This window comes from Callithrix jacchus, chromosome 6 (assembly GCF_049354715.1).
Source record: "Callithrix jacchus isolate 240 chromosome 6, calJac240_pri, whole genome shotgun sequence".
NCBI classification, from domain to species: Eukaryota; Metazoa; Chordata; class Mammalia; order Primates; family Cebidae; genus Callithrix; species Callithrix jacchus.
In genome coordinates this window covers 54,264,149-54,408,327 of record NC_133507.1, presented here as the reverse complement: position 1 = coordinate 54,408,327, position 144,179 = coordinate 54,264,149, and the positions used below count along the sequence as shown (strand labels likewise).

The 144,179-nt window shown below is 36.8% G+C and overlaps 2 protein-coding genes and 1 pseudogene across 25 annotated transcripts; 1 reads left to right on the top strand and 2 right to left on the bottom strand.

The window, feature by feature from the left end:
- Positions 1–35,249: 35,249 nt before the first annotated feature.
- ATF2 (activating transcription factor 2) lies at positions 35,250–125,111 on the bottom strand. 24 transcript variants are annotated; one of them, XR_013518864.1, is made up of 17 exons: positions 124,813–124,966; positions 110,761–110,869; positions 109,781–109,880; positions 94,619–94,693; positions 88,932–89,001; positions 86,230–86,304; positions 80,246–80,342; positions 76,815–76,933; positions 76,554–76,682; positions 73,322–73,500; positions 72,617–72,731; positions 70,190–70,276; positions 57,873–58,022; positions 53,387–53,593; positions 52,881–52,954; positions 42,805–42,910; positions 35,250–37,806 (listed from the first exon to the last, which is right to left on the bottom strand). XR_013518864.1 is itself a non-coding variant. In XM_035304486.3 (16 exons), the coding sequence occupies exons 5-16, from the start codon at positions 94,648–94,650 to the stop codon at positions 37,580–37,582; spliced, it is 1,518 nt and encodes a 505-aa protein (XP_035160377.1). In that variant the 5' UTR covers positions 94,651–94,693; positions 109,781–109,880; positions 110,761–110,869; positions 112,856–113,022; positions 124,813–124,966; the 3' UTR covers positions 35,250–37,579. The 24 variants fall into 24 exon arrangements, 17 of the variants coding, with proteins under 17 accessions (XP_035160377.1, XP_078183472.1, XP_035160379.1 ...); XR_013518869.1 differs by lacking the exon at positions 86,230–86,304; XR_013518865.1 differs by lacking the exon at positions 110,761–110,869.
- On the top strand, positions 108,790–109,290 carry LOC100387841 (small ribosomal subunit protein eS24 pseudogene; annotated as a pseudogene).
- An 8,741-nt stretch (positions 125,112–133,852) lies between the features above and the next one.
- Positions 133,853–139,033, bottom strand: ATP5MC3 (ATP synthase membrane subunit c locus 3). The gene is made up of 5 exons (XM_002749311.6): positions 138,978–139,033; positions 138,678–138,789; positions 137,423–137,500; positions 136,727–136,920; positions 133,853–136,102 (listed from the first exon to the last, which is right to left on the bottom strand). The coding sequence occupies exons 2-5, from the start codon at positions 138,714–138,716 to the stop codon at positions 135,988–135,990; spliced, it is 426 nt and encodes a 141-aa protein (XP_002749357.1). The 5' UTR covers positions 138,717–138,789; positions 138,978–139,033; the 3' UTR covers positions 133,853–135,987.
- Between the last annotated feature and the right edge of the window lie 5,146 nt (positions 139,034–144,179).

The window sequence follows — 144,179 nt, the reverse complement described above, 5'->3', positions numbered from 1 at the left end:
TGCAATTTCTCTTCTCAGTGGTTCATGGTAACACTCTGTGATTAATTTTCCAAGCGTATGTCTTAAGTGTTTGAAAGTATGGTAAAACCTCTTATCACATTCAAGGGCTTAGTTCTTGCAGCAGAAAGTGGGCTTCCTTGATACGGTTTTTCCTACCATGGGCTTTAAAATGCCTGTTTTAAAAGTCAAAATTGAGCAATAGCTTCTTTGTTCTAGACTGTTTCCAGAGTTCCTCTGTCGGTCATGCCTCTAGAACTGCTTGATGGTTGGTGTGGGAGGCTAGAGTAAAGGACTATATACTGTACAACTTAATTTAAGACATTAACCATTACAGAATTCTAGTGCTGTGTGACCTTCAGAAAATTATTTGCCCAGTTCTTCAGTGTCATCATTTACAAAATAGAAGAAATAAATAGAACCTGCTTCGTGAGTGTGCTTTGAGGATTAAGTGAGATAATTAACGTAAAGTTTTCAGCACCATATGTACCACATGGTTCTTGTTTTTGAAGGCACACTGTTACACCCCAATTCCATCTTGCAACAGGGTGGAGTATAAATGAACACTCAAAAGAATGTACTAAACATTTTGAACAATATTGAGGTGGTTGTCACGTGGTACGCACTAACAGTTTGTAGATTCCTCTAGGAAATCAAGCCACAAGAGTGGATTAAATATCCAGGGAGAATGTAGGAGAGCCGAAGCCATCTCCAACACACACCAACATTTAAAGGACAGGTGGAAGAGGAAACTTTAAAGGAGGCGAAGGTGGTGGGGGAAACCAGGAGCATGTGATGTCATAAAAGTCAAGGGACAAAATCACTTCAGTAAGGAATACAAGACCACTCGAAGCAAATGCTCCAGAGATGCTTTAAGAGTCCAGATTCCATTTGGTTAAGGCATGATAACAGATAAAGAATTGGGAATGGCAAGTGTAGACAGCCTTTTTAAAGAACCTGGCTGTAAAGGACGGTAGAGCTAAAGCTAGAGAGTCACTGAATAAATTTGAGGTTAGTCTGATTTTAGAGCGGAAACTGTCTCCCATTTTAACAAACCTGGGAACAAGTCAGTGGGGAGAAAAGAAGGAAGGTATGGGACGGTAGAGATGGGTAGATGGCCAAAGATGATCACGGGACTGAGGAATGATACCCAGGTCCTGGTGGAAGCATTAGGCTTGAGCTCAGAGAGGAAGAGGACAACTCTTCCCTCCTAAGAGGAGATTCTCCTTTCTCTGTGAAGCGAAAGTAAAGCCATCTCTTTCAGAGAGGCAGGAACATGGATAAAGGCTAGAGAAGAGTGGAGGTGACTACCAGAGATTTGCAGAGAAGAGAACATGGTAGGACTCATTGATAAGCCTAATAAAGCAAATTGTCATCATATTCTGGTTCTGAAAACAAAAATCTGAAATTTGGGAAAGATATTTTTCTGACCTTCAAAGTACAGACTCTATCCCCTTGGCAATCTACACTGTATTGGAACACATGCATAAAGAAGATTATTCAATGATATTTTGTGCGACAGGGTCTTACCTGCCTATTTAGTTAGAGCCCCAAACCCCACGTTTCTATAAAAAATGAATGTTCTCTTTACTTCCGAAGTATCTACTTTCCACTACCACTAGATGGTGCTTCGTTCAATTAATTCAAGAGAAACTTTCTTTTGCCTCCTGTTTCAAAAGAACACACACTGAAAAGCAGTCACGCTATCTGCTGCATTTTGGGTTTAATTTTTACTTTCTGACTAATTCTAATTTTCTAGACCAGCTATGGTATCAATGAAAACTTTGCTTTTCTCAAGTATTACACCCTGTTTTATCTGTCTTTAAGTACAATGGAAATAAGAATGTGCGTTTTTACTTCCCTTTAAAAAGACCAGGGAAATGATGCAGAAAGCAGGTCTTCTATAAGAAGTATGAATCTATTCTGGCCCGAGAAATCACTGTGTATTTATAATTCTTGTACTCTTCTTTTCAACAAACATTTCATGTTTTTTAAAAATCAACTTTTTTTACACTAAAGATACATACCACCTTTAGTATGGACATACCTTTTAGTCTTCTTAATTAATCGTTTCTGCCACTCCACTAAATCTTCTGTAAGTTTATTACTAAAAACTCTGCTAAAAACCAAAGTTACCTAATTATGGATCACATAAAAAAGCATTCTCAGTTAATACAACAACTATTTAAATCAAATAAATACATTTTCTCTCACACAGATGCAAAATAGGCTTTTATGAATTAACTCAAAGCCTTCCTTTTCCTCTGTGTTGAATGGAGGTTTGCATCCTAACTCAGCTGCCCACCTGCTCTGTGGCCTTGGGCAAGTCTCTACCTCTCTGAACCTTGGCTTTCCCATCTGTAAATGAGCATACTAATATCCACCTCCCAGGGTTGTTATGGTGAACAGACTTTTAAAAATGTTTCAAAGTGTTACTATGGGGCCAGGCACAGTGGCTCACGCCTATAATCCCTGCATTTTGGGAGGCTGAGGCAGGTGGATCACTTGAGGTCAGGAGCTTGAGACCAGCCTGACCAACATGGGGAAACCCCATGTCTACTAAAACTACACAGATTAGCTGGGCGTGGTGATGGGCACCTGTAGTCCTAGCTACTCAGGAGACTGAGGCAGGAGAATCACTTGAACCCAGGAGGAGGAGGTTGCTGTGACCCGAGATCATGCCACTGCATTCCAGCCTGAGAGACAGAGCAAGACTCTGTCTCAAAAAAATAAAAAATAAAAAAATAAAGTGTTGATATGAGACACTTGATAGATAGTAGGTATTAAGTACAAGGACATCTTAGATTCACTGATATTTCTGCTTTAAAAAGTGAGAAAATGTATGGGAGTTGTGCAGCTTGTCTTCTCTTAGCTCTCCCTCCTCCACCCCGGGTCCAGAGTCACCTGTTTCTATCTTGTTTTGTGCTCTGAGGGGTTGACTTGTATACAGTGCACAAACAGGTTTTTGGTCCTCTGGCTTTTGGCTGAGTTTGGCCAGGGGACAGGGGATGGGAGGAGAAAAGAAGAAAGAGTTTGGGATATTGGTTTGTCCAGCTCCCTTCCTGGTGGGTTATTGTAGGCTGGTTGGAGCTATCATCAGAGCTTCCCTGGATCTGCCGTGCAGCTCTCCCCACACAGTTCTCTCTCTTCCTCTGAGTTTCAGTAACTGCTCACTTCCTTTTCCCTCACCATCCCTGGCTGCAACACTAAACTCCTAGAATCCTATGCCCTGCCCACCCCTCTGTGTATAGTTCCTTTATTAAACTCCTGTCACATTACCTAACTTAAGTGTGACATCTTTTTCCTGCTGGTTCCAGTATTTAAGCAGTAAGCTAATTTGAGGGCCACCACTAGAAATATCCTTAAGGCAAATTCATTGCTTGGGGCCTCTGTGCTCCTCTAGAAATCTTGGTGAAACCTGGCCTGAACATCAATTCCAGGGTCTAGATGAGTTCAGAAGCTTCCCCTACTACTTCCACTGCTGCATTCTCCCTCTTTCTTCTGCTTCTGAGCTCCTCACCCTAGATCTTCTTTTTTTTTTCCTTTTTTTGAGATGGGGTCTCACTCTGTTGCCCAGACTGGAGTGCAGTGGTGTGATTTTGGCTCACTGCAACCTCTGCCTTCTGGGTTCAAGCAATTCTCCTGCCTCAGCCTCACGGGTAAGTGAGACTACAAGGGCATGCCACCAGATCCAGCTAATTTTTGTATTTTTAGTAAAGATGGGGTTTTCCCATGTTGGCCACGCTGGTCTCAAGTGCCTGACCTCAAATGATCCACCTGCCTTGGCCGCCCAAAGTGCTGGAATTACAGGCATGAGCTGCTGCGCCCAGCCCCTGAGCCTAGATCTTCTTGATTCAGTTGTGGATCAGACCCAGAAGCGAAATTCCAACCCTTCTCCTTTGCCCCAAGAATTCCAAACATGTTTCATACCTTGTGACCCTGTGACTTTGCTGAAGAGTTAGGGTGACACAGGGCATAGACCCCATAGCATCCCATCCAGCTACAGCCATCTTCACTGTTCCCAAAAGCCTGTTCTCCTTCCAAATGAGACGCCATTATCTGTCATCTCATGTCATCCAGCTCCCCAGCTCCTATTGTTTCTCTGATTGGAACAACCAGGACAGCTAAGTCTACTTTTACCAGGCCCTTCTTCTGGAGTTCCGTGAAACAAAACCATCTTATCCTGTGACCTTTGGGGAAAACAAACAGGCTCTGCAGTCATAAAGTTACATAAGGCACTCTACATTCATGCTTATTCCTCAGCTAATTCTGTTGATAATTATGCCCCTAAGATCCCACCAGCAGAATCTGGAGGAGTGGACCATTGGGAGCAGTTGGCAAGAAACATTCCAAAGGACTTTGAGCACCGTTTACCCCCAGGGCTTTCTTGATGAGACTGCAAGTATAGTGGACTTGGAGCTTTTCCTTCTGTGACCTCACTGCCACTTAGCACAGTTTCAAGAGCTCTTCTCAATCAATGATTAAAAACCAACATCAACAGCATCCCTAGAAAAATGAGTAAAGAATAGAATCTGCCTATGAAAGGAGACTCAGCCCAGAGGCTGTGGACACTTTGCCTTGGGCCTCTTCCTCTTGGAGCAGAAGGAGTACAGGTGGCAAGGTCTGGACCCGGAGCCTCTTTGACCAGGGTGACCATAGGTGACTGCAGCCCCAGAGCACAAGGCGTCACCAACTCTCAATGACATCACATCTAGTTACTGAGTCTGAACAGTGCCTGAGGAGGTGTGGGAGCTAAGAAGCCACAAAGACTCTGCTTGACACGGTCACCTTAGCCTGCTGAGGCCAGACTGTTCACTGGCTGCAGCTGTTCTCCCCACACCAACTTTGCCTCAGTTATCCATAGCAGCAATAGCTAAGACCAGATGGGCACATTTTAAAAATACTTAATGAAACACTCCTCAAAGTCCTGCAATGATGGGGGAAGTACCTTACAGGAAAAAAAAAAAAGCAAAAAACAGAAACAGCAGACACCTGTTACTTCTACACCAGCTCAGACCTTCCCAGGGCACCTAACCTGGTGGTCCCTTCCTCACTCTCAGCCCACCTGAGTTAGGAGTAGCTTGCCCTCAGCTGTCCATATGCCTTAAATCCCAGCCAACCAGTGTTGTGGGACACTTGTCACTCACTCCAGTTTAAAGCTTTCATGTGCCCTGAACTGTTGCCAGGATGACTGGGAGTGGGAATATTCATCACTTTCAAGAAAAAAAATCCATTCTCCTCAAAAAGGCTCAATAGACACAAATGGACGATCACTGATAGGATTTGGCTCTGTGTCCCCACCCAAATCTCAGGTTGAATTGTAATTCCCAGTACTCAGGGAGGGACCTGGTGGGAGGTGATTGGATCATGGAGGTGGATTTCTGCCTTGTTGTTCTCATGATAGTGAGTGAGTTCTCACATGATCTGATGATTTAAAAGTATGTGGCACTTCCTTCTTCACGCTCTCTCTTTCTCCTGCTCTAGCGTGATAAGACGTGCTTGATTCTCCTTCACCTTTCACCATGATTTTAAGTTTCCTGAGGCATCCTAGCCAGCCTTCCTATACAGCCGTGGAACTGTAACTCAATGAAACCTTTTTTCTTCATAAATTATCCAGTCTTGGGTAGTTCTTTATAGCACTGTGAAAACGGACAAATATACTCACCTAATAATTGTTTTTTCTTTTAGTGTTTTTAGATCCCAAATGTGTTACCATCTCCCAGTTACTATTAATACATTTCTCAAAATCTAGGTTCTTCTGTCTAATATAGAGTATGTTTGAAAGGCTGGGTACAGTGGCTCACACCTGTAATCCCAGCACTTTGGGAGGCTGAAGCGGGTGGATCACTTGAGGTCAGGACCAGCCTGGCCAACATGGAGAAATCCCATCTCTACTAAAAATACAAAAATTAGCCAGGCATGGTGGCATGCCTGTAATCCCAGCTACTCAGGAAGCTGAGGCAGGCGAATAGCTTGAACCTGGGAGGCAGAGGTTGCAGTAGGCCGGGTGTGGTGGCTCACTCCTGTAATCCCAGCACTTTGGAAGGCCAAGGAGGGCGGATCATGAGGTCAGGAGTTCGAGACTAGCCTGAACAACATGGTGAAACCCCATCTCTACTAAAATACAAAAAAATTAGCCAGGCATGGTGGTGCATGCCTGCAATCCCAGCCACTCAGGAGGCTGAGGCAGGGGATAACTTAAACCTGGGAGGTGGAGGTTGCGGTGAGCTGAGATGGCGCCATTGCACTCCAGCCTGGGTAACAAGAGCAAAACTCTGTTTCAAAAAAAAAAAAATACTGCAAGTTTTTTCCTTTCTCCAAAAATTTATATATTTGCTCTCTTTATTTACTTCTCTATCTATTATGTGTTCCTTAGCCACTAATTGCAGCTGTTGTTGGTTTTGATCATTTTGACTTTAAATTTTCATATGAAAGGATTGAGAGATTTACTTAGCACCATTATGTCACTGGTGTATTCTGAGTTTGATTTATGAATTTACTTCTATTGGTGAGTTTTATACTTTCATGTGCTTTTATGATAGTAATTATCATCCTTTCATTTCCAGTTATAACTCTCCCTTAAGCATTTCTTGTAAGGCCAGTCTAGTGGTGATAAGTTCCCTCAGCTTTTGTTTATCTGAGAAGGGCTTAGTTTGTCCTTCTTAAGAATAGCTTTGCTAGATATAATATTCTTGGGTGACAGTATTTTTTTTTCAGCACTTTAAATATATCATTTTATTCTCTCTTGCCTGCAACATTTCTGCTGAGAAATCTGCTGATGGTCTAGTGAGGATTCCCTAATATGTAACTTAACACTTTTTTCCTACAGCTTTTAGTATTCTCTCCTTGTCTTTGACTTTTGACAGTTTGATTACAATGTGGTTTGGAAAGGATCATTTGGGTTCACCTGATTGGGGCTCTTTGCACTTCCTGAATCTGGATGTCCATATGTCTCCCAATACTTGAGAAATTTTCTGCTATTATTTTGTTAAGTAGGTTTTCTGTGCCTTTATTTTTTCTCCCTCTGGAACTTCTTTAATGCAAAAAAAAAACAAAAACAAGAAACAAAAAAAGTGTGTTCACTTAATGGTATCTCATAAGTCCCATAGAATTTCTTTATTCTTTAATTTGATACTTCTATTTTTTTCTTCTGACTGGGTTATTTCAAAAGACCTGTCTCTGAGTTCAGAAATTTTTTTCTTCTGCCCAATCTAGTCTGTTGAAGTTCCCATCTGTATTCTTTATTTAATTTATTAAATTATTCAGCTCCAAGATTTGTTTGGTTCCTTTTAATAATATCTATTGGTTGAATTTATCATTCAGATCACGATTTTTTTTTCCTGATCCTACTGCATTGTTTGTATTCTCTTGTATCTTGCTGAGTGTTCTTAAAATCACTATTTAGAATTCTTTTTGGCATTTCGTAAATGTTCTTTCCTTTGAAGTCTGTTACTGGAGATTGATTGTGTTCCTTTCAGAGCGTCATGTTTCCTTGCTTTTTTATATTTCTTGTGTTTCTAGGTTGATATTTGTTCATCTAGTGAAATAATCACTTTTTCCAATTTTATGGAGTAGCTTTTGTGGGGAGATTTTTTTTCTATAGATAGGTCCTCGGGTATAATTTAGATATGATACATTGGCTTTGGTTCTGGAATAACTCAGTAGTATGGTCTCTACTAAGTTTTTTTAGTTGTAATCTTCATCAAGAATGTCTGTGATTGCTTCATTGGTCTAGGCTATGGAAGTTTGTGATGACTGTGGTGTAATTTTGCTGCGAGCAAAAGTATTGGGCTCATTGTTCCTGGTCAAGTGAGGATGCAGTGGGATGACAGTCTGTCTGGTGGGCTCTCTGGGGAGGCTGTGGTCACCACCAACCTGGCTGTCTGACTGGATTCAGGCCTGCATAGATGCAGACAAGTAGGTGGTGTGTAGCTGGCTGACTGATGAGGTAAGGCCTCTGCTAGACTGGCTGTTGGGCTAGGTGCAAGTGCACACAAGTGTGACAAGGCTGGGCAGCTTTGCAGTGGTCTGTCCAGAGGTGCAGGTCTGCTGCAGGATTGGCTGTTGGTCAGGGCACAGGTACAACAGGGCCAGGGATCTCTTCAATGGTTTGTTCAGGGGAGTGGGGCTGCCACAGGACCAGCTGTCTGACCAGGTGTGAATGCACACAAACTTGGCAGGCTGGCTGGCTGTGTGGTACAGGTGCACATGGGCAAGGCACCTGGCAGGTGGTTCAGCAGCTACCCCACTGTGCAGGTCTGCGTGTCCCCTTGGGCTGTTGGGAGTGCTACACAAGTTTGGATGTTTGGGTCTTGGTCATCTTGTCTGGCCTAGGCTCCAAGAAGCTGGAGTTATGGCACTGCATGCACCTATGTGAATGTGGTGTAATGAAGGCAGGGCTACAGGGATGGAGTAAGTCAGTGGCTACTGATCCCCAGGTCAGGATGCATTCTAGTAGTGGATCTTGTTTCAAGATGGTGTTGGCTGGGCACAGTGGCTCATGCCTGTAATCCCAGCAGTTAGGGAGGCCGAGGTGGTCAGATCACCTGAGGCCAGGAGTTTGAGACCAGCTTGGTCAACGTGGCGAAACCCCATCTCTACTAAAAATACAAAAATTAGCCAGGCATGGTGGTGGGTGCCTGTAATCCCAGATACTCAGGAGGCTGAGGCAGAAGAATCAGTTGAACCTGGGAGGCAGAGTTTGCAGTGAGCTGAGATTTCACCATTGTGTTCCAGCCTGGGTGACAAAGCAAGACTTTGTTTCAAAACAAAAACAAACAAAAAAACCAGATGGTGCTGAGGTGTAGCAGCTTAAGTCATGGGGTTGGGGGATGCTTAAGATGAGCTTCTACTCTGAAGCATTCCAGCTGATTGAACTCTCAGCTACTGTTGGATTCAGAACGTGTGAAGACTTACAGACTCTCCTGTAGCAAGGATTGCTGGAGGTCTCCAGCTTACCTTTTCCCCATAAGAAGAAATCCTCCTGATTCTGAGCTGATCTTGGCAAGGCAGAGGCAGAATGTCTCACTCCCTTTTCTATAGGGCTGTATTGAGATTCCATGCTCCACAGGGATTTTGCTGCTCCTCTGATGCTCTCCAGGGTACTTCCTCAGTTACTCTAGTCAAAATATAGTTGTTTATTCATTGTTTAGGTCCCTTTTTGAGAAGAGGATAAGTGCCAGATAACTCTAGTCAGCCTTCTGGCTGATGTCACTCCCAATAAGCCTATTTAAATCTAAGTTTCTTCATATATCTAATGTATGATGGCTTTGTGGTTTCAGAGACCCAGGCTACTTTAATCTTTTATCCCACCACCCATATGGTGTTAACCTCATTGGTGTGATCACCATGGCTCACCACCACATTAACATTCCAGCAAGATGAAAGGGAGAAGGGATGGGAGAGGGAACACTCTCTCATTAAGAGCATGACTTAAGAATTTCACATGTGGTTTTTACACATTCAGCGAGCCAGAGTTTAGTCCTCTGCTTGTATCAGTGATGGGGATGCTCGGAAGTGCTAGGAAATGTAGTTGTGCCAGTTATTAAGCTATAGTCTTCCAGATCCATTTCCACCTTTCTACACTCTGGTTTTTGATGCTGAGATTGGGGCTCTGAGAACTACAGTTGACCCTTGAACAATGCAGGCCTTAGGAGTGTCTCAGTAAAAAAATCTCAGTATAACTTTTAACTCCACCAAAACCTTACTAATAGCCTCCTGTTGATGAGAGGACTTATTGATAACACAAACAGTTGATTATTCCATATTTTTAATGTCCTATATATTATGTACTATATTCTTATAATAAAGTAAGCTAGAGAAAAGAAAATGTTATTAAGTAAATCATAAGGAAGAGAATATATTTGCCTTCATAAGTGGAAGTGGATCATAATAAAGTTCTTTATCTTCATTGTCTTCATATTGAGTAGGCTGAGGAAGAGGAAGAGGAGGGTGGGTCTTGCTGTGTCAGGGGTAGCAGAGGCAGAAGAAAGTCTACATATAAATGGACTTGTGCAGTTCAAACTCATGTTGTTCATGAGTTTCTCTTCAGCTGACTTCATGGTAAGTTCCACCAACAGAAAGTGTAAGAGGGAAATTGGAAGGTAAGAGAAACGGAGAAGGGAATTGCTTCTTCCATATTTGCTGCCTATACATTTCATGTTGCCCAACAATGGTTCTGCACCCCAGTAGTATCAGTTGGTTTGCTTCCAGTCTCCGACTTTTTTTTTTGAGACAGGGTCTGACTTTGTCACCCAAGCTGTAATGCAGTGGCACAGTCATGGCTCACTGCAGTCTTGGCATCCTGGGCTCAAGTGATCCTTGCACTTCTGCTTCCCAAGTAGCTGGGACCACAATGCCTAGCTAATTTTATGTGTTTTTGTTGCCCAGGCTGGTTTCAAACTCCTAGACTCAAGAAATCCACCCACCTTGGCCTCTCAAGTGCTAGGATTATAAACATGAGCCACCTTGCCCAGCCCTCCAACTTCTTTTGGCAGTCCCAGGACCAGCCTCATTGTCCTCTCCTCAGAGGTCTGAGTCCCTGCTCTGCAGGACCCTTCTTCTCAGCTTGAGTTCCGTAACTTCCATCTTTTCTCTTTGACCCCCAGCCGTGGAGTTGTAGTTGCTTCCTGCAGTTATTACTTGTATTTTTCTTCAGTGTTCTCTTATTTTTGAGTCTGCAGCATGTTTGTTTTCTTGTATTGACACTACCTGAATGTCACATTAGTCTATGGCTGGGTAATTAGAGATCACTAAAAATTCTATTGCTAGTTAGAAAGAGAATGGATATGGGAGAAAAACACCAGTCTTTAGAACAGAATAAGAATTTTAGTACAATTTCATCTTCCTCCTATACCCACCACAATTTTCAGGGTTTGTTGAAACCATATTGAGCTTTTCTTCCAGATTATTAATTTTTATACTTCATGCCTGTCACATTTCAAGACCTTTTAAAATTATAGCTCCACTTAAATTCACAAATATGAATAAGAAGCAGGAGTTGCAATTTTCACATTTGACAGAATAGATTTCAAAGCTACAAGGATACAAGGGTAAAAGGATTAATGCAATAATAAGAGATCTTAACACCCAGATACATAAGACCCATAATGAGATTTAGATTCAACAAGACAAAAAATTGATAACGATACCCGGGACTGGAACTAAGATCCAGAACAAATAAACTCAATAGAGCTCTCCATGTTAAACACACAAAATATATATTATCCACAAAATCTAACGATATATCTGAAGATATACAAAGACTCAAAACAAGGGGATGGAAAAAAACTCACCAACCAAATGGAGAGCAAAAATAAATAAGTAAAAAGCAGCAGTTGCAATTCTCACACTTAATAAAATAGATTTCAAAGCTACAAGGATGCAAGGGTAAAAGGATTAATGTAACAATAAGAGATCTTAACACCCAGATACATAAGACACATAATGAGATTTAGATTCAACGAGACAACAAATTGATAACGATATCCAGGACTTGAACTCAGAGCCAGAACAAATAAACACAATAGAGGTCCCCATTTTAAACACATAAAATATGCATTAACCACTTTAAACACTTAAAATATTGATCTGCCATTATTGAAACCCATTTTAGGAATGAAGTAATATTCCTTTTTCCCTCTTTTTCTTTTTTTCCCCTTCTTTTTCTCTGTTTCCCTAAAAAAAAAAAAAAAAAAAAAAAAAATTCACAAATATGTTATCAATAATTATTGAAACTTAACTATATCTTTACTGGCTTTATTTTTCATACCTCTTCCTGGTATAGCAGATCTTCCTGTTTCATGAGTTATTAATTCTGATTTTGTTTCCCTCCCTAATAATTATTTTTTAGAACAGATGTGTATGTGGCACTCATTATTGGTTTCTGGATGTTCAAAATGTGTCTTGTAGTGAATGGGCAATTGGGTCACTGGTGCTATACAATATAGAAATACAATTATTTTATTGAGAAAAACCTATAAACAGAGAAATAGCACAGGACACCAGTGCCGTGAGCTCTCATTATTCCGCAAAGGGTTGATCTTGGGGTGGCATAGCTGGACTCCGTGCACACAGACTGATTCCAGGAGGAGAGGCCCCAAATTGCTTTACATATTTATAGGGAAGATGGAAAGGAGTAGGGAACAATTAGTGGATATAATAGTGGACTTACTGGTTGAGGAAGCTGATGAGATAGGAGCCTCCAGAGCTCAGCACCCAATGTCAATTTGTTTCTCTACTCAGGTAACTTAGACTTGCTGAATGGGTTTCTTGCTAAGAGGTGAGGAAAATAGATCCCCAGAGCCACTGGATTTTTATCTCCTCAGTAACATTTGTACTAACATACAAAAGATAATTTGGCTGCATATGAGATTCTAGAGTTGTAACACTGTAAACATTATTACTCTTAGTTGTTAGCTGGAGTATCTCGTATCCTCGAGGACTATGTAAGATCAACTGGAACCCCAGGTTCACATCTTGCACATGTTCTGAGCACATCCCAAGATTTCTTCATAGTCTTACAGGATCTGTGTAATGTAGTGGGTAAGAGTGCAGACTCTGTGCCCAAACTACCTGTGCTCAGATTCTGACTCTGTTACTTGTATAACCATGTGATCTTGGTTATTTGCTTCTTCTGTAAAATAAAAAAGGAATACACTGCTATGATTTGCATACAGTTTTTCCCCACCAAAACTCATGTTGAGGCTTGGTGCCCAGTGTGGCAATGTTGGAAAGTGGTATTTTCAAGAGGCATTTGGGTCACTCAAGATCTGCTCTCATGAAAGGAGTAATGCAGTCCTGAGAAGTAAGTTCTTACTCATTTTTTTTTTTTTGCGATGGAATTTCTCTCGTTACCCAGGCTGGAGTGCAATGGCGTGATCTTGGCTCACTGCAACCTCCACCTTCTGGGTTCAAGCAATTCTCCTGCCCCAGCCTCCTGAGTAGCTGGGATTACAGGCATGCACCACCATGCTCGGCTAATTTTGTATTTTTAGTAGAGATGGGGTTTCTCCATGTTAGTCAGGCTGATCTCGAACTTCCAACCTGCCTCAGCCTCCCAAAGTGCTGGGATTACAGGGATGAGCCACCACGCCCGGCAGTTCTCACTCTTGAGGAACTGGATTAATCACCATGAGACTGGATAATTATGAAGCAAGATTACCCCTTGCATTTTCCTTTTTGCATGTGCCCTATTTCCTTTCCATTTCTCCACTATGTTTTGATGCAGTGGAAGGCCCTCTCCAGAAGCCACCAGATGTGGCCACCCAGTCTTGAACATCTCAGCCTCCAGAACCATAAGCTAAACAAACTTCCCTACTTTGTATGATAAATTATTCAGGTTTAGGTATTCTGCTTTAGTAACAGAAAATGGACTAAGACCAATGGTGCTGGCCAATCCTTCCAGCTCTCTCCTTGGTCCCTCGTGGCTGGGTCAAGCTATGTGTCTAACTTAGTTGTGCATAGCAATAACAGTTGTGGTCTGGGTGCTAGAGCACTGAATGGCTGATTTGAGACTCTCAAGAGTTCACTCTCTTTCTCTTTCTCTCTCTCTGTCTCTCTCTCACACACACACACACAAAAATAAACACACACACACATACAAATAAACACACACACACATACAAATACACACACACTCACATTTGTGAGGTCTGGGGCCAGAGTACAAAAGGTGGTTTATATACCAGTTATCTAAATATTGATGAGTTCTAAACCAAGCTAACAAACTATTAAATAAAGTGTGTTCCATTCTTCTACTTTGACAAATATATTCCATATTGACAAAATAAAAAAATCACATGAAATGATTTTTATGATTGAGAATCAGCAAAATGTCAAAGATGACTATATTTAATAATTATTACATATATTTTGGACAATTTTCTTACAAGAGAAATTTATTGATATTTGATATATTTATTCTTGCCTTTATTCAATAAAATTACTGTTATAATAAGAGTTTCACATAATTTCTGTTCTCTTGACAGTAATGATATAAAGAGTTTAAAAAGTAGGTTGGGTGCAGTGGCTCACGTCTGTAATCCCAGCACTCTGGGAGGCTGAGGTGGACAGATCACCTGAGGTCAGGAGTTTAAGACCAGCCTGGTCAACATGCTGAAACCTCTGTCTTTACTAAAAATACAAAAACAAGCCGGGTGTGGTGGCATGCACCTGTAATCCCAGCCACTTGGGAGGCTGAGGCAGTAGAATTGCTTGAACCTGGGTGGTGGGGGTTGCAGTGAGCTGAGATTGTGCCACTGCACTCCAACCCAGGAGACAGAGCAAGACTCTGTCTCAAAAAAAAAGTTAATTACTCAGAATATATAAAATTCAAATACATTTTCATCAAAATGTAAATTTAAGTAAATGAAAAAGTCAAAAAATTAAAATTATTTTTGAAAAACATGATTTTCTTCCTACTAGTAAAATTATCTGGGTAAAAGTAAAATGAAATACTTTTATGTAAAGTAAAATTATACTTAATGAATATCAAACATAAATAAAAATTATTTAAGGAAACAAATCATTTTAATGTATTAAATTTTTAATAAATCTTATTATCATTTTATAATTCTTATTGCAATTCTAGTGTTTAATGTCCATCTAGTTGCCAATATAAAAGGAATTGGTCACTTCACACATGCCTTTAGAGCAGATAAATTACAAATTCAAGAGTAATGAATTGTTAGTATTGCAAAATGTTTCTCAGGCAGCGTGTGCATCTTTTGACAATATTCAAACTGGAACAGGAAAAGAAGAAAATAAGCATTTGAGGTAACTGGGAAACGAAACTTTGTTGTGCAGGAATTCATTGCATTCACACTGAGAGAAAATATTTGACAAGTTAATTTTTCTTTTTTCTTACCTAAGTACTTCAACCACTCAGATCTTCCCTGAACTATAAACTAGTTTTTATCACTGACATTGGCAATGGCACAGCCCACAAACCTTCACAGCTCTTTGCTGCAGTCACTTTTTGTTTTGATGGCCTATGAAAAAGATGTAGAGCAGTGTTTCTGAGGTCTGAACGGTGTGAGTTATGAGAGCAGGTGTTTGGGGTTATGGGTTGTGCTGTGCCAGTGCTGAGTACCAGATCTTGAGTGACAGAAGGACCCTCTAAGTGTGGGGTTCAGGGAGCTACCCCTCTTGTCTCTGTCTAAGAGAACTAGCATGGCAGGGTTGAAGAAGCCACCTGCTCCTAAATTCTAAAGAATAAGAGACATCAAGAAAAAATCTGAATGCCAAAGGCACATCAAGACTGAGCCCTGCAGCAAAGAACTGACTCTAATCACTTAATTTTAAAGCATCAGATGAAGTGAGAAGAGTCAGTTCTTTGCTGCAGGGCTCAGCCTTGATTGGAGAAAGAGAAAGAGAAAGAGGCCTGGGAGTGGGAAAGAGGCTAATGAAGTGAACCTTACTTGATGTGTTTGGAAATATGTATCTAGGAACAAATTGTGGCTGTGTCTACTGGCTCATGAAACTGACCTGAAGCAAATAAATTATAAGCCAATTGAGCTTTTCAGAAAGTTATATTACAGAAGAAACCATGAGCCTGTGCAAAAGAAAAAAAACCTTTAACAGATTGAAACAATCCCTGCCTCCCAAATTTGCAAAGGCAGGAAGTAGGCTGTGAAATCTTGAGGCTCCCAAGGAGGGCATAATCTTCAATGCCAAGGAGGATAATGAACATGAAAGAACCACCAGGAAGGTGATCCAGGGGCCACAAAGGAAAAGGAATTCCAGTAACGAGTGAAATCAGGTCTAATCAAGGAAGTTCTCCAACTGTCTCACAATGCCTGTCCTATCAGATTTCATAACGCTACTGACCAATGGCTGCTGTGTGTCCTTTTTCTGAAGGAAAGTTTCTGTTGTAGTTATCTTGACCTTGGTATGCAGTGATATAGTGGGGAACCCTGAGGGATCCCAGGGAACACATGCATTCAAGACTGCTCTCCCTCCACAGTGTGGAGATAACTGCTGGGGAGCCATGCAGTTCCCATGCCAGTGAGTGGAGTCTCACTGGGGTCATTCTTTCCTGGCTCTGGCTTTATGATGGAAGCCCAGTATCAGCCTCTCACTTGCAACCTTGACTCCGCTCCTCACCTGACTGTAAGGTGTATTAAAATTCTGGTATATAAGGTCAAATGAGCTCCAGAAGACATCTAACTGCAAATCCAACATTCTGCTGTGGCTTACTCTTTATTTATAATACCCTTCTTGGAACTCAGCTGTGTATGAAAATATTTTAAATATTCCATATATCATATTCACATTTTAGAGGAGGTAAGAGTTATATTCCACATTTGCTCTATCTGCCATCCTGAAGTTTTAAACAATAATAAACTAGCAAAAAAAGAATTCTAAAATTCCCCCAAATAAATGTTGAATTAAATCATTGGGAAAGCAGAGATTTTAGTTTTATTTATTTTTCTTTTAAATTATATTTATTTCATCTTATCCTATGTACCTTTTGCCATAGTTGTAATTGCAACATAAATCATTCTTTTAATGCTTGCATAACATTCATTGAGTTCTCATGTAATATTTTGGTAATGAATTTCTTAGTGGCTAGGATAATGTACTGCTTGCTATCCATCAAGTTGAACATAAATATAATCTACTAATTTACCATCATATAGGTCTGACCTTAAGTTCTTTAAAAATGTTTTAAATTTTCTTTCCTTCTAAATATAATTTCTCTAATAGGTTTTCCATTTAGAAGATATAGTATTTATTCTTCCCATTTTAGAAAGAAGTTCTGCTATATTTTGAAGATGAGATGCTTCAAATTGGCCCATTTTGGTTATTTTGGTTTGATCTACAGGAGTATGATGTGGTACCAGATTGATATCTTTTCTGTGTTCAAAGGAGTGTTTCTGTTCCATGCAAATGGAGAACACAGAATCTCAGAAGCTTATGGAGTATGAGAAAAACTCCTTAGCAATAGCATTTTAGGATACAAAAGCACTGGCCATTTGTTTCAAACATTAGTCAATGGAATCTGCTCTTGAATAAAGATTTGCTAACTTAAAATTATGCATAGCCTCAGGAGAAGTAACAGAAATTTGGTCATGGTGTATTTTTAAAGCAGGCTGCTATGAGAAAAACCAGCAATGAGCTACATTCAGTGTAGTTTTAGTAAAAACTATTTGTTTTTTAAATCTATCATTGCTGAATATTTTCTTTTTAAAACTTTATATTAAACTATGAAACACATATAGAGAAAATTAGGTGAATGTAAGTGCTGAGTGGGACGTGCATGTCTTCAGCTTTATAAGATGCTGCAGAGTCACTCTTCAAAGTGGCTGCACCAGCTTACGCTGCCCCCAGCAATGCATGGGAGTTCCAGTTTTCTTACATCCTCCTCACATCCTACTTGACCACGTCTGATTTATTTAGTTTTCCATTTCAGTGAGTCATTTTTATCTCATTTTGCTTTAACGAACACTTCTCCGGTTATTAGTGAGGTTGAACATTTGAAAACATACTGTGTTTATCAGCTGTTTGGGTTTCCTTTTCCATTTGTCTTTTTGGTCCTTTGTCTATTTTGTTTTTATTGGAGTATTTGCCATTTCATATTAATTTATAGGAGCTCTTTAAAGAGGATATTGTTTATATCTCTTTAAATTTTTAAAATGTCTTTTATATCGATCTTCATTTTAACCATTTCTGGAAATTTTTATTTCTTTTTGTCAATCTAAGTTCATTTCTGTTACGTATTTCTTCTTCCTGAAGAACATCCTTGACATTCTTGTAGTGCAGCTCTGCTGGTAAAAAACCCCTTTAGTATTTCCTTGTCTAACAGAGTATTTATTTTCCTTTTATTTGGAAAGATTTTTGTTTGTTTTAGGTATAAAAATCTGGGTTGATCATTTCCCTGCAATACTTTAAGTAAGTCACTCCATTGTCTTCTTCTTCTTCTTTTTTTCTTTTTTTAGACACAGGGTCTTACTCTGTCACCCAGGCAGGAGTGCAGTACCATGATCTTGGCTCACTGCAACCTCTACCTCCCAGGTTCAAGTGATTCTTGTGCCTCAGCCTCTTGAGTAACCGGAGACTGGTCTCGAACTCCTGACCTTAAGTGATCCACCCACCTTAGCCTTCCACAGCGCTAGAATTACAGGTGTGAGCCTCCATTGTCTTCCTGCTTGTTTAATTTTGGACAAGAAGCCTGCTGCAATTCTCATCATTTTCCTCTGTAATTTTTTCCTGGTTGTTTTCAAGATTTGTGTTTAATTTTCAATAGTTACATATGATGTGTCTAGGTGTGACTTTTTAATACTTATGTTCTTGGATTTCCCTAAGCTTCTTAGATTTGTTGTTCGATGTTGTTTATATTTTTGAAAAATTCTTAGCCATTATCTCTTTAAATAATACTTTTGTCAAGTCTTAATTTAACATTGTTCTATAGCTCTTGGATGCTCTGTTCCATTTTTTTTTTTTTTATCATTCTTTTTTCACTTTGCGTTTTAGTTTGGGTAATTTCCATGTACTTATTATCTTCAAGTTCATTGATTCTTTACTTGGCTGTATTGAGTCTACTGATAAGCATGCTGAAGGCATTCTTGACTTACGTTATTGTGTTAGTTCTAGCATTTCCCATGGACTTGTTCTTATCCTTTCACTTTTCTACTAAAATTCACCCACGAGTTCCTATGATGCCCAGTTTTTCCACCAGAGCCTTTCACATGTTACTTGTAGTTATTTTAAATTCTCTGTCTGATAGTTTTGATGTTTGGGTCATCTTTGAGTCTGATTGTTGTTAGCTTTGTATTTTGATGGTGGATTTTTGGGGGTACATATCTCATGCTTTTTATTGAAATTATGAGCCCATAAGCAGATAACCCAGCTATGCCAGACATGTATAGGACAACAGTATTGTGAATACTTTTTTATTATTTATATTTTTTGAGATAGGATCTCAGTCTGTTGCCCAGGATGGAGTGCAATGGCGTGATCTTGGCTCCCTGCAACCTCTACCTCCTGGGCTCAAAAATCCTCCCACCTCAACCTTCCAAGTAGCTGGGACTATAGGCACACACCACTGTGCCTGGCTAATTTTTGCATTTTTTTTTTGTAGAGACTGAGTTGAATTTCTGGGCTCAAGGGATCAGCCTGCCTTGGCTTCCCAAAGTGCTGGAGTTATAGGTGGGAGCCACCCAACTGTGAATTCACCCAGCTGTGAATTCTTTTTAATGTTCTGTGTATTATGAAGTTTTAATGTCTTAAAAACAAAACTAAATGAAGAAGAGTCTTTCTAGCTGGGGAATGACTGCCCCTCCTGGGGTTAGCCAAGTCTTAAGCATGACTGCCCCTCCTGGGGTTAGGCAAGTCTTAAGCATAGTAAAGGCTCAGCCAAAAGCATGACTTTGATCTGTAAACTAACCAATCCAGAGACTCCATGCTGCCTCTAGCAGGTCTGTACACCACAGTAGACAATATTCCTCTGCCTTAGCCATCCCAGGGCCAGGTACCAGGCAACTAGGGGTAGCTCCTATAGTTTAAATCTCTCTGAAATTATTCAAACGAGCCAGTCCTAAGCTGTTCACCCTGCCCTGCCTTGTCTTTCCCATGAAAACCCCAGTAAAGCCTCTGGCCTAGTGTGTTCCTTTTGCTGTCTTTTGCTTCCTGACCACCTGGTGTCTTTACCCTGATCCTCCATGGAATGCTGTGCCTCCTGTCTCTAGGACCTGTGAATATAATTCACTTTGGTTTTGTCCCCCACCCCCACCCTTATCCTCTCTGTGTATCTCTTCTTGTGGCTAAACTTGACTGGCCATGTTATAAAAGAATACAAAACAACAGTACAGACATAAATGTTTATGCCTAGAAATGGGCATACCTCTTATTCTGCTAGACCATCAGTGTGGGGGTTTGAGTTAATCCAGCCAGGAGTTGAGTTGGTTTTGCTGTTGCTGTGGTTACCTTCAGTGTACTACCAGGTTCAAATTCCCCTGGCATAATCTGCTGTGGGCTAGGTGGCCAGGGGTTGTCCTCAATGTTCCTAATCTACCTTCAACTTCAAGCTGCTGTGCTTTCGTGTCTCTGAAAGGGTCTCTTTCCAGGCTCATGCCTTCACCCACCCGTAGACCAGTTTTTGTTACTGGGTGATTGCTAGCCTGGCAGTGGAGGTTGGATGGGTTTGATTTTTGTCCTCAGTCTTGGGCAGGCACTGCATGGAGGTGGGGCTTTCTTAAATATCCTACCCTTTCCCCAGTAGCAGGAAAGCTTGGATGATCTGGACTAATGGTCATTTCTTGTTACTCTTGTAGGCATAGAGGGTTTTTCCTGCTTTCTTTCCCTTCCCCTGTGCCCTGGTACAACAAGGCTTGCTGCCCTTTTCCAGAGAAACTTAAGATTTTTTTTGTTTTTTTTTTTCCTGTAAGGGAGAAAGTCTGGGTGGAGCTTTGAGTTGTCCCTACAGTTTTCCCTCGGGGCCTGCACCACTGACAGTGGTTTCCTCAAGTCTCCCACCTGCCCCCAGTCTTCCTTGTGAGAGGCTGATGGAGGCCTGTGGAAACAGTCTGCAAGTGGGTACACATCTCTTTATGTCAGTGGCTGCCAGGGGTTGCAGAATCCCATCTTTGGCCTTAGCAATTTGATTAAAATGTTAGTTGAGCTCTTTCTACCCATTTGTGTGGATACTCCATCTCCCTCGACACATATCCTCCTCTCAGTCGGCCAGTGCTGCTGGCTTACCCATCTTCCTGAGATTTCATGCTACTTATTTGCTTTGCAGTTGCAGCTGTCTGATGGTTCAGGGAGATTTTTGACTTTGTAGATTATCTGGGATTTTCTTCTTAGAGGGAAGGCAACACGTTTTCTAGCTTTTGCCACCCTAGCTGAAGGCCCTGTATTCTGGATACTGGTGCACTTTTAGTTATATGGGTTGAAAGTGTCTCTTAGTCTGTGATTTTCCCTTTTTCTCTTTGTTCATTTTTAATTGATCAGTTTAAATTTTTAATACAGTAAAGTAATAAAATTTTTCCTTTACTGTTTTTACCTTTTGCATCTTATTTTTAAAAATAGATTCCTATCTAACTTACAGAGTTATTTTCTCTTAAACATTATTCTAAAAGAATTAATTTTTGTGATTGATGCAAAGATGGGAGTTAATTTTACCTTTTTCAATATAGCTAGACAATCAGTTCTGTGGTGAACAAAATTCTAAGATAGTTCTCAAAAGTTCTGTCCCCTGCTGTACAGTTGCGGGATAATCTCCTCTTCCTGAGTGTGACACCCGAGAATATGATGGGATATTACTTTGTGATTATGTTACCTAATTGGCAGAGAGGATTTTTGCATACATAATTATGATTCCTAATTAGTTCACCTGTAGTTTCACAAAATTAACATTAACCTGGTTAAGCTTGACCTAATCAGATGATCCCTTAAATGATGTTAGATTCAAAGTCAATGACATTCTCTTACTGGCTTTGTGGGAGCAAACTGCCATGTTGTGAAGAGAACCATGTGATGGATACTGATGGATGGCCTCTAGGAGCTGAAAACAATCTCCAGGTGACAGCCAGCAAGAAAATAGTGATCTTTGTTCTACAACTGTAAGGAACGGAATCCTGCCTAACACCCAGTGAACTTGGAAGAGAGCTGGGCCTGAAGTGAGATTGCAGGCCCAGCCAACATCTTGATTTTGGACTTGTGAGACTCTGAACAGAGAAGCCAGCTACGCCCTGCCCAGCCTTCTGACCTAAAGAAAGTGTGACATAATGAATGGGTGTCGTTTTAAGCTAATAGGTTTGTGGTGACTTGCTAAACAAATAGAAAACTAACACATACGTATAGATAACTGATAAACACAGATAGAACACTAATATGTCTTTTCCCCAGTGATTTTTAATGCCACTCTTCTCTTACATCCAGCATCCAGTTTTCGTGTGTGTGTGGGGGGGTGTGTGTGTGGGTGTGTATCTATTTCTGGGCTCTCTAGTCTCTGCTTTGTTTGCCTTTCCAATGCTCTAACTTTAACTGTCTGAATATATGGTAGGGTAAGTTGCTTTGACCTTGCTGTTCTTCAAAATTGTCTTGGACATTTTTCATAATTTTTTTTTGAGAGAGAGTCTCACTCTGTAGCCCACACTGGAGTGCAGTGGCACAATCTTGGCTTACTGCAACCTCTGCCTCCTGGGTTCAAGTGATTTTCCTTCCTCAGCCTCCCAAGATGCTGGGACTACAGGTGCACACCACCACCCCTGGCTAATCCCCCAGGATTATAAGAGAAGCTGGGACTACAGGTGCACACCACCACACCTGGCTAATTTTTGTATTTTTTAGTCGAGATGGGGTTTTGCCATGTTGTCCAGGCTGGTCTCAAACTCCTGATCCCATATGATCCACCTGCCTCGGCTTCCCAAAGTGCTGGGATTATAGGTGTGAGTCACTGTACCTGGCCAATTTTAGTCATTTCTTTTCCATGTCAATTTTAGAACGAGTATGTGAAGCTCCCCATAAAATTATATTAATATTTTGTAGAAATTATTAATATAAATAATTTATAGATTAATTTGGGAAAAACTGGTATCTGCACAATGCTTAACTCTTCTAATCCATAGACATATTATATCTCTTTATTTTAAGGTATTTTAGAATTTTCTCATACACTGTTAATTTTATTTTTATATACCTTATAGTTTTAGATTCTATTATAAATAATATATTTTAAATTAGAATTCATTTTTAGAAATTAAAACAAAAAAACAAGTAAATTATATGCTCATAATTCAACTCTCCATGCTTAGCTGTAACATTTTATTTATTCCTAGTCTATTTTTTAACATTTTTATCTTGAAAAATTTCAAACATACAGAAAATCTGAAAAAATAGCACCATGGACATACATACATTCCTACAAAATTCAATAATTATTAATATTTTCTAATATTAACTCTTTCTTCTGAAATATTTGCAAGTAATTTAGAGATATAATAATGCTTTAACCCGAACACTTTAGCATGAATATTCTAAGAATAAGGAGATTCTCTTATACATGGTATGTGGAAAAATATAAAATACATGGTATGTGGGAAAATATAAAATAACAGGAACATGATTGACACTCCCACCTTAAACAATTAGCCAATTGGAGAAAAGATATGAAATAATGCCTTTTAGATACTGGACAACAGTCTATGCTGGGCTGTGGTTCCTGACAGAAGAGAAACACATAAAAAGTGAGCCTAAAGCTCAGTGTTTCTGGGCTGTAGCAAAAGGGTCGGGAAACAGAGAGCCACGTTTCCTGAGCTAGGGAAACACTGCAGAGCTTTGGGAAGAAAAGTAGATAGAATAATGGCCCCTCAAAGATTTTCATATGCAAATCCCCCAAATCTATAAATATGCCATCACCTGGCAATGTAAAAAATAAGGTTGAAAATAGAATGAAGTCTGCTAATCAGCTGTCCTAAATTTGCTACTTGACAGGGGAGAGTATCCTGGATTATCCAGGTGGGTCCATTGTAGCCACCACAATCTTTATACAAGAGAGAGCAAAGGTGCAGAGATTTAAAGATGCTACTACACTGCTGGCTTTGAAGCAGGAGAAATTGGGCCATGAGCAAAGGAAGTGGGCAGCCTCTAGAAGCTGGAGAAGCCAAGGAAATGGATTTTTCCCCAGAGCCTCCAGAAGGACCACAGACTTGCTGCCACCTTGATTTTAGTCTAGTAAGGCCCATTTTTGATCTGACTCCCGGGATTGTAAGAAAATAAATTTGTGTTGTTTTAATACACTAAACCGTGGTGATTTGTTACAGCAGAAATAGAAAACTAAAACAGAAAGTGATGCACCTAGACCTAGAGATGAGGGATCTCCAGAGATCTGCAGGAGAGACTCCTTGACTCTTTGACTAAGTACTGATTTGTGCATGTAAGTCAATCAGAAAGTAAATTAGAGGCACTTATAGCACTCTACCCAAGGCTGGAGAAAGAAGTAGACAGAACAATTTTCCAAGATCTCATTTAAGGAAGAAATACTTCCTGAATCTCATTTAAGGAAGAAATAATGCAAAATCTTCACACTTTCTCAAAAAACTGAAGAGGAGGAAACACTCTTCCTGACTGATTTTATGAAGCCAGCATTACCCTGATACCCAAACCTTATAAGAAAACTACAAAGCAATAACCCTCATGAGCTCATGCATGCAAAAATCCTTAATCAAATTTTAACAACTAGAATTTTCATACACTGCTGGTGGGCATACAAAATGGTATACACACTTTGGAAAACAGTTTGGCAGTTTCTTATGAATATACACTTGCCATAGGATCTAAGATTCCCAATCCTAGGTATTTATCCAGAAAATAGCAAAATATATGGTCATGTAATAACTTTTACTCAAATGTTCACATCAGGTTTATTCATAACCATCAAAAACCTAGTTACCATCTAAATACCCATCAAGAGTGAATGGACATACACATTGTGATATAACCACACAGTGGAATACCACTGAGCATTAAAAAGAAGCAAACTGTCATAGTCTGATTTGGGTGTTAATGTTTTAGTCTGATTTAGGTGTTAAGTTCATAAAATGATTGGTGAGATTTTTTTCTGTCCTCTGTAAAGTTAAATATTATTTTTAAGTGATTTTGTAATAAGTTTTCTATAAAGCCTCTGGAAGTAGATTCTTCTTTCTCTCTCTCTCATTTTGTTTTTTGATATTTAACCACCAATTACATTTCTTGATTGTTTACAGATCTATTTGGTTTTCTAACTTTTACAAAGTCATCTTGGATAAATTACATTTTCTGAGAAACTATCTCTTTTTTTTTGGGGGGGGGAGGAAGGCAGGAAGGAAGGGAATAAGGACGGTAGGGAGGAAGGAAGGGATGAAGGAAGGAAGGAAGGGAGGAAGCGGGGAGGGAGGGAGGGCGTGAGGGAGGGAGAAAAGGGAAGAAAGGAAATCAAGCAATGAAAGAGACATTGCCGACCTGGATCTAGAGGTTTACAAGTTGATTTCTTTTTTTTTGAGAGAAGGAAAGAAAAAAAACAAAAACTAAGTAAAGGAGAGGAAGAAAGAGGAAGAGAAAGAGGGAGAGTAAATGGAAATATTGCTTTATTTTGAAAAAAATTGGGTATTAATAATGGCCAATCAATGTTTCATTTAAACTTATGGGTAGGTGTGATGTGGTATTGACAAGAATGTATATTTTGTGTATTTGAAGTGGAGAGCTCTATAAATATTTATTAAGTTTACTTGTTCTGGATCTGAGTTCGAGTCCTTGATATCCTTATTAATTTTCTGTCTCATTGAATCTAAGTCTCGTATATGGATGTTAGGATCGTTAGCTCTTGTTGTTGCATTGATCCTTTTACCACTATATCTTTGTTGCTTTAAAATCTATTTTATCCGATACGAGAATTGCAACTCCTGCTTTTTATTTATTTATTATTTATTTTTGCTCTCCATTTGGTTGGTAAATCTTTCTCCATCCCTTTGTTTTGAGTCTTTGTGTATCCTTGCATGTGAAACAGGTCTGGATGTAACATGCCGGTGGGTTTTGGCTGTGTCTTTTGATTGGAAATTTAGTCAATTTAAATTTAGGGTTACTGCCATTTGATGTTGACTGGCTGTTTTATCCATTTGTTGATGTAAATTCTTCTTTATGTTGGTGCTCTTTACTTTTTGGTGTATTTTTAGAAAGGCTAATACTGGTTGTTTCTTTCTGTGTGTAATGCTTCTTTCAGAAGCTCTTGTAAAGCAGGCCTGGTGGTAATAAAATCTCTGAGTTCTTGCTTGTTCATAAAAGATTTTATTATTCCTTCAGTTGTGAAGCTTAGTTTGGCTGGATATGAAATTCTGGGCTGAAGGTTCTGTTCTTTGAGGATGTTGAATATTGGCCCCCACTCTCTTCTGGCCTGTAGAGTTTCTGCCGAGAGATCTGCTGTAAGTCTGATAGGCTTGCCTTTGTGGGTAATCTGACCTTTCTCTCTGGCTGCCCTTAGTATCTTCTCCTTCGTTTCAACCCTGGTGAATCTAACGATTATGTGCCTTGGGGTTGCTCTTCTTGAGGAATATCTTTGTGGTGTTTCTCTGTATTACCTGGGGTTGAATGTTGACCTGCTTTGCTAGTTCAGGAAAATTTTCCTGAATAATATCCTGAAGGGTATTTTCCAGCTTGGATTCATTCTCTCCGTCGTCGCATTCAGGTACACCTATCAAACGTAAATTTGGTCTTTTCACATAGTCCCACATTTCTTGGAGACTTTGCTCATTCCTTTTTATCCTTTTTTCTCTAATCTTTTCTTCACGTTTTATTTCATTAAGTTGGACTTTGACCTCTGATATCCCTTCTTCTGCTTGAACAATTCGAGTGTTTAAACCTGTGCATACTTCTCGGAGTTCCTGTATTGTATTCTTCAGTTCCATTAATTCACTCATACTCCTCTCTAAGTTGTCTATTCTCAATAGGATTTCATCAAACCTTTTTTCAAAGTTCCTAGTTTCTTTACGTTGGGCTACAACATGTTTTTTTAACTCACCGAAGTTTGTTATTATCCATTCCTTGAAGAGTGATTCTGTCATCAGGAGGCACTCGTTCTCCATCAAGCCTTGTTCCATTGTTGATGTGGAACTGTGATCATCTTTAGAGGGAGAGGCATTCTGACTTTGAGTATTCTCAGCTTTTTTACGCTGGTTTCTTCCCGTCATTGTAAATTTATCCTCCTGTCGTCTTTGAAATTACCAACTTTCAGATTAGGTCTCTTGAGTGGACGTCCAGGTTGTTAGTTCCCAGGGCCAGAGCAGCGGCGTTAAAACTGATGGTGCTTTTCTGCCCAGGATTCTCCTGTCTGGCTTCCTTCTTGTTTCTGTAGTAGGCGACTCTGCCTTCCCGGGGCTCCAAACCTCGGTCAGAAGGGGAACCGGTCCGCGTCGAGGTGCCGGCGCTGGCGACTCGTGTGTTTCCACCACTGGGGGATCTTCTGCTTCGTGAGCGACCAGACTTTGTCTGAAAGTGTGGCGTCCTCTAGTTCTCCGCGCCTTCCCTGAGAGCTGCAATCCCGGGATGTTAGCGATCGGCCTTCTTGGATCGTTCTCCGAAACTATCTTTTTTATCAAATATTATATTATTGCTATAGAGTTGTTATTCTATAGCAACTCTATATAACTATATACACATAGTTATGTCTTTTAAGTCTGTGCCTAATTAATCCCCTTTTTATGCCTTTTTTATTTTACCTGTTTTGCTTTTAATTTTATATTTTAATTTTTTTTAGAGAAAGGGTGTTAGGTTCTAGTCGAGGTTCCAGCCCATGCTGAAGTCCAAAGGGAGTGGGTGGATGAATGGGAGATAGCTGAAAGAACACTCAGGGCGGGCGTCTGTAGGTAGGTGAAATACTGCTTTATTCAGCAGCTCTCTTACACTGTCTTTGTCTCAGTTGCTTGCTCTAACTCTGCAGCTCCTGCTGCTCCCACACACAGCTGCACTCTCTCACTCACTCTGCCTTCAGGGTTAGCAGCTTAACTATCCTTCTGGGTGTAAGCAAGCCTGGCTGTGTCCTGGCCACCCCTTGCCCATCTGCAAGATGGACATCTCTGGCTTTCTTTCTCTGGGCACAAGCATGAGCACCTGAACAGTGTCAGCAGGGCAATTATACCTTTTACAAACAAGACTGGTGTAGAGCCAAGTGATGGCCTTCCCATGTTATGTACATAGCTGTGTTTACATTATACACAGAACTGTGTGCCTGCGTTCCAATCCCGCTAAGTTACCTTGGCCTATCCTTGACCAAAGCATATCCATTACCTTACACAGGTTCTCACTCTGTTACCCAGACTGGAGTGTAGTGGCTCAATCATAGCTTACGGCAGCCTTGGACTCCCAGGGTCAAGCAATCCTCCTGCCTCAACCTCTTGAGTTGCTGGGACTATAAGCATGTGCCACTATGCCCAGTTAATTTTTTTTTAAGTTTTTTTTTTTTATAGAGAGAGGGTCTCTCTATGTTGCCCAGGCTGGTCTCAAACTCCAATCCTCAAGTCATCCTCCCACCTTAGCCTACAATAGTGCTGGAATTACATATGTGAGTCACCACATCTGGCAAGAGAAAAATCTTAAGACTTTAAAACTTTTAAATTATAAGTGATTTAAATTATACCTGCCTATGCACTTGTTGATATGATAGGCATACCAATATATTTTATGCAAGTGTTTAAATTATTGATCAATCTCATTTTCAAAAATAGCTCACTACTTTTGGGGCACTTATAAAGCTTCTACAGATAGTAATAAAATGACAATGGGAGCATACCTTCTTTTAAAAATGTTATCTAATGTTTCCTTGTCACAGATATACTCTAGTCCCTAAAGAATTGAAGTTTTATTTGAATTGGACTTCAATGCCACGAAAAAGATCTGAAGGGTTCTGTTTGTAGTACGCTAATGTAGGTGGCTGACATGCTTGTTTATGATTCAGCATATTGCCTCATGGTGTTGGAAGTGTTCTCAGAAACCACCACCTGAGCTGAATAAGATGTGGTAGAAGAATTTTCTAATAATTTAGCCATTGGAGGAAGTCAGTGTTTATCTATTGAACTATTTTTAAAAGTCCAAATGAATTACATTACCATAGTTATATCTAAATCACTTTATTTAAATTGATGTTATTTAATTAGACCCTATGGAAATGAATTTTAGTAATGGACTGAGGAAATAGCCACATATTTAAATTACATAGAGATAAAAAAACGAATAGAAAAAAATAATTCAATGAAATAGATAATACAGTATTAATGATAATGCAAAGTTGGTTTAAGATAATGGCATTGCTGGGCATGGTGGCTCAAGCCTATAATCCCAGCACTTTATCACTTGAGGTCAGGAGTTCGAGACCAGCCTGGGCAACATAGTAAAACCCTGTCTCTACTAAAAAGACAAAAATTAGCTGGGCGTGGTGGTGCATGCCTATAATCCCAGCTACTCAGGAGGCTGAGGCAAGAGAATCTCTTGAACTCAGGAGGTGAAGGTTGCAGTGAGCTGAGATCATTCCACTGTACTCAGCCTGGGTAAAGGAGTGAGATTGTCTCAAAAGAAAAAAAGATAATGGCATTGACAAATTTTCTCATTTCCTCATAAACATTACATATTTGCTTTATGTAGAAATACATATTTATTTAGCAGAATTTAAGATGGTAGCATTAAAGTAGAAAATGCTACCATCTTAAATTCTGCTAAATAAATAAAATTAAAAATTTTGGGATTAGGGGCGGGGCAAGACGGCAGACTAGAAATTTCTACCTATTATCCCTATAGCAAAGGCACCAATTTAACATCTACACACACACACACACACACACACACACACAACCTTATGATGGTATGTACCTTCATACCTTCATAAAAAACAAAAATTAGAAAACAAAACTGGACCAAACTCAGCTGACGCCCGCCCATGAAGGGAGCATTTAAACTAGCCCTAGCCAGAGGGGAATTGCCAATCCCAGTGGTCAGAACTTAGGTTCCTACAAGCCTCACCACTGCACGCTAAAGTGGTCTTGGGCTCCAAATACACGTGAAAGGCAGTCCAGGCCACAAGGAATGTGACTCCTAGGTGAATCTTAGTGCTGAACTGGGGCCAGAGACAATGAATAGCAGGGCATACAACCTACTGAGACACAGCCAGGGTGGCTATGTGAGTGCTGGCATAATCCCTCCCCTAACCCCAGGTTGCACAGCTCAAAGTTCCAAAATAGACCCCTTTCCTCCACTTGAGGAGAAGGAAGAATGGGGAAGACTTTGTCTTTCATCTTGGTTACCAGCTCAGCCACAGCTGGATAGGGCATTGATCAGAATCATGAGCCCCTTTTCTGGGCCCTAGCCCCCGTCAACATTTCTAGACATATTCTGGGCCAGTAGGGAACTTGCCTCCAGGAAAGGAAGGACCCAGTCCTGGCAGGGATTCATCACCTACTAACTGAAAAGCCTTTGGGCCCTGAATAACCAGTAGTGATACTCGGGTACTATGTTGAGGGTCTTAGGTGAGACTATTGAAACTTGCCGGCTTCAGGCCGGCATTCTCAGCTGTGGTGGTGGCCATAGAGTGAGATTCCTTCCACTTGAGAAAGTGGATGGAAAAGCAAAGGGAGCTTTGTCTTCCACCTTAGGTACCAGCTCAGTCATAGCGGGGTAAAGCACCAAGTATGGTCTTGGGGTCCCCAATTCCAGAACTTGGCTCTTAGATAACATTTCTGGACATGCCTTGGCCAGAAGGGAGCCCAGTCCTGAAGGGTGAGTCCCAGGGCAGGCAGCATTAATCATAAGCTCACGTAAGAGCCCTTGGTCCTTAAGGGAACATTGGTAGTAATCTGGTGGTACTCCTCATGGGCCTGTGGTGGCAATGGCCACTTTGTGAGGCTCCTCTACCTTTGCAAAGGGTAGGGAAGAGTGGGAAGGATTGTGTCTTGTGGTTTGAGTGCCAGCTGAGCCACAGTACAATATAACACCAGTCCTGGCAGGTAGGCTTCTAACAGTTTTGACTTCAGTCTCTGGCTCCTGGATGGCACCTCTGGACAAGACCAGAGCCTGGGGGGAACTAAATTGCTACCCTGAAGAGAAGGACAGAGGCCTGAATAGCTTTGCCACCTGCTGATTTTAGAGCTCCAGGGCCTTGAGTGAACCTAAGCCATAACCAATAAGAGGTTATAGCAAGCTCGGGTGAAACCTGGTGTTGTGCTGGATTCAGATCTGACCCAGGGCAGTACTAGTGGTGGCAGCCACAGGAATGCTTGTGTCACACCACCCCCAGTTCCAGATGGTTGAGAACAGAGAGAAAGACTTCATTCACTTAGGAAAAATTAAGAGAAGAAAACAATCGCTGCCTGGTAATCCAGAGAATTCTTCTGGATCTCATCCAACAGCATTAAGGCAGTACCTCTATAAGTCTGCAAGAACCATAGCATTACTGGGCTTGGGATGCCCCTAAAACAGGTACAGCTTAGATTACAACACTCAAGTCCTTTCACATATCTTGAAGGTGTTCCCAAAAAGGACAGACAAGCCCAGACTGAGACAACTACAATAAATACCTAACTCTAAAATGCTCAGACACTGAAGAACAACTACAAGCATCAGCACCATCTGGGAAAACATGACTTCACCAAATGAACTAAAAAAGGCACCAGGGACCAATCTCAGAGAAACAAAGATATTCTCTGACCTTTCAGAGAATTCAAAACAGCCATGCTTGAGGAAATGCAAAGAAATTCAAGGTATCACATTGACTTAAAAAGCTTGCACAGCAAAAACCAACCAACCAACCAACCAACCAACCAACCAAACAAAAAACAATCAACGAATTGAAGAGATAACCCACAGAATGGGAGAAAATATTTGCAAACTACTCGTCTGAAAGGGATTAACAACTAGAATATAATAAAAGCTCAAAAAGATCTAATAATCTGATTTTAAAATGGGCCAAAGATTGAATAGACATTTCTCAAAAGAAGACATACAAATGGCAAACAGGCATATATGAAAAGGTGCTCAACATCACTGATCGACAGAGAAATGCAAATCAAAACAATCTTTTGGATAAAAATGGCTTTTATCCAAAAGACTGCAGTCATAAATGTTGGCAAAAACATAGAGAAAAGGGACTCCTCAAACTACGTTGGTGGGAATGTAGAAGTACAACCACTATGGAGAACAGTTTGGAGGTTCCTCAAAAACCTAAAAATAAAGCTACCATATGATCCAGCAATCTCAATGCTAGGTATATACATAAAAGAAAGGAAGTCAGTATATTGAAGAGCTATCTGCATCCCCATGTTTGTTGCAGGCCTGTTCACAACAGCCAACATTTAGAAGCAACCAATGTGTCCATCAGATCAATGAAAAAAGAAAATGTGGTACTTACACATAATGGAGTATTATTCAGTGATACAAAAGAATGAGATCTTGTTATTTCCAACAACATGGAACTGGAGGTCATTGCGATAAATAAGCCAGGCACAGAAAGATAAATATCACATCCCCTCACTTACTTGTGGGTTCTAAAAATCAAAACAATTTAACTCATGGGGCAGAGAACAGAAAGATGGTTACCAGAGGCTGGGAAGGGCAGTGGGAGGGTAAGCAGGAGGTGGGGATGGTTAATAGGTACCAAAACATCTAAAGAATGAAGACCCAGTATTTGATAATACAGGGCGACTATAGTCAACAATAATTTAATTGTGCATTTAAAAATAACTAAGATAATTGTTTTAACACACAACAAATACTTAAGGGGATGTACATCCCATTTTACGTGAGGTGATTATATATTGCATCCCTGTGTTAAAACATCTCATGTTCCCCATAAATGTCTACTATAAATGCACAAAAAATAAATAAAATTATAAAAATTTGCCTAATTTTTGGGTCAGGCTACGAAAAACAGCATCTCTTCTTAATTTACATGCTTTTAAAAATTATTAAGCAAAGATAACTTTAAAAGGAGCTGTTTTGGGGGGAATATTCTCCTGTTTTTTCTGTTAATGCTTTCCTAGAAAGCAAAATTTACTGCAAAATGATTAAAGTAAGCTAATTTTTACTTGATGTAACTGCCAGTTAAAATGAGATTCAGAATAAGAAATACTTTCCCAAATAACTGAGATAAAGCATCATAAAACCAATACAACTGTTTTGTTCAAAAAATTATGTCTCAAGAACTGATGTCTCACATTTAAAATCTAATGCAACATAGAGACAAGGGAAGGTACCGTGACCGTGACAAGGACGTACCAGCAACACTAATGAAAATGAAGTATCTTTTCTTGGAAGACCACTGGAAGAATTACATGTATATTTGAAGAAAAAATGATGCAAGCCACTTGCCCCTTATTAACAGAGCCCTTCTGGTTTGATTGCTGGGATATATTTGATATTCTATAATTAACCTTTGATTTGATGCTTTGGATTACAATAAAAAACTATGCCTGCTTTTTTTTCCATTGCAGGTTCCAATGCCATATGGCCTTTGCTATTTCAGATTAAGTCTTTAAATTCTGGAAACATTTCACTGATGGTACTTTTTCTATGGCAATGTATGTAACTTGCAACTCATCATTTAAATGGTAGAACCATTTATTTCTTCAGAAAGAACTTTAGAAATATTCTAAACTTTGAGAGTTTTTTCCCCATACAGAAGGATGCTGGCTTAGAGAGCTTAATAAGTATTAACTCTGTGAACACTCACATTTCGATAGATACTTACTGATAATCTGGAAAGACCTGTACTTTTGTTTTAACCCATGTGAGAGAATTACGGGATAAGTTCATTTGTATTAAGTCTCAAGAAATGATTTGTCATATCTACACTGGATAGAAACAGCATAACTTTACTTCAAAATTAACTATTCTATGGCCAAGATAATCTAGAAATGTCGCACTTAAAAATTAGTTCTTCTAAATGTCTATTTAGAACTAATTGCTGGCTGGGTGAGGTGGCTCAAGCCTGTAATCCCAGCACTTTGGGAGGCTGAGGTGGGTGGATCACAAGGTCAAGATATCAAGACCATCCTGGTCAACAAGGTGAAACCCCATCTCTACTAAAAATACAAAAATTAGCTGGGGCATGCATGGGCATGGTGATGCGCGCCTGTAGTCCCAGCTACTCGGGAGGCTGAGGCAGGAGAATTGCTTGAACCCAGGAGGCAGAGGTTGTGGTGAGCAGGGATCGTGCCGTTGTACTCCAGCCTGGGTAACAAGAGCGAAACTCCGTCTAAAAAGAAAAAGAACTAATTGCTTTGACAACTGTGTTCTCTAGGTATTTTTGGTGTGTTTGTGCATATCTATCTAAGATGAGGGCCATGGAGTAAATGTGATTCTCTCGACTATACTCTCAAATATAGTCATGCATCAAATCCTATAGTCTTGTAGATGTAGAATTAGCAAAACTACATTTAATAGTAAACACACACCATAGACAAGATTATCTTTCCTGTCCTCTGAAAAGTCAAGACCAATGAGTTTGACCTTTTAAAACACCACTCATTTGTTGACCTGTTATAGAAATACATCAGCTTGTCTTCATTAAACTTTTTATCTTCTATCACATAATCTACCTTAAGCAGATTATTCTATCACATAATCTACCTTAAACATTGGTAGAATGTTTGTTAAAAAATAGCCATGTGTAATACAATAATCAGAAGTATAAAAGAAAAAAATAGCCATGTGTCTCCTCAGATTGGTCAAATCTGACGGATATGACTAAAACAGTCACTCCATTGCTCTTCAGCAAAACTGGTAAAAGTCTGCTTCTTCACTTAGTGTGTACCACCTCTAAAATAACACATAATTGTCTTATTTGTTGATTGTATTTCCCAACATCCTCCCACCTTCTTTAGAATGTAGCCTCCACAAGGCAAAGATTTTTTTTTTTTGGCCATTGTGTTACTTCAAGTGCCTAGAGCAACCTCTGGCACCTAGTAGCACTCAAACATTCACTGACAAAACAATATGGCAGATGAAGTCAGAGACCCAATGGGATGGGATGGGGAACAGATCATTTTTGGGCTTTGTGGGCCATCTTCAAGCTCTGAGTGAAACAGGTGAGCCACTCCAGGATTGCAGGCAGAGCAGTGTTGTACCTGAAAAAGGCTTTAAAAGCCCCACTCTGGCTGCTGTATTGAGGTTGGGTTGTGGTGGGCAGGGGTGAAAGTGAAAAGACATTTATGAAGCAAGTACAGTAACTGGATGAGGAATCATAAAGGCACAGATCAGGATGAAAGCCGTATAAATGGTGAGGATGTGGTTGAATTCTGGATTGAGGGTAAAGGAAATAGTATTTCCTGATGGGTTGAATGTAGGCTAAGAAAAAGAAAAGGGTGACAACTAGGTTGTTCTAGCTTAAGCAACTGGAAGAATTGTGTTGTCATCAATTGACTCATGAAAGTTTGTATGAGGAATATGTTTGAGGGTAGGGTGAGCTGTTTAGCCGTTCAGTGTTGGACCTGTTTTGTTTTAGATGTTTTGTCAGGCCATCACCAAGGGATACCAAAGGCAGGTGGATCTGCGGCTAAAGTTCAGGGGTGTGGGGAATTACATATGAATTATATAATTCATTATATATGAATGGGATGCAAAGTGAGTGCAAATAGGAACAAGGCCTGAGTACCCTGCAGTAAAAAGGAATGAATGAATTTGATCACAAAACTAGAAAGAATTCAGGTTCTTTTCAGGTAATAAATGTCCTGAAAGAAAAAAAAAATCATTATCAGGTGATGTTACTTCATGAAGGAAAGGTAAGAACAAGCAAATTATGAACATAATTTAAAGATAGAATTTATTCTCTGATGGTTTACTCATGCAAACTGCACATAAAAGAAAATAGTACAGTTTGTGTAACATTGCAAATATAAGGACTGAAAATGCTAGGTACAGAAGTAGTATGACATCCTGAAAGTCAAAATGGAATTTGTGTTTATACAACTAAGAATGATTTTTTATTTGCTCAGTACAGATTGGTTTACAATGAAAGTTTTGCTAACCTTGGTAAGCTTGTTAACCGTTTACATGACTTCTTACATCTATGTAGTTTTATTTTACAGTTGCAAGAATTCTGTTACCAAAGAATTTAACTTGCATAAGTAATAAGATGAAAGAAAAATGCACGAAAGGACTTAAGAGTGAAAAATTGAGGCTTTTCCTAACCCATTCAAACTGCAATAAAAAATAGCCTTCTTGCAGAATTCATATTTTGTGCCTTTGAGATAACTCCTTAATGATTTGAAATTACTTTAAAATAATGAAATTAGTTAAAAATTAAAAATTTTAGAAGAATTGTCAAATAAAAATGCTCTCATTTTAATAAGCTAAACAATAAAATTCCCATTATCTTCATACTTAAAGTCCTGAACTGTCATTTATATAATTTGAATGTTTCCCAGTTTGGAACTTAGGCAGGTGAGATATTTTCCTTGAATTATCAAGGATATTCCATATAGACTTTTAAAATGTCAGTCTCATTAGGAGATGGCACTGAGACTTTAGCAAATAGTGTAGTATGGATGCAGGACAAACTACACAACTTATTATAAATGCATTACAGATATTTACATAATGGAATCCTGCTTGAATGCCAGAAGTTGCTACTGGGTAGGACTCATACTATTTTACAAAGTTTTCTTACGCACATCTACTACTTTAAAAATTTTATGTTTAACAATTTATTCTATTTTAAAATATGTACTGTATTTTGAACATAATTGCAGAATAAAAATAGATAATGGCACATTAGAAAACTAAGTATCCCACAGATGACTGGATAATGAGAAAAGTGTACCTACAATCATCTCATCAGAAACAAGCTACATCATGGAATGTTAGTTATCCAAGCCTGCACAATAATGACATTTTAAACTGCAATCATCTATTGGCCAGCATCACACTGAAGGCATCGTTAAACATTCAAGCAAAGATTGCTGGCATAAACTATTGAAAGACACACATACACACCCACACACAGACACACACACACACTCTCTCTCTCCCTCATGCACACTTCCCACATTATAATTACATTGTTCTAAAGATAGATACTGATTTTTTTCCACGAGAAACATTATCAAAATTTGCTACTAAAAGATGACAGTGCTTTCACAAGAATTAAGTACAAGTTAGCTCGCAAGTACAAGACAATGGGGGTAAACAGTCTTAAATTTTCTAAGTTGTAATTGTAGGCTTTTCTGGCAACCATACCATACTTAATTATGCATAAACTTTGCAGTTTGTAACCTGAAATCTGCAAAAACAACAACAACAAAAAAACAAAAACAAGAGCTAATTTAAAAAATTATTAGATATTTGATAACCCTGTATAATACATTATATAATTTCATATTTTTTAGCCTCAAAACATAAGTGTAAAATATCGAATTTAAGACTTGAAAAATAAAATCGTTTTGAAATGCTGAAAATTCTAAAATTTACTTAAAATCTTAAATAAAAGGAAAATGCATTATTATAAATGACCTTGATTTAGCTTAACAATGTGCATAAAAGCACTGTATGTCTTTACCATGTTTTCACTCACTTAAAAAAAAAGTGTTCTTTAATGTTTTTCCTTTTGCATAATGTGCAAAATAAAAGGCAAAAAGATTAAAAGCAAATTTCTTTCTCTTGCCTAGTGCTTTATGACTCCGTTAACATTACAAAGTCAACAGGGACTATGCAGAACTTTGGTATAAATGATAATACTACTACCATCACAGTTGAGGGTTAAGGGGTGGTCAAAAGAAATGGAAGTGGGAAGAAGGATTCAGTAACACCCCCATTTATTAAAACACCAGCAAATTAAAAGTGAAATAAACCACAATGAATTATAATACAATTTATACACTGAGCACAGAAAAATTAATAAATCTAACAATATTTATATTAAAAAAAAAGCAAAATCAGTCTTTCTCCAGAGACTAAAAGCTGTTTTTCAGTCTGATCAACTGCTGCTACACAAACTTTAGAGCCAAATTTAATTTCAAGTAAAAAAAAAATTTACAACCACAGATTTCGCATAAATGGAAACTGGTCTTTCCTTGATTTCCCTTTGAAGTCACTAATGAGTATCTAAAACTGTTGTACTGCAGGTTTTTAATCAACTTCCTGAGGGCTGTGACTGGGAGGAAGGAGCCATAACGATCTGTGAAAGAGCAGGCTCTGTACTCTGGTCCGCCATCTGGGTGAGGACTGAAGTGGCTACAGCTTCTGCCTTGGAGGTTGAACTGACTCCATTGGATGTGCTGACCGAACTATGTTGTATAGCTTCTGTATGTGGACTGCTCGGCACTGAAATGTCTTCTGAACTATCATCTTTATCAGCAGCTGAGTGGAAAAAAGAAAAATTATTCATTTTCTTAAAATCTGTAAGAATACACCATTATGCTGAGGCAATATACAGAGTAAAAAGTTAGAAGGTATCTATCTTACAAAACTGTTTAGACAAGTTGGTATTACAGGAATTGAGTATAGGTCATGAATTAGGTAATTTTACCTGCAACAGGTCAAAAGAAGGCACAACCATGAATATGAAAACATCTGGGTGCCCACTGCCTTATGAAATAGAGCTGAATAAATATTTGCTAAATAGTGTTAAAGAAAGAAAATGAGGTAGAGTTTGGAAGACAGGCTCTTATAGATACAATCAAACATTAAGCATCACATTTAACAAACAGTGTGGTTGGCCTACATGTCATTCTTATTAAAAGATAAAAATTTATAACCACATGCATAAACAAAATGAATTCTTGCATACAAATTATATCTTCAAATTATTCCCTCTGCATTCTCCAGAACTATATTTATTCTGGCTGATTTTCCATCTATTGCAGCCATGGATGATTATAACACCTGATTCTAATGATGCATACATATGAGAATAGGCAATATTTAGAATCTAAATGCCACCAGCTATTATAGTTGCATGAATAAATTGGGATTCAAGTAAAAATCCACAGAAAACTCTAAACACTGCAAATGAAAAGATATTCTGGAAAGGGCATTTTAAATATTTATGAAAATAAATCTGCAAAAGTTAGACCTGGACAAGTTTCTCACACCCTTATTTTAATAGAACAGAATCCAGTAATTTCATTTAGTGAAAATTTGACATAGATAACACATACAAGTATTTGTAGTATACGTAAGTTATGAGGAACAGTGGTAACATGAACAACTGTGAACCCAGCCCCCAAATTAAGAGAGAACACGTTGCCATTAACACTTCTGCTTCCTGGAGGTTCCTGTCCTTGCCAAAGGTAATCACCATTCTGACATTTCTTTAACCATTCTCTTTTTCTTTGTAGTTTTACCACAAAGGTATGTATCCCTAAGCAATAAACAAAGTTCAGCTTTGTTTATTTTTAAACATTTTAAAAACAGTCTCACTGGATGTATTCTTTTGTACCTTGCTTTTTTCACTGGGCAGGGAAACTTTTTTTATTCAGTGTTTAGAAGTGATAATAAGTAGGATTTAAAAATCAAATCTGAGAATGTATGTTGGCCTGTTTACTGATGGCCAGATGCCCATTCTGAAAGTCAATTAGTAAAAAATTGTGGACATCTTATGAAGTAGGACTCAGCCCATGATTTGCAATGTAGAAGATGGAGGGAGGATACCTGGTAGTGTCGACTTTAGATTAAAAAAAATACTAATTTTATGCATTGCCTAAAATATAGTTTTTATAGAATTTTGCAACATCTGCCTTCAAATCCATGCATTTCTGAAAAGTAGGTTTTAAAATACATTAATGAGGTGGAACCCTGTGTTCTCTATAACATGCTATCAATCAAAACCATACCCCTGGATACTTGACCTCAAGATACAATTAAAAAAAAAAAAAAAAACCAACCACCAGAAGTAGTAATTCTTTTAAAATTATATAAAACAGAATATTTTTTTTAAAAAATTATAGATTTTAGATGGTGCATATGCAAGTGTGTTACATGAGTATATTGTGGAATATTGGGGTTTGGGCTTCTATTGAACCTATCACCAAAACAATGAACATAGCACTCAATAGATAGTTTCTCAACTAGTGCCCCACTCCTTCTCTCCTACTTTTCTGATCAAGCAATAATGAATGTTATAAAATATTTATAATTCAGTTATTTAAATAGCCAATACAATCACCACATGTACGAAGAAAACAAAACACTGGCTATGACAGTTTAAGTGATGGAAATACTAAAAAGTTCTATTTGTTTATTTCATCACTATTCTTTAAAAGAACAGGCTGAGCTTTCCATGGATGTTGAATTGAAGGGATACACCAGCTTTTAAAAATAAAGAGGCTGATCTATGATGAGTGGTATAAGAAAATCTAAATACATACTGGAAGGCAATGATGCAAAATAAAACAGTAAATTATAAGGGATGAATTCTTACGGACTTTCAGAATTAGGTAAAGCAAATCTTTAGGCAGTACAAAGAATCAAGTACTCATACCTATGTAATTATAAATCTTACATACACATCAAATACCTTTACATTGTGATATATTGCACTTATGTCTAGTTCTAAGTGATGAGAGAAAATGACTGGTGGAATCACAAGCACTAGAAAAATATAGAAAACAATGCTGTACTCAGAGAGCCACTTACAGCTCTACCTAAGTTAAAAGAAACCAGCTGTTTGGCAATTCAGTTATCTTGAAAGTTCTCTACCTATGTCCGCAAATTTTTCTTTCTTGAGATAGGGTCTCCCAGGCTGGAGTACTATGGCATGATCATGGCTCACTGCAGCCTTGAACTCTTGGGCTTAAAGTCTTAGCCTTCCAAGTAGCTGGGACTATAGGTGTGTGCCAAAGTGCCTGGCTTTTTTAACCTTTATTTTTTACTTTATTTTAATTTTTTGTAGAGATAGGCCTCTCTATTTCACCCAGAGTGGTCTTGAACTCATGGGCTCAAACAATCTTTCCACCTTGGCCTCCTGAAGTGTTGGGATTACAATGCATAAGCCACTGTGCCTGGCCCATACATATTTTCAATGATGAAAATATTCATGGTTGATTAGGCCCCAAGAAGCTTTTCTTCCCATTTATAATTATAGAGACAATTATAATACAGCTTTATGTCCAGATCTAAAGAATATGAATTCATGGCAATAAGATCACTTTTGTTTTTTATTCTTCATGGAACCCAAATATTTAAAATGTACTCTTATTATTTTCATTCAGGTTTTATGTTACTTAATTGTTGGGGTGACTGTCAAGGTTTTCCCATGACTGAGGGGTCTTCCTAGAAAGTGGGACTTTCACTGCTAAAATTGGGTGGGACAGACCCCTATGGCTGTGACTTTGTACTTTCTGTTTTACTTACAAGATTTTGTAACGTTCCTTAATTTCTACTGTTAGTTTTGATTCACAAATGCTTTTAAAGATTTAGCTAGTATTGCAACTCACCACTGTTAGCAAGAGCTGTGTGGTACGACATAATGAAGAGTGTAAATTTGCAAATGTTTCAAAGGTATTCACTTAAGTCAATCTCTGTATGTTTTTACTATTATACAACAGAGAAGTCATACTTATTTCAAAGGTTTCAAATTTGAAAATATAAATTACTTAAAAAATTTCTATAAAATCCAATTATCTCCTAAGAGCTACCTAATTTTTTGGTAGAACTGTATTTCAGTTAATTTGATTATCTATATGACTAGATAGGCATAAAGATAGGAGTATTTCCAAACAACAAAAATATCCTATTCATTTCGTATATTCTCCTTAGTACTATATTATTTACTAAAAATGTATTAATCTAGATTTTTGTTTTATTTAAATATATAATATATAAACCCACACATCTATACACTTAAAATATCTTTGTAAATTGATTGTCAAAATGAATAACTGGTTTGCATCTGCTGAGCATACAGTGCCTGGATTATAGAGTTAAAACTGCTGGGGTTATCTAATAAATTATCAAAGGTTTAAAAATTACAGGTAATTTTGAACTGGATACAATTTAAAAGGCCAGTTAATTTCCTTCTAAGCTATCAAAATTCAAGAGAAATTTCTTGTTAAGAAAATCAAATATGCATAAATGCTGAACTCAGTAGCTTCTATAGGAAATTATGTTGTTAAGTCAGATGGGAACCATAATGGCCTCATCCCTGAAGCAATCATTGTTAATATAAATCCCAAACATATTTCTATATGGTTCCAATTTACTCCACAATGTGTTTCACCATCCTATCAAAATTACTAGATATCAAATAACCAAGATTTATATGCTCAAAACTGACAAAAATCAGCATTCTAAATATATATGGCAATTGGGAGTTGCTAAATCTACGGAATCTTTTAAATTAAAAAATATTGCCCATTCTGATGAAACTGCTTACAATAACTACAAGTAAAGATGGTGGCCATTAAGTTTTATCGTGAGCACCTGAGGAACTGTTTGCATCCAATACAAAATGTTTCTTTCTTTTGAATTACTGACACTGGCAAATTAAAATGAAGTGGATACATATGGTTGAAACAATCTTCACATTTACAAATATCCTGAAATATCACTAAATCATAAAGACAAAAGCTGTGGGTTATAAATTATAAATGTTGCCTAATACATTCCCAACTCTATTATTTGTTACAAATTCGTATACTATGGACAAAATTGGCTATTTATTCAAGAGTAACAGCTGGTTCCAACACTGTGTATCTTATCAAAAAAGGACATTACAAAAAAGAAAAGGCACAACTAACCTCTAAAATTCTGAAAACAAAAGAATCTTATTCTTTGGGAAAACATTTAGGAGGAAACTTATAAGCAGGTAATTTAAGTACTGTTCCCATTTTAGCATGTTTATAACTACCTAGATGTCTCAATATAAAGGTTTACAACAATGAAAACATTACAGGATGCTGACATTATCTAAGAAAAAAACAATAGGGTCTGATACCGTAAAAAGATATTATGTATTGTTAAGTGCAGTCATCTCATTTTAAAAAGAAAAATCTCATCATTACTGAATGAAGGCTGGGGAAAAAGTAGTGTTTCACCCTGCCAATCTAAGATAAAGTGTTACCCTGAGATGAACAAAATACCATCAGTACTTACAGTGTATTTTAAATTATTAGCTAATGCGTTTTGTTGATCTATAGTAATGACTAGGGAAAAAAGCTAGAAACAAGAAAACTCAAACACTCTAGATTCTAAAAAAGTACACCTCTCTACTGTATTCTATAATAACCTTATAGAAATTCTGATATTTAATCTTTAATATTAGAACTATGGTCTCCATTTTTAAAGCAGTAGCTCAGTTTACTCTGACAGTATTTCACTGATGTAGCCTAAGGCTATAGGTAATGGAACATTACTCACTATGATAGCCAGATTTCTTCTGCATGGCAGTTACAGGGCAATCTTTATGAGCCAGAAGAAGCTGTTTCAGCTGTGCCACTTCATTTCTCAGCAGGGTGACTTCACTCTGGAGAAGAAACAACTTATGTACCTTACCAGTTTCAGACTACACATATTTTTAACTGTTTAAAACAAGCGAGGATTAAAGTATGAAAATTGGACATCACTGGCAGAACACTAAAAAACAAAGGAAATAAGCTGATTAAATATGTCTAATCGGTATATGGCAGCTTTTATATTTTAGCATTTATTAAAAAGCTGTAAATTGAATAAAAATTTAAATAATGCCACAACTGGATAGCATATTTTGAAATTGTTTCCATTTGCCTTGGGACTTCTTATATATTACAGGTAACCTGTTGAAGGTATTTTCATTTTATATATATTACATGCTTTTTGATTATTTAAAAACATCAAGGGAGTCAGGGTGAATTTTCACTGATTCCATTCACTTAAAAATGAAAAATTCATCCAAGAAATTCAATTAAGCAAGTTTCTAGTTTCCTAGAAACCAAGAAAAGCTCCACAGGGAAAACCAAAATAACCAAAGAACCATGGATACCTAAAATTCACTGCAAGGCACTCTTTGGACACTGAAACCAATGAAACTAGATATAATATTTAAATGGCTTAGTTCCTTTGACACAGGCAATCTGTACACATCTAAATTTAAATCTGATAAGTCAATGGAGATTTGTCCTACTCCTCAGAATGAGTACCTTCAGCCATTGTTTGGGATACCCTAATCTGGTAAAAAGTTCCAAATTGAGCAAGTCCGACTAATTCCTTTGAGTTAGCCCAAATATTAAAAACACATAAGTTAATGATCATTACCAATACTCAAGAGTTAGAAATAATATTAATTAAATAAACTGGTAACATAAAAAATTTTTAACTTACAAATATCTCTACCTACTTGGACTTACAATAACTGTAACCATTCAGATTTCATCCATGAACCAAAAAGTAAATTAGAAAATATAGTAAACAGGTGTACATAAAAGCTCAGGTACGACATTTTCTACCTTGTTTCTTAGCCAGAAAGCTGAATGTAAAATAATTTAGTAGGCTGGCACAATGGGTCATGCCTGTAATCCCAGCACTTTGGGAAGCCGAGGCAGGTGAATCATTTGAGGTCACGAGTTTGAGACCAACCTGACCAACATGGTGAAACCCTATCTCTATTAAAAATACAAAAATTAGCTGGGCAGGGTGACAGGTGTCTGTACTCTCAATTACTTGGGAGGCTGAGCCAGGAGAATCACTTGAACCGAGGAGGCAGAGGCTGCAATGAGGGGAGATCACTGTACTCCAGCCTTGGTGACGAGTGAGACTCTGTCTCAAAAAAATAAATAAAATAATTTTGCAGACTGAGGCCTCCTTAAGTGACAAATGACAGAAACATAAAAACCACAAGAATAAAAGTTAAGCAATCTAAAGCCAACTCTGTTGGGTCAAACAGTTCCTCACACCCCAATAACAATGAACTACATCACTGTACTTAAGTACAGAACAAAACTGATGCTCATAATTCTAAAACATTAATTAAAAGGTTAAATTATTTAGAATACTATATTTGAGGCAAGAATGGGCAGACAGTAATCAAAGCACAAAAGGTAAAATTTGGGGAGGGATAGCCTGGGGAGAAATGCCAAATGTGGGTGAAGGGGAGAAGAAAAGCAAAGCACACTGCCATGTGTGTACCTACGCAACTGACTTGCATGCTCTGCTCATGTACCCCAAAACCTATAATCCAATAAAAAAAAAAAAAAAAAAAAAAAGGTAAAATTTAAGATAGTTTTGCTTGAAAAGACAAGCTGTCATTTAGAAAACTCCTTCTGCAACTGGTGTCAATATTGCCAAATATAGCTCATTAATAACACTATTGATGAAACCATGTTATGAATAATCCAATGTATACTGTCCAATTTATATTACCCCATTCTGTCAGCTTCATTTTGAGACTGATGTCTATTAGTTTCTCTCATTAAATCCTGTAAAAGGAAATGGGCTGAATATTTACTCTTAGTCAAAAATATACCATCTTTAATAATACGGTAATGGTGACCAGAATGATTTTCAACTTTCACTGCTCTTCCAATATACTCTATCCTTTAATACCAAACACTACTAATGCTTCAAGCCTCTCATACTCTTGTTGCCTTCACATTAGTTTGAACCATATGAAATAACCAGTACTTGTCTTGACTTACAAAAATAACAATTTTAAATTGCTAGCTAAATACATACTGTTGTATTTATCCTCTCTTGTCTTACTAAATATTTTACTTATCTTTAAGCATCAACTCGGTTCAGTTTGGACTGCATAGGAAAATAAGTTAGGTGCCCACTTCTGTATTCCCACAGCCATATACTCTTGTGTGTATATACATAGGTACATACATACATACATACATCTCTTCCATAGTACTTATCACAATGGATTGTAACTTTTGGTGTACTTGTTTGCTACCCCTACCAGACTGGGAATTTCTTGAAGGCAGACATACTTTTTTCTTTGTATCCCCAGAGGATAGCACATTACCTGGTATGGACCCAGTAGACAGACATACTTTAGAGAGGACCATGTGATTCTATGTCTAGGAGGTAAAAAATATCAAAGAAGGTGAAATGAAAAAGCTTAAATAATATGAATCTGGTCAGAGGCCCGAATTTTATCCCTTATACCAATAATCTCACCGATACAGCTATACTGTTAATTTTCTCAGTTATGAAAACTGGCATATTATATAGTATCACCTCAATTACAGAACTCTAAAATTCACAAATGCCTTCTCTCTTAAAACTCTATACATTCATAATAAACCATGTTATGAAACAAAATGCTATACATAATAAAAGTACTGTAAGTGTTATGTGTTAGCTATCTAATTGATATAAAATAATTTATTTAAATATAGACCGGGCATGGTGGCTCATGCCTGTAATCCCAGCACTTTGGAAGGCTGAGGTGGGCAGATCACTTGAGGTTAGGAGTTTAAGACCAGCCTCACCAACATGGTGAAACCCTGTTTTTACTAAAAACACAAAAATTAGCTGGGTGTGGTGGCACGTGCCTGTATTCCAGTTACTTGGGAGGGAGAAGCAGGAGAACTGCTTGAACCTAAGAGGTAGAGGTTGCGCAGCTGCATTCCAGCCTGGGCTATAGAGTGAGATTCAGTCTAAATTAAAAAAAAAATAAATAAATTATATATATATATATATATATATATATATATATATATATATATACACACACACACACACACATACAAATTATCTCTTTAAATAGGCAGGTCTGAAACTGATAAATGGGACATCAATTTCTGTATTTCAAACATAGCTGTTGGTGGTATTCTGGATGTTGATCTAATTAGACTACCTGGTCTATTAACATATCTATGTGAAGATGCCACTAGCTAGGAATGGTTAATGAACATTAACGGCTAAAGAGGTACAGCACTTCATCTTGTTACAACGTATATTTGTGCTAACTGAATTTTAATTGACATTAACTTGGTGGAAACAATGGAAAAGGCCAAGAAGAAGAAATTAAAATCTTTGCACATTCTTTTATGTAAATTTGCATGTATCTAAAAGGTATAATATACAAGCATGCTGTAAATTATATTTATCCAAAATTAAAATAGTCATTTTTTTCTGCTACATCTTTTAAATGGCAGAAATGGTAAGAAATAAACCAACAAATTCAAGGTCTGCACGACATATTTTCCTAATGATGATCCCAAAGCTCAAAAGTGACTTTTGGATGAGAGGTTACAAAGCAAATATAATTATTTAATTTTATTACTGTACTCTAGTAGTCGATTTCATTAAAAGATGGTATAACCACTAGACTAAAAGCAGCAAATGAGACACAATTACTGGCTAGGAATTGGGACTGAAAGAAATACTTCAAAGCAAACAGAGCTGGAGTGCAGATTAGGCAGGAGGGTGGGCCAAGCCTTGAAAAAATAGATTAGTTGAGCTGTATAGTCTAATAAGTATAAGCTTATGCTAGTGGTAAAGACCAGGTCAAGCAGGGGTTGGAAGTAGGATGCTCATGCAGGTACAGGTTTTATAACTGAATTAGTCAGAAGAGGTGAAAGCTGGGTGGCTTCTAAGTTATTAGTAAGATGAGGTTTCACCACATTGGCCAGGTTGGTCTTGAACTCCTGGCCTCAAGTGATCTACCTGCCGCGGGCTCCAAAGTATTGGAACTGCAGGCATAAACCACCGTTCCTGGCCTCATTTATGATATAGTAAATTCAACAAACTACTCCAAGCATTCAAGAATTTTAGTCTCATATACACATATACAAAGAAAATACTGTATTCTTAAAAATAAAGATAGGCATCATTCATTACTATTCAGATAAGATGGTTGCATAAATCATGATTTTAATTCTGAAATTTTTCTATGAAGAAAGATCAGAAGACAGGTAGAAAGAGAGAAGGGACTACTACATAAATATAATGTGAAGATTCCTAAAGTTTCTATACACAGAGACCTGAGAATGTAAAAAAAGAGAGATTATACACACACACAAAACCAGTTTGCTTAAGCCAAAGTAAATATCATGGGGATGCTCAGTTACAAAAAGACAATATTAAATGAAATAAAATTTACACCTCTACTATCTATTCTGTGGATTATTTTAGACTAGATCTTAATTGGATTCAACCTCCAAAGTCCTTCGGGCTGTAATATCTATTATTTGTGGGTTACTATACTTGTAGGATATGTTATTATCTTCCTTGGTCATTCTGAAGATGAATAAGGGATATAAAAAATGTAAAAGTGCCATTCAAATGTGAGAAATCATCACTTTGTCAAAGTAAAACATATTTGGGAAGATGGAACAGATGCTAAAAGAAATTATTATTCTGGTCTAAAATCTAATGTAAATTATTTTGTCATTATCTGTATCCCTGCTCTATCTACTCTAATAATGTGGCTATTCAAAAGTTAATTACATAGCAGCAAACGAATTTTTCTTACATTGTCTATGTAATATAAATCAGTCTGCTGAAACCATGACATGATAGCCAACTGATTAATCAATCAAAGCTTTTATTGATATTAGGCCATGAATATCAGGTATTCCATAAATTTATGATCTCTGACTTTCAACTTCAGCCATTACCCCCAAAATTAAGGAAACAGTATTGAATAGTTTATTTTGTGGAATTTCTCATTGCTATAAATTTTTAAAATGTTTAATCCTCACAAAAGACGGTAAGTATCAAGATTCCCTCCACAAAGTTCCAAGAGTTATCGTGGAATGTAAAACCTTACACATGAAAACAAACTAGTTTCTAAAACATTTATATTTTTAACAGAAAAAAATTCTCACTAGAGCTACAAAATATTTTGGAAACACTTTGCAAAATGAATGGGAATGACCCCTCTTCTATTCTCACACTTTAATTACTTGTTTCATGTCTGTCTCCTCTGCTAGACCACAAATTCTGTAAGTGCAAAGACAATGTCTTTTTCGCGGTTACCCATATCTAATAATATGCCTTGACCACAGTAGATGCATAACAACAGAATGAAAAATAACTAGCACTTGCACAGTATAGTTACAACGCTTTACCTTATTTCAGCTGCTTTTCATAATAGTACTTATTAGTTTGACAGAGAAGCTGTCAAAAGGCTCAGGAAGATTCTTAGTAAAGGCTTCAAAAATAAGTACTAGATCTCAATCTCAGAATAAAATACATGAGATGACGTCAGCTACCCTAATACCCCTTTCTTTCATCTAGAATATAATTAAAAACTCAGCAGAGAAAAGGGGAAGATAGTTAGATCACAGAATTCAGAAATTAAAACAAGCAGGTATTATAAAGTTTATTCCAATTATTGCTATTTTTTCCTATTTCAAGTGATAAATACCAAAATAAAATAACATCTGGTACCAGATATGAGAGATTTAATCTCATTTTCTATAAGTCAATGGACCAATAAACAAAATCTTTTCCACATCATTAACTGATGAGTAAGTAATTCCCACATATCTAGCTATAAGAGTGTGCTTCTATTAATTTATTGTGCTTCCATTCCACACACCTTTTGCAGTACCTAAGTTATTAGGTTGGCGCAAATGGAATCGCAGTTTTTGCCATTAAAAGTATGTGTTGCTGTTACTTTTAAGGCAAAAACTACGATTCCAAACCTAATATAAAAGCCAAATCCACAACAACAAAAAACTATCAAGTTTACCCACATAGTAAATGTTAAGCAGCTACTGTTAGTAAAGAAAAGGAATCTGCTTTTTTGTTTCCAAGGAAACAGGCTAAATTTATAAATTGAAAACTAACTCCCATAATAATGAGTATAATTAAAAGACAAAGCTATAAACAGGTAAAAATCATTTCAAGTAAAAGATAACAAAATTAACAAAACAGATATTACTTTTAAAATACAATATTGGCCAGGCATGGTGGCTCACACCTGTAATCCCAGCACTTTAGGAGGTGGGCAGGTCACCTGAGGTTGGGAGCTTGAGACCAGCCTGACCAACATGGAGAAACCCTGTCTCTACTAAAAATACAAAATTAGCCAGGTGTGGTGGTGCATGCTTGTAATCAGCTGCTTGGGAGAAGATAAGGAGAATTCTCCTGAGGCAGAATTGCTTGAACCTGGAAGGCCAGGTTGCAGTGAGCGGAGATCATGCCATTGCACTCCAGCCTGGGCAACAAGAGTGAAACTCTATGTCCAAAAAAAAAATCCCACAATAATTTATAACCAACAGTATTCAATTCTTGGTCTAGATTGCCATAAATGTCTCTAATATGGTTTGATGAAATTGCTCTTTTAGGAATGATTTGGGAAAACAATAACATGATTAAATTCAGTGAATGTGGCAATAAGGTTGAATAATATTTTCTTTAAAGCCTAGTATGCATTTGGTAAAAATATCGACAATCATACCTCAAAACCTGTTAAACCTTGTATTACATATAAAATATGTAAGTAAACTATGGATCATTATTGTCCATTACACAATCAGCTAAGCCCATATGTTACATGAAGGATCATCAAGGAAATGTAGAATCGATTACTGTTTTCATATAATTAGGGTTTAATTATTTTTTTGACATTCAGTTTTCTTTACAAGTCATTCTGTTCTTAACAGTTAACAGTTTTGCTGTTGGCAGACAAAAATTTTTTCTCTCTGAATCTATTAACAGCATGTTAACTCTTCATACTCTGAAAGCTAAAATCTGTCACTTTAAGAAAACTTTTAATTTTACTTCACAAATAAAGTAGAAAACAACAAAAAGTCAAAATAACATAATGACTTGAAACAATAACAGAAAGTCATCATTGAAGTACCCTTTCTTCCCAAACCATCCACGCTCTCAATTCCTTCCTCACCATTGTTTGTACCTTGGTACATGTCATTCCTAAAATGTTACCTATACTTAGGGAGTCATTTTTGTACCAGTTCTTATATCTATATATTTATCTGTCTAACTGTAAACCTTTTTGTTAATAACAAAGGATTATGCTATATCTTTTAGGCTGCAACTGACCTTTTTTTGTAATTTATTGAGGTAAAATTATATAACATAAAGGTAATCAGTTTAAACTGGCATTCAGTACATTCACAATGTTGTGGAACTACCACCCTCTGTCTAGTAACAAAACACTTCAAAGTAAAACCCCTCCCCCATGAGTATGCCTTCTCTCTCTATGAATTTATTTATTTTGGATGTTTCACATAAATGGAATCATACAATGTCTGATGTTTTGTTCTGTATTCTTTCACTTAGCGCTATGTTTTGAGGTTTGTCTACACTGTGTCATATACTTCATTCCTTTTTATGGTGGAATACTATTATATTCCATTGTACATATAAACCACAACTTGTTTATCTATTCATCTTGGATGAACATTTGGACTGTTTCCAACAACTTTCTTTTTGCCCATAGAAATATATATATATTATGGATATTTTCCCAGGTTAATTTAAGTAGGTGGATATAATGCTTTTTCTTTTTTGGAGAAGTAATTTAAATAAAAACCTTGATAATATATCATTTCATCTATTTTAAAATGCATTTCTAAAACTAAGATGCTGCCACCATGACTCAATTTTTAATTATTAAAAATACTGGTTTTACTTGTTCTGTACATAATTTGAGGTATTAACTAAACTCAAGTTCAAAAGTGGACCTTAATTTAGTGATTTCCTAAGTTTGTCTTCCATTTAATAGTCTCGTGCTTCAAAAAATGATGTTGGCAAACTTCTACCTAATGAGAAATCTTATCTTTATTTCTCCAATCAAAAACTTTTACCCAGATTAGGAAGTATAACAAAGCACTGCTACAATAATGACATGTTAATCATAGATTGTGTGGTAGAAAAAATATGAAATAAATGGAGTCAAGATTATATTTCTTTTGAATACTAGATTTTCCAGGGTTTTCTGAAATAATAAAGGGCTAGTACTAATAGTAGTAACCAGTGCTGAAGTATAACTAAGGAAATAGCAGTATCTCATTAAAAGCTGTTGATATTGCTCTAACATAGGTCAAAGTAGAAAACTTGACCAGCTTAAAATCCCTGTAAATAGTAACATGTATGTATGTACTACTTCATAGTTTTCAGATACTTTTACTTCTTAAATAAGGCACAATAAGCCATGTTACAAAGGAAAGTAATGGTAAATTTGTGTTACTAGTTAAAATATTCTGTATAACCCCTGAATTGACTGATTTATGTAACAACCCAGAGAAGACCATCACACATTACTGTATCTATTCTACAGGTAAGACAACTGAAGCTAACAGTGATTGTGTTTTGTCATACAACTATAAAATAGCAGGTCATTCAGATTTTGTTAGTTAAGAACAGAAAAGAAAAAAATACATATACCTAAATCATTTTGTTAATAACATTTGAAAATTTAAATAAAAAATATTCTAACAGACTTGATGTAAAATAGCCATTTTTGTAGTATATGTATAAATTGGTACCTACAGTCTATTTCATTTTATTATTCAGAAATGTTTTCTAAAAATTTGGGAAACTCGTTCTTGATTAAAAATTTATCAGAGGTGGGTCGGGCATGGTGGCTCATGACAGGGAGGTCAAGGCGGGTGGATCACCTGAGGTCAGGAGTTGGAGACCAGCCTGGCCAATGTGGTAAAACTCCATCTCTACTAAAAATACAAAAATTAGCCAGGCATAGTTGCGTGCACCTATAATCCCAGCTACTTGGGAGGCTGAGACAGGACAATCACTTGAACTTGGGAGGTGGAGGTTGCAGTGAGTCAAGAGCACACCACTGCACTCCAGCCTGGGTGATAACAGAGTGAGACTCTATCTAAAAAAAAAAAAAAAAAAATTTTTACATATATATCAGTTGACAAATGATAAAATATATTTCTTAACCCTAGAAGATAGGCACATATTTTAAGTCTATGTGATGTGGTAAGTTGTATTTAAATTTCTTCTAAATCATTAAAATAAAATCGTTAAAAATGTTTTGCAAGACAATCTATTCTATTATATCAATATGCAAAGCATAATAAAGACTTGAAAGATGTCTGCTTCAGATTTAAAATAATTTACATTATAAAATTTACATTTGGTTAAATGCTATGTCTGATGCTAAAAACTGTTTCCTAACCATTTAAACAGACAATTATATTGGTGACATCTTTATAGACGGCTTTAAGAAGACAGCAGGTTTCTTACTATCAATTATGATTATATGGAAAGATTCACTTTTAACTGGGTATGGATAATTCAGGAGATTGGGCTAGATTAATAACAACTGCAATTCATAACATAAATTTTCTAGTTGATACTCATCAATCAACTGGTAGTTTAAGATTATATGGGAGAATATTTACATTAAAAAACACAACAAAAACAAAAGGAAGGAAGAAAGACAAAACAAAAAACAGATTTGGTGCTGTCTTAAAACTTTATACTCCATGAGGTTTTAAAGAAATGTATCTGAGGCACATTGGCAGGGCAGTATGAAATGATCTGTATTGCCACTGGCCATATTGTACCTGGTCTGTGGATAATTAGAGTCCTTCAGTTTCCAAAGCTGTCAATCTGGCACATTTCACGAGCAATATATTCTCTTTAAATAAAACAAAACAGAACAAAATTTATAATTCAAAGAATGAAAGAATTTAAAAACTGCTACTGAAGCAACTTTAGTTGTGCTATAAACCAAAGATGAGTGAAATAACTGATATTTTAAAATTTTTAAATTATCTGCACTTAATATCACAACTTTATAAAGTTCAAACCAGATAAGTTTGGCTACTTTTATAAGCAGGTAAACATGTTTTAAATTTCCTCATTGTATCAGTGTTGAAAGTTTTATATTACTTCATCCCAGCATTCAAACAAACAGGCTTACAAAACTATGATTTTCTACAGTTCCATACACACCCAATATTATGTCCTAAAATGTTTGGAGGGCCAACTAGAATAAAAAGAAAATAGCTATATTCACAATTATTTAAAAAGAAATGAATAAAACAAAATTCACATATATGCACCATACCTGCAGTTGACCATTTAAAGAACTCAAGTCTTCTGCTTTCTTCTCTAAAGACTGAACCCAGACTTTCCTTTTTTGTCGGCATCTTGAAGCTGCTGCTCTATTTCGCTCTAAGAACTTTCTCCTTTTTTCATCAGGATCTTCATTAGCTGCTCTTCTCCGACGACCACTTGTACTTTGGGTCTGTGGAGTTGTGTGAGCTGGAGAAGCCTATTATAAACAGAGAGGAAAACTTGTTATATTTGTATTTAGTGAGTGAATTAACATAGACAATAAAGGGTGTCAAAGAGGGACAGCAACTGTATTTTCTAAGTCTGATTGAATACATAAGCATGTTGGCGCAATATGAAAATCACCCTGTGGCCGGGCACGGTGGCTCATGCCTGTAATCCCAGCACTCTGGGAAGCCGAGGTGGGCGATCACCTGAGGTCTAGAGTTTGAGACCAGCCTGGACAACATAGAGAAACTCCGTCTCTACTAAAAATACAAAATTAGCTGGGTGTGGTGACATGCACCTGTAATCCCAGGTACGTGGGAGGTTGAGGCAGGAGAATCCCTTGAACCCAGGAGGTAGAGGTTGCAGTGAGCTGAGATTGCACCATTGCACTCCAGCCTGAGTGACAAGAGTGAAATTCTGTCTTAAAAAAAAAAAAAAAAAAGATTAAAAAAAAAAAGAAAAAGAAAATCACCCTTAAGTGGTTTAACTTCTTTCTTAAATATACTTATGAGCTATGCTATATAATACAATTCTCACTAATGCAATGTAATAGCAAATGTATTCTTTAAAGTATGTATAGTTTCATTTATGTGCAAATATGAAAAAAATCAAAATACAATATAAATGATACATAGAAATATTTTTCCAAGTGTATTTTAACAGACTTTATTGTATTATTCAATCCCTGGAAAACTAGTGATTATAAATTTCTCAATTAAAACGTTTAATAGCTTCCTATTTAAATCCATGATAGTAAACCATAATTTCTATGCTATTTTTAAATTAAATATCTCATATTAAATGTCAATTTTCTTAAAGAAAACTGGCTTCTCTAAAGTTATGGAGTGAAAATATGTATATTCTTTGGTATATTCAGCTTTTCTTCAGTTTGTGAAATTTAAGGTCATAGTCTTTTTCTAAGGGTCAAGTTCTTGTATTTATTAAGGCTAATTTTTCTGGTAGGGAGAATCCCACAGGAACTTTAAAATTTTCATTTTATTTGCTCCCTTCTGCTCTCCAACAAATCAGCTTGGTTATCTCAGATTAGCCAGAGAAGGAAATCTTCAGTCACTAGTTATATTGTCTGGTGTCTAAGACTATTGAACTCAGTCACTAGTTACATTGTCTTGTGTCTCAGACTATTGAACAATAGGTACCTTCAAGCCTTTCTCAAGCCCCAAAATTGTACCACAGAACAAATGAATATGGACATTAGAAAATAAACTCTTGGCCAGGTGCAGTGGCTCATGCCTGTAATCCCAGCATTTGGGAGGCCGAGGCGGGCAGATCACTTGAGGTTGGAAGTTCGAGACCAGCCTGGCCAACATGGTAAAACCCCCATCTCTAATAAAAATATAGAAAAATTAGCCCGACATGGTGGCGCATTCCTGTAATCCCAGCTACTCCTGAGGCTGAGGCACGAGAATTGCCTGAAACTGGGAGGCAGAGGTTGCAGTGAGCTGAGACAATGCCAGGGCACTCCAGCCTGGACAACAGAGCAAGACTCAGTCTCAAAAAAAAGAAAGAAAAAAGATAATGAACTCTTGGAAATGGTGCAGAGAAAAGAAAACTTTGTGGCCATAGGCACGTGATCCAAAGGAGAAGCCTGAAAACAATCTTTTACCTATAATTTATTAAAAAATAATATGCACAAATAAAATTTGTTTTCTCCTAATCTATGTAATTAAAATCTTATATAGGGCTCAAGATAAATTCTTCATGTAAATTACCAAACTATTTTTCACTCTACAAATTCTAAAAAATACAGTTATTATTTCTTTGTCCTAATAACTGGCATTACAAAGAGAGTTATTTCATTTATAAAGTATTTTACACCTGGGGAACATAGCAAAACCTCATTTCTACAAATAATTTTAAAAATTAGCTAAGTGTGGGGGCATGTGCCTGTGGTCCTAGCTACTCAGGAGGCTGAGGTGGGAGGACTGCTTGACCCTGGGTGGCATGATTGTGCCACTGCATTCCAGCATGGACAAAAGAGGAAGATCCTGTCTCAAAAAAGAAGTATTTTAGTTGTAGTAAAGATAAGCATTTAAATTAAGTTGTTTCTTTTACCTACGTAATTGCAACTTAATATTTTAGAAAAATATTTCTATGGCTGGCTTCAAGATTTGCAATGTTGACATTTTTTTCTTCATCCTATTTTTCTTATTGAGAACAGCAGGTTTTTTTCTTTCATTCATCTGGCTGAATAAGAGAGAACAGTTTTTGATTTTTGTTTTTAATTGATTTAACTCCTTACAGCAAAGACTAATCATTAAGTACTAGCAGAACAGCAAAAACTTCATTTCTGCTATTGAGATTTACACTTGTATATTTTTACTCCTACCAAGGTTTGGAGACTTCTTAGAAGTGTATACTGCTCCTTCTCTCCCCAGGTCCATTGATTAATTCATTCCATTTCATTCAGAAAATACTTATAGGAACTATTCTAGAAACTAAATATAGCAGTGAACAAACAGATAAAGTCCTGCCCTCTGGGGCTTCCATCCAATACAATGACATGTAAAGATATAAATAAAAATTAGATCCAGGGAAACTATAATTAGTATAAGAAAATAAGGACAATAAAAATAAATTATATTCATTTTATAAAAAATAATCCTTTAAAAATGTAAAAAATCATACTTAGCTTGCAGACCACACAAAAACAGCCATGGGTTGCATACAGCTAGTGAATCATTGTTAACCCCTGAGGTATAACATTAATATACATACACAATTACTCAGCCACTTATTTTCCCTGGTCCCTAAGTAAAGTTGTTTAGTGGATGACAACCACAACTACATTCCATTATACCTTAAGTTTTTAAAGACAAGATACAGTTATGTAAATATCTATGCTTAGGTGGCAACCTAAAACTCGTTTATCTATGTTTCTTTGATTGAAAACGTTTGCTTTTTAATGCCAATGCTAACATTCTTCAAGTAAAGATAAAAGGTCAAAATAGAATTCTGAAACATTTAACAGGAGTACAATAATCCTTTACTAGAAAGAATTAGAAAGGCACTGCAGGTATATAACAATATCAGTCATCACATAGGCAGTCACAAACTAGGGATAAGTGAAAGGGGTCTCTAATATAAACAGCTGCCATAAAGCATATTTGCTCCATTAGTGATGTTCACAAGTTTTAATTCAGGAACCATTTGATTTATGTTAGTAATATAATACCTACATATGTATGTATGTATGTGTGTGAATATATATCTACATATTTCTCTAAAAGACTTCTAATTACCTGTAAGTGAGATAAGGTAACATATACAAATAAATAACAAGGAGTAATGTTTTACAATGAGTGAGCAAATCCTGAAAACAGAGACAGAATTACCTGTTCTGCTAGTAACTTAAACAGAAAAAAAATCTGCCTCTTTGGGACACACACACTTTAATGGTTGTAGATGGCAACGCAATACTAGACTATGATATGCACTGTACCCAAAACATACGGCACTTTAGGAAAAAGGAAAATCAATAATTTTTAAAGAAGAGATCTAAAAAGATTCTTTAGAAATTTTAGTTTTGCTACTTGAAAAAGTTAAGATTTATATACATTTCTGACCAACACATAATTGGTCAGAAGAAGAATACAGCGTTCTGAAGAATACAGCATCCCTTAACAATAGCAAATAAGTTGTTACTGTCTATAAAATTTACAGAACTTAACCTGCAAAATTTCCCTATAACCTTAATACCTTGGTTACATAGGAGGATAGTTCAAGTCAAACCTGTTTATGCCACAGCAAGAAAAACACCTAGTGTTAATAGTTATGGTTTATAAGTCAAATTTGTAGTTTTGGACAATAACTAAGAAAACAAGATACAATTTCATTCTTCTTACTATAAGGTTCTAATCTTATTTTTCTAGTTTTATGACTATTTTCCAAAAAGGAAAATCACAACTCTATAAAATTCCTCAATCAGGAAATAGTAAAGCAAATTTCTCAAAGCAATATTTAGTTTCACTGTAAAATCAACGGAAAAAAAAAGTTTTCTTTAAAAAGAATTGTGCCACATCAGACCAACATATATGGACACCCACAGATATATTTACAGGTGTCCTGAACAGTAATAACTACTCTATTATTTCTATTTTTGTTATCAATACTTGTATACTGAGTTACCTTTTCCTAAGGCTTTTGGGATAACAACATGACCAGAATAATATTTTTAAAATAAGTCATAAGTTACACTGTACTTGTCTGTTTAAAGATGACAGAGTACTAAATAATAAAAACAACATACATACCGGAGTTTCTGTAGTGGATGTGGCTGGCTGTTGTAATGACTGTGGTCGAGATTCCTCTGACTGAGTCCTAACCAATCCACTACCATGACCTTTGACAGTATCACCATTGGTAACTGGAGGATGTTGCTGGGTCAAAGCAGCTTTTAATCTCTGAAATACAAACACCATTAAAAACAAATTTGCTTTATACTCCAGTCCAACTCTCAGTATGCTCTTCAGTAAGCCAAAAGAAGTATTTGTTAAGAAACACACAAACGTTGGGTTTTAAAATTAGTTTTCATTTATTGTGTTTCATTGCATTCCTAAGATTATTATGAATATCAGTAAGAACAAATAAGATCTTAGGAAGCTCCCGAGTCTTTTTGTCTAGTACTACTAGAGGATTCTATACTTTGCTGTTCTAAAAACAGTTAACTGAAATTAACTAGCTTTGTTAACTAAAATAAGCAATACAAGTTAATTTTTATGTACACTTTCATCTATTCTCTTCTACGTCATTACTGTATCCCATATTCAAACAGAGATCAAATGGGCCCAAACTGAAAGCCTCCTCCTAGAACCTACAGCTGGGTTTGCCTCTCAGGTTTTCCCTGTCCCCAGTAAGCAGATCTAGTTCTCTTTTGCTGTTGTATTTGCCAGTTAATTGCACTGTATTGGACACACATTCAGAGCATGATAGATCTAGTGATGAAAGGAACTTCAGGGACCCAACAGACCTGAGACTATTATTGCTGATACAGAGGCTTTGTGGCTTAATGATTCAAAAGACAATCCTAAGGAGTGAGAATGCCAAATCTGTTACTGCAACTGCTAAGCCATGATTAGGCATGTTTTCTCCCTCTTTTCTGAGAGACTACTTCTTTATGAATTATAAAAAGTACCACATATGTAATGTCCTATTGCTTTCACTGATTAGAACATGTAATATACTATGAAGTGTTATACAGCTGAGAATATGCTTTTGGTTCAGAATCTAACTCTACCTTAAACTATCTGTGACTTTGAACAAATTGTTAATCTTTGAGTCTCAATTTATTTACCTATAAAACTGGGAATAATAACTTCCTTGCAGAGTTGAGCTAAAAAATAAATATAACATGCAAAACTATCTGACTCATAAAATAATTTTTCAGATATCAGTTTCCTTATTTCTTTAAGAATACTATTGAGGCCTCTATTTTCTTAGCATGAAGGTCCAATGAATAAAAAGAGTTCCTATGCTTTTGAATTTTCAAAATGTCCTTAAGGGTCATCTTAAGCATTGGTTTGATCCCAGACATATTTTATATGTGAGATACGCTCAAGACCATATCAAAAACTGAATCTTTCAGAATCCAGACAAGAGTTCTGGTTCCTTTTATAAACAATCAGAAACAACTATATTAGTAGCTAAAACATAGGAAATTTAGGATTCTAATAACTGACAGGATAATGTGGAAGTGGATGAATTAAAACTGAAATTAAATGAGGGACTAAAGAAGTAGCTGGCTAGAATCAGATGGAATATATAGGAAAATGATCAAGAAGTATTTAAGTGAAACCCCGTCTCTACTAAAAATACAAAAAATTAGCTGGGCATGGTGGCACGTGCCTGTAATCCCAGCTACTCAGGAGGCTGAGGCAGAAGAATTGCCTGAACCCAGGAGGCGGAGGTTGCGGTGAGCCGAGATCGCGCCATTGCACTCCAGCCTGGGTAACAAGAGTCAAACTCCATCTCAAAAACAAAAAAGGATTTTAAGTTGAAAGACCTAAGTTAGAAAGGGTGGGTCAGAACAAAGGGGTAGAGTCTTGGGTGGTGGCCAGTCTGCATATTTATATATTTTATAAATAGAATGTTAGGCATCAAAATACAATGACTAGTACCCAGTCTATAGTGCTAAATTGGGGATTTCATTTTCTAGATTTAAAATGTGCACAAATATAACTAGAGGTAGAAATGTGAGGCTTTGTAAATTATGTGTTGGTAAGACATTTTTAAGTCCTTAGGTAGAAAACATCATAGAATTGAAGAGCATTTAAAGTTTTACAGTGAAGAGCTTAACTCTCAGAATTAATGAAATACAGTAACTGCACATGGGGGAATCTGAAGTACATAAACATCACTCCCTTGAATAATCTTTAGTAGGGCAAGTTACTACCTTATAGAACACTTAAAAGCAGCATCAGTATTCATTCATTATCCTTCCTTGACTGCCCTAGGGTATACAATACTCATCCAGTGAGGAAGCTCTAATGTTTGCTCCATGCTGTTACACTGATTACAATGGGTCTGACTTGAAAAGTATGCCAGTGGGCATACAACAGAAGAAAAAGATTTTAAGGGTTAATTAACACTGTTCTAAACTGTCCATTAATTTTTCTTAAACTACAACAAAAATACACATATGCTAAAAAAAAAATGAGAATGAGGTCAAAAAAAGCAGCCACTAAATATCATTCATATAAATTTTATAATTAATATAAAGATATCTACAATTCAGCCATACATATTTGTTAGGAGCATTTAAAGAAGACCAAATACTTCGGTTTAAAGAAAATCAATGAAAACAAATATAATGAACATTTATTTTACAATAGAATTTCGTAGCTAGCAGAGATAATTGAAAGTCAATTAGTCCAATCACCACCTTAAGAGATATAGAAACTCCAGAAGACTGAAGTTACTTCTCATAATTATAGTTAGCAGAAAGAAAACCAGAAATTCTATTTGTTTACTCCCAGTTCACTGAACATATTTTAAACAAAAGCTTTACCAAATTGTACTTCTAATGTTAAATTTTCTAAATATATTAGTAATCAATTAAGCATCTGATATTGGTCAGTCCAATAAACAAATATACGTAAACAAGGATTGAGAACTCTGAGAAAGAAAGATTGAGCACTCATAAAAATTAAAGATTTAAGGTGGAGTGTGATGGAGGCCAAGGCAGGAAGACTGCTTGAGCCCAGGAGTTCCAGACCAGCCTGGGCAATACAATGAGACTCATCTCTACAAAAAACTTAAAAACCAGCCAGGTGTGGTGGTGCATGCCTTTAGTCCCAGTTCTGGAGGCTGGGGTACGAGGTGTGATTGAGCTCAAGAGTTTGAGGCTGCAGTGAGTTATGATGGAACCACTGCACTCTGGCCTGGGCAACAGAGCAAGACCCAGAGCAAGACTCAAAAAAAAAAAAAAAAAAAAGGATTTTACAAGGTCTATGTTATCTAATATGTACAAGAAAACTTAGACATAATTTTAAAGTAAAGGCAGACTTTGATGAACAAAAATGTCTTTGTTATTATCTTTCATTCTTTTTTTTTTTTTTTTTTTTTGAGACGGAGTTTCGCTCTTGTTACCCAGGCTGGAGTGCAATGGCGCGATCTCGGCTCACCACAACCTCCGCCTCCTGGGTTCAGGCAATTCTCCTGCCTCAGCCTCCTGAGTAGCTGGGATTACAGGCACGTGCACCGTGCCCAGCTAATTTTTTGTATTTTTAGTAGAGACGGGGTTTCACCATGTTGACCAGGATGGTCTTGATCTCTTGACCTCATGATCCACCTGCCTCGGTGGCCTCTCAAAGTGCTGGGATTATAGCTTGAGCCACCTTGCTGGCCTTGTTATTATCTTTCTAAGAAACAGATCAGTTTTTTAATGTTCAATTTTTAGTGATGTAAAGTTCAACTACTGTAGTATTGAAATTTTTTTTTCTTAGAGAGATATAGATTGTTTCAATTAATTAAAGAATGAATAGTTTGTTGTGCTGACCAATCTGACACATTCACTTTAAGAGGTGATCTGCTAGAAATAATCTGTCATTCAAGTTCTATGTTGCACCCTTGAAAATAAATTTTATCATACTGGTCAGAACTTGGTAAGAGCAACTACTCCATCATAGTTCAAAGAAAAAGATAATGTTCTCTAGAAACAATTTATGAAAAAGTCAGATCCATTATTTCATATGTGCCACAAAAGCTCATCAGAGTAATAACACTCCATCTCCTGGGTGTTATCCTACCATCTGCTGCTCTATTACTTATCTTTATTTTGCAACTAATTAACAGCATAATCTTCTAAATTCAGCAAGTTAATTATCATTATTGTGGTCTTTGCAGCATCATCAGTCCTCATGAAGTCTTGTCTCCCCACCCCCAGAGAACATATGAAAATCAAGTAGGTTGAGAGAGGGTCTGTTTCTTTGGAGTGGGCTCATTAGGTGTTTGCTGATTAGCTCGGCATGTAGAGAGGCAGGTCAGAAGAATTCTGCTGAACATGAGGTTCCATGCAGGGCCCAACCAAGTTAATGTAGGTTTCTGAACATTTGCCAAGATGCCCTCTGTCAGCTCTCAGTAGAAACCCCCTGCAGAAAACCTACTGGCTACCCACTGTGTGCAAAGATATTTCTCAGTTTGTCACACGTCTTTAAAAAAAAAAGATTCTGGAGGATACTATTTAAAAACTTGCCTAATCTTAAAATTCCCAGATGATTAACATTTTCTTATTCAGAATAGTTGCTTTTTGATTACAAATATTATAAAAGAAAATTTTTTTCTTATTAGGGTAGTATGATTTATGTGCTTAATGACAAACAAAACTCCTAAACCAATATTTGGTGACATCTAGTCCAATCCTGTAAAAATTTATATCCTGGGAATTTTTCTGTTATATTAAAAAGTACTGGAGAGTCTTGTATTTTTTGGTCCCTATCAACATTTCTTTACCACATTCTTACTTTTCCAAAGGTTTAAAGTTTTTAAAAATTAAAAAATACAAGCTTATTCTGAGGAATTTTTTTTTTTGCAGGAAAGAAAGATCTTATTTCAGTATTCACAGCAGACACAAACACAATGTATACTTAATATCTTCATGGAAAGGCAATGAACATCTGAAAATCAGGGAATTACGAAAGCATCCTTGGCTATGTTAAGAAACAAAGTAAATTTCTCTTTAGCTGTAGTATGCTAATCATTCTTCCAAGTTCCAATCCCATTTTCTCTTAAGTTATTTTCAACCACAGGTCATTTTTAGCAGAATCACTACTGCTACAATATATAGCATGTTATTAACAGATTGTGATCATAAAGGTCTAATAAATCCTTGAGAGACACACAGAACCCCAAAAGGATGATGTTTAAAATACTTTCAAAGACCTGAAAATAACAAAGTAAAATCCAACAAAAGCAGTAAAAGAAATTACAAGTTTTAAGGTGGTAGTGGGCAGGGGAAAGTAGTGGAGAGGGGAGGGTGTGAAGAGTCAGAAAATCATTTAATGTGTAACATGAATCCAGGGAATGCAAGCTGGGAACCACCCATTTGGAGAACGTGGACTTGGAATCGATTTTAAATACAGGAAATAATCAAGTTCTATAATAATTTATCTGGTCATTAAGAAAGCTCTGTGCACTGGGGTATAAACCCATCTTCAACATTCTTCAGCTGGGATGACAGAATTGTTTATTTGGTGATTCTTAAGCCCACTGAAGCTTAAAAAAGTAAACCAATTACCACTGAGATTTTAATTTCAAATAAACTATATCTATTTGGTATTTTATATCCTAAACGTGTCTAATCTAATTTGCCAAGCTGAATAATAGAGTTGGACTTTAATTGAAAATGTTTACTTAAGAGATTGACTTGGGCCTGTGATTTTAGTTGTAAGGCTGAGATAATCTTAAGTAAGCTTCTAAATAATAAATATTTAAGAAAACCATGTATTACTATAAGTTTACTTACATTTAAGAATTATTAAAGAACTTGAGAAATTCAGATAATTGAGAGAATTAATGAGTACACAGTTTAACATATATATATTTTAGTGTGGTTAAGATATTTTAAGCTCTTTAAAAGCAATCATTACATTACTGTATATGTAAATTGCCTTGAGAATTTAGGAAAGAACTAAGTCTTTAAACTTGTAATCTTAAATAAATCTTATGTTATTTTTTACAAAGTAGTCCCTGAAGCCAGGTGCGGTAGCTCACGCCTGTAATCCCAGTACTTTGGGAGGCTGAGGCGTGTGGATCACGAGGTAAAGGGTTTGAGACCAGCCTAACCAACATAGTGAAACCCTGTCTCTACTTAAAAATACAAAAATTAGCCGGGTGTGGTGGCACACATCAGTAATCCCAGCTACTTGGGAGGCTGAGGCATGAGAATTGCTTAAACCCAGGAGGTGGAGTTTCTGGTGAGCTGAGAGAGTGCCACTGCACTTCAGCCTGGTGACAGAGCGAGAGTGTCTCAAAAAAAAAAAAAAAGTAGTTCCTGAATAATCATTATGTGTACAAGTCACCATCAAGGGCATATTTTAATAAAAATCTCCCCCCAACACCAAAAATAAACATAAAAACAAAACCCAAAACAAAATATATCATTGATAAAATATAATCTTAATTGCTACACATGCTGGAAAAAAAATCAGTAATGGCCTTCTTAGGAGACCATTCTTTTTTGACTCTCCTGATAGTCACTGAACACATTTGTAAGAAAAATCTCAAAATTTAAGATCATGTCTACTGAATTTCTCTGAACCTAGGAAATGTTTGTCATGTAACAATTGACAGAAGTAGTTGTTAAATTATGTTAATAAAAAAGAATACTGAAGTGTGAAATAAATAATTTCTGCACAACAAAAAAACTCAAGTAATCAGAATTCCATTATCCAGTCCATTGACATCTTAAGTTACCAGTTCATGTTACCATACCAGCATAGCAATATCTACTGTTTCACAAATGAGCTGAAATAAATAGCTATGATCTATTAGAAAATGGAAATACAGGAAAACCAAACACACAAAAGAGAAGTTCCCAAACCACAATGTAATTAAAACATAAGTCAATATGAAAAAGATAAATAGAAAAGCCTTGAAATATTTGGAAATTATACAGTGTACTTCTAAATAACCCACAGGTCAAAGAAGAAATCACAGGAGAAATTAAAAAATTAATAATGAAAATATAGCATATCAAAATTTGTGCATAGAGGAAATTTTATAGCTTTAAATATCTATATTAGAAAAAAAAGATTTAAATTGGCAATCTTAAGCTTCTACTTTAAAAACTCCAAAAAGATAAGCAAATTAAGCTTAATTAAGTAGGAGAAAACAAATATTAAAGACAAAAGTAATTACTCAGTGGGAGTACAAACATACCATTAAGAAAAAGGCAAGCTACAGACTAACAGAAAATAGACAGTAGAAATATATGTGTCTCTCTAACAAAAACCTTATAACCAGTATATATAAAGAATTCTGGCTGGGTGCAGTGGCTCACACCTGTAATCCCAGCACTTTGGGAGGTTGAAGCGGGCAGATCATGAGGTTAGAAGTTTGAGACCACTCTGGCCAACATAGCGAAACCCCGTCCCTACTAAAAATACAAAAAATTAGCCGGTTGTGGTGGTGTGCACCTGTAATCCCAGTTACTCAGGAGTCTGAGGCAGGAGAATCGTGTAAACCCAGGAGGCGAGGCGGAGGTTGCAGTGGGCTGATATCGTGCCATTGCACTCCAGCCCGGGCAACAGTGTAAGACTTCATCTCAAGAAAAAAAAAAAAAAACATTCCAGGCTGGGATCAGTGGCTCACCCCTGTAATCCCAGCACTTTGGGAGGCTGAGGCGGGTAACTTAGGTTAGGTGTTCCAGACCAGCTTGGCCAACATGGTGGAACCCATCTCTACTAAAAATACAAAAGTTAGTCAGGCGTGGTGGTGTGTACCTGTAATCCCAGCTACTTGGAGGCTGAGGCAGGAGAATCCCTTGAACCTGGGAGGAGGACGTTGCAGTGAGCCAAGATTGCGTCACTGCACTCCAGCTTGGGTGACAGAGAGAAAGAAAAAAAGAAAAAAAAAAAAAAAGAAAAAAGAAATCCGGCCAGGTACAGTGGCTCACGCCTGTAATCCTAACACTTTGGGAGGCTGAGGCAGGCTGATCACTTAAGGTCAGGAGTTTGAGACCAGCCTGGCCAACATGGTGAAACCCTGTGGCAGGTGCCTATAATCCCAGCTACTTAGAGGGGTGAGGCAGGAGAATCACTTAAACTCTGGAGGCAGAGGCTGCAGTGAGCTGAGATTGTGCCACTGAACTCCAGTCTGGGCAACAGAACAAGACTCTGTCTCAAAAATTAAAAAAAAAAAAAGCAATTGGCTGAGGGCGGTAGCTCTCATGCCTGTTATCTCAGTACTTTGGGAGGCCGAGGAGGGAGGAGTGCCTGAGCTCAGGAGTTCAAGACCAGCCTGGGCAACATGGCAATCTTTACAAAAAAAATACAAAAATTAGCTGGGTATGGTGGCATGCTCCTGTATTCCCAGCTACTTGAGGCGTTAAAGCAGAAGGATCACTTAAGACTGGGAGATCGAGGCTACAATGAGCCAAGATCACACTACAACATGCCAGCCTGAGTAAAGAGCCAAACCTCGTCTCCATCAATCAGTCAATAAAAGAAAAGCAACACAATTTTTTAAATGGGCAAAAGACCTGATAACTAATGTCTGGTCAAAAAGGAAATGGAAATTAAAACTGTGAGACACTGCTAAACAGTTCTAGAATGTCTATGATTAAAAAGACAAAGAAAACCAAATGTTGGCATGAATGCAGGAACAACTGGAATTCCCATACACTGGTGGTAGGAATGTAAACCTCTGGGTAAAGGTTTAGCAACTTCTTATAAAGTTAAATGTATCCTCTGACTCAGCAATTCTACTCTTAGCTATTTAGTCAATAGAATGAAAATATATGGCCATGGAAAGAGTTATACAAGATTGTATATAGTAGCTTTATTCACAATAGCTAAACAGTAGAAACCATTGAAGTGCCCATCAGCAGGAAAATGAACAAATAAATTGTGGTATATTCACACAATGGAATACCACTTGGCAATAAAAAGAAGCAAACTATGATCACTCAACAACATGAATAAATCTGAGACGTGCTGAGCTGAATATAAGAGTATACAATGACTATCTACATGAAATTCTATAACTAATCTACAGTTATAAACATCAGAATAGATGGAGTGGACTGACTGGAAAGAGAGAAACTTTCTGGGTAGAGGTTAATATTCTACATCGTAATAGGGCTATGAGTTGTACAAATGCATTTACTTATTGAAACTATGGTTAAAAGTGGTTCATTTCAATATATGTAAATTTTACATTAAAGCAAGACCTGTTAAAAATAACTGAATGGAAGTAGAGAATGGACTGAGGTATAAACAAGAACTGTAGTATATTGCTAATAATTGAAGCTGGGTGATGAGAACATGGCGGTTCATTATACTATCCTCTTTACTTTGTATATGTCTAGAATTTTTCCATAAAGAAAAGCTAAAAAAAATTAAAGAAGTAGAATAATTTGTCTTGTTATTTAATCAAAATAGGACAATCTTATTATCCCAATTAAAATAGGCAATCACCTAGATATGGCTACTTTACATTAGCAAAATTCTAATAAAAAATTTAATTGGATTATTAAATTTAGGTGGGAAAATCTTTGACTCCTCATGCCATTTTTGGTTCTTTATGATTATTTTTCATATATAAATTTGTTAAAGTTATAGTTTTAGTGTTTTTTTTTTAATATATGAGCACATAAAATACTTTTATTCTTTTAAATTTAATTTTCTAATGACCTAAAAGAAAAAGTTATTCAGGTTAAGTGTTAAGTTTACCAGTTTCTTAAACTATGGCCTACACTTGTAGACAAAGGTATTTCTTTAAGTTGGATTTGTTCCTTTTGAATTAATTTATAGAAAAAAAGTCCAATGAATACGTAAAAATATTTTTAGATGCAGTACACAATAAGAGGATCTTCTTTTAACATCTGTATCTGCTCTACTCAGTTCCTACTGCATGGTAAATTGAATTGAATTTTTCATCAATACATTATGTTTAAATAGGAAGTGTAAAAAACGTCCCCGATGAAGCTCTTCTGCTACCAAGTTAAGAAGATTCATCTTAGTATTTCCAAAGCTCTGACCTGAACATATTATGATGTGAAAATTTTGCCCCTTAGGTTTTTAGGGTCTTCTCTCACAATCAATACCCACTTAATTTTTACACCGTTCAATCAACTGTTGTTCATTCAGATAATATGTTAAGTTTTATTGCTAAAACAGGCTGTCCTGTGCAAATTTCTGACTCATTATCTGCACTAATGGAGAATAGCAATAAAAACTTTTCAGGCCAGGCACAGTGGCTCATGCCTGTAATCCCAGCATTTTGGGAGGCTGGGGCATGTAGATCACGAGGTCAGGAGTTCAAGACCAGCCTGACCAACATGGAAAAACCCTGTCTCTACTAAAAATACAAAAATTAGCTGGGCGTGGTGGTGCGTGCCTGTAATCCCAGCTACTCAGGAGGCTGAGGCAGGAATATCACTTGACCTGGGAGGTGGAGGTTGCAGTAAGCGGAGATTGTGCCACTGCACTCTAGCCTGGGCAACAGAGCAAGATTTCATCTCAAAAAACAAAAACAAAACAAAACAAAACAAAAAAGACCTTGCCTGTGCCTGCCCAGAGCCAGCGGTTCTCCAAGCACCCAGCATCCAGTGAGAGGCGCCGCGCACCGATGGAGGGGACATGGGCAGAGCAATGGTGGCCAGGCTTAGGCTGGGGCTGCTGCTGCTGGCACTGCTCCTACCCAGGCAGATTTATTCCAATCAAACAGCTGTTTTAACAGTTTCAAGTAACTCCTCCCAGAGTATTTCGGCTGCCCCAAGTCCAGCTAATGCTACCACCAAGGCGGCAGGTGGCGCCCTGCAGTCAACAGCCAGTCTTTTCGGTCTCACTCTCTCTTCTAAATCTCTACTGTTAAGAGACTCAGGCCAAGAAACATCTTCTAAACCCAATCCAAATGGCGTCTGGAAGTCCAATGTGGCAAGGACTTCATCAAATCTACTAATTCCACACCTTTTATTGACACAGAAAATGTTGAGAATCCCAAATTTGATTGGTTTAAAGAACATGTAAGAGATTTGACTAGATGATGGATGCCAATATTAAATCTGCTGGAGTTTCATGTACAAGATGAAGGAGAGGAAACATCCAAAATAGTTAAGACATGATTTCCTTGAATGTGGCTTAAGAAATATGGACACTTCCTTGAAAATAAGAATAGAAATAAAGGATGTGATTGTGGAATGGAAAAAAAAAAAAATTCAGCTTTGCAGTATGTTTTGATATGTAAAAATTTACATTTAATATAGTGCCTAGCAAAGAACTGAAGCAAATACAAGGTGTCTAATAACTACTTATCTATTGATTTCCTATGGATACATTAATTAATTGCTCTTATTAGCCCTATTATATCGAACATTAACATCTACCCAATTAATTGATGTTATTAACTAACATTATTGTATTGTACTGTAGAAGAGAGAATTACACTAATTTTTATTTTATCATTTTATTTTATTTTTGAGATGGAGTTTTACTCTGTCACCCAGGCTGGAATGCAGTAGTGTGATCTTGGCTCACTGCAACCATGGCCTCCCAGGTTCAAGCAATTCTTGTATCTCAGCCAACCGATCAGCTGGGATTACAGGTGTGCACCACCACACTCAGCTAATTTTTGCATTTTTAGTAGAGACATGGTTTCACCATGTTGACCAGGCTGGTCTCAAACTCCTGACCTCAGGCGATCTGCCAGCCTCAGCTTCCCAAAGTGTCTGGGATTGCGGGGGTGAGCTACTATGCCCGGCTCTGATTTTAAAAAATAGAAGTGTCAAATCTTCTACTAAGAAAATTAGAAAGTTTATAGGATTTAGGGTTAAGAAGTACCCCAAAAACCAAAGCTTAATCCTTTTATTTTACAGATGAGAAAATGGAATCTCAGGAAAGTTAAAGTTGCTTACTTAAAGGTAGTGAATAGTGGAGTTAGGATTAAAATTAAAATACACATCTAAACCATTTAAAAGCATCTAAATAGCACAACAGTAAAAAATAGTTTTCTTTATATGTATCATGTTTGCTAACTTGTATACTATTTTGGAATTCTTTTTATAAAACCACTCATTGTTATCAGCAGCACTGCCTTCAGAAGATTACATGTAGCTTTAGATATAATACTACTATCTTCCACTAGGAGGAGAAAATGCCACAGGCAAAAGCCAGACAAAACTCAAGTGACAAGAAACAGAACTTCTAATTTACCTACTTAAAAAGTATCACTAACTACTCACTATGCTAAAGGAAGATTTCTTTTTACAAATTTTCTGGTTCATCTATAGAATAACACTGTCCATAACTTTATAAAAATGTGATCTAAATTGAACATTTGAAGCAGGCTTTAATGAAAACATTAATTCAAAACAGCCTCAAGCTATGTACAGAACAAGGAAAATCTTGCTTACCATTTTTGCTTCTGACTGTACTGGTTGGGGAGACGAAGGACCTGGGATTCCTGGAACACTAGGCACCATGGTGACTGGTCGAACGAGCTATGCATAAGATAAGGAAAAATAATTGCTAGAAAATATATTCAAAATGAGATTTGTACTTTACTGCTGTTATAATAATTTCAGACTTTAAGAATCAGAACATTGTAAATTTATCTCCAGCTGATTTCATCTCTATACTAAACACTTATTTGGTCTTATATCCTGATTTATCCTGATTGATCAAAAGGTATCAATTTCTGAGACATGTACTTTCCAGATCTTCAGTTTTCACAATTTCTTTGTTAATGGTCCCTTTTAGAAATTCATAGTATTCAAAGTGATTAATGTAACAATTCTTAAAGATCTGATATATTTCCATTTTGAATGTGAAAGTTAGTATGTCAAAATGTATGACAATTAGGCTTAAAAAATAATTTCAATAAGGAACTTTGCTTTTCTAAAAAAATATATAATGAATTTTGTTACAGATACCTCATTATAATAACAAATAACACACTAATTATTTATCAAATAATAATAATCTGAAACAGGTTTTTACCATTTTGTTTTTTTTCTTAAACCTAACACTGAGTGAATATAGTTATTATATAAATAAAATACATCTTTTTTTTCATTTCAAGTTGCTTTCATCACTAGGTACATGTAACGGGATAATTAGAATCTCAAATACAAGGCAAGAATATTTCCCTCCTCAAAAAAATATCCTCAGTAAAGAGGAAGCAGATACCTTGTATTTGAGTCCTTACAAAGTCTCTCAAATAATGCATTTTGAACAACAAAATTCTTTTAAAAGAAGGTACGTTATTGAAACTACCTCAATCAATTTTGGATAGGTTGAAAGATCACTTGGAAGAATTAGTTAATTAAGAAAATGCAAATAGCAAACATTGATTTTAGTAATATTCTTGGGGATAATCTTACCAAAAGTGTTGGAATGTTACTGTAAACAAGCTTTTAAAAATAAATTTTATTTTTATTATTTTTGAGACAGGGTCTCACTTTGTTGCCCAGCCTGGAGTGCAGTGGTATCATCTCGGCTAAATACAGTCTCACCTCCCGGCTCAAGTGATCCTCCCACCTCAGCCTTCTGAGTGCTGAGACTACAGGTGCTTCCAACACAACTGGCTGATTTGTGTTTATTTTTTGTAGAGATGGGGTTTTGCCATGTTGCCCAGCCTGGTCTTGAACTCCTGGACTTAAGCAAGCCACCCAACTTGATCTCCCAAAGTGGTGGGATTACAAGCGTGAGTCACCAAACCTGGCCTAAAAATAATTTTTGGCTACACAGTAAATGATTATATTGTAGTGATTGGTAATATGCATCTTAGAAGGCAAGGGAAAAAAAACCATCGTTTTATTACATAAATAAGTACCTAACTCTTGGTGTAAGATTTCAAGGAAGAGTATAATAGAGACATTCAAAAAGTGATAAATTATAAATGATTAAGATGAAAATAAAAATAATGTGTCCTAGAAACTATGCTAGATGTCTCAAAAAGTGGTTCTCAGGATGAAAACTTGAATGTCAGTCATATTTGAAGAGTTTGTTTGAATAAAAATGTTTTATAAAATATTAGTAAGAAAAAAGCAGTTTTCTAATACACATTATGCCAAACAACGTGTTTTTAATTGTTCATTAAACTATTACTTTTTTTTTTTTTTTTTGACTTAGGGTCTTGCCCTGTCATCCAGGCTGGATCCATAGCGGACTGCAGTTTCAAATTCCTGGGCTCAAGCAATCCTCCAACCTCAGCCGCCCAACATGCTAGGATTACAACAGGCATGAGTTGCCATGCCTGGCCAAACTAAGTAGATATTTAACTATTTTGTCTATGTCTTTCAAAATTTATTTATTTAGCAGGCCCCTCAAAAAACTTGTTTTGGGGGGTCTTTTCACAGAGAAAGTGGGAGATTATTTTTCCGCAACATTTAGATTTTAACATGCGTGGGCTATCAGATTCTGCAAACCCTACTTAACTACAAAAATTCAGAGTATGTTTTCATAAACAATTTCCATACTAATAGAAATGCCACAGCGTTACAGGACAAGCATTGTAGTATAAATACCTTTCTAAAATTTGAAATCTGTGTTAATATTTGAATTCTACAAGTCCAGTCAAATTGAAATGGGCTGAATAAGAAGTTGTCAGTATTAAAAAAAAAGAAAGAAAACAATTAAGATTTTGGGAAGAAAATATAGTTATACCTTGAATGTTTTTTTAAAATGCTATTACAATAATAACAAATGAATCCTATCCAGTGCTAATCAATATTATGTTAAATTCAATTTTGTAAGCCAGTCAAGCAGCCAACTTTATTTTCTGACTACAAAGATAAGTTTTGCGATAGAGATTTAAACAGTCTAATTTTCTAACTTACTGGGACTGCAGCTGGAACATGCACATTAGAACTTGTAATTGATGCAGGAATAGCAACAGGCATGGTTTGTCCATTAGGAAGATGTAACAGAAGAGGAAATGGGCCTGGTACAGGGCTAAGAAAAACAAAAGAAGAGAAATTTTAAAAAAGAGATTCATACCAACCGTCTCTTAAAAATACAATAATAGTTTTACTCCTATAATCATATCAGTTAAAAATAAATTTTCTAACCACAGCGTTGCAAACAGCAAAATTTAATTATTTTAATTGTATCTTAAATGTATAACCCATATAGCAGTATTAAAAAAAGAAGAGAAAAGTTATGGATTTACTTAGGACAATGTCCAATTTGTAAAATGAGACAAATTCTCATCAGAGAGATCTTGGGAGCTACCAGTAAGAACTGAAAGAAATGTCATCTGGTGACCGAGTAATTTTATATTTTGTGTGAAATAGCATGAAAATAAAACTATCTTAAATTCACATTCTCTATTTCAGTTGTATTTATCTTCCATTCTGTTAGTTAACATTTATACCAAAGAAGACTATACAAGTACTTTTTCCAAAAACTGATGCACACACACACACACATACACACACACAAAACTAAAATCTTAATTTGAATAATCAAATGTCCTAGGAAGAAATCATAACTAAACAAACTTAATTCATATATATGTTCAATGATTGGTCTGAATCACTTACACAATTGGCCTGTTAGAGGATGGTGCCTGGGTGATTACAGTACTTGAGGTTGGTGAAGGTACTGCCTGCTGAATAATGACACTTGAGTCAGAACTTGTTAGCAGCACATTGGGAACCTGTAATGATGCTGGACGAACAATAGCTGATGTGGGCTGTGCAGTTTGTGCCAATGGTACTTCCTATTTAACAATGAAATAAAGGGTGGCATTAAAAAATACAAATCAATTCATGTACCAAATCAAGTATGAACAGAATATAACATACTTCTAAAAGCATCTACAGAATAATAATTACTAAAAGCAAATATCTAAAATTAAAATTCAAAGAACATTGAAGAGCTGTAAAGATTCAAATGCAATGTTCAATTAACATTTTAATTTTAAAAGACTGTTTTGTTTGTTTTAGTACAACTTGTTTTCCTGTCAATCCAGAAATAAGTTAGATTGGGCAACTTGGCTATGAATCCATTAGAATTTTAATAAAAAATAAAAATATAATTTATTCTCAGAGAATCACAGAACTTAAAATCCAGAAGGGACTGTTTAGTCCTCCTCCCTCATTATACCGTATGAAGAGGAAATAGGTCCAATGGACTGTTACGGTTGATACAAATTAACAGTAATACTTAAGAATTTTTAGAGCAATACAAATATTTGTTAATTTCAGGTAGCTACCTCTTCTATATCAATAATTTCCCAATATCAAAAGGCCAGGTAATACTGATATCTTGAATGTAAAATAAATAATTACTAATCTCTTTCAAGTTAGGAAAACAGAATTTCTTAGTCAGCCAAGACCTTAAATATAGTATTTCCTCTAATTTTATAGATTAGAGAACAAAAAGATTAAAAAGATTTTACCCAGAATTCCTTAAATAGTCAATGTAAAAATTGGGTCTATTGTGTTCTTTGATTTGGCCTGTAGCTGCCACTTACCAAAATCTTATTAAGCTACATAGGAAGAAGGATAAACTAGTACTATTGTAACTTTATTTATTCAATACGTTGAAAACTTATGCTCTCAAGGACTAGTGAGAAGAGACAATAAACAAGTAAAATACACAAGAAAATTTCAGATTGCAATAAATGTTAAGTGTTACAGAATAATACATGCAATATAATAAAGAAAGATTAGCTTGGGGAGAGGAAGAGGCAGTTACTTCTTTGCAAAAACAGCATTTGAACTAATAAAGGATAAGGAAGAGAGCATTTCATTCTAGGGAGGAGGAAGCAATACCATATGTCATATCCTGAGGTGGGAAAAAGCTTAGAATATTTGTTGAACAAAACAGACAGGCATGAGGTGTGGATAGACGGGAAGACAGGCCCAGATAAAAGAGGGTTTATGCCAAGGAGCGTGAATTATCTTAAACACAATGGCAAACCATTCAAAGATTTTAAGCAGATGACATGTTTAATATATTAAAAGTAATCTTACAGAAAATGGACTGGATGTAGAACAGGAAGACCAGTTAGAGAGTAACTGTTAATAATCCAAACAAATGATGATGATTTGGGCTTAAGTGGTATCACTGAATACAGCCATAGAGGATGAGATTCAGGTCTGATAAAACATGCTGTTAGTTTCAGTGTAAAAGAAAAGAAGAAATTAAGAATGATCCCTAAATTCTTAGCTAGAACAACTAAAAGGATAGAGAAAATTTACTGAGATGGGGAAAACTGGGGAAAGAATCAAGGACTCTGATTCTGATCTATTAAGTTTAAGAGGTCTATTAGACATAGAAAAGATAACGTCAAAATGGAGTTGGATATAAATATGGCAATCTGGTAAGATACCTAAGTCCACAGAAATTTGGGAGTCATCAGTATGTAGATGTTTATTAAAATTATGGATCTGGATGAGATCACCTAGGAAGAAAATCAAAAAAGAAGAAGAGCCTCAGATTTTTTTTTTTTTTTTTAACAATTTCATATGGTATACCTTGCTCAAGGAGGGCCTAATGACTGGGGAATGCAGAAAGAAGGAATACTCCTAAAAGACGCTGAAGCAGCCATGAACAATGGAAAGCTCTTAAGTGTGAAAAGAACGAAATACTATCTAGGAGAAAAGATTTATATCAGAGATTTAAAAAGCATTTCTAATAACTGTGATAATGTGGAAACAATCTTTATGTCTAAAAAAACCAGGATAACGTAATACATATCATATAATGATAAAATAAAGTACAACCATTAAAAATTATGATTTGGGGAAATTTCTAAGGACATGGGAAAATAATCATTAATGCTGAGTGTCTAAAGCACAATATAAAATGAAGCTAGGACCTTTGTATCCATCCATCCTATTTAACTATTCACTTATATATTTGTAAGTATAAATGCATATATCTAGAAAAATGTTTCAAGACAGTAATTCTTATTCAATTGTGTGCTAATAAGTGATTTTTGTTTTCTTTTCATTTTTCTGTATTGTTAGAGAAGAATAATGAGAATGTACTTTTAAAATCAGAAAAAGAAAATGGAAAAAAACCCAGAAAACAAAGCATTTATTCTTAGGCAAAAAGATGTTTTTTCTGTATTTTCTTCTTTCTAGCTCCTCTGCCATAACAGAAGTCCATTAATAAGTTATGGTTTTAGAACAATAATCTAAAAAAGAATATTTCCACTGCCTCTTTACGTGGCCCACTGCTTCTTTGCTGTGTCCTGCATGGTACCCCCAAGTAAATATGTATTTATTCTATGTGCTTGTGAACAAAAAAGTGATCCAGAAGTTCCCATAATAACATTATTCAACACACAACTGGTCCAGATTATCTGGGTATTCAAGCTATTATCATCATCATCCCAATTGCTGTAGCAAAGGTCCATTGCTGAGAATGAGTAAGTAGCCCCTTAATTCTGTAAAAGTCTAAAAAAACCATTGTTCAACTGATTTTTTTAATAGATTCTTAATTAAGCTGTTACTGTATAAAAGTAGCTAAAGTAGCAAAACCCAGAAAAATCAAGTTAAATTTATAAATTTACATATCTTTTTAAAAAATAAGTTTTATCTAATATGACTAATATCCCTATAATTTTTCTGTGTACAATAAAACTGCAGTCTTCTTATCCCAAAATACCTGAGTATTGACAGGTTTTCACATATAAAACTATTGCAAGCTGACAATGAATGAAGTAAAATTTAATACATTAACATTTTATGAAGATTAAATAGTAAACTTTATTTGGGTACTGTTCTTCCCCCTTAGTTTGTATTTCCACAAATTTCTAACCTTCTCATCACTGGTAGTAGACTCTGGATGAGGTAAAGGACTATCCTGGTGAGTTGTTTCCACAACAGAAGGCTCCTCAATTTTGCTTCTTATGATAGGTGTTGCAAGAGGGGATAAATCTAGAGGCATCTAAAATTCAAACAATAAGTGAAAGGTTACAAGTTCAAATACAGTTAGTATGTCTAAAATTTAAAAGTAGGAAGTATATACTATGATTACTTTTCTGTCAGAAGTACAGAAAATTTCATGGTTATGACATACTTTTTTAATGTCATCTTCTGAAGCTTTCTTGAATTCATTCTCAAACGGACTTGCCAACTCATTAAACAAACCCACTTCTTCACAGTTTTTCAAGAATCTTGTTGGTGTTGGGGTCTGATCTGAAATAAATGTCAAGAAGTAATCACATATATTTAAATATGTTAAGACTCTAAAATATAGCTTCTAAGTTAACGAATTAGCAGGACTGGTTCAGTCAGTTGTTAATTCTCTCTTTGGAAAGACCTCTTCCTTTAAAGCAAACAAAATTTGGTTAAATTTTTGTTGTACTCTCTATTTCCTCCAACTTTATTAACTATGAAAGTAGGAAAGAAGTCCTTTTTGCTCCTTAATCCACTCCTTCTCTCTGAATAGAATGGCATAAACATCCTCTACTCAAAGGATAAACTATTGTTATCTAACACAGCATTAAGAATTTTTAAAAATTTACATTATTAAAAGCTACAATTATTTAAATGAATGAAATTTGGGGAAAACTAGGATAAGAGCATGTATATCTGCTTTAACTTGGCTCTTCCACTAGTTGTTCATACTCTATTATGAAAGTAAACTAAGATTAAACAGAATCTTCAGTAGGTAAATCAAAATACTATAAGGAAGAAAAAAAAAGTTAAAGCAAGAGTCCTGAAACAACAAACCCTCTTTTTACCACTATCTACTGAAACTAATTTTCTAATTGAATGCATTTTACAAGCTAGGTACAAGGGCTATGTGTGAGTCACATGCCTACAGAACGCTCCAGCTTAATTCCTGGGGAGTAGAGAGACAGTCTACTCTACTTTCTTACAACATGAAACATTTCAACTTTACTTGAATATGTACTCAATGTCCATGTAAAGGCTACAAAAAATGCCAGATAAGGTTTACACTGAATGAAAAGCAAGAAATTAATTTTGCCTATTTAGTGTCATTATTTTTCAAAGGTGTCTATTCATATTGATTTGAGTTGGTAGCACATTCATATTCTATTCACATTTAATATATTTTAGAGCACTAATTTCACAGGCTATAACAGGGATCTAGCCTAAGTGAAATAAAAGTACTCTATTAAGGAAGACTCTTGTTAGTTTAAGAGAAAATACTCATATTTCCTTTGGTAAAATTAAAATTTACATATTTGTTAACTATTATATCCTCGCAAAGGGCATTACTTACTATTTTATCTTTGCCCCCATATGTATACCCAGAGTACTAGTATTTTTACTATGTACAAATACGTTTAACACTAAAATAACCTTATTGTAATACATAACTAGACATAATACAGGCCTGTCTCAGGCAAGGTTAGTAATATCAATATTACTAGAAAGATTCTATTATACCATAATTTTACTAGTTTTTAGCCTACCCCTTAACCCCACCTCCCAAAAGATATCAAAAATTCACATAGTGAGGGACCGGTGTACTTGTATTAGCTTAAATCCATCATGACTGAATAAGTAAGTCAAATCTAATTTTGCCTCTTCTGTTCATACCCAAAGGGTTTCTCTATCTAATCTAAGCTCATTAGAAGGCTCTTAACTTATGTTAAAGAGAGGGAAAAATCTTAAAATAAAATACATAAGCAGAAGTCACTTTTATCAATGATTACTGGAACCATCAGTCTTGAGAAAAGTCAACATAGGCACAATCATTTAACATGCAGATTGCATATGGCTACTGATCACCAAAAATACACCACACACATCATGCATTTTATTTACATAGTAATGTTAACCTATTCACCTCAACATATGTTATTAGTTAAAAAAATGGTCAAGGACTGTGTTTGAAAGTGCTCTATTTTTCTAAGGCATTAAATGTGATCAGACAGGAAAGTAATTTCTAGAAACAAATTTCAAAACATATTTGAGTTGAAAAGTTACAAACAAAGAGAGATTGTGCTAAGGTAGAAAGTTTCAGAGAAATAAAGAGCTTCATGCCTAGGGGAGTGAACTTTCCAGGTTGGTTGCTGCTATTTTGCTTGTTTGGTTCATCTGGTTCTAGCTCTTAATATCTAATGTATAATACTCCAAAAAAAAGTGTATCTCATTCTTCTCTGCCTTTTTTTTTTTTTGAGACGGAGTTTCGCTCTCCTTACCCAGGCTGGAGTGCGATGGTGCAATATCAGCTCACCGCAACCTCCGCCTCCTGGGTTCAGGCAATTCTCCTGTCTCAGCCTCCTGAGTAGCTGGGATTACAGGCATGCGCCACCATGCCCAGCTAATTTTTTGTATTTTTCGTAGAGACGGGGTTTCGCCATGTTGACCAGGATGGTCTCGATCTCTTGACCTCGTGATCCACCCGCCTCAGCCTCCCAAAGTCTTCTCTGCTTTTTATTTATGGAACTGAAGATATGTTGGAAGTTCCCCTACATTTTTCCAACATGTATTGTTTTTGATAAATTAAGTTTCTGTTACCTTCAATTTCTTCATTACAAAAATTTTAACACTGAAAGCAGAGGAGAAACCACCGAATATTTGCTTTAGTATTTATCCAAAACATTGCACAGAACAATTTGTTCTCTATACTAATTAATAATTTACAAGTATTAACAGTATTCGGGTATAATTCCAGACTTACATGATATATAACAATCTTTATAAGAGAAAAGAAAAATCTAGAGTTAATTTGAATATTTATGATATGTAAATCTGTGATTATGACACAAAAGATCTGAAATTTATATACAATTTTGTTTTTTTATCAGAATACTTACTCATAAAATATACCAAAAAAGTAGAAAAATTATACATGGCATGTATGTACATATACATAGATGTGTGTGTGTATATATTTAAATATCAAAAAAGGGCAGCTAATATATCATGAAATGACAATCTACCAATGTATGAACTGGGTTTCTCTTTTCACATAGAGTGAAAAATAATCATCTGCTTAGGTGATACTGTATATTCATAGTGTCAACACAAAAACGGCATTGACTGAAATTAGAGCCTCTTTACTGAGAATATTTTACTAATATAGATGTTTAGTCTGAAAAGAAATATAAACGATTCTAATGAACAAGTCTGCTCATTGTTCTTTCTCCAACAGTAGCTTGATCATTTTCTATCTTCACACAGCCTTGTAAGTCACGTGTACAAGATAGCTAAAAGAAATGCTGACTAAATACCACATTAGTTCAATTAGTTAAAGGTAAACTTTGTAGATGGTATGAATGTTCCCAGAGTTCTAATGAAATTCCACAAAATCAACATTGGAATCTATATTTGAAAACCACACAAAGAAGTGAAATGAATGGTCAGAAGGAAACATGAAAATGTAATGGGTAAAATACATGTTGCCAACATTTACTATAAATGAAGTCATTGGAATATCACCAGACTATATTATTTACAGAGAATACACAAAAATTGTGCACATTCCAGGTGAAATATGTATATAAGCTATTAATAAAAGCATATACTAACCAGCCACAATGACACTGTCATTACGTGCTGGACCAAATTTCAGTGTCATCTCATGTTTATGTTTATGGACAGCCAAATGATCCTCGTTGGTAAAACGCTGTGGCAAAAAGTTTTAAAATATAGTTAAGATTTTCAATTTGATCAAATAAGTAAAATGATTAGGAAATTCATTTCCACAACATGTAAAACCACCATTAACAGTGAAAAAGCAGTTTTTAAACTATAAAAGAATCTGTTATTGTTAGTAGATAAGCATGCTAGATTTCAAACAATCACAGAGAAACCCATTACTCAAGAATAAGCACTACTGATATATTGCTAGGTCACATAAGCATTTAAAAATAAAATCTGAGGCAAAGAAACTTTATATAAATTTCATTTGGATACTAAAAATAGACCATCATTAACTTGTCCCATGATAGGAGAAACTATACTCCATGATACAATGACTTTTCAAGAAAGTACTATAGTATTAATATTTACCTAGAATTAAGGTTACTTACCACTTTTTAAAAGAGAATTTTCTTATAAAAGTATTACGCTTGGACAAAATTAAGAAATAAATCCGACTTTTATGTTACCACATAAAAAAAGAAGGCCTTTGTTTTAATCCAGCAAAGAAACAGCAACCAATACAATAATAAATCAGCGCATTTTAAAATAAAAAATTTCAAAGTAGCCAAAGTAATTTTTTTGTGTGAGAGTTCTTACATAAAAACGGAGCAAAATTATTTTTAAAATATTTTCTTTTTAAAGCTATCTATCCAGTATATTTTTTCTACCTTTAACTTGGATAAGTTTTGCATACCAAAGTAAAATTTATGATTACAACAAAATAAATGCATTGTTTATCTCCTATGTCTGAATATAAACCTTTTAGAAGATGCTCATTAAGTAACATTCATAACTGAAAACAGGGAATTTTTTTTTATTTCAGAGCAACAATTTAAAAATGTTAAATTGTCACACTTCAATTCATTCTTTATACAAGTGGGGATGTTAATAAATATATATACTTGAACTTGGTTTACCCAAACCATCAAAATGAATTCCATCTCTTGTGGTCTCCTTGCCCTACCCAATTTACTATATCCTTTCATGTGACTAATAATAGTAGCTTTAGGGTTACCTTAAAAACAATGTAAAGTAATAAAACATTTTTAACATTTTAACATCTTTGGCCCAGCCCACTATCCCTCTGCCTGTAGAGGTGAAAACCATGTCATGTGTGCCCCAGCATGTGTTACACAATGCCTTGGTTATAGTACCTATCACAATATTTTATTGATATTTTCGTATGTCTGTCCTTTTAAGTAGGCTGAGCTCCCTAAACTCAGCATATGGTAAGTACTCAAAAATTCTAATTGAGGGAATGAATTCATTACAATAAAATAGCTGAACCTTAACTATCAGTCTAAGGGGGGTAAACAAGACCCTAAACCACTGTTCCTTAAGGTGAATACAACTTCAATTTAATCTGGCTACATTTTATCACGTAGTCTTTGGATTACTTCACACACCAATAGAAAACTATTATTTTAGGACCCCTCTTCAGAACCTGCCTGTATTACCACTGAAAGGAGAGTGTTCAGATGCAACAACACATCCATGACTTTACTTACTCATTCACTCTTCAGACATTTACTGGGCACCAACTATAGGCATTGGGACTACAACCAAACTTTTCCCTACCCAGATACTATCTTCCTATTGCTTTTTCATTATAAGAATCTCTCCCAAATTTGGGGAAATAAGAAACAGTGGTACTTTGGACAGATTGCGGAATAACAAAGTTCTCAGAGAATGAACCTATCTATAGGGTGTACTGACATTATTAATATTTTATGTTTTTTCTTTGTATTGCTGTTTTAAATGTATATGTCTTATGTCCTACACTAAAAGCATCTGAAAGAAAGATTTATTTTATGTTCCAAAGACCCTCACAATGTGGCTTTTCCACTGAAGGCAATCATTAAACATTTGTGAATGAATGCATTTTGGTGCAGGTCCCAGATTTTAAAACTGCAAAGTCAACAAATTAATAGATAAGAAGTTGGAATTTTTTTATTCTCCCAATTTTCTTTGATTGGTTTAGTTTGACTGCAAATATTCAAATCAAAGAACAATTACAAATAGAATAAATAACACTGTGCTAATACAAAACATATGAAAGGGCATTAAGTTCAATACTAAGTGAAAAGAAGTGGCCAGGAGGAAAGTAACAAATATTTAGGATCATATGAGTATTAAAAGGGGAAATGCAAGGAATATGTATTTATCATGTAAGATCCACAGATCAAATTTGCCTAAATGCAATTTATAAAGAAATTACTGATGATATAACACTATTAATTATATATAGGAACAGCAACACTGCAAAGGACAAAATACACTCAAATTGGCATTGATACAGGTGAATTTGACCTTGGTTATCTGTGAAAACTTATTATTTTTAACAAGAAATTTAAGAAGACAGTGTGAAAAGATAATCTTGTCAAAAGGCAGTCACCAGAAGTTTTATATGAAAGAAATGCAGTCTTTATTCAACAAATATTTATAAAATAGCTACAAGCTAAGATAAAAAATTTTTATCTTATGAATTGCCTTCCCAGCCAAATTAAAGTTTATTCTAAAAACTAGTTTTCTAAAATATATGTAAGTAGCAATACCAATATACTGAATTCATAAATTGTATTCTTCCAGGCATTTCAAAGCACAACCCCAATGCAAAACGCTGTAGATATACACTAAAATGCAAGTATTTTGTTAAACAAGACTACAACCTTGAGTATATAGCTCAATAAACAATGGAAAAAGTGAAAAAATGTGTTTTGGGGGGGGCTAAGTACCCATCTCTCTTAAAAGGTTAAAAAGAAGCCGGACATAGTGGTTCATGCCTGTAATCCCAGCACTTTGGGAGGCTAGGGTAAATCACCTGAGGTCAGGAGTTTGAGACCAGCCTGACCAACACGAAGAAACCCTGTCTCTACTAAAAATACAAAATTAGCTGGGCCTGGTGGCATGCGCCTGTAATCCTAGCAACTCGCGAGGCTGAGGGAGGAGAATCACTTGAATCTGGGAGGCAGACATTGCAGTGAGTCGAGATTGCACCACTGCACTCCAGCCTGGCAACAAGAGTGAAACTCGATCTCAAAAAAAAAAAAAAAAAAGGTTAAAAAGAAAGAGTAACCTGTTAGATGGGAAGAAGGTAAATCAGTTGCTTCTATAATAATTTAAGTTCTGATATCTGGGAAATCTGTGTTACTAAGGCTTGACCACTCTCACCAGAATTAACTTCAAATCAGGCATTCTATAATTAATACAGACACTCATATCCATGATATATTATTGTTTCTTTTAAACATATAAGATAGACATAAATAAGTTTTCAAGCCACTGGGCCAATAGCTCATTTCACTACTTTTTTCACTAATTTAAGGACTACTGAACGACAACAGGATGTTTCACTGATATATTCTCTCTCTCACACACACTCTCACACATTTACCTCCATTGAGACTTTAGACGAAATATAAAATTAATCTTTAATTCCTTTATAAAACAGCTTATAATGTGTAAACATTCTACCAAAGAAACACTTTTCAATGGCAGAGACACCAAAAGAAAGATACTACCAATAATATGGAAGAGTAGCAATGATAAATGAATCTTTCACTAAATTATCTCACTGTCTTTTTTACTAAATTCAATGGAACATCACTTTTAAACAAGTGAAATTAACAGACATGTGGTATACCTAAGAGTAACTTAGGCATACAAGAAAAGATTTAATAGCAAGAGTCTACAGTTAAAACTTTGCAATCATTTCTATAGGTCTCTCTTTGAAGTCATATTATTACCAAAATAGGTTTTAAATTGTAAAAAACTACTTGAAAACTTAAATTTTTAACTAGGGCCACTGTGTTAAAGCTAAAGCTCAAATTCAGAATAATGTCACTGTTTACTAGTGACAAAAATAATATGAACTATCACCAGCAAAATGGTGCCTCTAAAACCAATTGTTATTACATAGTTCCTAGAAAATACTATTTCAATCTAAAGAGAGATTATACCATTTTTGTTCTCAGCAAGATTTTGAGAAATGGATGAGTAGCCAGGTTATATTTTGATCAGTAATACTTACAAAGAGATTATTTTAAGTATCTTAGGGAACAAATACAGGCCCCCCAAAACTCAGGATCAAAAGGTTAATGTTTAAAAGACTCACAATTAAGCATTCAATTATTAGTGAGAATAAAAAATTGATTTAGCTTTAAAAAACGATTTGGCAAAATATATGAAGAACCTTAAAAATGTGTATACATTTTAATCCTATAATTCTAGTTCCAAAAATGTATTTTAAGAAACTAATTAGGGACATATACAAAGGGTTATGTAGAAGGCTATTCATCACAATGTTGCTTATGATACCAAAATTAAAGATCATAATAGTGGAATTAGTAAATCATGGAGTAAATCATGCTCTGGCAATAGCAACTTAAAGCCATGTTTTCAATTAATACACAAAATGCTGATGATATTGTATTATCAGCATTGGGGTATATTATATTATATTATATTTATATATATATTACATATATAATTATAATTATATTAAATATATATTATATATATATTATATCAGATATTGGGATGCAGTATCATCCCAATTTTGTTTTAAAATAAACCTAGATCCCATCCTCTCCTAGCTGCTTAAGGACCCCACTCCTGCAATGGTCCCTTTTTCTACATTGCCAAATATGCTGTGATATTCCCACCTTAAAATGCAAAACACCTCCATCTTCAATCCTATACTGAAGCTATAGATCTCATTTTTCCCTTTAGCTACACTGTCAAGAAAGAGCTGCCCTATAATGTCTCTATTTCTGGTTCTTCCTTTTCTCTCTTCAAGCTACTCTAATTACACTGTTGTTACTGCCCCTTCATTGAAAGCTACTCTTATCGTAGTTTCTAAATCTAACAGTAAATACTGAATTCTCAACTTATCCTATCTAGGATATGACTATATTGTTTCTCTTACTTTGAAATATTTTTCTAGCGCTCAGGACTCAACTTTCCTCACCGGTTGCTGCTTCTTAACCTTCTGTGCTACATTCTCCTCCTCTTTCTGACTTTTAAACACTGGAGGTACCCTAAAGCTTAGCTCTCACCCTTCTATCTAGACTATCTTGATACAAAAGTAAGACTAAGCAAACATAGGAATTATGGATAAGACAAAATGTAAGTATTACAAACCTCGACAATGTAAAAAAATAACCGAATAATTATCAGACATCAGGAGATGGGAAAATGTGAGTATTAACTCCTTTAATAATAGGAAACCTAAAAAAACAATTTTCTAACTTCTTCAGGTTTTTCACATATAATGTTAGAGAGGTCTTTTAAGAAACAATTCCTCATGATATACATGCATACACAAATTCTAATGCTCAGCAATTGATTTTTCTTCTAAGTTAATTATAATGCTTTTATAAAAAATGGCATGGGTACTAGTAAGAAGTCAATCACAAAAACCATTCTAGATATTTTAAGCAGAAGACAATCAGGAAAGGCCTTGTTTGAGTCTCCAAAAATGATACCTAGAAAATGTCGAAACTAGTCTTTGTCCAAAGCCTCACCCTAGAAACATATTGCATTAGCTGTAATTCAGGGATTACAGAATCAAGTTGTCTGTTCCTTCCAAGCTAGCAAAATGGATGATTTGAGTAATACCACCTCTCTTTCCATTTAACTTGGTACCACATCCAAAAATTAAAGTGGCTCACGCCTATAAACCCAGAACTTTGGGAGGCCAAGGTGAGCAGATGGCTTGAGCCCAGGAGTTTGAAAACAGCCTGGGCAAGATTGGGAGACCCAAATTGCACCCCCCTCAAAAAACAAAGAAACAAACACAGCAAACAATTAGCCAGGTGTGGTGGGACCTGTGGTCCCAGCTACTCTAGAGGTTGAGGTGGGAGGATCACCTGAGCTCGGAAGGTCAAGGCTTCATGTGCCATGATCATGCTACTGCACTCCAGCCAAGGTGACAAAGTGAGACCCTGTCTCGAAGAAAAACAAAACAAAACAAAACAAAACAAAAAACAATGAAAAAAAAACCAATTAAAGTAAATCTGATTTAAGAGAAAGAGTAAATTTTGCTGGAATCTAAAATCATATGCAGAATACTAGTTGCAAAGAAAATTATATTGTAGTTTTTAGCTCTCTAAATTTTACAGAAAAAACATATATATATATATATATATATATATAAAATATATCTCCAAAATGTATGTAAAATTAGTCTATTTCTCTCTGTGTCCACTGTTACCACCTAATCCAAACCACCATCATCTCTCACCTGGACTGCTGAACTGTTGTCAGCCTCTTGTCTTCCTGTGACCACTATTACCTGAGCAGTGGCTTTTCACTGTTCAGTGAATAAAATCCAAACACCTTATCATAGGATATGTCTTTTATTCTATCTCCTCTGACTTCATTTGTTAACCTTCTCTTTGTTGATCATTATATGTTCCCACCACACCATACACATTCCCTCCCTAGGGCCTTTACCTTTGCTGCTCCTTTAGTCTAGAAACATGTAAGGTTTGCTCCTGCATTTTCTTTTTGTCTTTGTTCAAGTGTCACCTTAGCTCAGACACATTCCCTTGCTAACCTATCTAAAATAGCATTAACCCTGATAACTCCTATGTTTACCTTGCTCTATATCATTAAATATTACGTAAATCAAAATTACAATGAGATACCACTATACCTTCACCAGAATGACTAAAACTTAAGAGACTAACCAAAACAATCTTAAAAAAGGAGGACTAAATTGGAGAATTTACCCTAACTGACTGGAACACTAACTGTAAACCTACAGTCATCAAGATGGTGTGTACTGGCATAAAAGTTGACAGAATGATGCATGGAACAGAATATAAAGCCCCAAAACAGACCCATACTTACACAATCATTGGATTTTCATTAAAAGAGCCAAAGTAGGTTAATGAGGAAAGAAAAATCTTTTCAGAAAATTATGCTGGAATATCTAAATCCATAATTTTAAAAGTTAGCTTCAATCCCTATCACACTATACACAAAAATTAATTCAATATTAAAGAGAAATCTAAATGAAATAGCAAGCTTTAGAGGAAAACAAAGGAGAATACCTTTATAACCTAAAGGCAAGCAAAAATTTCTCAGATGAGTCACAGAAAGCAACAACCATAAGAAGAAAAAAAATTAATACATTAGGCTTCATTTAAATTAGAAACATCTGTTCATCAAAAGATATTATTATGAAATTTAAGATGCAAACCACGGAAAAAAAAAACCTCTGACAAAGCACTAGTATCCAGGATATATAAAGAACTCCTACAACTCAGTAATAAAAAGACAACCCAATTTTTTTAAATGGGCAAAAGATTTAAAAAAATACTTCACAAAAAGGGATACCAATGTCCAAGAAACACATGAAAAAAGGAGACTGGCAACTTCCTAAAAAGTCAAACATATACCTATCAGATAATCTCATCATTATACACCCATGAATTCCTCCAAGAGAAATGAAAGCATGTGTCCATACAAAGACTTGTACACAAGTATTCATATCAGCTTTATTTATAATAACTAAAAAATGGAAGTAAGCCAATATCCATCAGTAGATGAACAGATAAACATTGTGGGATAATGAAATATCTCAATGAAAAGCAATTAACTACTGATAACATGAAGAAATATTAAATTATGTGGAGTGAAAAAACGTACATACTATAAGATTCCATTTATATAAAATTCTGGAACATGCAAACAAATCTACAGTACAGTAATAGAAGGTAGACCAGTAACTGATAAAGGCAGGTAGGATAGAGGAATTATAAATAGGCATGAGGAAACTTTTGGGGTGACGTACATGTTCACCATCTTGATTACGCTGACGGTTTTATGAAAATGTATGTATTAAAACTTTTCAAAAGGTACATTTTAAGTATATACAGTTTATTGTAGATCAATTATATTTTAATTTAAAATATCACCTAAAGAAACTAAATGAAAAGGAATAATGCTTACTTACAATTTATGGTCTATATATTTAAGAACTTTGTAAGTTCACTACACATTACATTTATTCTTTACTTCTTCCTTACTAGTTATTTTAAGTATAATAGGAATAGATTAATAATTTAGTGGATTGTTAAAAAAACTACAATATTACTTTCTAAAACTGCTTCTACATGTCCCATATTTCAGATGTTAGACTTAACAGCATTAATACATTAGTGATACTCTAAGAGGTAAATATCAGTTAATTTCATAAAAGTTCAGTAAGTAAAATAATTCTCATATAAACTAATATAAATCTGATTTCCAAGTAGGCAGTTTATCAATGATTTTCAACCAATAATGGTCAAATTATACTTTTGAATCTTAGATTTTTGTGTAGGGTTTCCACCTTTCCATTACAAGATATAATGTTCCCCCATCTCCATATTAGACTATACTTTCTAAAACTCATATGCACTACTGAAGAAAAAGAATTTCTTGCAAAAAGTTTTCTGGTTTTTTTTCATCCTAACTCTAAAATTTTACAAAATACTGTAAGAAAATGCTTTTAATGATAACATTATTTCATCATTGTTTGAATAAATAAAAATACACGAAATAATTTAAATGTATATATTACCTGGCCACATCCAGGCGCAGTGCATAGAAAGGGTTTGTCATCACTCATATTCCACAGGTCCTTGTATTGCCTATAATCAAACAGGAAAAACTTTACAGTACATATTTTAAAATAAAGAATAATTTAAAATCTTAAGATTTTCAATAAGCTTATTAACTTTTCTATTGAAATGCAAAATGAAACACTTTCCTGACATTTTAACTCATCTTCCACTTTCTTATGAGAGTACACAAAATACATGTAACATGCAGATTTTGCACTATAGGAAAAAGGTTAGGAACACTGCATATAAAAGTACTTATGGTGAAATGAACAAATTTCATTTATTTAAGAAAACTGAATGAGCAAATACTATGCAGTCTTCCAAGGATCATACTGTACCGTTATGAAAATAAGGTGGCAAAATTTCTATCTCCAGTCTTAAATTCTAGCGGAATATTTTTATCTAATTGGCTAAGCATTTTACCTAAATATGCTAACAAAACATCAATATGCCTTTTCCTATATTGGAAGCACTATGGAAGATTCAGAGAAATTCAAAAATAAAAGAGAAATGGATCCCAGGTTCAGGGAATCTCTCCTCCCAGCAAAAAGATAAGGTAGTATTAATATAACAAAATCTCTATCTCTAACTCTGATCTCTTTCTAAATCCTAATTTCTAGCTCTTTGGTGGTGGTATACTGAGGATCATAACTTAATCTTCTAAGTCCAAGTTCAAAAGTCTTGTCAATATTTTATGCTATTTCCTTGGAATGTATCAAAAATTTTGTTAAAGATTTGATATATCTCATTTTTAGGAAACCCATGTTGGTTCACAATAGCCACTGCTTCAAATGTTTTAGGCATGTATGCAATGATCACTGAGAATACAAATGGTTCCCAGGAAGTCACTAATATTAATCTTATATACAAAATTAGTGAACTGCATGAACACAATTTTTATTGCTTTATCCAAAATGTTTACTGCTAAAATTGTCAAAAAGCCTATAGACAACTTGATATTGCATTGGTAGGTGCAAGGATGACGACACTTAGGGAAACACTGGTCTAGACTTCTGGTTTCTGGTCCAACACATAAAGATCTTGAAAGTCATCATTCCTATTCTCTTAATGAGAAACAAGCTAACCAAACGGAAAATTATCAACTCTTCTTACATCCATCAGAGAATTGAGGTCAAAGGGCAAACTGCTCCCTGAAAAGTTGAGATGGAGGCAGATACTGAGAATCACTGTTAATTCTTTTCTAATTCTTCTTTAATTGTTGGAAGAATTTACCAGTGAAGCTATCTGAGACTGAAGCTTTCTCTTCTGGGTGGTTTTAAATCATGACTTCAGTATTTTTAAATTTAAAAATTCAGTATCTTTAAATTATTGCATCAATTTTGTTCTTCAGGCAGGTGCAGGGCCTCATGCCTGTATTCCCAGCACTCTGGGAGGCTAAGGCAGGTAGATCACTTAAGGTCAGAAGTTTCAACCTGGTCAACATGGTGAAACCCTGTTTCTACTAAATATTCAAAAATTAGCTGGGCATGGTGGCACATGCCTGTAGCCCCAGCTACTTGGGGGAGGCTGAGGCATGAGAATCACCTGAACGTGAGGAGGTGGAAGAAGGCTGCAGTGAGCTGAGACTGCACCAGATCACTTCGTAACAGTGACTGCACCACTGCACTTCAGGGCAGTGAGACTCTGTTGCAAAAAGAAAAAAAAACCCCAGTGGCTTTTATGCATGTGTGGAAACTGATTCTAAAATTTGTAACAAAATGTAAAAGACAACAAATAAACAAGGGAATCCCGAAAAAGAGTAATTAACCTAGAGGACTTTTATATCAGACATCATGACCCATTATAAAATTATAATAATTAAGACAGTGTGGTATCAGTCCAATGATAAACACATAAAGAAATAGAAAAGAGCCCAGAAATGGAACCACATATAAGATTACCTGATTAGTACAAATGCTCAACTGCATTAAGTGAAAAAAGGATGGTCTTTTCCAATAATTGGTTCCAGAAATTTTATATAGCAAGAGTACTTGACTCAACTAATAATAATCATGTAATATTCCCTTGATGACACTAGCTTATCATAGTTTTAGATCAATGTTTCCCAAAGTGTGGTAGCTATTATAGAAAAAAAGGCTTAGCTAAATACATTTGGGAAATGTTCAGTGTTTAGGCTTCATTTTACAGGACTTTTCTGAGCCTTAATATTATGTCAATTAAGGAATCATAACTTTTAAAAATACTCGATGAATTCTATTTCACATTATACTAAAAATTAAGTCACAGCAGATCATAGACCTAAATGTGAAAGGCAAAGTGCAAATTTCTAGAAGAAATATAGGAAATAATCTTCATGATTTTGGAGGTGGTAAAGGTTTCTTAAACAGGAGATGAAAAGGTCCATAAAAGAAAAGACTGATAAAACAGATTTTACTCTATATAGTACATTTCTATTTAAATTATATCTCAATAAAAAGCAAAAAAGAAGCAAATAGTATATTTAACCTAATACTAGGAAAAAAGACAAAAATTATACAGGTGACTACATTCAGATACAGTGTGTTCCAGGAAACCTTAGAGAAGACTTGAGAAGGACACACATTATATAAAAATAATAAAAATAAAAAAGTATGTATAGTCAGCCCTCTGTATCCATGAGTTTTGCATCCATGGATTCAATCAATCTTGGATTGAAAACATGTGGCAAAAAAACTGCATCTGTACTAAACATGTACAGACTTTTTTCTTGTCATTATTACCTAAACAATACAGTATAACAACTATTCACATGGCATATGCGTTGTATTAGGTATAAGTAATCTAGAGATGATTTAAAGTATATGGGAGGATGTGCATAGGTGATACGTAAATACTACACCATTTTTATATAAGAAACTAGAGCATCCTCAGATTTTGGTATCTTCAGGAGGTCCTGGATCCAATCACTCACAGATATTGAGAAACAAGTGTATATCCAAAAAATGACTGATTTTCCCAGGAATCTAAGTAGAGGTGAAGTAAGAGATTGAAAGAAAGCCTGGCATACAGCAAACCAGTAATGGCTTGACAGACAAGTCATCCATCCCAACAACTAAGAAATTTCCCTCGTCTAAAAACTGGTAAACAAACAAAAAAGACCAGAATGTTTATTCTGCCTTTTGTGCATAAAATGTATTTCCACTAACCAAACAGTTGATGAAGGAAAAGTCCTTTACAGAATTTCAACAAATGCAAAAGAATAAAATAATCAGAATATTGCCACTTTAGCTAGGTGCAGTGGCTCAAGACTGTAATCCCAGCACTTTGTGAGGCTGAGGTGGGAGGATGGCCTGAGCCCAGGAGTTCAAGACCAGCCTGGGAAAGATGATGTGACTCCGTCTCTACAAAAAATTTACAACAGTCACTTGTGGCAGTATCATGGCGGTACATGCCTGTAGTTCCAGCTACCCTGGGAGGTTGAGGCAGGAAGATCCCTTGAGCCCAGGAGGTCCAGGCTGCAATAAGCTGTGATCGTTCCATTGCAGTCCAGCCTGGGTGACAGAATGAGACCTGTCTCTTAACAGAAAAAAAAAAAAAAAAGTGGAAATCTGAGACAGTCCCTGAGCTGGGGGCTGCCCTGGCAGCGGACACCAGAGGACCCACTCATTCTCTGCCCATTCGCAGCCCTGCTGAAGAGTGATTCCCCTATGTCCTCTCGTTGGGTCTATGCAGGAAAAGAAAAAATGTGAGATTCCAGGATACAGATCCTGGAGTCAGAGATCCCATCTGCCTACCAGCCCAAGGTGCAGAGAGCTGATGGCTCTCTGAGTCCCTCAAGACTGCCTCAGGAGTACTGAGGGGGAAACCAGATTGAAGACACCAGCAATGGGAAACAACTGGCCAGAGTTGTCTCAAGATGCTGCAATCAGTCAATGAAGTAAGAACAAAAGCACTGCTATTTGGTCAAAAAGACAGAGCTGGGAAGTTCTCATAACCAAATCTCCGTGACCCCCATATCTCAACAAAAAACTTTAAACAAAATAACAGGGCATGGGAACATGTTTCTGTGGTCCCAGCTACTGAGGAGGCTGAGGTAGGAGGATCCTTTGAACCCAAGAGGTTGGGATTACAGTAAGCAGTGATTGTGCTGTGCCACTGCACTCCAGCCTGGGCAAGAGTGATATCCTGTCTCCAAAAAAAAAAAAAAATGAAATAAAGAAGAAAGAATGAGGAGAGAGGAGAGAGGAAGAGAAGTAACAGGAAGAGGAGCATAGGAGGAAGGAGGGGAAAGAAGGAAGGAAGAGAGAACAAGGGAGAAAGAAGAGAGGAAGGAAGGAGAAGGGAGGGAAGAAGAGAAGGGAAGATAGAAGAAAGGGGGAGAGGAAGGAGAAGGGAGGAGACAAAGGAGGAGGAATAAGAAGAGGAAGAGGAAGAACACCCCCACTTTAATCCCTAGTAAAATAATGCATCTGGGCAACTATCATCAATGTCTGATTTTTAAAACCATTAGTAGAAAAGGTAACAGAAACTTTATAATGGCTGGACCAGGCTGATAGCATCTGAATTCATAGGTTAGTCTTAAATTAACACCAAAGGTTTGGGGGCAGGACACACCAAAAAAAAAAAAAAAAAAAAAAAAAAAAAAAAATCAAAAGTCAATCTAATCAAGCCTCCCTAACTCCAACTGCAAAGAAATTCAGGAGACAGAAAAACAAGTTAAACACCAACACCAGGAGGCAATCATCATCCAAATCCAATATAGATATTTTCAATTTACAGTGGGTTTACTGGGACATAACATCATCATGAATTGAGCAGTATATTGACTGTATTGCTTTCCCACCATCATAAAGTCAAAAAATCCTAAGATGAATCACTGTAAGTTAGAACAAATGACCTGGTCTCTTCAACAAGTAAATGTCATGGAGATTTTAAAAAAAGCAGAGGAATAGGGTTACTGTTTTACATTAGAAGAAATTTAATAAACATATAACCAAATTAAGGACCTTTTTGGATTCTGATTCAAACAAAATAACTGCAAAAAGACATCTCTGAGTCGGGATTACTTTCCTACTTTTAAATTTCAACCTAAACTTCTCAATTAATTATCCCTTCTATCAACTTGTTTTCTTTCTAGAAATTATATATAGCAAATATATTTGACTCAACTAATAATTCTGTAAAACTGTCTTTTTCAGATACAGCTTGTTAACCCTTCACAGCAATGTTCCCCAAAACATTTCAACAGGGATGTCAGTAGACACTACAGAAAAAAAGGTGCGGCCAAACAAATCTGAGAAATGCTGAAATATACTTTTCTTTTCCTTTTTTTTTTTTTTTGCAGGACTGTTCAGAGCCTTTAATATGCTAATGTAAAATGACTAGGGGAGCACTCAGAGTATGGCATTTTTGCCATCACTATTTGCTATTTGAACACTTTTTCACAGAACATCTCATGGGGCTAATAGAACTCATTTTAGAGGAAATCAAAACCGTAAAACATGTTTATATCTGTCATAGCTAAGCGTATTGTGATGCTTTTAATTTGATCACTTAAAAATACAACAGGAGTATCAGGATAAGTGACTTGTTATTTACGGAAAAAAAAAAACCCACAAATACTTACCTAATAGAAATAAGCTATAAAGATTTTTATAACCCAAAATGTAAAAAATGGCTAAAATTAACAATATTGCACACATACCTGGCAGAATTCACATGTAACTTGAATTTCATAAGTTGAATAACTTATCACATTCTTTTTCTTGTGGCAAGAATACTGAAAAACAAAGTGGTTTCACACTGTTAAAAATAGTTCTGAAACACTTCTTGAAACAGAGTAGAAAATAAAGTGCTCAAATTACTCTCTGTAACACTGTCACCCCAAAACTCGTCACTATTAAGAATTTTTATAATAGAGTACAGCTCTTGAAATATCAACACACCTACACAAATGTGCTAAACATAGGTATTAATATAATCCAACTCCACCAAAGGGATTAAAAGAGGAAGAAACATTTAATTCAGCCCTTATGGCTGTGATTGAAGGACAGCCATTAAAAGAGTAAAAGGTCCTTACTTTGAACACTGATGAGAATGATGAAACCTAGTAATTCCATATTTCTCTCTTCAAAAAGCTTTTAATTTTAAAAAACATACTTATTGGTGTTCAGCTTCTCAGTCTAATTCATCAAAATTTATTTGTCCCACAATTTAGCTCATCTATATAAATAGCTCCCATTTGTATCTTAAGGACAAGTAATGACTCATTTTTAAACTCCACCAATAGCTTCACCTTATGGTCATTGAAACCTCATCCAGTGGTAAATAAGAGTATGGTTATCCAAATAAGCACATGGTGCATAAAGGAAAATTGCATTTTTTATAATTTTGTTCATAAATGAAGTTTCAAGAATATCATGCTCAGAAAAATCTGAAAGAAACATTTAATTCGGCCCTTATGGCTATGGTTGAAGGGAGGTTTTGTTGAACTATAGATTGTTGGAGAAGACAATGACTGCACATAAAGAACTTTAATATATCACATTACTCTCTGGCAAGTATCTACAAACTATACTGGTAGGAAAGTCACTGCCATGCAAAACACCCAGGAGAGTTCTAAGCAAAATATTTTTAAGATTGATTTCTTTGATTTCTCTTAACTCAATATTTCTTTATCTTCCTTGCTCTTGAGTTTCCATTTTGTACTTGGCAGTACTATTTCTTGCTAGATGCTGGAGATGTACTGGCAAATCAAGATAGGTACCTGCCTTCATGAAGTTTCCAAGACAGTGATGGGGCTCACATTAACTAATCAAGCATCCAACTCAGAGCTCCTTTTCTACAACCTCAAATTAAGAATCAAAACTATCACTGAATGCCATAAATCCAAATCTGATTATCCACTTAGATCTAAATCCTTTAGACTCAACCTTTAAGGTATACTTTGAGAGATACAAATTTAGCTACCATTTGTATCTAATCTTACCTCCAAGTGCTACTTCCAAAACACTGTGGCCCATTTAACAGTATCAAACTGTCCGTCATTCTCTGAAAAATCACCCTCAGTTGCATATTATTTTAGCTCTCCCTAAAATATACCCTCCCAGATGAATGTTTGCCTTCTTTGATATTATATTGTCAAGGCCCAGTTCAAATAGCACTTTGTGATACCTTCCCCATAATCCAGATTGAAAATTGCTTCCATAAGCTGTGCTGTTTATGCTTGCTTACAGCATCCACATTATGTTGCTCTCTGATGTAATCTATTATATAATCTGTGTGCTTCTGCCACCCCATTCTACTGCCTACTACTTCTTGAAGAAACATAACATAGCCAAAGGAGTATAAGCTTTTGAGTCAGAATTGGCTCCAAAAACCTGGTTTTGCCACTCGTAAGTTATACAATATTGTGCAAGTTTCTAAACAACTTTGCATTTCAGTTTCCCCAACTATAATACAAAGGTAGTATCACCTACATCACAGTTGTTGTAAAGTGTTTTAAAATAGTGTATGTAAATTATATGACACAATGCTTGGCACATGAGGACTGGATAAAATAGCAGGTGTAGTTCTATTATTTCTACTATTAAAATTATAAGGGTGTTTCTATTCATCCTTATATTTGCACAGTAGCTTACTTGCTAAATTGTTAAAATAAATTATATTTATTTTAACAGAGTGATTGTTAAATTGTTAAAATAAATTATATCAGTTGGATACATTTTAAAAAATTAAAAAAGAAACTGTAATTTGTAAAATGTGTTAAGTCCACATTTACTTCACATGGAAGTAGTCACTCTGTATCTTGGAGAGGATCCCAACCTCTATGCTCCAAGGTTTTAAAGAAATAGATGGCCGGGCACGGTGGCTCACACCTGCAATCCCAAACATTTTGGGAGGCTGAGGCAGGCGAATCACCTGAGGTCAAGAGTTTGAGACCACTCTGACTAACATGGTGAAACCCCGTTTCTACTAAAAATACAAAAATTAGCCGGGTGTGGTGGCATGTGCTTGTCATCTCAGCTACTTGGGAGGCTGAAGCAGAAGAATTGCTTGAACCCAGGAGGCGGAGGTTGCGGTGAGCTGAGATCGTGCCACTGCAATCCAGCCTGGGTGACAGAGTGAGACTCCATCTCAAAACAAACAAACAAAACAAACAAACAAAGAAATAGATAATACTAAAAATCTCTACCTCTTTAATTGGGAAAGTATAAATAGGTGATTTTTATTAAAGAGACAGACCAGTAAATCTGGGTAGCCTAAAGTTCAAATATTATGAAGAATCTAAAACAAAACCTTCCCATATCTCGGCAAATTGTAAATACTTCCTTTGCAATTCTTCAATACTGGTGAAGATATCTTAAGCAAATTGCTGAAATATACTCACTCATGAACATAAAGTAAAATTAAAATTAAAGTAAAATGCCCAAAAGGTTAAGCTAAAATTAAAGGGCCACACCAATGTGTATAAAAAGCAAAATAATACAACCCCCCTCTTTGAGAAAAAATAACAAATGACATCAGAAAACCAGGAATAAACTTATTTAAGTAACAATCTTTAATTTCATGGGTAACTATGAAGCAGTCACTGCACAAATACACATAAGAAAAAATGTCTTCGTTCTGGAATCTTTAAAATGCCTTGTGGGTTTGAAAAAAAAAATAGTTAGACTAAAATGCCAAAGATTAAAAGTCCCAAATTAAAAGTCCATGCATCTTGGTTATGCTCTACTTTTACTAATAACTTGGTTCAAAGTGACAACAGCATTGTTAAGTGAATAAAGAGATTTTCTTGAAAACTACTAATACTAGAACAATGGATGAATCTTAATCATGCCAAGGGAAAGGAGACAGTCTAAGAAATCATATTGTATGATTCCATTTATACAAAATTCTAGAAAATGAAAACAATAGCAATAAAAAGTAGATCACTGGTTGACAAAGGAGAGGAGTAGAAGGAATAGGAGGTAAGAATTACAAAGGGGCATGAGAAAACTTTTGAGGGATCACAAATTTATCATCTTGATTGTGGTGATGGTTTATGGGTATACAGATATAGTCAAAACGTATTAAGTTGTATACTTTGAATATGTATAATTTATTATAGGTCAAGTATACCTCAAAAAGCTGTTTTAAAAAGGGTATCTTGAATTGTTTTAAAAATATATAAATCTTGGCCAAGGTGCAACGGCTCACACTTGTAATGATAGCACTTTGGGGTGCCAAGACTCAGAGGCTAAGAGTTTGAGACTACCCTGAACAACACAGTAAGGCTTTGTCTTTATTAAAACAAAACAAAACAACAACAACAACAACAAAAAACACTTAAAAATTAGCCAGGCATGGTGGTATGTGCCTCTAGTCCTAGTGACTCAGGAGGCTGAGGCAGGAGGATCCCTTGAGCCTAGGATTTTGAGACTGCAGTGACCTATGTTCTTGGCAGTACACTCCAGCCTGGGGGACAGAGCAAGACCCTATCTCAGAAACACACACACACACACACACACACACACACACACACACACACACACACACAAATATCCTTAAAATATGAACTTCAAGGTTTATGAAATAACCTTCCTGTCATAGCTGCATGAAGTCAAAGACCAGGACTAATGACCATTTAACCATTCATAAATTCATAAATGGTATCTACTAATTACTTGAGTCAGTGAAATTCACTACTTATTTTTCCCCTCCTCCAATCCCACCATGGGCTGGATTCTCCATTTCACGTCCTATACAAACTCAGCATAATTTCCAGGATTGAAATGGCAACTTTCTCTCTATCTCCTACTGTGCAGGGGCTTAATAAAGTGCCTCTGGCACTTAACTTATCCAGTTTTCTTTTTTGGGAAGGAGTTTCGCTGTTGTTGCTCAGACTGGAGTGCAATGGCACAATCTCGGCTCACCACAACCTCTGCCTCCTGGGTTCAAGCAATTCTTCTGCCTCAGCCTCCCGAGTAGCTGGGACTACAGGCGCGTACCACCATGCTCAGCTAATTTTTTGTATTTTTAGTAGAGATGGGGTTTCACCTTGTTGACCAGAATGGTCTCGATCTCTTGACCTCGTGATCCACCCGCCTCGGCCTCCCAAAGTGCTGGGATTATAGGCATGAGCCACCGCACCCAGCCCCTACTTATCCAATTTGATTATACACTTTAATTATCCAAATTAAATACAACATGAAGCTTTATTTTCAACATTTAAAAATTTCACCTTGGTATGTGGTTCTTGTAGAACCAATACAGAAGTATAAACATGTTTTTCAAACATGAATCTACAAATATCTTAATATGTATGCTATCTATATGTGTTACTTCAGAAAGAAAGAAATATTCTTCCATATGAACTATTTTCTCAAACTTCAAATGGAAAATATGACCAAAAACTGAAAACAGCTCTACGGTAAAGAGCACTAACAAATGCTCCCAAGATTAAAGAGATAGAACAGAAAAATAGGGAAGAGTAAATCCCCGAAAATTCTAAAAAAGAAAAAAAAATCTACAAAATATATTGAGGTCATAGGCAGTCATTTTAATATGGGCATAAAAGCATCCTATGAACTGAGGACACTTGCTTGATGTTCTGCTGCAGAACTTAGATCAGCACAAAAGTGAAGGCTTCCTCTTTCCAGTTTTTTTTCTATTCTCTTTTTCTTTTTGAGATGGTGTCTCACTCTTGTTGCCCAGGATAGAGTGCAACAACGTGATCTTGGCTCACTGCAATCTCTACCACCCAGGTTCAAGCAATTGTCTCACCTCATCTTTCTGAGTAGCTGGGATTATAAGTGTGTGCCACCACGCCCAGCTGATTTTTGTATTTTTTGTAGAGATGGGGTTTTACCACATTGGCCAGGCTGGTCTCGAACTCCTGAGTTCAGGTGATCTGCCCTCCTCAGCCTTGTAAAGTGCTGGAATTACAGGCGTAAGGTACTATGCCTGGCCCTCTTTCCAGTTTTCTAAGATAGTTTCACATAGAAACATGTATATGTTCCTCATATTTTCTCTATTTTATTGCTATAAAACATGTTATTTTAGAACATGTTTAAATTCTACTTTCAATTTTGTTACAACATAGAGCAATTTCTACTATTAGGCATTGTATATAAATAATGACCAATCTTACATAACTCTAAAAACCCTAAAGCTGCAGAGAAAGAGAGAGAAAGACAGAGTACACGTGTTTGTGTATTTTAAGAGACGGAATCTTGCTCTGACACACAGGATAGAGTGCAGTGGCATGATCATAACTTAGTGCAGCCTCGAAATCCTGGGCTCAAGCGATCTTCCTGCCTGAGTAGCTGGGATTACAGGCAGTTCTACCATGCCTGGCTAATTTTCATTGCCGTTCAGAAGGAGATCACTTGTTATATCCTGATAATATAAACTAAATGACACCTAATGAACTAGGGCATTGTAAGGAACTTTAAATCTCCTCCAAAATAATACAGAAGAGCAAAAAGAAGAAAATAAAAGTCACCTTGAATACCACTATTCAGAGGTAACTACTGTTAACATTCCAGAGTATATAGTCCAGTCTTGTCAATGTATTGTGATGCATAACTTGAAAAATACGACACTATGACAATGAAAAGAAGAGGAGAAATATATATAAACAGTATTACAGCTTCTTCTAAAATGCAATTACCTAAATTCTGGCACATAATTAAATAGAAATATCATTAATAGTAGATGTCATTTTTAATAGCTATATAGTACTCCATCATATATTAATGGGCTTTATCATCAATGAATATCTTTGGGACAAATCTTTGTGCAATATCCATAATAATTTCCACAGGATAAACTTCTGGAAGTGAAACTGCTATATCAAAGTAAAGGCATATTTTTAAGGCTTTTGATTTATATTGCTAAACTGACCTCCAAATATACAGTATTGATTTCTGCTTTACCAGTAGAGAAAGATCTCATTTCTTAATACCAACACCAACAGTGGATATTATTTTTTTAACATTTTTCTCATATTAATTAAAAAAACCTAATTTTAAAGTTGCATAGCTTGACACAGTAATGAGGTTGAACTTTTTCATATATATAATGGTCACTTGTAGTTCTATGTAAAATGCCTCCTCTGCCCAGTCTCCAATTTTTTTTTTTTTCAAGATGAAGTTTTGCTATGTAACTCAGGCTGGAGTACAGTAGCATGATCATGATTCACTACAGGCTCTACTTCTCAGACTCGAGCAATCCTCCCATCTCAGCTTCACCAGTAGCTGGAACCACAGGTGTACACCACCATCTCCAGCCAATTTTTATATTTTTTGTAGAGACAGGATCTCCCTATGTTAATCAGGCTGATCTCGAACTCCTGGGCTCAAGCCATTCTCCTGCCTCAGCCTCCCCAAGTGCTAGGATTATAGGCATGAGGCACTGCACCTGACTCTGCCTATTTTTAAAAACTAAAATGTCAGTTAAAATTCTCTCACTTGAATATAAAGTACAGGCCTTTTCTTATAACATGGATTTCTGATCAGGTACCTCGTTGTGTTCCTAATTTAGTCCTAAATATTCATTTTGCAAATGAGAAGACTGAGGTCTGAAAGGATAAATGACTTATCCAAGATCAAAAATGGCACAAAAATATTTCTCCTGCTATATTCTGCCTACCAGCTGTTATATCTTGCTATTTTACACCTAACAACTATATAGAAATTTTATGTAAACCACTTTCAATAATACAGAGAGGCTGTTAGAATTTCTAGAGTTATTAGACTCATTATCAAATGAAATCATGTATTATAAAATGCCAGTAAGAAAGAATAATAAAGAAAAACACTTGAAGAAAAAGATGAATAGAAGAAAATGGGAGAAATTAACTGGCAAAACATATCTTACAACTTAAAATTCACATAAAAGTTAAGCCACCAGAGAAAACAAACAGAGCTGCACAGGAGGTGGCTCAGTCACGCTACCGGAGGGCAGCCCACTGCAGAGTGTCTGAGTCTGAGCAGAGTGAAAAGATGTCCATTGGGAGATAGATGAGTTAAGGGTTGGGCTGGGAAGGAGGTGGTCAGCCCTGCTTTTAATGTTGGAGTCTCAGATGGGTAAGAAAAGGCCTCCATGTGGAGGGAAGGCAGCCTGATGTGAGTTGTCAATGCCCAAGTGGGCTAAGGAGGCATTCACATGAGGTAAATGATAGGAATGGCACTAGTCCAGCATAGGGTGTCAGGACCCAAACAGGAAGATATTTAGTTGATGGGGAGGAAAGGAGAGTGCCTGGTGGCACCAGGCAATTCATTATGTAAACACATGGATATTGATCAAATAAGTAAATATATCAAGGATGTGGTAGGTACAAGTGAATTCATATTACAGATGAAGGGAATTATAAATATAGAATGAATGTTGGTATTAGATGACATCTGGAGATACTGGTGGTAATTTATGGCTCTCAATATAAAGATACAGAAACATAGATGTTAATGTGTATATGTATGCATACATGTTCATGTATGTCCCTAGCTGTGTCCATTGAGAGAGCCTGGGAACACTGAAACCTCATTAGCAATAAGCACACTTAGCATCCAGACTTTGGTGTGTGATAGAGGTTGAATATATGTCCCTGCCAAATCTCACGTTGAGTTGTAATCTTCAATGTTGGCGGTAGGACCTGGTGGGAGGTGTTGAGGCAGATCCCTCATGGCTCAGTGCTGTCCTATCAATAGTAAATGAGTACTCAGGAGATCTGATTTTTTAAAAGTCTGTGCCCCCTGCAACTCTCTCTTGCTCTCGCTCTCATTACGTTATGTGCCTGCTCCTCTTTGCTTTTTGCCATGAGTAAAAGCGCCCTGAGGCTTTCCAGAAGCTGAGCAGATGCCAGTGCCATGCTTGTATAGCCTATGGAACCAGGAGCCATTTAAACTTCTTTATAAATTACCCAGTCTCAGGCATTTATTTATAGCAATGCAAGAATGGCCTAATACAGAGTGTAAATACCGTTCTCCACTAAAAGGGACCTGGGCTTCTTGAAGAACTGGCTGATTCCAATTCAGCAGTACAGGATGTATCTTATCTTGTAATGGAAATAAAGAAGTAAGTCCTTCCTTATTTTCTGGCACAAGATATTTAAGACCCATCCTGTATTGCTACCAGATTTGGCCAGATAGTAAGGAAGGACTTAAATCTGGGATAATTTGATGATCAAAATAAATAATGATAGTAATGGATTACATCATGAATAAACAGGGTTCTATGAACCCATACTGATAAAAAGAAACTGAATGTTTGATAAGAAACAGGATATTTATATCATCTCGAAGTATTATATCTCCCTATAATACTTAAGTATTAAGGGCAAAAGTAATTTACAACACAAAAGCCTGGAAAACATCACATTAATCAAGTGATGTGACTTAACCCCACTAGAAATAAGGGAAATAAAATCATGTACCACTGATAGAATGTCGTAAGACAGAGCATCAGCTGGGTGTGGTGGCTCACACCTGTAATCCCAGCACTTTGGGAGGCTGAGGCAGGTGGATCATAAGGTCAGGAGTTTGAGACCAGCCTGACAAATATGGTGAAACCTCGTCTCTATTAAAAATGCAACATTAGCCATGCATGGTGCTGCATGCCTATAATCCCAGCTACTCCAGAGGCTGAAGCAGGATAATCACTTGAACCCAGGAGGCGGAGGTTGCAGTGAGCCAAGAGCACATCACTGCACTCAGGCCTGAGTGACACAGTGAGACTTTGTCTCAAAAAGAAAAAAAAGAAAAAGACACAGCATCACTTCTGTAATAGTCATGTCGAAGATACAAAACCTGTATCTAATAATGAAGAAGTATTATATAACACCAAATTGAGGTAAACTCTACAAATTAACTGGCATAACAATCTTCAAAAGTGCTGAAGTCATTATAGTCAAGGAATCATTAAGGAACTGTTTCCAATGTGAAAAGACCAAATCGACATAACAAAGAACTGCAACGTGATCTTCTAGGCTGAATCCTTTTCCTATAAAGTACATTATCAGAACTACTGGAGAACCTTAAATGTGACCTGCAGATTAGATAGTAGCAATATATCAATGTTAACTTCCTAACTTCCATGGACATGTTGTGATTTTGTAAGAGAATGTCTTGTTGTAGAACGCTTAAAGAGTTTTACTGTAAAAAAATAAAAAAAGGAAAAAACTTATAGAATGAGTTTAAGTTGTATGTAAATAATATGCACTATAATTATTCATTATACAGCTTATCTGCAGCTTCACTTTCCACGGTTTCAGTTACCCACAGTCAACAGTCCAAAAATATTAAATGGAAAATTCCAGAAATAAACAATTCATAGGTTTTAAACTGTGTGCTGTTTTAAATAGAGTGATGAAATCTTGCCATCTTCTTGCTCCATCCCACCCGAGATGTGAATCATCGGTTTGTCCAGCACATCCAGGCTATATATGCTACCTGCTCATTACTATATAGGAAAAAATATAGCATGTATAGGGCTCAGTACTATCTGCAGTCTCAGGCATCCACTGGGGCTCTTGGAATTTATTCTCCACAGGTAAGGGGGGTGTACTGTATAACCATTGTATAATTAGCATCACGTAGCAGTGGTCATGAAAAAAAACACTACGAGATATATTTATTCTCTAATAATTCTCTGCTTGTTTTTTGTTTATAATTTTCATGCTATGAGGTATAGCAAAGAATAGAAAAACTACATTCTGTATTGCAAGGTTAAGAGCAAATAAAATCATACTACAGTAGAATAATTTAGAAGTCCGAAGACTCAAGGGATGATCATTGGTTCTATTAGCTCCTTGTTCTCTTTTTAGAATATGACATGTAGGTTAAGTCTGTTTTGCTTTAGGCTGCAGTATCAATATTTCCATGCCATTTTTAATTCTATCATTCAAATGATTCACATGATAAAATACTGTTTTATTTTATTTTTTATTATCTTTTATTTTCCTACATCGCTATCAAAAACAAATGAGGAGAGCAATTCACTTTATAGTAAATAGTGCTGGTAAATCAATCTACAAAAATGGGAGGGAGCAAACACATTTCTGGTGACTAACTATAGAAATACCCGGATTCTGGCCAGGCGAGGTGGCTCACACCTGTAATCCCAGCACTTTGGGAGGCCAAGGGAGGTGAATCACCTGAGCAGGAGTTCAAGACCAGCCTGAACAACATGATAAAACCCCATCTAAAAACACAAAATTAGCCAGGCATGGTGGCACATGCCTGTAATCCCAGCTACTAGAGAAGCTGAGGCAGGAGAATCACTTGAACCCAGGAGGTGGAGGTTGTGATGAGCCGAGATTGTGCCACTGCACTTCAGCCTGGGCAACAAGAGTGAAACTCTGTCTCAAAAAAAAAAAAAAAAAAAAAGAACCAGATTCTAAAATGTGAATTTGACTAATCTTCTAGTTAGTTGGTTATAGAACTATAAATATTGCAAACTCTTAACCTTTTAAGCATGTACTTAAGTTTCAAAACAAGTTTCTAAAATACAGGTAATACTAAATGTTATAGATAATATATAGCACAAAACATATAGCACTGTGGAACATTTCTAATATAAATCATTTACTTTATAAAATGTATTTGGAAAACATGTGACTGCCTATTTTGTATGGAATACCATATTAAGAATAAGAGTTGCTTGATGTCACCATGTTTTTTAAAATAAAAATACATATACTTTTTTTTAAAGAATAAGATATAGCCCCTGCCCTTAAAATCAGACTAATAAGGAAGAGAAAAAGTGAAAATAATAATTTGGCCTGGTGCAGTGGCTCATGCCATGCAATCCCAGTACTTTGAGAGGCTGAGGTGGGTGAATCATGAAGTCAGGAGTTCAAGGCCACTCTGGCCAACATAGTAAAACCCTGTCTCTACTAAAAATACAAAAATTAGCTGGGCATAGTGGTGCACACCTATAGTCCCAGTGGCTCAGGAGGCTGAGGCAGGAGAATTGCCTGAACCTGGGAGGCAGAGGTTGTGGTAAGCTGAGATCACGCCACTGCACTCCAGCCTGGGCAACAAGAGTGAGACTCCGTCTCAAAAAAAGAAAAAAAAACAAAAATAATTCAGTGATATATATATATATAATAATAAAGAGAAAGACATGCTATGGGAACATAAGGAATAAACTGGAGCTGATCATCTCCAAAGCATCCATATTCCTCTCTTAGAGAGCCTGATCTGCCAACAGTGCAGTAAAGGGCAATCCTATATATCCATGACCTTGACATACTTGCTTCAGGTAAACCAGGGGAGACACCTGACCAAGTTAAGACAATCAGACTACCTCTTCAGGAAATCTGTAGAAAGAAAAAATCAGTCACACAGAGGTGGGCATCAAGATTCAAAACAGTATTTTAGGACCGGTAGGCATTATTTGTCATATTCTTATTAATTAAAAAAACTAATAAAAGCCAGAATGGAGTAGGCACAGAAAAAGAGACGTAAGAAATCATGTAGCCAAGAAGGAAAATAGTTTCTGAGATGCCCAGCTATGTTTTGTGATTGGATCCAAGAGTCTCCAGTACCATTAGTATGAGTCCCATCCTCTTTTTACTTGAATTTATCTGATTGAGTTTAATTCCCTAAATACCTAGCCAATCCTGGAAAGGGCCCTGAAAGGCTACTAAAGGAAGTAATGCCTGAGCTGAGTTTTCTCAAAGCAAGAGGCATCAGCCATTCTGGGATATTTCATAAAGAGGAGACAGCATGTGAACAATAAAGCAGAGTACACTGAGGAGTCTCTCTGAGGATCTCTGATAGCTAAAGCATAGGATTATAAACCAAAATAAAACTCTAAGCTCCCAACCAATGGACCCTTCCCTTAGCCAGGGGTATTCCAGAGTTAATCTGATAAACCAGTTAAGAAGGCCATGATGGGAAGTGGAGGTTCTACACATCTCATTATACTTTCCTCCCTCTGAAATTCAGGCACAGCTGACCATCATTAATATCAACACTGACACTTCTTTTTTTTTTGAGACCGAGTTCCACTCTTGTTACCCAGGCTGGAGTGCAATGGCGCGATCTCGGCTTACCGCAACCTCCACCTCCTGGGTTCAGGCAATTCTCCTGCCTCAGCCTCGTGAGTAGCTGGGATTACAGGCACGCGCCATCACGCCCGGCTAATTTTTTGTATTTTTAGTAGAGACAGGGTATCACCATGTTGACCAGGATGTTCTTGATCTCTTGACCTCGTGATCCACCCGCCTTGGCCTCCCAAAGTGCTGGGATTACAGGCTTGAGCCACCACGCCCGGCCCTGAGACTTTTTTTTTTTTTTCTGAGACGGTCTCGCTCTTGTTGCCCAGGCTGGAGTGCAATGGCTCGATCTTGGCTCACTGCAACCTCTGCCTCCCAGGTTCAAGGGATTCTCCTGCCTCAGCCTCCTGAGTAGCTGGGATTACAGGCATGCACGACCATGTCCGGCCAATTTTTGTATTTTTAGTGGAGACGGGGTTTCTCCATGTTGGTCAGGTTGGTTTGGGAACTCTCGACCTCAACACTGAGCCTTTAACATTGATAGAACAGACTCTTTTTATTTTTTTGAGATTGAGTCTCACTCTGTCATCCAGGCAGGAGTGCAGAGGCAGGATCTCAGCTCACTGCAACCTCTGCCTCCCAGGTTCAAGTGATTCTCCTGCCTCAGCCTCTGCCTCCTGAGTAGCTGGGATTACAGGTGTGTGCCACCATACTCGGCTAATTTTTGTATATTAGTAGAGACAGAGTTTCACCATGTTGGTCAGGCTGGTCTCAAATTCTAAGTCTGATAAGAAACATTAACAATCTATTCTCTCTAAAGCTTCCTACCTGTAGGCTTCATCTGCATGATAAAACCTTAGTCTCCACAACCCCTAATCTTAACCCAGACATTCCTTTCTATTGATTCCAGGCCTTTAGATAGTGACTCTTTCAACCAACTGCCAATTAGAAAATATTTGAATTCTATAAACTAGAGCGCAGCACTCCACCCACCCAAACTTCCAGCTGTCCCACCTTTCTGGCAATGTACATTTTAAATGTATTGATTGATGTATTATGTTTCCATAAAATGTTAAAACCAAGTTGTGGCCCAACCATCTTGGGCACGTGTTCTCAGGTTTCCTGGGCTGTGTCATCAGCCGCTGGCTACTCATATTTGGCTCAGAACAAATCTCTTCAAATATTTTATACAGTTTCACTCTTCTCATCAACAGGATAGAAGATTAAGAGAGTAAGCTCAGAGAAATATGCAAATATTGAAAAGCCTCCAATAACATGGTAAAAGGTTCCTGACCTCATGGAGCTTATCTTTTAAGATGCCTGCTGCTAGTAAACTTGATCATTTAAGTTAGTCAAGCAGCTTAAAATCATTTAATGCAGGTACCAGTGAGTAAAAAAAAATGTAAAGTGTTACCACCCTTTACACACTTGCTTTAAAATTTTCTGCTTTTCAAATATATATATATATGTATTAATAGGTTTATTTTCCAAACTTTTGTAAAAATTAGAATAAGTATATATTTATGCATAGTTTCTCTTTTGATGTGAACCTCCAGATTGCGGTGTAACAAAAAAGCCAATCTGCTTGTGTGTTTTGATATATCTAACAAAGTTTATCACCATGTTTTGAAAGAGTTTGTATGCAAGACTACATTTATTAAATTGGTATTTTCCTTCCATGTTTAGAAGCTACATCCCAAAACTGTGAATGGCTTGAGATTTAAAACAAACAAAAAAAACCATTCTACTTTAATATCACCATTCTGTGGTTCGCACATTGTAGATGTACAATAAAGATATGTTTGAGGGAGTATAACTTCCCGTTTCTGATCTGCATGAGACAACTATAGTAACAAAACTTAGTTGATACCATTCAATTTAAAAGCAAATAGCTTTTTTCCTCCTCGGCTGTCTAAGGATAGGCCGCCATCATGAACAACACAGTAACTATCTGCACTAGAAAGTTCATGACCAACCGACTACTTCAGAGGAAACAAATGGTCATTGATGTCCTTCACCCCGGGAAGGCAACAGTGCCTAAGACAGAAATTCGGGAAAAACTAGCTAAAATGTACAAGACCACACCGGATGTCATTTTTTATTTGGATTCAGAACTCATTTTGGTGGTGGCAAGACAACTGGCTTTGGCATGATTTATGATTCCCTGGATTATGCAAAGAAAAATGAACCCAAACATAGACTTGCAAGACATGGCCTGTATGAGAAGAAGAAGACCTCAAGAAAGCAACGAAAGGAACGCAAGAACAGAATGAAGAAAGTCAGGGGGACTGCAAAGGCCAATGTTGGTGCTGGCAAAAAGTGAGCTGGAGATTGGAACACAGCCGAAGGAGTAAAAGGTGCCGCATTGATGTTATCTATGGCCGTTGGGGATTTTTCACGAGATGCTTATTAATAAACTAAAAACTTTTGTGTGGGGGAAAAAAAAAAAAAGCAAATAAATTTGACATTTTAGTTAGCTTGAACAGCTTTACAGTGGGTGAACTTTCTGCCCAAAATATTTTTGAAATACAGAAAATACCTCAGGTTAATTCCTATTATTATTCTTAGGAGAAGTGAGACCTTTATATTGGAACCCTTTGCTAATGAGGGGTCCCTAGTCAGATAAATTTAGGAAACTGAATGTTAAACAAGAATAAAAATTTAACCTAAGTCTTCATTGTACTTTTGCATGCTACATTCATTCTATCTCCAAAAAGACATTTCCAAATTTGCTGAACCTCAAAATCATCTTTTACTAAACACTGTATTAGTAAAAGACATTAGTATTCTTAAGACAACTGTCTGGAAACATCTACTAAATTCGGTAATATTTGAAGGATAATTACAAAATGAAACTAATGTTAAAAGCTCAAAATCTCTTACCTTTCTGGCTGGTGGGCCATGAGCTTTATTTATGCCGCTTCCAGGAATGCCTTAGCTTTTATCAAGTAAGCAGTCCTTTCTCAAGTTTCCATCTAGTATTCTTAGGGAAAAAGAGAGGCAGAAGAGAGTGAACTTATTATCAAGTGGTTCTAAATTAATAGCCTTTTGTATTTCAATTCCGTAAAATTAAAAAAAATTTTTCTTTATACTTCAAAAATGCATGTAAATTTTGCCTTCCATACCATGTTTTTCAATATAAAACTTAAGGTTCTCCTTCCAAATCGTCAATGCTACAGGAAGATGTTTATCCTGTAACCTCCCGCAACGCTTTGCATATTACCAACTATTAGAGGCATTAACAGTTTTTGGGTTGGAAGTAGGGCAATGAAACCTTTGTGAAAGTAGAAAAATGACAGAGGAGTCATAGATAATAGGTGAAATGGCAGTGCTGTATTTGAGCATCAATATTTTTAGAGTGAAGATTAACAGTTTTTCTTGTGTCATTTCTGCACAAATAAAATCCATAGGACCCAGTCCATGAAGCTTACTTCTTTCACAAAAACATAGGCAATCCAGAACCATGATCTTTTGGAACCAAAGGTCCTTATATTTTGTTGCTCTGCCATTCTCAACATGTAGCTTCTCCTTCATGGTTTTAAAAATAACTGTTCAAGTTCTAGCCATCACATCTGCTGATCAGACAGCAAGATGAGAAATAGAAGATGAGCAATAGCCTTCCTTTAAGGGTATTTTCAGAAATCTTACAGGAAATTTTTATTCATATTTCTTGGTTCAGAACTTAGTCATATGACGGTAGCTATCAGGGAGGCTAGGAAATATTTCCTTTATTTCACTATATGCTTAGGTAAGAACTGGAGCATCTACCAATAAGAAAAAAGAAGAGAAGAAATACTGGAGGACAATTAGTTGTTTCTGTCCTCACACTTATTTCATTCTAAAATGTAAGACTGTCTAGATACCTCATGGAGATAACTTGGCGATCTATTAAACAAAGTTTTCAAAAGCAGAAGGTTCTGTCAGGAGCCAAGACTAACATTCATAAGGACTTCTTTAACATGTAAGGCCGATCTATAGGTGACAAAAGAAGAAAAGAAAAATATGAAGACCAGAATGACAATGTAAGAGCAAAGAAACAACCGTAATTGTTGTAGTTTGGAAAGGCAAACTCACATACTCAGTCTACAAAACTCAGAAATGACTGCTCAGAGTCATTATGTAAATGATGGTGTGGTCAAGGAGAGAATAAGAACCTGGCAGAAAGCTCAGTTACCAACTTATTGTGCATTAAGAAAAGGCACAATATTCAAAGAGAAAGAGACTTTGCTCTACATTATCTTAGGACTGAGCTCCCATTACCAGGTCATATAGGTACTGGGAGATTTCCCTATTATGCAGAATGTTGGAAAGAAGGATTGCACTTAACTTTGAATTCCCTGACACTTTCAAGATTGCTTGAAACATGTTTAAATGTTTAATATGTTTAAAACATTATTGGTCTGGTGCCGTGGCTTCGCCTGTAATTCCAGCACTCTGGGAGGCCGAGGCAGGAGGATTCCTGAGATCAGGAGTTCAAGACCAGCCTGGTCAACATGGTAAAACCCCGTCTCTACTAAAAATGGAAAAATTAGCCTGGCATGGTGGCGGGCACCAGTAATCCCAGCTACTCTGGAGGCCGAGGCTGGAGAATCGCTTGAACCAGGGAGGCGAAAGTTGCAGTGAGCCCAGATAACATCACTGCACTCCAGCCTGGGCAAAAAGAGTGAAACTCTGCCCCCTCCAAAAAAAGAAAAACAACAACAACAACAACAACAACAACAAAAAACGCTGTTGTGAGTATCACAAACTAGAAACTCACTTTAAAGATGGCAACAAAATTCTGTTTTATATACAGGCTGTTCCTTAAGGGAAAAAGGACCCCAATGGGATATTTAGCTATACAAATGTAAAACAGGGACTACAAATGGAGCAGTAATTCAAAGGACAAATGGCTCTGTGGGATAATGTAAAGATCCACATCTTCTAGGTAGAGATAAATTTCTGCAAATTGCTTCATAGAAATGTTTATTTTTAAAGTATGGCTTTAGGTTTTCTTATCTGTGTTCTTATTTCAGCAATTGCTCAAAAAAGTTCAGGTGCAAAAGTAATTGTGGTTTTTGCCATTAATAAAACCCTAAAAAACTGCAAGACAAACTGGTATTGTCATTTCAAGCAAAAGGAAATAAGACAGCCAGTTGTAATTGGCCTGTGTCACTTATGTCTTAACACATGAAATGTTAAGATAATCACCCAGATTTTGAACATTAAAAATAACATCCTTTTTTTGTAACTTTAAAAGCAGATGTAAGGAACCTCTCCTCTACCACTACTATCTGACCTATTGTAGATGTATTTCTTATATAATCATGCGTCACTTAACAGGGATACGTTCTGAGAAACGTGAAGTCAGGCCAAAACAACATTGTGCAAACTTCAGACTATACTCACACAAACCTTCATGATACAGCCTATTGCTCCTAGGCTGTACAGGATTGCTCAAACCCTGTACAGGATGTTACTGTACAGAATACTAATACCATTTGTAACAAAATGGTACTTGTAAATCTAAACATAGAAAAGGTACAGTAAAAATACAGTATGAAAGATTTTTTAACATGGTAAGCTTGTATAGGGCACTTACCAAGAATGCAGTTTGCAGAACTGGAAGTTGCTCTGGTGAGTCAGTGCATGAGTGATGAGTGAATATGACGGCCTAGGACACCACCGTACAGTACTGTAGACTTTATATACTGTATACTAGGCTACATAAAATTTATTTAAACAATTTTCTTTCTTGGATAATAGTTAACTTTGGCTAACTATGACTTTTTTACTTTATAAACCTTTTACTTTTCTAAAAACTTTTTGGCTCCTTTGAAACAACACTTAGCTTAAAACACAAACACACTGTATAGCTATAAAGAAAATATTTTCATTCTTATTCTAATAAGCTCTTTTCTATCTTAAAAATTATTTTTACTTTCAAATTATTTTGTTAAGAACTAAACAAAGACATACACATTAGCCTAGGCCTACAAAGGGTGAGGATCATCAGCGTCACTGTCTTCCACCTCAGTATCTTGTCCCTCTAGGAGGTCTTCAGAGGCAATAACGAACATGGAGTCGTGATCACGTATGATAACAATGCCTTCTTGAGGAATACCTCCTGAAGGACCTGTCTGAGGCTGTTTTAAAATAAACGTTTTTTTTAAAGCAAAGGTACACTCCAAAATAATAATTTAAAAATATATTTAAATACATAAACCAGTAAAATCATTGCATATCAAGTATTAAATACTGTACATAATTGTGCTGTATATTCCTTGTCTTAATGAAATGCTATACTTTTAGACAACTGGTAGCACGGTAGATTCATTTACACCAACATCACTATAAATGTGAGTAATGTGTTATATACTATGTCATGATGCCTACCACATCTTTTTTTTTTTTTTTTTTTGAGACAAAGTTTCGCGCTTGTTGCCCAGGCTGGAGCGCAATGGCGCGATCTCGGCTCACCGCAACCTCTGCCTCCTGGGTGCAGGCAATTCTCCTGCCTCAGCCTTCTGAGTAGCTGGGATTACAGGCACGCGCCACCATGCCCAGCTAATTTTTTGTATTTTTAGTAGAGACGCGGTTTCACCATGTTGACCAGGATGGTCTCGATCTCTTGACCTCGTGATCCACCCGCCTCTGCCTCCCAAAGTGCTGGGATTACAGGCGTGAGCCACCACGCCCGGCCGCCTACCACATCCTTTATGTGGTCTACTGACTCAAAATGTTATTATGCAGTAAATGCCTATATTTGTATATCATTAACCTGTGGCTAGGTTCTCTGCTGAAAGGTACAAACACTACTAATGGCAAGTGTCCTGGTAAGAGCCAAATATTGTGCCAAGAAACAGGGTCCAAAAGGTAGGCATTAGCATGAGAAAGGAATTAATCCTCTGCTAGGCATAAGTGTAACAGATGTGAGGGCAATCTTGGGTGGCAAAGAGAAGTTGGCTTCTGTCTTTGTGGGCGGATAAGAGGTAGGCAGGAGGGTGATGGACAGTCTTTCAAGGAGGCAGTATGGGATACAGACAAAGTGGGGTATGTATTACTAAAGGTACATACTAAGGCTTTCCAAGGGATACTGGAGCAAGACAAGTTTTAAGAAAATCAACTTCTATATCTTCATTTTTGTTTGTTTGCTTCCCAAAGATGATCTGCCTATTTTTCCAGAGTCCTCAATCTCCCACTTTTCAAAAGAAATCCATACCTCTCTCATCTCAAATCTTATTAGAATGAGTTGCCCTAGGCTTTAGAAGCTTCCTTGGAACAAAACAAATGGATAATTTAAAATAAGAGTGCCTTAAAGCCTCCATTAATCAAGGCACCATTAACCCTCAAGCTTCTGGCTTTCCCTGTCTTACAAATATTATTAAAGGCAAAGCATGACTTTAAGAATCAGTGTTCTGCCTTGTGTTTAGGAATCCAGATATACTTTACTGTGTAGTGTGATGACAGAAAGAATAACAATTTTCATTTAATGATTACCTCTTCCATTGTGGAAATACCATGCAAAAATGTACTGTACAGAGAGGGAGTTCCGCAAGAATGAAGAAATCAATTAAAAATTTTGAAAAATTAAATATATATTTGTCACAAACAAGTATGATAGAGTGATATTTTAAAATATGAAAATACATTGGGTTCAAATAAAATTATGCTGGCGAAGTAGAAAGAAAATACAAAATTTAATAAGAAAAAGGGACACTGAAAACTTCCCACTATTAGATGAGTTAATTCAAGCTTGTTTTTTAAAACCAATGATAGCATCAAATCACTATGGTATTTAGATACTTGTAAAAGTGTATTTGGAAAAAACAAATTATATTTTTTTCAACAATTTCAATCTATGATTATAAAACTGCAGGAATCAACTTAGAAATGTGCAAGTGTACAGAATTTACCAAGTTTATTTTCAAGAGTATGTGAGTGTATTAGGCAGAATGGCCCTCCAAAGATGTCCATACCCTCATCCCTGGAACCTGTTAACAGGTTACTTTCCACCACAAAAGAAACTCTGCAAATGTAAAAAGACTACATATCCAAAAATAAGATAGATTCCTGGGCTATCTAGGAATCTAATCAAGAGCCTTCAAAAGCAGAGAACTTTCTCCATCTGGAGTCAAAGAGATTCAGCCAGAAAAAGAAGTCAGAGGGATGTGATCTGCCATTACTGGAGGGGGCCCACATGGAAAGCACCTCAGCTCCTGGGAGACAAGACCAACACTTGGCTGACAGACAGTAAGGAAAGAGGGATGAAAATAAAAGACCTACTGAATTCAGCCAAATGCCTGAATTAACTTGGAAGTGGATTCCTCCCTAGAGACTCCCAGAAAAGAATGAAGCTCTGCCAACACACTGATCTTGGCTTTGTAAGACCCTAACTGAGGACTCAGTTGAGGCCGCTCGGACTTCTGACCTACAAAAACTGTGAGACAATAAATTTATATTGTTTTAAGATGTTAAGTAAGTGGCAATATATGAGTCAGGAATAGAAAATTAATAGAGTAAGCAAGAATTGTAAGGTCCCAGGAAGATGCACTTATGCCCTACAACTTCAAGAGCAGCAGCACCTTATAGAAACAGGTTTTTTCCCCTATTTTTATAACATTTCATATAACTCATAAAATAGTGTTTGTATAAAGATTGACACAAAGTTTCTAGAGAGCATACAATTTCCAGTAATGTCCTGGGTTTTTGTTACATTCAGTTTTCTAAGGATGCATTCAAATCAATGGTAAAATGCAGACATTATGTGATACCTCATTATCTTTGGTAAAACTATTCTTATTTTGTCTCCTCATAGTATAAACTCTGATATCCACTTTGTGCAGGATCTGCTATTAGTAGGATGCCAGAAAAACATTAAGGCTGGATCTACAAGAGTCAAGTATTTCTAAACAGTAGTAATAGCCTCTTGGCCCCCATCCCCACTTCATGTATATATACAGTCTATCTACATAACCAGGCAGGGTGAGAGCTCACAATGACAAGTCAAGAGTCTTGAGATCTCCTCTCAACTGGGCAAGAAGCAAACATCTGTGGGGAACACTGGAAACTAAGGCCATCTCTACAGGAACCCAAGTGGCCATGCTACAGTGTGGTTAGGCCTGTGACTCTTACCAGTTGAACAGTCAATCCGTTCACCACTAACTAGATCCTATTGGTTGACTGATGCTTGCTGCTGATGTGTGGTTCCCCTTCCCACAAACATAAAAAAGTAAAGGGAAGATTTGGGGCCAACACTGAAGGGATAGGGGAACACTAGCACAAATGACACTAGATACGACTTCATTCCCTGTCAAACATTTGTCATCATGTAGACACTGCCAAGGTGAACTAAAGCAGGATTCAAATACTCAGTACATTCATGACAATCTTCATACATTGTTGAAATGATCCTAGAGATCACCTTGGGAATAGCAATGTGGTCATAATAACAAATCTAAATCCAGGAGTTTGAAAACCTGCAGCCATGACCTAGTAGGACTTCATTCACCTCTCAAGACTAAAGTATTTTAAAATCAGGAATTTTTTTTTTTTTTTGAAACAGGGTCTTACACTGTCACCCGGACTGAGGTGCAGTGGCACAATCATGGCTCACTGCAACGTTGATCTCTAGGGCTCAAGTGATCCTCCCACCTCAACCTCCCAAGTAGCTGGGACCACAGGTGCACATGCCACCACATCCAGCTAATTTTTTTTTTTTTTTTTGTAGAGATCAGGTCTCACGATGTTGCCCAGGCAGACTGCGAACTCCTTGAGCTCAAGGAGGCTTTAAGGCACTCTTATTTTAAATGAATGATTTAAATCATTCATTTAAAATAAGAGTGCCTTAAAGCCTCCATTAATCAAGGCAATGATCCTCCTGTATTAGCCTCCCAAAGTGCTGGGATTAGAGGTATAAGCCATTGACTTTGGCCAGGAAAATTTTAAATTGTATGGTTACACCACGATCCTCTATAGTAAAAAAAAATATACATTTCAGGGCTGTCCAAAAGAATACATGAAAATAATATATGTAAAATACATGGCATAGTGCATGACACTAAAATCCATTAAGTTTATAAATTTACTGCATTTTACTTTGGACTTTAAATGTGCATTTGCCTAATGCCTAATAAATACCTAATCTTACTGTCTTATTTTTCTAGAAACTTATTTTTTATAAAAGCAAAAAGAAAAGAGAAATTCATAGCTCTCCAAGAATACAGTAATTCATTATTATTTAAAGTACATCAATAAAATTTCTCATTATGAAAAGGGCACAAATAAAACACACTACAGGCTTGGTGTGGTGGCTCACGCCTATAACCCCAGTGTTTTGGGAAGCTGAGATGGGAGGATCACTTGAGGCAAAGAATTTAAGAATAACCTGGGCAACATAGGCTCCATCTCTACAAAAAATAAAAAAAATGGGTATAGTTAAGTAGCACATGCCTGTTATCCCAGCTACTCGGGAGGCTGAGGTGGGAGGACTGCTGAAGCCCAGGTGTTCGAGGCAGCAGTGAGCTATGACTGCATCGCCACATTCCAGCCTGGGTGACAGAGACCCTGTTTCTAAAAATGAAACAAAATAAGACTATGGATTATGTACTATACCCATTAAAACAATGATAAGCTCACCTCTTCCATTTTCAACGTATGTCAAAATTCGAGTAAGTGAAGTAGTATTACTACACAAAAATAACCCTCAATCCAACATCCACATATCAACAGTCATTAAAACCTACCTTACAAACGATAAAAGACTTCACTGATTCTCAACTTTGTGGCCAAAAATTGACAGTGTAGTTATATTGTTTAATTAGCAGAGACTTCAAAACAACTTTTTGTCTGTGGTATTTTAATCATAATCTCAACACCACTATGGGGAAGGAGAAATAAAGCGTTTCACTAGAATGTTTATAATGGGATAGGTGGAGCAGAAGAAAAGGATAACTGGAGCTGGTAGTCTCCTGTAATCCCAGCACTTTGGGACACTGAGGTGGGAGGATCAGTTAAGCCTGGGAGTTTGAGACCAGCCTGGGCAAAGGCAAGACCCCATTTCTACAAAAAATTTAAAAACTAGCTGGGTGTGGTGGCATGCGAGTATGGTCCCAGCTATTAGGGAGGCTGAGGCGGGAAGATCTCTAGAGCCCAAGAGGTGGAAACTGCAGTGAGACTTGTTCATATCATTGCACTCCAACCTGGATGACAGAGACCTTGTCTCAAAAATACAAAAATAATTGGATTTTATGGAAATCATCTCATAATTTTATCATCTCAAAATAATAATATACTATACTGCAGGAATTTGATACATAAAAAGTCTGAGAAGGGGTACGCATGGAACAAAAAAAATGAGATGTTCTCTCATATGACAATTCTAAGGTGGTATGTTCCTCCATAAATTATAAATTCCTAGGGAAAACCAACTTTGCTTCCAAAGCTACCAAGTAGATGTTTGCTGTACTGCTTTTGAGCTACAGCACAAGCATGCCTGAAGGGCTAGGCTAGATTATTTCTGAATGAACTTCAACAATAACAATTACCACAACGTACACTGAGTAGTCAATTAAGTTTTTGATGCTGTATTAAATATTGTATATATATTATATGAATGCTCACAGCAAGACTTATTCTCCTTAAAGAGAAGGTAACTGAGGCACAGAGAGGTTATATAATTTACCCAAGATAACACAGTTTATAAGTGGTAGACCCATGACAATCTAGCTCTTAATAACTAACCTAAAACACTGATTACATACTTACTATGTGCCAGAGACAATACTGAGGAAACAAAACTCAGTCAATTTGGCTATCATATACTCATATACACTTTCTTTATTCCAAGTGTTTCCTATATGGAAATGAATTTGTCATTATAAATCTTAATAAATCATGACACACTCATAAGACAGAACTCCCATGAAATGAAATGTATAGTTCAGAAAGTAACTTTTTTTTTTTTTTTTTTTTGAAACAGAGTCTTGCTCTGTTGCCCCGGCTGGGGTGCAGGGACATGATCTTGGCTCACTGCAACCTTTGCCTCCTGGTTTCAAGGGATTCTCCTGTCTCAGCCTCCCTAGTAGCTGGGATTACAGACACCCACCACTACAACCAGCTAATTTTTATATTTTTAGTCAAGATGGCATTTTGTCATGTTGACCATGCTGGTCTCAAACTCTTGACCTCAGATGATCCACCCTCCTCAGCCTCCCAAAGGGCTGGGATTACAGGTGTGAGCCACTGTACCTGGCCCAGAAATTAACTCTTAAATTAGCATAAGATATTCAATGCACAAACCATATAAAACTGCATGAAATCTAAGAATCATTGTTACAAGACTCAAAAGTTTTGGTAAACCTTAAGAGAAACGAAGACAGTAAAATGTCAGAAAATATGAAAATATCTGTTGCATCACATAGATCACTGGTAGACAAATAACTATGGTATGATACGGCCAACTAAATAATTTTAAAACTGCTAAACAATACAACATATTCCCGGCAATAATTCCCAATTAGGTAATCACACTTTATTGTTAACTCCAAAGTTCACAAAATTATGGCAAAGCTAACGCATGCATGCTCTGCTGACAGTATAAACTCGCTTAAGTCTTTGGGGAGGCAAATATCTGGCAACTGTAGAAATATTTATATCCTTTGACTGGTAATTCATTTGAGATTAGTATCCGACAAAAACAATTCAAAAAAGAAAAAGATAAATGCACAGAGATGTTCAATTCAATGTCAAAATAGGCATGAACGGAAACTATTATTTTCTTGTCAGGCATTTAGAACAAATTTAATACTTATTTTTCAACTATCACATAACAATCAAATATTATAGATTAAACAACATGGAAAAATACAATGCTATAAAAGTAAAATAAAACTTATTTGATATAATTCTATAAAAACTATAATGTATACACACACACGAGAAGAAAACAAAAATAATGAACACAATTATTTTTTAGTATGGCAAAACAAATTGATACATAAAAAAATTGTTCCAACACATGCTCAATAAATAAAAGCAAACATACTAGCCAAAATAGCAAAATTACAAAAACCAAAGCTATAAAACTGGAATAACAAAGGTTTAGGTTCTGCTAGGAGAACTAAAGAATATTTAGGGAACATATTAATAAATTTATGGTCAATATTATAGATTAAAAATACTATATATTACAAAAATAACCAAAGTCCAATAGTATTTTGCCAATTACAATTATTCCTCCCCTGTCTTTCCCAACCAATCTTCCCCTGAGAATCTCTGTGGAAATAAGCCACTACTCCTGTTGGAAGTATTTTCTATTCCTTGGATAGAAAGGCAAAAAAGTGGCTCAGAACCACTATCTTTGTTAAGATACAGAATGGGAATATGGGTGAACAGGCGAAGTCCCAAAACATTTTATTTACATCTCTTCTTTACTATCAATGCCAAAATGCCAAGGAACAAAAGCATCATTAAACATACTTAAAAGTGAAAATAAGGCTGGGTGCAGTGGCTCATTCCGGTAATCCCAACACTTTGGGAGGCTGAGGTGGGTGGATCATACAAGGTCAGGAGTTCGAGATCAGCCTGGCCAACATGGTGAAACCCCTCTCTAATAAAAATACAAAAATTAGCCAGGTGTGGTGGCGGGTACTTGTAATCCCAGCTACTCGGGAGGCTGAGACAGGAGAATCGCTTGAACCTGGGAGACAGAGGTTGCAATGAGCTGAGAGCACCACTGCACTCCAGCCTGGGTGATAGAACAAGACTCCGTCTCAAAGGAAAACAAAATTGAAAATCAATACACCAGTTTCAAGGTAGCCAACAAGAATAAATTGAAAAGATATATATAATGATACATATTTATTTATAATTATACAATATGTAACATTAAATATGCTTATAACATAAAATAAAGTGTAAAAATAGGCCGGGTGCAGTGGCTCATGCCTGTAATCCCTTAAAAGTGAAAATGAATACGCCAGTTTGAAGGTTGTCAAGAAGGTTGTCAACAAGTCTCAACAAATTGAAAAGATGTATATAATGAATACACATTTATTTATATATGTAATATTAAATATATTTATACTATAAAATAATGTGTTAAAATAGGCCAGGTGTGGTGGTTCATGCCTATAACCCCAACAGTTTGAGAGGCCAAGGTGGGTGGATCACTTGAGGCCCGGAGTTCGAGATCAGCCTGGCCAACATGATGAAACCTTGTCTCTACTAAAAACACAAAAATTAGCAGGGTGTGGTGGCGCACCCCTGTAATCCTAGCTATTTGGGAGGCTCAGGCAGGAGAACCGCTTGAATCTGAGAGGTGGAGATTGTAGTGAGCCAAGACTGCACCAATGCACTGCAGCATAGGTGACAGAGGAAGACTCCTTCTCAAAAATAAAGTACTTACAATTACTAATGGCCTTAAAGATCCACAAATTTCCCTAATTTTCTATGAAACTATACCTTACTATATAACTTTTAACCTTGAAAAACATAACAAAGGAAATAAAATGTTCAATGGGGTTTTCCTTCAAATATAAACAGGTGATTACTATCTTATTACTTCAACGTTAAAGCTTACATACAGAGAATATGCAGCATTTTAGACAAGTTCTTAGCCTTAAGGAATAGGTGTGAGTATGAGATAAACACAGAAATACTAAGTTAAACTCCAAATTATAACAATACAAAATGGGTTTTTTGTTTTGTTTTGAGATGGAGTCTTGATCTGTTGCCCAGGCTGGAGTGCCGTGGCATGATCTTGGCTCGCTGCAACCTCCTGCTCCTGGTTTCAAGCAATTCTCCTAACTCAGCCTCCTGAGTAGCTGGGATTATAGGTGCCCACCACCATGCCTGGCTAATTTTTTTATATTTTTACCAGAGATGGGGTTCTGGGGTTTTGTCGTGTTGGCCAAACTGGTCTCGAACTACTGACCTCAGCTGGTCCGCCTGCCTTAGCCTCCCAAAGTGCTGGGATTATAGGCGTGAGCTACCACGCTTGGCTAACATGGGATTTTTTTTTACAGTACATTTTAATCATACAAAATAACCTAACAGGTGCTTGACTTTTATAAAAATCAATTGAATATTATTGTTATTCACTGATTTTTAAACAAGAGAAGTTTTGGTGAAAATCTGATTTTAAATAAGGGAGACTTCAACTACTTTATCTTCTCCAATGACATTTTAGTAAGAATAAAAAAGAGAAAGAAATGTCTACTTATACACATATTTCATATTGGAAGGAAGAGCTTGAAGACAAAACGAGTAGAAACAGCACACATTGGTGAGATTGTTTACCTGATCTCACATGATCTAACAATGACCAGACAAGAACATATGTATCATTAAAACCCAAGTTTTCCAAAATACAAAAATTTGGGTAGAACAAAAATGCAGATTATTTTTTGAAGAGTTAATACCAGTTATACGTAGATGTGATTTTTCAACCATATTCATACAGCTTCCAGATTCTGAGTACCAGTAAAAAGCTCCCCGCTATTATTTGTTGAAGTGCTGACAACCACTTCTTTTCTTTTCTTTTTCTATTTTTGAAATGGTGTCTCAGTCTGTGGTCCAGGGAGTGCAGTGGTGCATCTCTGCTCACTGCAATTTCTGCCTCCCGGGTCTCAGTTCAAGCAATTCTCCTACCTCAGCCTCCCAAGTTGCTGGGATTACAGGCACGAGCCACCATGCCCAGCTAATTTTTTTTATTTTTTAGTAGAGACAGGGTTTCACCATGTTGGCCAGTATGGTCTTGAACTCCTGACCTCGTGATCCACCCGCCTTGGCCTCCCAAAAGCTGGTATTACAGGCATGAGCCACTGCACCTGGCCGCTGACAACCATTTCTACAATTAACTTAGCTTAAAATAAAAAACAACGCCAAAGGGGAAAGGAACTGCAGGAATTACTGGGTTACATATTTAACTGATAATAATATAGTGCTCCGAATATGAAATAAACATTCGGATAAGGTTTTTATAAAGGATTTTCAGGGAATGCACTTGGATCTACAGAAGGTATTATGTACCCTACACACGCACAAACAGATTCCCTGAAAGCTCCTTCCTTACTGACAGTTAAAATACTTAACATCTATGTTCTAAATTTCCACAATATTACATTTTAAATCATTTCTTAAAACTCAATGGCAGTACCATTCTCTCAAAGCAAGATTAATCGTCTTAGGAAGGCAACATACACATCACGGTAAATTTGGAAGATTCTCAGAAATTCTTTTACACATCAAGGTAAATTTAAAAGATTCCTAGAAATTATTTTACAAAGAGTAGGATTCTTAACTTACGCAATTATTGATGGCCTTAAAGACCCATGAACTTTCTTAATCTACAGAGGGGTATCTGTATTTTTAAAACATATTTTACAAGGATGTTCCTATCATTTTGAAACAAAGTTTTTACAATGGATTCCTCAATTGAGAAAAAATTTAAATACAAGATAAAACTGCTTCTGTGTTTGGATTTTAGGGCACTTAAACCTATAGGTCTGACTTTTTAACAAGCTTTTATAAATAAAGTTTTACCTTCATAATTTTGACTAAAGAGACCAAAGCTATATGGCTAAAGAGTACACCTAGAACCGCCGTTACTGACAAATGATAACGCCAGTGGTGATGTTTCTTCAAATAAGACAAAATGTGTGCTCAAAGGAAGTCAGTTTTTGTTCTGACTTTAAATATGTATCTTAAATGCATGCATTGTGACTGTCTCCATAATTTAAAACCCCTAAGAAATTTAAACTTTCACATTATAATTTAGGGATTAGTCGATCTCTAAGTACCAATTAAATAATAGCCAGGAAAGTATTAGAAAACCTGAAGGTACATGTAAAGAAATGCTTTACATCACTATATGAAGTAGGTGTTGAATTTTAAGAGAAAGATTTCTTTCTCTAAAATTTCTGATGCCTAAGGTCCATCAGGAGTAATCTCTTTACTCCATGATATTTACAGTAGTTTTGCTCTTGGCCTCCCCAGTTTTAAGACTCTCCATTAAGGAAAACCAATTTTATACCACCTAGGGGCACAAACATAGTCCCCAGCTCCTCCTCCTCTCTTTTTTCCTCCTAGGTTCGGTTAAACTAGCGAACAGAGAAAACACATACACACAGTTCCTCCTGGCTCTGGTCCTTAGGGCACTAGTAAAAAGCCAATTATTTCTCTGCATAAGTTCTGCTGTCCACCCAGAGAGATTAAAGTATACATATATATAGGAAAATACCAGAATCAGTCTGCACCCATACCTAAGCCCCGCCCCACCGGGAAAAAGTGGGGGTTAGCGGGATGTGAGGGTGGCGGAAAGGACAGAAAAGGCCGACTTCCAGCTCCCAGGTTCTCCACAACATTTACTTCAGGCTGCATGGCAGCCAGGGACCCTGATCCTATTTTCAGCCGCGCCTCCCGATCCTCCTCCCTGTCACCATCACAAACACACTGTCCTCAATCGCTTGAATACTGGGTGGGGAGACCAGAGTGGGCCCTCTCCCTGCCCAACCCAAGGACTGTGGGTGGGAGCGATCTCCCCGCGCACACGGCGGACTCGACGGCTCCCCGGTGACCTCTGAACTGACCCAAGTAGGGGGAAGATAATTCAGAGGGAGGGGTCTAAGAGGAGCCGTTATTCCTTTTTCCTCTGCCTTAGGAAAGCGCGCGCGAGGGAGGGGCCGGAACAACGAACGCTTGTTACCTAACGGTCCGGCCCAGCCAGTCAGGCTCCCAAAGCCGATACCGCGCGGACAGCTGAGGTGGCAGCACAGCCACAATCGCCCCAAAGGCTAGGGAGCATGTCAGGAGCACCCTAGGTGATGGGAAACAGGGGGTGGGGACTGTGCTGAGCGACGTCGCCATGTTAGCGCCTTCTTTCTCCGTATCCCTACAGTCTCCAGCCCTGCGACCCTCTGCCCATCATTACTCACCCTTCCAGGTCACTAGTTCAGGATCCTTTAGGTCGCCCGGGAGGCCCGAGCACAGCCGTGTTTACAAACCACCGCTGGAGGAAAGGGCTGAACGGCACTTTAAAGGCCACGGGCTCCCACAGGCTTCCGTCCTCTCTCGCGAGATAGGACTGACAACCCTTCTCCCCGCCCCGCTCCCGGCATCCCCCCTTCCTTCTCGCGCCCCTCCCCTCCATGCACACGCCCCTTCTTGCCTTCCTTCTGAGGAGCGCCTCCGAGTCAGGTGATTCCGTCAGGCTTAAGGAAGAAGGCGGGTCTTCAGCAGGGCGGGTAGAAGGGGCGGTAACCAAAGAGCACTCGGCGCTGGTGATTGGACAAAGAGCCTGAAGGGCGGGAAGCAGTTCTGGAGCCGGCAGGACCAGAGGGCCCCAGGAGCGTTACCTCTGCAAACCCGGAGCTGTGGAAGGCTGTCATTGGCTGCCGGCTGGGATGCGGGTGCAGGCGGCGGTGGAGGGCCTGGCAGGGCATTGGCGGTTCGAGTAGGGGAAAGGTGAGCTCCGGAGAGGCCGCTAGAGGGAAAGCAGGATGGGTCCTCTGAGCGCAGCCCCAGGAGCCTGGTGTCTCCGTGGCCGTCGCTTCCCAGCACTAGGTAGGGAGGTGGGTAAAAGTAGTCTGCTCTCCTCAGTCCACCACCTGGCTCCCCGGGAGCCTGAGACGGGGAGTTTCGGGTAAGGTGAGGTTTGGAAGAGGCGGAATTTGCTGGTTATTCCCCATCCCTTCCCTCCAAAAAACCCCCACAACCTTAAAGATTTCAATGTTAACTGTAGGGATGTTGGTTATTCAATAAATAGCACAAGTTGAAAAGTATGAGCAGGGGCCCCTGTGAAAATTTACATTAACTTTTCATATAAGACTTTTTTCAGTGTCTTATTTTTTCCATTTATTAAATACGGATTTCTAGTCTGTAACAAAATTATGAATTAGTTTATATATTAACATAAAATACACTCAAAATCGCTGAAAAGTTTTAGGGGATAGTGTTAGAGTTCAAGAATAATATCTGGCATAAAAGTGAAATTGTAATGGCACTGACTCTAATAGGTTTCTGGACTGCATACATGTATGTAAGCCAATTCGGTCCTCTTTTAAAACTATTTTTAGTCATTTAAGAAACCAAATTATTAACATTGTAGTACTTAAAGTGAAAGTACTGTCCCGATATAGTAACAGTAATGTTGTAGTGCCATTGTAGTGTAGCACATTATGGCAACAAAACCTCACAGTTCAGATTACTCATGATGGAAATTGTGGACAGTGTTTGAGTGACATCACAGTTGTTAGGTCTAGAAAACATTGACTAAAATGATGCTTCTCTCTCCGTCTCCCAAAACGACTTATGTGAGAAAAAGAACTAAGAATATAACATTTCAAAAGACGTTTGGGTCAGTTAGAATAGATTTCTTTAAACAATTATTTTTCCATGTATGTGTATTAAAATTTGAAGTCATTTTTTCCAGTGTTGATACAATTGAGCAGTAGCTTTGGTTTTAAATTTCTCGTTTCGGCCGGGCGCAGTGGCTCACCCGCACTTTGGGAGGCCGAGGCGGGTGGATCACGAGATCGAGAGATCGAGACCATCCTGTTCAACATGGTGAAACCCCGTCTCTACTAAAAATGAAAAAATTAGTTGGGCATGGTAGCGCGTGCCTGTAATCCCAGCTACTCAGGAGGCTGAGGCGGGAGAATTGCCTGAACCTAGGAGGCAGAGGTTGCGGTGAGCCGAGATCGCGCCATTGCACTCCAGCCTGGGTAACAAGAGCGAAACTCCGTCTCAAAAAAAATTTGCATTTGAGGAATGTGTTATTATTTTAAAAATCTTTCTTTTTAGACAAGAGAAGAACTAGTGATATGAACAGTACTCCGATCTGTTTTGAGAATTCAGTTTTAGCTAATTTTCTAAAGAGAAGGTATACCTAAAGCGAGAAAAAAATAAACAAGATGGGGGCACAGGAAAGGTGGAAACTATGCATATTTGTTATATATGCAATTTGGCAGCCTGGCATTTAACAAAAGGTCTCACTTTATCCACATATTTCTAGTTCCACAACAGTTTGTTTACTATAGTTTTTCAACAAGTGGGGAAAACATTCAGCATTGTCAAAATGAGTGTAGTTACTATATTCAGACTGATTCCATGAACTTGTCTCACTACTTATTCATATCCTCATAAAATGCTATTCTTTTCCATTTTTGTTCTCACTTCTGCATTCCTCAATATCCCCAAGAGTCCTAAAGTTCTCTACAGTCTTCTCTTTACAAATGCAGGAAACTTCTTCTAGACCTCTTCTTTGCCTGTATTGTTCCATAATGCATCTACCCAACTTTGTTGTAAGAGAATTAGTGAGGGTCTAGTGAATCTCCTTTAAGAACCCCGCATGACTGCTAAATAAAACTAATATTCTTTAGATACAAAATGAGGCTATTTGGAGAAAATGCATTTCTGTCATGAAAATCTTAGTACCTAAGTATCACAAGAATCCGTGATAGTCTCTAATGCCCTCAGAATCTTCCAAATGCCACATAATGTGGTATTTCCACCTTGGTATGATAGGGCTGTTAATCCATAATCTGTTACTGCTCACAAAAATTCTAAGATATATGTATATCTTAGTAGACATATATACTTAGTAGACTAATATATATGTCTTGGTGGACTAATATATATTAGTATATGTAATTATATATTAGTATATAAAATATATATTTTACATATAATCTGTATAGTATATATAATAGTATAACAGACTAATATATGTATGTATATATAAATAAATACATGTATATATAAGTATTTATATAAATATATATTAGTCTGTTATATATACATTATTTATACATACATACATGTATTTATTTATATATACATACATATATATATATTTATTAGTCTGTTCTCACGTTGCTAATAAAGATATATCTGAGACTGGGTAATTTATAAAGGAAAGAGGTTTAATTGACTCACAGTTCAGCATGGCTGGGGAGGCTTCAGGAAACTCATAATCATGGCCAAAGGGGAAGCAAATATGTCCTTCTTCACATGGCAGTAGCAAGAAGAATGAGTGCCCAGCAAAGAGGGAAGCCCCTTATAAAACCATCAGATCTCTGAGAACTAACTCACTATCATGAGAACAGGATGGTGGAAACCACCCCCATAATTCAATTACTGCCACCTGGACCCTCCCACAACATGTGGGGATTATGGGAACTACAATTCAAGATGAGATTTGGGGTAGGACACAGCCAAATCATATCTCGTTTTTGTGTGTGTGCGTGTGTATGTGTGTTCATGTGTGTGTTCTCTCTCCATCTTCCCTTTCAACTCCCTCTCCTTCTCTCTCTCACTAATTATTAATTTACAGAACATAGTTTCTGTTTGTCTGAGGGTAAACAGACCTAGATGACTACACCCCTTATGTGTGCTTGGTACAACTAACCCTGGCCTCAGGGAAAGTGCCTCTACATAGTCATGGTATTCTCAGGATGCAACCCAATACAGTGGATTAGCTGGGATTTTATTAGTGAGATCAGGGTAGGGGTGTGTGTGTGTGTGTGTGTGTGTGTGTGTGTGATGTGAAAGGGGTGGATGATTACCCCACTGATACCTGAGAGATAAAATGAGGATAATGTGGCCGTAGACATTGTAGTTGAATTTTTGGTAGCTTCTATCTCATGAGATCTTTTTCTCTCTCTGCCATCTCAGGGTCTTCCTGCACATTGCTGAAATGGCCTAGGCTATAGTGACCTCTCAGCACTTGTTGTCATTATGGAAATTTTAAGTGCAGGGATGTCTGCCCTCCAACCCAAATCCCTGGTTTCTCAAAAGAATTTATAATTAATGGGGTGTGACATTATGGGGAAAAAAAAGGCTGTTTATCTTCATATCATACCAGTTAGCTTATACTAGCTTCACATAATACAGGTTAGCTTATACTAGCCAGAGAGAGGAGAGTGGAATTTAAGGGCCTTGTTTTCATTTTTGATGCTAATGCCACCTCTTCTCTCTCATCTGACTCACTAGAAAGAGGGATTGCCATCATTATATTCTGCTCTTTATACAATATTCTTATTAATAAAAATAGACAGTACCACTCCTACCATTCATGGCTTCCCATAACTAGTCCATTTGTCAACCTGAGGCCCACATAATACCAAAGCCATGTGATCGTTTTGCTGGAAACAAAGGGAGGTCTGTCAGCATATGGATCCTCCTGGGTCCTTAGACTAACATCCTGCTCTTTTCAGTTTCCTTCTTACCTTGGTTACAGCCTCATTGGTCCATGATGGCCAAATAGGTCAACTATCGACCTAATGTTCTTTTTACTCATAAAGCATCTATATTTATTGAGCATGAACATTCCAGGCACTGTTTCTGGCTCTGAGATGACAACTATAAATAAGACAAAGTTCCTTCAGGAGACTCTTGTGGTTGGGTGCAGGGGCAGGGGAAGACATGCTACATATATAAACAGTAAGATAATTGAAATTGTGGTAAGTACTATGGAGAAAATAGAGCAGGAGTGTAACAACATTCAATATCAGAAGCTTGCTTTTTAAATACAGCGTTAGAGAACTTGAAAGTAACAGACATTTTAGATAGCTCTAGAGCAGTGGGAGAATTCTGTGAGTTGTCCTTTAGATACAAGTCTTAAGGGAAAAATACTGAGATGTCCAGCAGCTGAGAGGCTCAGGCAACCTGCATAGCTATTTGAGGAAGCAAAGCCTGGGGTGCGATTATAAGAGGAGATCCTGGAGTCTCCATGGCTGGTAAGTGCTGACTAAAAGCAGTTGTTGAAAAGCAGCCACTGACAACAACCATGGGACCTCTCAGGAGTCTGCCATAATCAGTTGTAGGATGCTAGCTTGTGCTAATGGGAGGAAACCAAAAGCTCTTGGATTTATGGGACCCAATTGGTCTTAGGTACTCTATTTACTTCCTCTCTCCAATATTTAAGCTCCCTTGAGAAAGAAAATCTAAGTCACCAAATATCTCAGAAGAGATACATTACTTTTGTCAATTCAGAGAAAGGAGTACAAATTCTTGCCAGGAACTTTAACCAGTTTTTAGAGAAAAAATACTTTTTGCCCTTAATAATGTAAAGAACTGGACAAGTAACTGATGGATCACCTTTTTCGGTGTTAAGTCCATAACATTGTCAGTAGAATTATACTATGAAATAACTATGTTGATATGCACAGAATGTAGAGAATTCAACAACTCATTTGCAATTTCCTATGTATTTTTAAAGGCTTTGCAGGTAGGACCATAGCAATGCAATTTTTTCCTCTTCCAAGCACCCAACACCCAAATCAAACCATATTCACTAAATCAACTATACTTGTAGTTCACTAAATAACTAAATAACATACTCACTAACTAAACCATTTCACCAAATAAACTGTACTTGTGCTTCTGCTGTAAATTTTAATTTCAGTTAGAGAAACCGAACTTAAAATTTACAGCAGAAGCACAAGTACAGTTTATTTGGTTCTCAAATGTTATTTCCCATTTATCTCTAATCCTGCCTTAAAATTAATGGCAGTGACATTTATTTATACCCAACTTGAGTCACTCAGCAACTTGATCACAAATTTTGATCGTTCTTTGAACCTACCTGACTTTCAAGATCTTGAACTCTGAAAATCTTTCAATTTCTTGTGTATTTTTCGGTTCTTATTGAAACGGAATTTCAACATTACTGAAACCTCTGAGTCCTTGACTCCTCTGTGTTATTTCAATTTATCACCTTTATTGTGTCTTTCTTTGTTCCTTACCTGGTTTGAAATTCATAGGTCTTTCTGTTACAGTGTGCTTATTTCATGTCTGCCTAGAGCCACTTTGACCTTCTGTTATCTCTCCTTCCCAGTGCCCAACCCTGATAACCCTCACTGCTCTTTATATCAGTTTGTGTTAACAAGCTTCCCAACATTGCTGGAGAGTCACAAAACTAGGTGAATGATGTTCACTACCAATTTGTTACCTATCTGGAGCTGGGTCCCTACTGCAGCTCTGCACTTTTATGCACATTAAGCCTGTGCTGTACATAGCTTTTTTCTCTTTTCAAGCCCAGATCTGTAAAATTATACTTCTTGTATTTAAAATTATATGAAAAACAAAGTTTATCATTTCCTCAAATCAGCTTTTTCCTTGTCATCACTAACAGTATCATTAAAAAAGAAAATCAGCAATGTTATATCCATGTTATAATAGATATAATAGATTGTTATATCAATGTTATATATATTGTTAACTATTATAACAATCTAGTGTTATAACACTGATATAATAACAATCTATTGCTATAATAGATTTGTGTAATTTTATGGCAGTAAATAATGAAGTAGACCGGTATCTACATATTTTATGCATTCCTACCAATTTCTTAATTTTCTTCATATTTCTAGGTTACATGGTTTGTCTGAGTTTTTTCAGATTGTTACAACATATTTTCCAACATATTGAAAAAAATATATATATAAGTGGAGCTTTACATAGAAGGAAGATTTAGGCTTTAAGGAAGATCTAAATTTGGATCCTGACTTTGCCACTTAATGGCTATGTGATTTTGGGAACCGTTTAACCTCTGAGCCTATTTTTCTTTGCATTTTGGAAATTATTCCAAGTTTACAGGGTTGTTATGAGGGTTAACAGTATATGTAAAGCCTCTAGTGCAGAGAGTAGCACTTACTAGATGCACACACCCTCTCCTCTCCTAACTGGTTCCTGAGATCTAGGCATTAAATCCTACTGATACTATCTTTGCACTCTTTAAAATAAAGTTAACCCTTGAGCAATGTTGGGGGTTTGGAGCACTGATCCCCCTCTACCTCCCATGCAATCAAAAATTTGCATATAGCTTTTAATTTCCTCGAAACTTAATTACTAACAGCCTACTGTTGACCAGAAGTCTTACTAATTGGCCAGGTGCAGTGGCTCACGCCTATAATCCCAGCACTTTGGGAGGCCAAGACAGGTGGATCACAAGGTCAAGAGATCGAGACCATCCTGGTCAACATGGTGAAACCCCATCTCTACTAAAAATACAAAAAAATTAGCTGGGCCTGGTGGCGCATGCCTGTAGTCCCAGCTACTCGGGAGGCTGAGGCAGGAGAATTGCTTGAACCCAGGAGATGGAGGTTGTGGTGAGCCGAGATCGCGCCATTGCACTCCAGCAACTGGGTAAAAAGAGCGAAACTCCATCTCAAAAAAAAAAAAAGGAAGTCTCACTAATTACATAAAGTTGATAAACAAATGTTGTACTTTATATACATTACATACTGTTTCTTACAATAAAGGTGGAGAAAAGAAAATGTTAAGAAAAATCATAAAATATATTTCTAGTACTATATCATTAAGTTTACATCATGTTTACAAGATGAATTGTCTGTCTGAAATGGTGACAGCTGCAGCTGTGGACCTCTTTTATGGTACATATCGAGCCATTTAACTTTTTCTTGCAATGTCATGTCTTTGCTTCATGGGAGCACTTCTAGCATCACTAGTAGTACTTTGTATGGGTCCCATGATATTACTCAACATGTATAATATCGTACCAGCCCAATGAAAGATATGCAAAAACTGTGAGAGATCACTTTTTTTGTGACATGCAATTTACTGGAGATGAACTACTCACATGGAGATGATAAGTATCACACAGCATTTTAAGTGGATACTCATGACTCTTAAGCTCACTATAATAGCAACAGGTGATCACTAAATTATTACAGTAGAACAGAATGTTCTTCAGTTAATTTTATGCAGTTATGATTTACTCCATCTCTATATTTATCTCAATTGTAAATGGCACAATATACAGTCCATGTGCATGTTTTGATAAATTTAAAATTGTTATAATAGATTTGTGTAATTTTATGGCAGGAAATAATGCAGTAGACCAGTATCTACATAGTTTATACATTCATATGGTTTTCTTAATTTTCTTGATATTTCTAGGCTACGTGGTTAGTCTGAGAGTTTTCTCAGATTGTTACAAACCTCAAAAAGTTTTCCAACATACTGAAAAAAATCTATGTATGAGTGGAGCTGCACAGTTCAAACCTATGTTGTTCAAGGGTCAATTGTTTTCACTGCCACCATCCTAGGCCCTCATTATAGCTCAGCAAAGCTCCTATAGTATGAACTGTTCATTGCTGGCTCTGGTCCATCCCATACACTAGTCTCCTATTACCCTTTCTAAAATATAGCTCTAAACTTTGAATGACAGTATCACATGAATAAAACCCACACTCTTATACCTGCCTGTTTACATAAAATGGCCCCAATCTTCCTTTACAACCTTACCTCACACCATTTCTCTCTCATACTCAGGCAGCTCCTTGTTTCTCATGTATCAATGCTGTTCACTAGCCAACATGCCCTCATCTGGTCTGTCCTTGTGACATGGTTCTTTAAGGTTTGTCTTAAATTACAGACGGTACTTTTTCATGTGACTTGTTAACTATAAAATTATTTCTGCTCCCTCTGAACATCTTAAGACTGACTGCCACTCATTTACCATTTTACCAACACCATCTTATTAACATAGAAAATCTATTTCATGTTTGACAGAAAAATATCAGCTTCTGTTCAAAAACTAAGATGGCAATAAAAAGCATTTGGCATTAATATTTGTTTGCAAAGCTCATAAGCTGAGGCAGTACTTCCTATAAAAATGGTATACAATAAACATTTCTGCTAGGAGTAGATGTATTCCAATGATGTCATTTCAATGTCATAACTTTGACGCTAGAAACAAAAGTTAAATAAAAGGATATATACTCAAGGATGTTAAACTTTTGATGCACTATTTTTTATTCCCTTTCCCCTTTATAAAGTTTGAGTCATTGTGTGTGGGGTTTTTTTTTGTTATTGTTTTCTCAGGCCACAGCTCAGCTAGTCCCTTTACATTCTCAGGAAGATTCCCTCAGCTGGGACATCTCTTAAACCTGTTCCGAATCAATGTTTCAGGCCTTTTTAATCACCAAAACCAGCACCAAGAACAAGTCGTTACCAAGACTGATTTTATTTAAAATACACTTGGAATAGATGACTATTAATCTAAGCATTTCCCTATCACTTTTAAAATTTTATACTATGTACTTTGTATTAAATAGTACAGTACTTAGTTGCAGTAAAAGACATGTAAAATTTGCCATTTTAACCACCTTAAAGTGTACAATTCCGTGACATTTATTATAGTACATTTACAATGTTGTACAACCATTACCAATAATTAATCAAATTAAAAATAAATTATTTTTAAGCCAAAGTTAGCAGTGAGGGGCTATATACCAACTTTAATGAGACTAAGTTCTGATAACCTACTACCATAGGACCAGCCATAATTCATCAAATTTTCATCATCCTAAAAGAAATCCCCACGTGCATTAAGCAGGCACTCCGTATTCTCCCCTCTCCCTAGTTCTTGATAACTAATTGGCTTTGTCACTACTTGGATATTTCATATAAATGGAATAATGTGTCTGGCTTCTTCCACTTAAGTGTGTTTTTAGGGTTCACTCACATTTATTCAGCATCTATCAGCACCTCATTCCCTTTCATGGCTGAATATTCTGTTATATGGATGTATTTTAACTTATTCATTCATTGGCTGATAAGACATTTGGTTGTTCCTACCTTTTGGCTATTGTTAAGTAGTGCTTCTGTGACTACTTGTATACAGGTTTTTGTTTGAATACCTATTTTCAATTCTTTTGGGTGTATATCCAGGCATGGAATTGCTGGGTCATATAAGTGCTTATTATTTACATTGCTCAGTTTAAGTATTGAGTAGTGCTGTTCAAGAAAGTAGTTTGGGCTCCAGAAATTTCATATTTGATAGAGACTAGATGATGGATCAACAAAAAAGTGGTAGCAGCTCTACCTCTAGCTTTTTTGGGCCTCATTTCACTTTATAGAAGGTAACAGGATACATATATAACTTAGTGATCCTCAAACAGTATGCACAAAAATCACTGAGGATGCCTTTTTAAAGATGCAGCTTGCTGAATCTCATATCTAAAGAGTCCAATTCAGTAGGTCTGGACCTAGGGATTTTTATTTTTTAAAAGAGCAGATTCTGATGGAGGTGGTCTTCTCACCACACTTGAGGAACTTTGTTAATGACTACTCTTTCTCAGTGGAAACCAAATAGGCAAAGGGCACTAAAAGAAGTAAAATGTAGCTTTCCTAATTGTCATCTTAACTTTCAAAAAACCCTAAAACTTGGATGATAGATAATATGGTACAATATAATTTGCGAGGGAAAAAACTGTCTATAGTAGCACCACCTTCTTCCTTTGAATGGGAAAAGTTTGATCAAGAAGCAACATAAAGTATTAGAAGCAAAATACTGTCAAACCAGCTATCATCCCAAAGACTCCCACTATACACGTTAGCAACAGTGATAAACACTGGCTTACAGCAACTTTTGGCTTTAAAAATCTAGCCAATTCATTTATTTTTTGGTATCTGGTTTTTAATAGTCCTGTTCAAGTAAAAAGCTAACTGCTAGTTGGACTGACCCTGTTTTGAAAAGACATGGAAAATTCATTATAGGTACATAATTGCTTAATGTGAAACTTACTGAAAAACAAAAATCACATTATCCCCCAGCTTAAGGCTTCATTTCCTAACAAGCTGACGTGATTTATTTTTAGAACCAATCATTTGGAAGGTAATTCTGATTTGATGGAAGGTGATTCTGATTTGATGTATTATGAGGTTAGTCTTAACACAAGACCATCTTGAGTATTAACTATCTTTAATATTTTATAGAAGCTTAAAACACCCAAATATTTATCCTTTATATGAATAAACAAAAGCCCCAAATTACAGTGTGCAGAACACTATATAAAAGAATTCCCATAAAAATTACATTGGGATATTTTTCATCAGTGGAGCCACTGCTGTAGCTTCCTTTGAATTGGACAGCATCTGCCTGAATGCACGTTCTTCTTATCTAACTTAGTGTTAAGTACAAATCACAGAAGAAATTAAAGTTTTCATCTTTAATGAAATGACTTTGGAAACAATATACATTTCCATGACACCAATACTACAGTTTTTGGAGTCACAGTAAGATACACAGAATTACATCCGTAATTAATATGAATGCCAACATGTCAAGCAGTAATTTGTTACATGGCAAACAAAATCAAGAAAGCAACCATCAAACAAAAGAGACCCATAGCTTCAGACAAGGCAAATCCCAGGATAGCATATGAGAACAGCTGCTGCTTCAGCGAAGGGTTTCTAAAAGAGACCACATATGACTGTTACTTTGAAATATTAGTTTCAACATGTTTGGTAAATGTTAAAGAATCAGATTACTAGTGTGGGAATTTCTGTAAACTGAAAAGTCTGCTGAAAGATTATTTGCCTAGGTTTCTCTCACACTCTGTTCTCCTCAATCCTGATAATACAGCATAAAGGTAGGGAGCTGTCACACATTTTGACCGCTTCTGACATTCTTATTCCTCTGAAAGTATGTTCTATACCTTTTAAGATCTGACAGTTTAGGTGTTAAATAAATTGATCCTTTTAAGGAATGTGCTGTAATAATTATATTCCCAATATAGCTTAACAATTAGGAATGCAGACTCTGAAGTCAGACTTAGTTAAAATTCATTTTCTGACATCTACTAGCTATGACCTGGGCAAGTAATGTAACCTCTGTGTCTCTAGTCCTTCATAGGTGTTACTCTAGAAACACCGCACATGGTGTTGTGAGATAATGCATACAAAGCCCCTTAAATATAATGCAAGACACAGAGTAAGCACTTAATGCAAACTAGCTATTATTTCAGTAGCTTTCTAAGTTTCCAACAATTTCAAGCATGCTCTTAAAAGAACTTATTTAGGGACAGAAATGATTACCTGGCATAACCAATGATAAGGCTGCCAAAGACTGTACCAATACCAGCACCAGAACCAGCCACTCCTACCGTTGCAGCACCTGCACCAATAAATTTGGCAGCAGTATCAATGTCTCTGCTGATTGCACTGGTCTGAAACTCCCTTTGGATTAGCTGAGATACACCATTCTGGGCCCCATTAAATACCGTAGAGCCCTAGAAAACAGAAAATAAAGGTAAAGGTCATATCAGTAATCACAGGTAGCTATTTTAATTAAGTACCATACTGTCAAAATAACTACTTCTCTATTTTGCCAGGCCAGGCTGATTTTTAAGTTTTTTGTAGAAACAGGATCTTACTATGTTACCCAGGCTAATCTTGAACTCCTGACCTCAAGCAGTCCTCCCGCCTTGGCCTCCCATAGTGCTAGGAACACAGGTGTGAGCCACTGCATCCAGCCCAAGAAAGTAGATTTTTCAATAACTGTAGCTATTGTAATTTTAAATATAGGCAACTTAAATCAACAGACATAAATACTACAGTATTTCTTGGCCAAGTTTTGGATAGAGAAATTTCTCTATTTGGCTCATCTACTTTTTTGGATAAAAGGGTGGAAAAGAATTGCCCTAAAACTCATTAATAAAGTTTTTCTTCTTCACTCTAATCAAAAAACCCTTACTTGGTAGTGTTACCTATTTCAATTATTGCTGCTATTACCTCTCCATTCCTAGTCTCTGGTCGAGATAACACTGATGCAGAAATCGGTCTGTATGCAACTCTGGATCCAGCTCGGATCTATTAATGGAAAAAAAAAAGATGCCAGTATTAAGAAAGAATACAGGTAAGACTTCAAAGACTTTTCAGGTACTATGAATTCTAAAAAAAATCAAGCACTAAAAATGAATCAGAGACTTCTATATTGATTCTTCTCTGTTTGGTCATTTTTAATACATGAAGAAATTTTAATAAAGTTTCATGCCAATGAAATTGTAAAGCTTGCTACCCTGAATAAAATTTCTAATAACAGTTACAAAGAGATTAAGAACCGCTTTTGATATTTCCATTATTGTAGTCCCATAATTCAAGTCAGAAAAAAGCAACAAATACCACATTCTTTGGCAAGTTTAAGTGGACCCAACACATACATTAGGAGTATCACTATAAATGTTTATCTTCAAAATAGCCCAGCAGTTAATATGAGCCCTGACCATTTCCAAGATATTTCTATATGACCATTAATCACAAAAATTTTTAACGGAACTTAAGCAATGCTACATCAGTTTAAGAATAATCTCTGAAATATCTGCCCATAAGGACATATTCCGGTCCAACTTCTCTGCCCTTGAGTGTCCACTAAACTAAGGTCATAGAAAAATCCCTTCAGAACCAAGACCTGATTCTCGAAGACAAATCTTTCAGATTTAGACTTCACTTAAAGCCTGCAAAACTGTTATGAAAATTATACAAAAGAGGCAGCAAGAAAGACTTTGGGCTCGTTCCCCCACCATCTTCCTCCACCCCCACACGGAAAGGCAAAGTCCCTCCCTCTGCAGGAACGAGTTTGACCTACAGATAGGCATTGGAAAGCGCTGCTGCGGTGAACTAGGCCTCAGAGTCCCCCTACATCCTCTGCAGTACCCCAACCTCCGCGTCGACCCCAGTCCAACAGAGAGGATGAGGAGGCGGAGAAAAGAGTCGCTCCGGGCCTAGGGACAGGAGGGTTTGACCTACATTCAGAGAGGCCTGACAGGCCTCGGAGGCTCTCCATCGCCCTTGTGGCGAGGAGAGGGCTGAGATGCCGTAAGATAAGGAGGAAAGGAAGAAAAGGGCAATGGGTTAATGGGTGAGGGGAGAGTCATTCCCGAGAGGGCGGTGTGTCCCGCCCGAAGATTGCCCCATTCAACAATGTGGACGCTCCAGGCCAAGAGGCCCAGCCAGACCTCAGTCCCCCGGCCCTGCCTGGGCTACGCACCAGAGCGGGGGTGCAGGCGAGCTTGGCGCAGGCGAACATCTTACACTCCTCGGAACCACGCGGCTGGAGGTCTTGGATGACACGCTACGTGGGCTCCTCTCCCGCTTCCTCTCTGCGGAGGCAAAAAGGCTTAAGGTCAAGTGCCCTCAGGGGCCTGTTTTTCCCACCGAGGCCCCGCGTGCTCCTGTGCACGCCGTCAGCTTGGGCCGTGTGCCCAGTGAGACGCTGGCACAATAAATGGGTCCCTATTGGGCGCTGCTCCGCCCTGGCCAGACCGAGCTCACTGTGTCCTCCACTTACCTTCCCGAGAGGTGGCGGCGGCACCGGGTGCGGCAGAGGTCGAAGGAATGGGGCTTAGTGCGCAGTCGCAGTCCGGCTCTTATTCGCGCCGCAGCACCCGGATGAAGAAGGCGGGGTTTCGAGTACAGCAAGGAAGACACTCAAGGTCATTTTGTAACAACTTTATTGGCAACTAGCCGGGAAGGACAACGACAACCACCTGGTGATCGGGCAGGCAGAGAGTAAGAGAGAGACAAAACGAAAAACTGTAGACTAGCCCGGCAGAGAGGACTAAACAGATTAACTTTTGATCTAAGTTGGCTGCAGGATAGTGGGCCTTTTTCTTCACGTTGGCACCTTGTAAGATTTGGCCTTTTATCAGTTGCTTCTTCTCTGTTGTAGAGTGGCATCTTTGCTGGTCATTCTAATCCTCTGTGAAATAGGACTGTGGCTGGGGGGAAGAAAGATGGGTCATTCACTACTTAACAAGAAACTAAGATCCCCAGCAAGGTGAAGATATTTATTTCAAGGAACCTGGAAAATGGTTCCAGAAGTATGGCAAATCCTTCAGGTGAAAGAGGGCCTGATCTAGAAGTACTGGTGGAGCCTTAGCAAATGAGTAGATCACCTGGGGCACAAAGTTGCCTCTGGGTAAAGTGAGGGTGCTCCTTTTCCAGCTCTAGGATTGGAAGAATTAAGGGATTTTAATGTATTTTATGTAGGACTTGAAACTAAAAAAAGTCTGAGTATTTTCAAAACCTACTCAAATTTAACACCTTGTTTTTGATAACTTTGGACAAATTATTTTTTCAAAGGAATGCAGAAATATCTCAGAAAAATGGCTCTTACTGAACTTCTGGTCTTTTTAGATCCTTCAATTATGTAAATTTAATTTAGTAGTTATAACAAATGGCTACTGGAAGTGATATCAACATGTCAACATAAAAGATCAAACATCTAGTCAGATGCGGTGGCTCACGCCAGTAATCCCAGCACTTTGGGAGGCCCAGGCAGTCGGATCACCTGAGGTCGGGAGTTCGAGACCAGCCTGACAAACACAGAGAAACCCTGTCTTTACTAAAAATACAAAATTAGCCAGGCTTGCGGGTGCATGCTTGTAATCCCACTACTCCCGAGACTGAGGCAGGAGAATCGCTTGGTCCCGGGAGGCGGAGGTTGCCATGAGCAGAGATTGCGCCATTGCACTCCAGCCCTTGGGCAACAAGAGCGAAACTCCATCTCAAAGAAAGAATTTAAAAAAAGAAAAGGTTAAACATCTAGAATGCCCTGCTAAGAAGCTGACTGGGGACTGAACTCCACCCCACTCTGCCTGGAGCTCTGGTATGAGACATCATCAACCTAGAGGATCAGCTTTTTACTCATTAGCACAAAGGTGCAATATTATCTAGCAGCAATCCTGGGGGAAAACCCTCAGAACTAACACTTAAAAATGAATAAGACTTTGTCACTAATGCAACTTAAAATGCAAATCGTTCAGAATTACAAAATGCTAATCATTGTAGGCTCAATCTTTAGCTGGAAAATAGAGATAATTCACATGTACAGTTCAAGAAGCTATTCATACAGTTTTTCAAGTACTCAATTCTAACCTGAAGAACATGGTGTCCTGTGGTCTACAGTAGAATGAACAATAAGGCCCTGTACTTCAATAATAGATTCTCTAGAGGAAAAAATTATTCTAAGTGAATTTGTGTAAAGAGATGGTTTAAATGATGTTTCTATCTCTTCAGCACTAAATCAGTAGCAGTAACTATTGAGGAGGAAGCAAGAAAGAATCCAAGACCTACAGTGGCTGCTTCCAAGTTGCATATGGACTAGTTGCTTATGGCAGGGAGAGACATAGGTTCGAAAATTCAGGCTAGTCTGTTCTGTTGAGGGGCCTGACCGTGGCTGACTCCACGGTGGTTTTCTAGATAGATTAACTCAGACTTTGCTTGGTTTTGCATCCTAAGACTTACATTATAGAAAGAGGGGAGTGCATTGGAGTAACACCAACCCATGTTGATTGAGGGTGAATATTTGCACTGAGGGAGTTTGAAGTAAAAAGGTACCTTCTGAGAAGACTAAAGTGAGGCCATAAAGATGAACAGGGACCTCCCTGAGAAGTATCTATTCCTTTCTGTGCTTTTTCATGAACAGTGGGAACAGTCATAGTAAGTTATGAGGCATCATAATTTGGCAATATCTGATAAGACTGGGTGATGATAATAGTCTGAGTGATGATGGCATGTTGAAGATAAGACTCGGATAATAAAGGGAAGTATGACGGATCACTCCCAAATGTGCCCCTGTCCGGAAACCACCTGGACAGGAAAAAGGCCAGAGAAAGAGAACTGAGGCATCCAGCACATATGAGTGAGGCCTTCTTGGATCTCTATCTCTTGTTAAGCCTTCCCAACACCATGAGGAACAGAAGGGAGTCATCCCCTGTGAGCTCACTGTGATGGTGAAGTATGGTTATATTAGCGAATTTGAAGTCATTGATGATCACACAGCTGGGAAAAATTGTTGTGAACCTCACAGGCAGGCTAAACAAGTGTGGTGTAATCAACCTCATATTTGATGTACAGCTCAAACATCTGGAAAAATGACAGAATAATCTGCTTCTATCCTGCCAGTTTGGTTTTACTGTACTGACAACCTCAGCTGGCATCACGGACCATGAAGAAGCAAGAAGAAATCACACAAGAGGGAAAATCCTGGGGTTCTTTTTTAGAAATATAATACATATTTACAAATAAAATGCCTCATAGACTCTGGTGCTTAAAAAAAAAAAACCAAAGGTTTTCATTTGAAGCTCCGTTTTAGGATAGTTTATTATGAAGTGCTAATATATATTTAGTGATAGATAACTAAAACAGGAAACATTGTCTGCCAAATATTCACTACTTCTTTGAGATCCACTTGGAGGTAAGCAGCATCTCTCTCTCCTTTTTTTTTTTTTTTTTTTTTGAGACAAAGTCTTGCTCTGTCATCCAGGCTAGAATGCAGTGGTGTGACCATAGCTCACTGTAGCTTTGACTTTCTGGCTTCAAGTGATCCTCCCACCTCAGCCTTCTGAGTAGCTGGGACTACAGGCATGCACCACCAAACCTGCTAATAAAACTTTTTATAGAGCTAGGGTCTCCCTATAGAGCTATGTTGCCTAGGCAGGTCTCTGGCGCCTAGGCTTAAGTGATCTGTCTTGGCCACCGAAAAAGTTCGGATTGTAGGACTGAGCCTCCATGTCCATCCAGTAGCAGCATCTTAAAATGGGGAATTTCAGTTTAAAATTCTAAGTGTAGCTCATAAATAACCAGATAGAAGGAAGCCCAGGTCTTGGTTACTAACTCCCTTTTCTTGAAGTATTGAGGTGGAGTAGGATTGTTATCATTAACTTTAGTAAGGTAATTCTAACTGACAACATGGAAAGATATATTATCCACTTTTGGACGTTTTAGACCAGGCGCGCTGGCTCAGGCCTGTACTCCCAGCAATTTGGAAGGTCAAGGTGGGTGGATTGCTTGAGTTTAGGAGTTTGAGACTAGCCTGGGCAACATAGTGAAACCCCATCTCTACAAAAAATACAAAAATTAGCTGGGTCTGTTGGTGTACACCTGTAGTCCCAGCTACCTGGGAGGCTGGGGTGGGAAGATCCCTTGAGCCCAGGAGGTGAAGGTTATAGTGAGACAAGATTACACCACTGCACTCCAGCCTAGGTGACGGAAATGAAACCCTGTCTTAAAAAAAAAAAAAAATTAATGCCTGCAAAATTTCACCAAACTTCTCATGCTGGTGTAAATTTAAAAAATTGTTGAAATGAAAATTAGAAGTATAAGTTTAAAATCTTCTGGGCTCTGTTATTATATTTTTCTTATAAAAGTTTTTACATCTCATTATTGGCTTTAATTTGTTATCAACTTCTCTTTGAAAAAAAAAAAAAACCTCTGAACTTGCACTAATTTTATAGGACATTCAGTTGAGGTTAGCTCAAATAAACACTATGCCCTTTCTTTGCACATTGTGAGGACACAGGGAAAAGGTAAGAGTTTGCAATATAATTGGGGTATTGGACTGACATATATAAAAAATTAGAGAAAAGTACAAATTAATACATATTCCAGGACAAAGTTGTATGATGCAGTAAGGGAAATAGCTTTAGAAAAGAGATTTACCTGGTTAGAAAGTGCCTTACTGAAGAGAAACTTGAGCTAGGACTTGAAAGATGGAATTATTTGGATAGAAAAGATTTCTAGGTATCTCTTAAATAGATCCTAATACTCCCAGATCTACTAACTGTCTACACTGCTAATTAATTTCTAGTATAGAAAATGTTGTCCTTAAACTTCATTTTTGACTATTTTACAAATTATTTAACTATTTTAATGACATCTAGTATATTGGACTAGAATATTTAATAAATGGGCCACATATAATTTAGTAAGAAACTAAAAGTAAATGTATCTCTCCATGTCCTCTTCAGTTACATGAAACAATATCCTAATAAAATAAATTTTATTCTGTCCTTCTTTTCTACTAAGATATTCTAGTTATTGAAGAAAAAACAGTTGTGTGTCATAATGTATAATTAATATAAAAGACTACTTACATGAAAAGAAAATGAACAAGTATATGGAAATGAAATCAAATCACTTTGCTAACTCTTGCCTATCTCAAATGTAATAATTTCCTAATTTTTCAATTTGTGGCAGATACAGCTAGTTACCTATCCAACATTTATTCTCTCCTTTTTTCTTACTTACAAAGATCTGTTCCCAGTTTAAAAAAAAAATTCTGAGCTTCTCATATTCTCTTATGATTAGGAATGGTCAATGACATGTGAGTTGAAGTTACTTGGTGATGCCCCTAAGAATGTGCAGAAAAGGGATAGATTCAAATGGATCATTCTTTCTTTTCCATTACCCCCCTTTTTTTCCTGCCTGGAATACAGATCTAATATCTGGACAGGGGTGCAGCAATATTGCGACCACAAGAACAGAAGTCACACGTTAAGGATGGAGAATCTGGAAAGTAGGAGCCTGAATTTTTCACGTTTTTTTTCTTTTTTTGGAGTAAGCAGCCCTTAACTGCCTATTTGTGGAGTTTATGTCACATGGAAAAAAAAATCTCTATTTGGTTAAGTCACTGAGGTCAGTTTTTGTTATATGCAGCTAAACACAATCCTAACTAATAAATAATTTTATAGACTTACATCTCTGAAGA

What these genes read in the sequence shown, in the direction of transcription:
- ATF2 (XM_078327346.1), bottom strand. Translation starts at nt 94,650, where the DNA reads ATGAAATTCAAGTTACATGTGAATTCTGCCAG. An exon ending in CAGAAGATGACATTAAAAAA is followed by an intron (nt 76,683 to 76,814) that starts GTATGTCATAAC and finishes TTTGAATTTTAG; the next exon opens with ATGCCTCTAGATTTATCCCC. An exon ending in GAAGAAATCTGGCTATCATA is followed by an intron (nt 37,807 to 42,804) that starts GTGAGTAATGTT and finishes TTTTCCACTCAG; the next exon opens with CTGCTGATAAAGATGATAGT.
- ATP5MC3 (XM_002749311.6), bottom strand. Translation starts at nt 138,716, where the DNA reads ATGTTCGCCTGCGCCAAGCTCGCCTGCACCCCCGCTCTG. An exon ending in TCGCCTGCACCCCCGCTCTG is followed by an intron (nt 137,501 to 138,677) that starts GTGCGTAGCCCA and finishes TTCCATTAATAG; the next exon opens with ATCCGAGCTGGATCCAGAGT. An exon ending in CAGAGACTAGGAATGGAGAG is followed by an intron (nt 136,921 to 137,422) that starts GTAATAGCAGCA and finishes TCTGTTTTCTAG; the next exon opens with GGCTCTACGGTATTTAATGG.